Source organism: Acomys minous, assembly GCF_964271855.1.
Source record: "Acomys minous genome assembly, chromosome: 12".
In the NCBI taxonomy this organism is placed as follows: domain Eukaryota; kingdom Metazoa; phylum Chordata; class Mammalia; order Rodentia; family Muridae; genus Acomys; species Acomys minous.
Genome location: NC_140493.1, coordinates 78,971,967 through 79,093,862, shown reverse-complemented (window position 1 = coordinate 79,093,862; position 121,896 = coordinate 78,971,967). Strand labels below are relative to the sequence as shown.

At 40.8% G+C, this 121,896-nt stretch overlaps 1 protein-coding gene and 1 long non-coding RNA gene across 5 annotated transcripts; both read left to right on the top strand.

Annotated features, from left to right (window-relative positions):
• Positions 1-23,689: 23,689 nt before the first annotated feature.
• Positions 23,690-118,649, top strand: MED13 (mediator complex subunit 13). Of its 4 annotated transcripts, none has more exons than XR_014783521.1 (30): positions 23,690-23,894; positions 25,705-25,939; positions 36,297-36,465; positions 52,663-52,808; positions 53,513-53,710; positions 55,641-55,835; positions 56,672-56,834; positions 57,567-57,677; positions 61,834-62,517; positions 73,156-73,369; positions 74,631-74,709; positions 78,920-79,041; positions 80,801-80,891; positions 81,017-81,231; positions 81,499-81,695; positions 84,176-85,092; positions 90,752-90,913; positions 93,721-93,944; positions 94,629-94,818; positions 96,147-96,603; positions 97,867-98,086; positions 99,276-99,467; positions 99,743-99,966; positions 103,634-103,776; positions 104,388-104,546; positions 104,658-104,843; positions 107,631-107,779; positions 109,307-109,480; positions 111,194-111,268; positions 112,521-112,621. XR_014783521.1 is itself a non-coding variant. In XM_084803236.1 (30 exons), exons 1-30 carry the CDS (start codon positions 23,829-23,831, stop codon positions 114,668-114,670), a joined length of 6,471 nt encoding a protein of 2,156 aa, XP_084659362.1. In that variant the 5' UTR covers positions 23,690-23,828; the 3' UTR covers positions 114,671-118,649. The 4 variants fall into 4 exon arrangements, 3 of the variants coding, with proteins under 3 accessions (XP_084659362.1, XP_084659361.1, XP_084659363.1); XM_084803236.1 differs by lacking the exon at positions 111,194-111,268 and adding an exon at positions 114,538-118,649 and having other exon boundaries at positions 25,705-25,894; XM_084803235.1 differs by lacking the exon at positions 111,194-111,268 and adding an exon at positions 114,538-118,649.
• Positions 36,485-45,096, top strand: LOC311609886. Its single transcript, XR_014783533.1, has 2 exons — positions 36,485-40,941; positions 44,659-45,096. It is a non-coding gene; the product is annotated as an uncharacterized lncRNA (long non-coding RNA).
• Positions 118,650-121,896: the final 3,247 nt, after the last annotated feature.

Below are 121,896 nucleotides of genomic sequence, written 5' to 3'. Positions count from 1 at the left end.
CCTGGAACTTGCTATTTAGACCAGGCTTGCCTCAAACCCACAGAGATCCCGTGTCTGCCTCCCAAATGCTGGCACTAGAGACATGCACCCTCACTCCCAGCCCTCACATACTATGTTTGTCTCTGTTTCAGTAAAATTCTTAACCTGCTGGAGCAAGGGCAAACACATTTTCTCTATTGTGTCTGCATTTTAAGTTAAACATTAGAAAGAAAACTTAAATATTACTTTAGAATAATTTTAGGAGATATTATGAAGATTGATCATTTTCAACACTGCCAATATTTACTACTGGATTTTTTAATACATTAATTACTTAATTGACCAACCAAGCTATAAGTTACCTCTCGGTCTTGAGGCTTTTTTTTTTTTAATCTAAATCTTTGAGTTTACTATTGCCATTGTAAACAAGTTACCATATGTTGAATTGCCTAAATGGCACAAATTTGTTATCTTACAATTAGTCGGGTATGAGACTCAAGCCAAGGTATTAACAGAGCTGCTTGCTTTTCTGGAAGCCCTAGGGAAGGCAGCACATTTCTTTCAGCTTCTACAGGCTTCTGGGTCCTTCCTTCATTTCCAAAGCCAGTAGCAGCAAGCCTTGTTTACACTGCGGCTCTGACCCTCTTTCATGGTCCCTCTTCCCTCCAACTGATGTCAGCTGGCCCAGGTTCTCTGAGGGGATTCCAGCATAATCTCGCCATGTCCAGTCCCTTAACCTTAATTACATCTGTAAAATCCCCTTTGTAACATAATATATTCACAGATTTCCTTGGATTAGGTCACACATCTTTTAGGGAAGCAATTATTCTGCCCGCCACACTGTAATTACCAATCCTTCTGTGGTCTGATAAGAACATCTAGGATCATGACAGCATTCAAGACGTGTCTCCAAAGCGCAGATTGCTAGAAAGAAGAAACCTCACAATAAGAAATAAAATATAGTCCTCTCCATTGAAGACCAGCAGGACTGGTTATGTTGGTTTAGACATGCAAGCTCAGCCCTTGTTTGGCAGAGAGAGGAGGACCCAGCCTGTGATGCGTAGTGAGTATATATGTGTGTGTGTGTATGTGTGTGTGTGTGTGTGTGTGTGTGTGTGTGTATACCAAAGCCAAACAAGAACAACAACAACAACAAAAAACCACCCAAACAAACAAACAAAACAAAAACCAAGGAGACAAGAAGAAAGCAAGCCACAGAAAGAGAACTGTCATTAGCTTCAATGTGCCAGGACAGTGAGATTTATCTTAACTTTCTCACAGATCCTTTCCAATAAGTCTCCAATTATACCCAAGAACAGTGAGATTCTGAGCAGCTAAACACTCTGTGCAAAGTCACATAGCTGATCATCTGGACTCCCGGCTACACCTGGCAGGTTCTTAACGCCGCAGTTTCCCCTTTGCACCAGACTCTGCAATTTAGCCCACATACATGAACATGGCTGGACAACGTGTTCCCTCAGGGACTTAGGTAGAACTTTCTTTGACTTTTAAAAAAAATTATTAATTTATTACTATGTATATACAGTGCTCTGCTTGTTAACTGTCCTTGGACTCACTTTGCAGACCAGGCTGGCCTTGAACTCAGTCATCTGCCTGTCTCTGCCTCCCTGAGTTCTAGGACTAAAGATGTGCGCCATCATGTCCAACTTACTTAATTTTTTAAAAATAAGACCTCATGGGGGCTGGAGAGATGGCTCAGGGGTTAAGAGCACTGTCTGCTCTTCCAAAGGTCCTGAGTTCAATTCCCAGTCAACCACATGGTGGCTCACAACCATCTATCTATAATGAGGTCTGGTGCCCGCTTCTGTCATGCAGGCACACATGTAAACAGAATACTGTACACACAATAAATAAATAAATATTTAAAAAAATAAGACCTCATTATGTTTTTCAAGTTGGTCTTGAACTCCTTGACTCAATCGATCCTGCTGCCTCAACCTCCCAAGTAATGTGGGCTACATCTTCGACCACACCCAGATAGCTCTTTAAACATCTACCTGTCATTAATAAAATATATATATATATATTCCCAGGACAGAATGATGGTTCTGTTTCCCCCGCTGTGTTATCTAGCCACTGCTAGCACTCCCATTTTTGTTTTTTTTTTCTAGAAAAAAGACCATAGATCATTCTGCCTGCCATTTTGTTAACTAGGAAGGCCGTGGGTCCGAAGGCTGCCTAGGAGACTCCCTGATCTATCCCTAATCTCTTTCTAATCTCTAATTATCATGCTCTACTTTCTCTCCCCCTCCCTCCTTCCCTCTTGCCTCGCCTCTCTTCCTCCTTTCATCTCTCCTTCTCTTTCTCGGAGCGCGTGCACACTCACGAAGTGTATATATGTGTGTATAGAGGCTAGCAGGCAACCTTGAGTGCCATTCCTCAGGAGACATCTACCTTACTTTTTGAGACAGCTTCCTGCTGGGTTCTGGGGCTTGCCAAGTCCACTAGGCTGGCAGCAACAGTGAGCCTCAAGAATCCACCTGTCTCTGCGTCCCCAGCAAGAGCCACCACACTCGTCTTTTTATGTTGCTTCTTAGGAGCCAATCCAGGCCTTTACGCATGCGTGGCAAGTATTTTACCAACTCAGTTGACTCAGCTATCTCATATACACAGGGGACCTCGGAAAAGTCTCACTGCACAGCCTTGGTTGGCTTGGAACTCACCATGTAGACCAGGCTGGCCTTGAATTCCCAGAGATCTGACTGCTTCCGCTTCCAAGTGCTGAGGTTAAAGGTGTATATGGCCAAGTTACTTTCCCCCTACTCCCCCACAGCTCTCCTAGCCCTCCCTTTGTAAAATTAGTGACACTCAAATCTGGATTGAGAAAGCCAGCGGGAAAGGGTCACCCTCATTCCCCAGCATGATGTGTATGCACCGGGCGACAGGCACAGTGGCCTTGGAAGCCAAGAGAGGGCACTGCTTCTGTGTTTAGAGCCCTCGTCATCTGCTGGGTCTGGCTATCTCTCCCCACCCCCCTTCTCTGGCCCTGCCTTTCCTTCTGTGTTTCCTGCGATGCTCTCCAAGTTTGACTATTTGATCAGCGGCCCTCCTCCCTGCAGGCTATTTGTATGTACTTTGGTCATTCTGCCTTGCTCTGCCTGCTGGTATTTATTTGCCCTTGATTTCTGTTGATGACAGTGCCTCTAGTAAACTGCTGCTCAACCCCTTGTGTTTCTTGGTGGGGTCTCGTTCTCCCAACCTGCTCCCCGCTTCAGCATAACTACCATTTACTTGTAGAGTTCCCTGTAGGGAGACCCAACATGGGCCACTAGAGACAAATCCATTTATTGACATCAACAATTACCTAGGAGAATGACTAGGAATTCTTATTATATTTCATTCGTGTTCATCGTGTTTGTGTGTGTGTGTGTGTGTGTGTGTGTGTGTGCATATGCATGGTGGGAAGTTGTGTGCGTGCCATGGCACCTGTTGAGGGCAGTGGACAGCTTGGCAGCAGTGGGTTTCTCTTCTTCCACCATGTGGGTCCCAGGGAGCAAGCGCAGGTCATCTGGCTTGGCAGCAAGCGCCTTTATTTACTGAGCCATCTCCCTGGCCCTAGGAGTATAGCTTTTTTTTCCCCCTTGGTTCTTTCCATTTCTTAGTATTTGTGGTGTGATGCGATTGTGCTGCCTAATTTATATTCTTGAATCGCATTCTCCTGCACCTCAGAATGTGTTCTTTGCAGAGTTTATTTATGCTTCTCTTGGCTGACAACTCATAGAGAGATTCGTTTTCAAATGTCTGAGCAAATCTGTTTACTTTTTCAGATCAGCCGACACTGTCCAGTAACTAGGAGGGCGGGCATAATGACCAGGCTCACAGCAGCGTTTCATCTTAGCCCCCAGCTTTGATTAAGTGGCCCATAAAAGCCACATGTCATAACTTACATACCATTTCATCTTTCCCCAACATCTTTCCACGTCTGCATCTCAGTCTTATAGATCAGGAAACCAAGGCCTAAAAAGAGTAAGTGAGTTGCCAATCCTCCTAAGTCCTCCTTAAAGCCAGGATTCTTTCCTTTTTTTTTTTTTTTCAAGACAGGGTTTCTCTGTGTAGCCCTGGCTGTCCTGGACTCACTCTGAAGACCAGGCTGGCCTTGAACTCAGAGGTCCTCCTGCCTCTGGCTCCCGAGTGCTGGGGCTGAAGGTGTGTGCCAACACCACCAGGCTAGAGCCAGGATCTTAAAGTCACTTGTACTAGTTTCCAAAACTAGGCTTCCACTTTCCTTCATTGCTCCTGGCGGTACAGATCTCAGCTTACAAGATGGAGAAACAATATCAAATCTCAAACTGCCAGGCAAACAGCACGGAGTGCAGATATGAAGAGAATTTTGCTTATGCTCTTCTGATGGGATAAAACCGGATCACGATGGCTAAGTAGGGTAGCCTCCTAGAGGGACCAGGCTTACGGCATCCTCACTGTCCTGGAGGGCTGCCAAGACACAGACCCAGTCCAGATGGATGAACAAGGGGACGGAGGAGTAAGTGGCAGCAAAGGCAAAGAAGGGGCCATAGTGGGAGCGACCCCCAGTGTGGAGGACAACACTAGCCGTCCTCCCCTTGAGAGTCACAAGCCAACTCACATGTTTTTTTGCCAAATGCGGTAAGAGCCGAAAGAGAACAGAGCAGGGAGAGAGTGTCAGAGACTGAGTACGGGGCCTCCAGGAGCACAGAAAGGATCATGATCTATTCTGACATACTTGCCTTTTCAGGTGCTGTCACTCAGTTGATGCAGGACCCCTACACTTGGTCGTCTACTGGAGAGGCATGGAGCTGAGCTGTAAAGGGTTGGGGCAGGATTTTGTAGGCTACAGGATAGAACTTCTCACCTAAGACAATGGTGGGTGCCCAAGTCATAGGAACTGGAAGGACTTCTAGGAGCCAAAATCCCAGAAGCTAGAAGGGGCGTTTGGAGTTGGGATGTGAGGGAGGATGTCACTGAAACAATGCATGAAAATAACCGAGTAGCAGAAAAAACACGTACTTTTGGTTTTTCAAGACAGGGCTTCTCTGTGTAACTTTGGCTGTTTTGAAACTCAGATTGTTGACCAGACTGGCCTTGAACTCTGAAGTCGGCCTGCCTCTGCCTCCCGAGTGCTGGGATTAAAGGTGTTACCTCCCCACCCCCCTTTGGCTTGGCCCTTTGCCAGTTCTCTCCTGATTTATGGAAGCTAAAACATGTTCAATATTATAGGATCTATAGAAATCCCGTGACTTCTAATTCCCGTGCCTTATTTTCTATCCAGTCACTAGCCTTGTCCTCAGGGTGTCTATTGGCACCCTGCTGCTACTCAGTGCTGTTCAGCCGCTTACTCACTCAGCAACACCGACACCGTGTCTGGTCCCCGACCCCTCTCGGTTTGGGCAGGCAATTTGCTAAAGCTAATCTTCCTGATCGTCTAGTCCAGATTCAACCCTTGACTAGATTCTGCTACTCAACAGTTCTCATCCTGCTAACCGGTTACTCATCCTAGGGTACCCTGAATCCTTCTCAGAGGCAAGCCCAGGGTGGCGTCCTTTTGATGCCACCTGGGAACCAAGAGGCAGAGACCTGTGCTGTGTGAGCCCTGAACCACATCCGCCAGTCAGTCATGTCTTCCCAACACTGTACTTTCTACCCTTGAGCAGGGCAGGAAATGATCGTAGCATACGACTCAGGACTGGTTGCCTAGGTTTCTCCAAATAACAAGTGGGAACACAAGAAAATACATGTATTTTTTTGGTACACTCAACTTGAACGTCCTCTACTCCAGTTTTAGGAGAAAGCAAGTAAGGTTTTTCTTTCTGTCTTCTGCTTTTTCCTGTATGCCAAGCATACCAACCACAGCTCCACAGCGGGGAGAATCTTTCCGAAGTGATCACACTTGTTCAGTCAGCCCCCAGATCAAGAAAGAGAACGCCACAAGCACACGTCCTTCCGGGCCCCGACCTGGCTACTCCTCCCCAGATAATAACCGCCTTCCCGACTCCTAACAATTCCTTTTTGCCTGGTTTATTATGACATGTGTAAGCTTCGGCCATGTTGTGCGCAGGCATACTTTCTCACCCCCTTGTTGTATATTTCATTGTCTGAATACATTACTCTTTATCCTTTCTACTGCTTTTGGACGTTTGGGCTGTTTCTAGTTTTTAGCTAGTTTTATGCTAGCTCTTGCTGTGAACGCTCTTGTGCGTGTCTTTTGATGAGCATATGTGTGCATTTTAGTTGGGTCTGAATCTTGGAGTAGAATTCTTGGGTAAAAAGTATATGCAATATGTTCAGTTTTAGTAGCTACTGCCAAGTGGTTTTCCAAAGTTGTAACCGAGAAGCTTTTTTTTTTTTTTTTTTTTTGAGACAGTGTCTCATGTAGCCTAGGTTAGCCTCAGGTTTCCTGCATAGGTTAAGGCTGGTTCTGGAATCCGGATCCGCCCTAAATTCTTCATCTTCCTGACTCTGCCTCCAAAGAGCTAGGATTTACAGGCATGCAGCACCATGCCTGGCCTTTTCTTTGTTGTTGGTTGCTTGCTTTATTTATTTATTTATTTATTTATTTATTTATTTATTTATTTTTAGAATGAGTGGCATAGGGCATCATGGCGTTGAACTTCATAAGCAGATGCCCTTGAACTCCTTATCCTGCCTCTCCCCCAAGTGCTGGGACTCCGGGTGTGAGCCACCTAAACGGCTAGAGATTGTGCACAACCAAGAAGGAAAGGGGTACAGAAGCAGGCAGGGGCCGGAATGGGGCCAGTGGTGTCTACCAGTCAACAGAGTGTAAAAGGAATCCTTTGGCATCAGTTAAACTCATGGGCTACTCTTCCAGAGAACAGGACTTCAGTTTGCAGCCCCCACATGGTGGCTCACAACAGTCTTAAACTCCAGTCTCAGGGGATCCTATGTCTTCTTCTGGCTTCCACTGACATTAGACATGCACATGGCACATAGTCATACATGTAGACAAAACATCTATACACATGAAAATAGACAAATAAGGTTGTGGGGGGGATTTTTTGTTTTGTTTTGTTTTGAGACAGTGTTTCTCTGTATAGCCTTGGCTGTCCTGGACTTGCTCTGTAGACCAGGCTGGCCTCAAACGCACAGAGATCAGCCTGTGTCTGCCTCCTGAGTGCTGGGATTAAAAGGGTGTGCCACCATGCCCGGCTAAATAAGGTTTTTAAAGGGTAGTCCTTCCCTCCACTCGGCCATTGTGATTGAGAGTTGCCTGTGGTTTTGTTTGCTTCATTTGGGTTTCGCTATGTAGCTTGTGCTGATCTTTAATTGACAATCTTCCTGTCCCCTTAGTCTCCCAAATGCTGGGATTTTAGGTGTGTGCCATCATTTCCGGCTTTGCCACTTTTTTTTCAAGATAATTTCTTCCCAATGCACAGGGCTGGGACAGTACATGCTACCCTAATGGAATTCTGAAATTCAAGAACTTAGGACTTAGCTTGGCGGTGGCGGCACACCTCTTTGCTCCTTGTGCTCTGGGAGGCAGAGACAGGAAGATCTCTGTGAGTTCGAGGCCAGCCTGGTCTGCAAAGCTAGTCCAGGACAGCCAAGGCTACACAGAGAGACCCTGTTTCGAAAAACAGACAGACGAACAAACAAGAAAAAAAGAACTTAGGACTGAGGATGAGCGTCTTGGCAAAGTGAAAATGAGATACCAAGTCAGAGGAGTGTGTGCACAGAAAGCTGGTCAAGACAAAAAAAAGCTAAAAGGAAATACAATAGAGAGAGATACATGTAGCAAGTTAGCTTAAAGGGCTTTAATTCATGGAGAGGGAGAAATGCAGGCCCATCAGCGCCGCCGCCCCCCACCTTGTGATCAGACTGGAAACAGGTCTGTGGTTCACGGCTGGACTTTATGCACCAGCCTGGGGTAGGATGGCAATGGTCAGCCAACTTAAAAAAAAAAAAAAGAAAGAAAGAAAGAATGAAACAAAACAAAACAAAACAAAATAATCTCATCCTACTGACACCCAATGCTGAGTAAGCCTTGTCTGGAAACTTCCTTTAAGCGTAATTGCAAACTTCTGGGAACTCGAATGGAGAATATGGGGGTGGAACAGACAGAGTTTTCTGTCAAAGATCTGATGTTTGTGCAACACACGTTTCTCCAGGCAACTCTTGATTTGGCGGTACAGTTGGAAAACAGTGACAGCAGCAGCTCACACACCCCACCCCCACCGCCCTCCCCAACATGATGCTAGGGCCACCCTGGGTCCCTTTTGTATCTCCCAGGCATTGTGGGGATGGAGGGGGGGCTCTCGTGCACTTCTGAGAAGCTATTTGCCGACTCACTCCATCAACCACTTCTCTGCTGAGGTGGGGGGACGGCTTCCTCCCCACTGTTCCATAGTCTAGCCACAAGAAAGACTGACTTCGGGCGCCCTGTTTCCTCGGGTGCCTCTAACGGCCCAGAGCTCTCATTCAACTTTGTTTTTCACTTAAACCAAAAAAACAACCGAGGTGACATCACCTCATAAACGCGCCACGCTAGGAAATCATCTCTCCTTACTTTTGACAGGTAACTCCCTCACCCCATCCCTATAATAGTAAATAAACACTGTGTGGCCTCGAACAAGTTACTCAGCATCTAGGTTCACCTTTTTTTTTTTTTTTATGAGTAATACGGGAAGAAAACTATGAACCTTTCACATATAGCGCTTTGTTTTCTGTGTCACTGACTCCTCTCTTTCTCCCTCAGACTTTGGTGAGGCTAGGGAGTGAGGCTGGGTAGTGAGGGAGAGGGCAGAGAGCGGTGGCAGGAAAGGGGATGCCTGGGGATGCCTGCAGCTTAAAGTAGAATTCTTGTATCCTTGATCTGATATTGTCTAATACAATTCCAAACCAACCAGAATCTTTTTTATTGCCAACATTAGATCACTTGATTGTGTAGCTCTGCTTAGGGAGAACCACTCTGAAACTTAGTGGCTTAAATTTAATTTTGATCTCTCATGGTTATATGGCTTGAGCGCTGGGTGTTCTGCTGGGCAGTCCTACGGGTCTCAGTTGAGTCAGATGGTTTCATTCATGTTTGGACTCCTTGTTAGGGATGTCTGGAAAACCAGGCAAAGCTGGGATGCTGCCAAGGCTAGACCTCGTCCTATCTTTTTAGCCCCAGGCGTCCCCCTCTCTCTGCACTTGAACTCAAATGATGGTTCAGAACTTCGAAGAACATAAAAGTAGGAGCTGCCAGGCCTTCCTAGGCCTTAGTCCTTGAACAGGCACGGTATCTCTGTAGCTGACGTGTAGTTTTCACTGAGCATGTACCTAATTATATAGCCGAGGCTGTCCTTGAACTTGTGATCCTTCTCCGCCTCCCCGGCACTGAAACTACAGGCACATGTGGCACCATATGTTGCATGATCTATTTCTTTAAAAAGTAGCCCTGATTCAGAGCAAGGGGACCCCTTATGTGGCAAAGGGTGCGGTCCTTGAGGGTGGAGTGAGGTTGGGGGCACTAACGTAATGGACTTCCAGAAGACATCTTAGGTTCCATTTTATGTTTATTTGCTATGTTTAGTAAATGTATGCCAGAATTTATCTGCCTCTCATCTCAGGATGTTTTTCCTATATAAGGAAGCATCTTTATAAGGCACTGTATAAGAGAAGGGGTGAGTATCTTAGCCCACAGGACAAGTCACACTCAACACACCAGTTTGCAACTTTTAAAAAATATTGTTCAGGACAGGGTTTCTCTGTGTATCCCTGGCTGCCCTGGACTCACTTTGTAGACCAGGCTGGCCTTGAACTCACAGCGATCTGACTGCCTCTGCCTCCCAAATGCTGAGATTAAAGGCATGTGCCACCGTGCCCGGCTACAAATAATTTTTAAATTAGAAATCATTTATTTGGAGGTGGGCACATATTGCAGCCGTGCATGTGAAGGTCAGATAACAACTTGCTGCTGTTGATTCTCTCCTGTTTGGGTCCCTGAGACCAAAGTCAAGTCATCAGATTCAGTGGCCAGCTCTTTTAGCTGCTGACCCATCCCATCAGCCGGTCTCTTCATTTTCATCTCCACTGCTCTGTGTCCACGCGTCCATGCACGGACACAAAGCACACTCTTGTCATTTTTTTGTACCTTCACGAGATTCCATCTTATTAGTATAGTCCCTGGCCCATCCTCAGTCATCATTTCGAGCTCCACAGAGAAAGAAAGCAATCCAATGCTAACGTGTACTAACTGTCCTTAAAAATGCAAACTTTTTTTTTTCAGTACTAAGTGCCTTGTGCATAGTATTATCGCAGCAACAGAAATCAACTAATACAGTGTATGTTTGGGGGGCACCGTGTGTGTGTGTGTGTGTGTGTGTGTGTGTGTGTGTGTGTGTGTGTGTGTGTGTGTGTGGTGTGTGTGTAAAAGGATAGTCTTTGAGAGTCAGCTCTCTCCTTCTGCCTGGTCAAGCCAGGGTCTCTCTTACTATTTCGACTAGACTGTGTACTCCAGGCTAGTTGGACTGTCAGCCTTGGGTGATTCTCGGGTGATCCTCTTGATGGAGGATTACTGGAATTTCAGGTGCTCACCACCACCTCAAGCTTTTTTTATGTGGATCTTGCAATTGAACTCAGGTCATTGGGCTTTGGCACTACCTTGTTTCATTTTGTGTTGCTGTGATACAACATTCTGGCAATAGCAACTTAGACGCAGAAAGGTCTTAGTTCACAGCTCCAGGTTATAGTCTGTCACCTTCAAACTTAACCCCATTCTTGCTCAAGACACAGGGAGAATGTAGCCCAGATTCTTGGGAAAAAAAAAAATCACAGGAATGCCTTTAATCCCAATGCTTGGGGCTAGATAGAGGCAGGCAGATTTCTATTAGTCTGAGCCCAGACTCGCTTACATAGTGAGTTCCAGACCAGCCAAGAATACATGATGAGACCTTGACTTTAAAAAAAAAAAAATATATATATATATATGTGTGTGTGTGTGTGTGTGTGTGTGTGTGTGTGTATGTGTGTGTATGTGTATGAATGTGGGCCCTCGTCTAGTTTCCAAAAAAGTCCTTCCTTGTTCCTTGCTAAAATCTCACGAGCCAGACCTCTACTGTTCACATTCTTTCAGCATTACTGTCTTCTAAATTCCCAGTAGAATGACCCACTAAGCTCCACTTCCAGCATGCAATGCAATTTCAAGCCCAGAGTTTCAAACTTTTCTATATTCTGCCCACAAAATAGTTCCAAAGGCTTGAAAGCCATGCAATCAGGTTTCTCAGAATAACTACCTCGCTCCTGGTAACAAACTTTTGTCTTAATTTCATTACCTATTGTTATGACCAAATAGCCTGACAAAATCAGCTTAGGGGAGAAAAGGTTTGTCTTTGTTTATGGTTCCATCTTGCAATCTGTCGTTGAGGAGAAGCCACGGCAGCAGGATGGACAAGCGGAGCTATGAATAGTGAGAAGCCCTTCTCACTTTGATGAGCATAATCAAGATAATCCACCGCCAGGCTCATGGGCCAACCTGATGCAGGCAATCCCTCCCTCTCTTCCCGGGTGATATGGATTATGTCAACTTGACAATTAAAACTAAAGGTCGTACATTGACTGAACCATGTTGCTGGCCCATAAAATGCTTTAAGATAGGACCAGATAATATGATGTCTTAAGTATGGCATACTTGACTTAGCTAGAATTGTATTGTGAGGAGCTTGGTTGAAAGGATCATACTCAACGGGACAGGGAGAAAATGGAAGTCATGATGTGGTTGTGAGCTTCAGAGTTAAGTGGGAGGATACTAAATCAGGGCTCACTTGAGTGACAGATTATGACGGTGTTGGATTCTGATGCTAGGTATGAAGGCTCATTGTAGATTCTGCCATGGCCTCTTTTTTGTTTTTTGTTTGTTTGTTTATTTGTTTGTTTGTTTGTTTTTTGAGTCAGGGTTTCTCTGTGTAGCCTTGGCTGTCCTGGACTCACTTTGTAGACCAGGCTGGCCTCGAACTCACAGTGATCTACCTGCCTCCCAAGTGCTGAGATTACAGGTGTGTGCCACTGCACCCGGCCTGCCATGGTCTCTTTGTGAAAGCTAGATTCCATGGAAGTAAAAAAACAAACAAACAAACAAACAAACAAAAAAACTCCTCAATATAGACCCCTGTGAAGAGAAAATCAGGCCTTCCACCAGCTGTCAGAATCAACCTACATCCATGTGAGTGAACCCCATGGGAAGAGGTTTGGCTAGCCAGAAGTCGGAACGTCAGAAAGCCAAGAAATCATGACCAATGCTATGGCTGAAACTAGGGCTGTTAGACAAAGAAACTATGAGAGATAACGTCCATTGAGTCACACAGTTTTGAGGTAATCTATTTCAGAGTATAGGAAACTAATATGCATGCCAGTTTTCTTTTTCTTTTTTTTTCTTTTCTTTCTTTTTCCCCCTCCTTCCTTTCCTTTCTTTCTCATTTTGTAGCCTAGGCTGATCTAGAACTCACTATGTAGCAATGGCCGGCCTTGACCTTGCAGCAATCTTGCTGCCTTAGCCTGAGTACTGGGATTAAAGGTATATGCCACCATGCCTAGTTTTCCCCTCTCTTCGCTCCCAGGTCCCCCCCCCCACCCCTCTCTAGCTAAAGATTGAACTCAGGATTTCTTGTAAACTAAATATATTCTCTGCCACTGAGCTACACTCCCAGCCTTTTCATGCAATCATTTAAACATTGCTATTATAAAATGTTTGCTATCTTTCTAATTATAAGCTCATTGTTACCCTGAATTGTACTTCTATATTATTATTTTTTTAAATCAACAATTCTGGTCAAAAGAAGTCTTTCATCTTAAAATACTTAAATGTCTTTAAGAATACTGTTTTAGGGTGGTGTATGCCTTTAATCCCAGCATTCAGTGAGGCAGAGACAGCTGGATCGCTGTGAGTTCAAGGCCAGCCTGGTCTACAAAGCAAGTCCAAGACAGCCAAGGCTACACAGGGAAACCCTGTCTCAAAAAACTCGAAATGATGTTTTAGAGGGACATGTAAAAATATTTTATTTTTTCCCCTGAGGGCCTTCCTATTTTAAGAAATTTCTTCTACCACATTGAAAACATAAGCCAAACACACTAAAGGGCTCCTGAAGTTTGGGCATTCTTTCTCCAAACCTGCGGAAGCATGTGAGAAGGTAATAAAAAGCACAATGTTGAGAGCACAATTTCTCTGTCTTGTTAGTTGTTCAAAGTAATCCTGGGTACAGTTAGAAAAGAAAGTGTATTGCTATCATTAAGTAATTTAGGTACGTAATTCTAACTTTTCACCTACCAACGAGCAACCCTCAACGACTACCAAGACGTTAGATCCAGGGTCGCCAAATACACTGCCCTGAATGACTCAGCCTTTACCACTGTTGTTGATTTGCACATATGTATGTGGGCATATATGTGTAAATAAACATATGTATTACTATTTTCCTTCAGTCAACCTAAACTATGATGTTTCTTGTTCATCCTTTTTCATGCTGGCTATGATGTATGTAATAGTAAAACACAAAAACAGAATTGGTGATCAAAAGAGCTGGAAAATGCTGCATGCTCAAGAATCCTCTGGGAGATACATAGTGCTCATTAGCATATTAACAAGGCCCGAGGAGGGGAGCTGCAAAGATGGTTCAGTGGTTAAGAGCGCTGGCTGCTCTTCTGAAAGACCCGAGTTCAATTCCCAGCAACCAGATGGCAGCTCACAGCTGTCTGTAACTTCAGTTCTGCTGGCTCTGACACCCTCATACCAATGCACATAAAGTTAAAAAAAAAAAAGAAAAAAAAAGGGCCTGAGGAGTTCTTCAGTAAAAAGTCTGTTAAGCTCAATAAGACTTACTTGGATTAGTTAGGATCCAGAAGAGAGGGTAGTACCTATGTCAGGGACTTTACTAACACACACACACACACACACACACACACACACACACACACACACACACACTTCTAAATACATTAAAACAAACAAACAAACAAACACCTGGAAACCGCGAAGCATTTGAACGGTAAGTAGTAAAATGACGGGACATCCCAGAGATGCACGGCTTGGGGGGATGCCACTCCCAGGACCGGAAGGAGTACGGGAGGTGGAAGAGGAGGGTGACTCAGAATGCTAAAACCAAAGCTTACAACAGGCGTACACCAGATGTGGACATACTTTGGTTTTGGTTTTGGTTTTGGTAGGAAGAGTCTCAGCCCTAATTGACCCTTGAGATAACTGTAGCCCTCACTGACACAAGAGCGAAATGATGAATACATAATTAATAACTGTACACATTGGGGGTTACTGTGTGACCTTTGGGTATGTGAGTATGTTGTGCAATCTGGCTCTGTCTGATGCAATCTTGTGAGAAGCTCTGATCCAGAACCACCTGCCAATCCAAGTCTTAGTTCCCGGTCCTCAAAAATTAATAATTGTTGTTTGAAACTTTACCAAGTTTCAAAGTATCTTTTTTTTTTTTTTTTTTTGGTTTTTTGAGACAGAGTCTCTCTGTAGCCCTGGCTGTCCTGAACTCACTTTGTAGACCAGGCTGGCCTCAAACTCACAGTGATCCGCCTGCCTCTGCCTCCCGAGTGCTGGGATTAAAGGCATGCGCCACCACGCCCGGCTTTCAAAGTATCTTTTTAGACAGAAAAATATAGCATAGTGATTTTTCTGTTAGTGGCTTTCTGTTGTAGCAAAGTCCTTACGCTCAGATGTGAATTTGGAATTTAGATAACAGTTTTGAGGACAATGTTAAGATAGTAAAAATCCTTTTTTTCTTTTTTCTTTTTTTTCTTTTTAAGCTTTGTGTGAGACAGGGTCTCTTATGGCCTAGGCTGGCCTCATACTTTCTATGTAGCTGAGGCTGGCCTCTGCTGCCTGCCACCTGAGTGCTTGTTTTACAGCTGTGCACCATGGCGACCAGCCATTTTCCAACTTTGGGGGACGGGAATGGGCATAGCCCGTACTGTTACTCTTGGCTCAGTGACTTGGTTATCTCCTTGTTTCACGGGTAGACAGGAACTGTGCTCGAGGAGTTGCACATAAGGAACTGCACCTGAGGGGCCTCAGTTGTTCCTGAACTTAACTTAGACGTTGAGATGCCGGGCTTCAAGCTAATGCTATAATGAGATGCTATTCCTACTGACTTTGGTGGAGGGGTGTGTGTGAGTGCATTGGACATGTGAAGCAGACATGAGTCACTTGGGACCAGAAGGTGGGCCTAGTAGCTAGTCTCCAAGATAGCAGCTAGTTTCTAAGACGGTTTGCATCTAGTTATTTCTGCCTCCTGATAGCCATACCCTTGTGTGGCTCCCTCCTACACGCCACTACAGTTGGTCTGTGTGACCAACAGCTCATTGCAGAAGTGATGGTATGTTCCTTCTGAGATTAGGTTGTGAAGAGACTGTGGCTTCCATATGGAGCTCTCCCATCCCTCCACCGCCACCCCCAAGGTTGAATTAGAAGTAAACTGCATCTGCGTGTAGTCCCAGGAGAAGTCCACCTGGCAGAAAACCGCCAGGCAGGAACTGTTGCTGCCAATGGCTGTAGAGGCGAGCTCGGGAATGAATTCTTTAGCCTTGCTCTGGCTCTAACCAACATCTTGATGACCTCATGAGAGAATACAAGCCAGAACCACCTGGCTATGTCAGCCCCCTCGATATTAACTCTCAGGAACTATGAGAGATAGTAGCATGTTTGTTCTACACTGGGTTGTTTCCGTGTCATTTCTATACAGCAACAAATAACCGACAGTCAGAAGTTCAGGAACTGGCGGGGCGTTGGTGGCGCATGCCTTTAATCCCAGCACTCCAGAGGCAGAGGCAGGTGGATGGCTGTGAGTGCGAGGCCAGCCTAGTTTACAATGTGAGTCCAGGACAGCCAAGGCTACACAGAGAAACCCTGTCTCGTAAAAACACAAAAACAAAAAAAGAAGTTCAGGAGCCAAGACGGCCAAGCAGGCACCACAGAAGGGGCTTCTCTTTTCTTCTTTGGGATAATCTCATGTGGATCGGGCTGGCCTTAAACCAGTTCTGTAGTAGAAGATGACCTTAAATTCCTGATCCTCCTGCCTCTCTATCTTCTAGGTGCCGTGATTACAGGCATGGACCCTCACACAAAGGGGCTTTTCTTTTTTTTCTTTTTCCTTTTTTTTTTTTTTAGTTTTTTCGAGACAGGGTTTCTCTGTGTAGCCTTGGCTGTCCTGGACTCGCTTTGTAGATCAGGCTGGCCTCGAACTCACAGCGATCCGCCTGCCCCTGTCTCCCGAGTGCTGGGATTAAAGGCGCGTGCCACCGGCCTCGCGGCTTTCACAAGGGGGCTTTTCATCTGCTGGGAGATGAATAAAAAGATTTGGCCTTCTTGTGGCCCTTCATCTATCACCCTTGATTCCAAACGAAACCACAAGGAAATTAGTGAGGGAACCTGATACGTGCTGTTTGCAAGGAGCAGTCCGGAACAGAGCAGAGGACGAGGCAGGCGTGAGGAGAAACGGGCAGATTACCAGCACAACCCAGAATCCCCTTCTCCATAAAATTCCCAATAGAGCGCGCCTTCAAACTCCGGCTGGAGATACACTATCTAAATTCCTTCATCCTAAAACACAGGGCATGCCCGAGTCTTATTCATCAGTGAAGAAGGCCTAAGAGAAACATCAAGTTCCCTCATAGCTATTCCTTCCTCAACACCTAGGGTTGATACCCCCCCAACCCCCTTTCTTTAAGCACTGCCATGCTTGATCCTCGGCCATTTAGATCATTTGGAAACACAATTATAGAGCTGTTTACTGTCAGAGACATAATAAGCATTTTAGGAGTCAGGTCTGCTTCTGATTCAGTGTTGTGCATTGCCTCACCATGCCACTTAGAACCCAGTAAATACCAGTGCTTGGTGAGGGAATGAGTGAATGTCGAAACCAGTATGGTAGGCGGGGTGGGTGGTGGTGGCGCTCGCCTTAAATCCCAGCACTCGGGAGGCAGAGGCAGGCAGATCAATGTGAGTTCGAGGCCAGCCTGGTCTACAAAGTGAGTCCAGGACAGCCAAGGCTACACAGAGAGACCTTGTCTTGGAAAACCAAAAAAAAAAAAAAAAAAAAAAAAAAAAAAAAAAAAAGGGTATGGTAGGTTTCTTCCTTTATACTACTATTACCTAAGCTATCATGTAAGTGTGTGGCAAAACCAAGAGGTTGTACAATAAACTTTTCTTGGCTATCGTACCTTTGGAACGTCTTTGAGCTTTTCTTGAGGAACGAGAATAATAAATAATAAAATTGCAAACTAGTTTGTATCTGGGCAGGAATAATTATCCTGTGAGACCAAAGTCCTGCCTGGACCTTTTTTTTTTTTTTTTTTTAAGCTTTGGCCACTCAGGAAAAAAAAAAATGTTACCTCAAGTGAGAAAAGCTGACATGATTTCCTCTACCTCCCCAGGTCCCTTACTGATGGACTGAAGGACAGTGGGAATAAATGGGAAACAGAAAGGGTGTTTGTAGACAAGCTCCTTTAAGTCAGGTCAGGCCTCTCCACTTCCTGCTTGAACTGCCACCATGCCCCCAACCAGTCTCCTGGCATCTTGTTTCTAAAAACAAATCTAAGCTTGTCATACTCATGTTTAGTCTTTCTTTTCTGGAAAAAAAAAAAACAAACTCTTTATGCTTAGGACCTGGGGTTTCTTTTCCAGCCAAACTGTCCAGCCCCTCTTTTTTCTTTTCTTTTCTTTCTTCTGAGAGTTTCCCCTCCCCCACCAGTCTTTTCCTGGCTCAACCCAGCTCATCCTTCAAGATTCAGTTTCAGCTGCCCCTCCAAGAAGTTTCTCAGGAGCCCTTGTGATTGCATTAGGCCCCGTGGCCTTTTCTATGGGCTGCCTTGGGTGCAGGGAAGCTATTTCTAAATCTCACCATTTCAGTCTAGAAAAGTGGGAGAATACAATGCCTCAGAAGCTTGGAGCATCCATACAAGGAACCCCGACTGATGTGTACCGCCTGTCACATATTAGGTGTCAGTGGGAGTGATCACTTAACCTAATATCTTCATCCCTTTGCAGGACCCGGAGGTCAAGTGGGTCAGGTGATTAGCAGGAATAGACCTGGAAGGAAAGACCATGACTTTGTTAATAAAGGTTTGCAAAGTTAATTTCCAAGTAGTGGAGTTAGGAGGAAGACTTGATTTTAAAGTTCCTGTTAAAATGAAACATTTGAACCGACTGGTGGTGGTGCACACCTTTAATCCCAGCACTCAGGAGGCAGAGGCAAGCAGATCACTGTGAGTTCGAGGCCAGCCTGGTCTACAAGGAGAGTCCAGGACAGCCACAGCCAGGGCTACACAGAGAAACCCTATCTCGAAAAAAGAAAAAGAGAGAGAAAAAAAATAACATTAGATAGAAACTTTGAGGCTGAGAGTAGATGTCACATTGTCAAGGAAAGTAGCAATTTGTATTTCACCCATGGAAAGACAATGTTACCTTTTTTTCTGCCATTTGTGGATTTACTTTGGTTGTCTGGAACCTCTGTATATTCAGTGAAGTGAGGACCTGAGCACATTCACTAGCAACAATGCTGTGTAACTTCTTACTCCTCTTTCTATTGAATTAAGAACAACATTAAGCCATTAACATGACCTTAGGAAAAATCAATACTGTCTGTAGGCTGAAGACCACTCGCTCACTCATTCTATGGCTTAATTGGTTCCTTCTTTGCTTTCAGCTTTTGACTCTAAACTTGTATTGCCCAACACAGTCATTGTTAGTCACATTTAGCTGTTGGGCCCTTGAAATGTGGCTAATCTGAATTGAAATGTGCTTTAAGAAAAACAAACACAGATTTTGGAAGGTTTGGCTAAAAGTTAAAAAAGAAAAGAACGGCTATATGAGTATATTTTACATTAACTACATATGAAATGATGTAGTTTCTGATCTATTAGTCAAAGATTTTAATATGTCTAACAAACAATAATTGAACTTTTAGGATTCATTTGGCTTTGTTTCATTTTTTTTGGCTAGCACTGCTCTAGATTTGGCATTGTCCCCTTCTACCCCCAATCACAGGTAGAGGATTAATCCTAAAGCCAGGTTTGTTCTTTTCTATATCAAGTTAGGAGTCTACAAGCCAGAGCCTCCACCGTTTCATACAGGAAGGGAGGCCCTGAATGCCCAGGGTTAAAGAATGGTTTTGAATGGGGAGATCACGGAGTGGATCTGTGTTTCCAAGAGAAGATGGGCAGTGGTTAGTCACAACGCCACCTCTCAAAGTCACCTTGAAATTCCTTTCTGGATTACTGTCAGCTATTATGCTTGAAGTCTCTGAGTCACTGCTGCAGGTCTCATATCTGGTGCCATTTTACATACCTATTTTATAATTGAGGAAATCAACGTTGTGAGGCTAGAAGGAATAGTTTTGACTTCATTTGGTCCAACTGTCCAGATGTCATATCTAGTAACTTTTTCATCTTATTCTTGCATGTACACACACACACACAGTGTGCTATGTAAACTATATAATATAAAATGTGATCTCAACCACATAGATAAAAACATAGGGAAAAACTAGAAGGGTATGAATCAAAATGTAAAAAGGCAATTAATGGTGATGATGTAATGGACTTTTGAGGTAATATAAAGTTTTTTGGTTTGGTCTGTTTTGTTTTGTTGGTTTTTCGAGACAGGATTTCTCTTTGTAGCTTTGGCTGTCCTGGACTCCCTTTGTAGACAAGGCTGGCCTCGAACTCACAGAGATCCGCCTGCTTCTGCCTCCAGAGCGTGGGATTAAAGGTGCGCGCCACCACTGCCTGGCATACAGGGGTTTTTTGTTTTGTTCTGTTTTTGTTTTTTAATCAAAGATGGGGTCTTGTTATGTAGCCCAGGCAACTCTCAAGGTTGCTCACGATTCTCCTGCCTCAGCCTCTTGAGTATATATATATCTCACCACATAGTTTTTTTTTTCTTTTTAAGCAATTGATAAACCTACACATCACTGTTTCCTAATGTTTCTATTTTTGTTTCTCTTTAACTCACACAAAATGTCATCTTAACACAATGTAGGTGGCTCCCAAGATGCTCTCTGAGGATGCTGCTGGCCTCGTTTTCTCCCTTCCTCCCAAGTTTGCACTCCTTTCTCCGTCCTCTACTGTGCCTCTTCCCCAGTCCCTTTCTGCTGTCACCTCTGCCCCACCCCCAGGCCTCTCTCTTCCTTGGTCTCAGAGTTTTTTCCTTCTTGGGATGGCTTTCTTGTCAGTCATCAGATTCTCCTTTCTTTTGGAGAAGATTGACATTCAAATGAAAGTTCAATCAAATGCTACTTCCTACGTGGTGGATTTCAGGCAGATTCTACCTGCCACTGGAGTCCTAAGGTGTATTATGGGTGTGTGTGTGTGTGTGTGTGAGTGTGTCAGAAAAAGGGGGGAGGGGGAGGGAGAGGGGGAGGGAAGCGGAAGGGGACTATGGCGGAAAACTTAAGAAGGATGGATATAGTTTAGGAAGGGTGTGGGAGAGGACATTTTAAGCTGGGAAAGCAACAGAGCAGAGCTCTGAGGCGTCTCTCCAGAAGGGAGAGAGAGTGGAGACGCTTTTGCCTCACTGGGTCTCGGGATCACCGGCTCCTGGTGCCGGCACTCAGTCAGTTATAAAGGATGCCGACCGTAGTTGATTTGAGCTCCTGGATTGAATTAGTCCTGGTTGTATAATTGACTTTGATATGTGGCCTTTGGATCTGAATTGGGTTTAATAAGATTTAACTGCTTCAAAGAGCTTTATAAGAATTCATTTTATCCTTCAAATCTGATTTCAAATGCTGCCTACTTGATGACGCCCCCTCAGCTTCGGTCCTCCTCCTCCGGTGCTCCTCCTGCGTCACGGTTGATGCATACCTTATCCAGGTCATTGCCTTCTACCTTATTCTGTGGGAAACATTTCTTTTACTGCCTCGCCAGAAATCTCGAGGAAAAGGCAGATACTAAAGAAAGTATTTTTTTTTTCCTTTGGTATTTGAGGCAAAGTCTAGCCACTACCCGAGGCTGGTCTTGGATTCTCAGTCTTCCTGTCTCAGCCTCCCAAGTACAATGCTTGCAGACATATGCCACCACTTAGTCGTGATTTTACAAATTAATGGTTAACATTAGTGTGATTAAGGAAACACTGGGACAAGCATTTATGACCAACATTATTTCATCAAGCATTTTAGGGGGAAAAAAACCCTACTTTTATTATCCCTGATTTATGATAAACTAATTTGATTTGAGGTCAAATTTGATCTAAGGTCAATTGGCAAGTGGCAGAACTTTTTCTGCAAGTTCTTGGCTTCAGGGTCTTAATCAGCATAGATGAACAGATAGGTAGATGAAGAACTTCAATTTGTGGCTAAAGAAATAATTCTGAGGGCTGGGCGTGGTGGTGCACGCCTTTAATCCCAGCACTCAGGAGGAAGAGGCAGACAGGTCGCTGTAAGTTTGATGTCAGCCTGGTCTACAAAGTGAGACAGCCAAGGCCACATAGAGAAACTCTGTCTCAACCCCCTCCCCTCTACCCCCCCCCCCAAAAAAAAGATAAATAATTTTGAAGAGCCCACTACTTTGCAGTGATAATTATGACTTAAAATATGATAGCACCTACTTGTTCTTTCTCTCTCTCTCCCTCCCTCCCCCTTCTGCCCCACCCCCACCCCTGTTTCTGCTTTTTCAAGACAGGGTTTCCGCTCTTTGTAGAGCAGGCTGGTCTAGAGCTCTCAGAGATCTGCCTGCCTCTGCCTCCCTGAAGGGCTGGCATCACAGGCTTGTACTAGCACGCCTGGCCTTTTCTCTTCTCTTCTTGGGACTGTTTAGCTTCTGCAGGCGTGGAGCTTGCTCTGCGCACCAGAATGGCTTCACATTCAGAGATCTCCCTGCCTCTGCCTCCTCAGTTCTGGGATCAAAGGCACATGCGTGCCATTCCACCTGATGCCGTTAGCTTTTAAATAGTCTTTTCCCCACCCCTCCTAACTCTCCCTCCCTCTTTCCTTCCTATAATCTTTTTCTGTTGTTGTTTTTTGTTTTGTTTTGTTTTTTTGAAACAGGGTCTCTCTGTGTAGCCTTGGCTGTCCTAGACTCACTTTGTAGACCAGGCTGGCCTCGAACTCACAGCGATCCGCCTGCCTCTGCCTCCCTAGTGCTGGGAATACAGCATGCCCGGCTTAACCTGTAATCCTTTTAAAGCTCTCAAGGAAAAGGTTTTGAACTCTTACACCGAAGAGTAATCCAGAGCTGGGTGATTGTTTGGGAAGGGAAGTAGCATCATATGCAGTTCTTCTTCTTATTCATTTTTGTTAAGTTTTCAAAAATCAAGTACCTACTATGTGCTAGGAACATTTTAAGGTACTGGACAACTGTATAAACAAAGTCCTGATTCTCACGAGTCCTCACTCTGAGTTCCTTACTCTGAGTTACAGATGAGGAAAAGGAGTTACAAAGAGGCAAAAGACTGGCTTGAACCCCGAGTCCTGGACAGCGGGACTTCAAATTTTTTTATTTGTATTTTCTTTGTATTTTTTATTTTATTTTATGTACGTTGGCGTAAGGGTGTCAGACCCCTTGGAACTGGAGATAGAGACAGCTGTCATGTGGGTGCTGGGGACGGAACCCGTGCTCTTAACCACCGAGCTGTCTCTCCAGTCCTCGACAGCAGGACTTTATTCCCAGTTTATTAACCACAAGGCTATATCGTTTCATTTTTATCTCTTTAGTATAACTCTTAAAAAGAGCATTTGAGTCCCAGCGCTTGGGAGGCAGAGGCAGGCAGGCCAATGTGAGTTCGAGGCCAGCCTGGTCTACAAAAGGAGTTTTCCCCCCCCCCCCTTTTTTTTTTTTGCCAACTTTCTCTTCCAAAGAATTCGAACTGATTTCCAAGTAATTCTCGTTGATTTTGAAAGTGAACCTTCCTGTTCTGCACATTTCCCCAGCCAGGAGAAAGCTAGAGCCAAGGCCCGGGTCATCTTAAATCGGGGCATCCAGCAGATGGCGCCATCTTAGTAGCCACCAGCTGGCCGCCCGGTCCCCGGGGCTCGGAAAGCTTCCCTGCCCTCCCTCCCTGCCTTCCCTCTCCCCCCTCCCCACGGAACCCGGGCCCACGTGACCTCACGGCGGCCAATGGGCGAGCAGAGAGGGCGAGCTGGTCCCTGTGGCCGCCATTAAAGCGAAGGGAAAACCCGTGAATTCGGATTAAAGGGGGAAAAACACCGCCCGCTGGGCCCACAAAATGGGGGAGACTACGGCGTCCAGGCGGTGAGGCGGCAGGAGAGCAGACGTTAGGCAGGCTTGGCCCAGGGACAACACGAGGACATCACCGGAGAATGGACTGAGCCCGCAGACGCCGCCACCACCTCCGCCGCTAAGGAGACTCTGGGCTTAAGGACATCGCCGCCGCTGCCGGGCCGGGGGGCCCGGGCTGCCCTGCCGGTCCTCGCCCTTCCCGCCCCTCCGCGGGCGCCCCCGGGCCGGCGAGAACCCTCCGGGGCTTCAGGGCTCGGCCCGCTCGGACTCGGACTATTTGTCGTGTAACTGATTGATTTTTTTTTATTTGTTTTTTGCTTTTTGTTTTTAAATCTTTTTTTTTTTCCCCCTTCTGGTGGAAGGGACACACATCCCTTCCCCTCCTCTCCGGAGAGGGACGCGCGTCCGCGGGCTCCGCAGTCCCGGCGGCCGGCCGGCCGAGCGCGGCGCGGCCCTCCCGCCTGCGGCCTCGGCCCCGGGCGGCTGGGTGCCTCCGGGCGGCGGGGGCCGCGGCGGCGCCGGGGGGCGGCGGGGAGGGCGGGCGGCCCGGCGGCCTCCTCCCCACCGCCCCCCGCCCTCCCCGGTGTCTGTGTTTCTCTCTCTGGTCGGAGGCGGCGGTAATGGCGGATGGTGGGTTGTGGCGCCGGCGGCGGCTGCTGTGAGGGACGATGAGTTCCTCCTTCGTGTCGAACGGGGCCAGCCTGGAAGATTGTCACTGTAACCTCTTCTGCCTGGTGAGTGCGGGGGCCGCGGGCGGTGGGGGAGGGGGCCGTGCCGTGCGCCCTTGGGCCGTGGGGGAGGGGGTCCGGGTCGCATCCAGATGCCGGTGTCCCCCGGGCTAGGCCCCGCCGGAGTCGGCCTCCTACGAGAGGCTCCGCGGCCGGCCCGGGAAGACAGCGTCCGCTCGCCTACCGGCCAGGGCTCTGCTTGCAAGAGTCTCGTCTTTTTTTCGTCTTTCCCCTCCTCCTGTCTTGTTTTGGACTCCTTTTCCCCGTCGTAGTCTTGTCCTTAACTTGGGCTTCTTATCTGGCCGGACGGTAATATTTTCCTCTGTGCTTCTTGCTTAAGCTGTTCCCCGTCCCCTTCCCCGCCCCTTGTATCCAACAGTGGATCCCCCTTTTCACACTTTCGATGGTTGCCACTACTTCGCTGCCTTAATGCTTTTCCCTTCTTAAACAAGACCCCTCGAAACTTATGTATTCGAGCCCTCTTCGTTTTTTATAAGTTAAACAAACACAGGGGTAGTTTCCTTATGGGTGACTTCAGATCTTTGTGTGAAAACAGTGTATGCCACTTCATATGTTTTCTTTTTAAACTTTGAAAACATTTTGCCATTTTGACAATTTCTAGCCATCTTGCTTTTATTAGGACATGTTTTTGTGAGAGTGGAGGGGCTAATGGAGGCGGTACTGTGGTTTCGCACAAAACGTTCTATATTTGTCTGTTTTACTTACGTTTTAAGAATGTTTTGAGCTGGTGGTTCTTTTTATTGAACTGAAAAGTCTTGGGGCCGCTGGAGGTAGGGATGTTCTGGTGTGTAGAACATCCAAATCAGATACCATCCAGTAGTTAAGACTTGTCAGAAGTACCAACTGTTGCAAATATCTAGTCCTGAGTTAGGAAATAGCTGAGCTTTGTCAATGACTCTAAGTTGGAGTGACTTTTTTCGTTTTTCTCCTGTGCTGTGAGAAATATTAAGTCGATCATAGGTACGTGAATTAAGTGGGTGGAGCAGAACTAGTTGGCAAGCGTAAACTGCCAGTCATGTGTCAGCAGTTTCATTTTTGTCGCCTTATGCTTTCTGTCATGAAGTTAGAATAAAGAATCACCGAATTTCCTTTGTTGAATTTCTGTCACGACGGTAAATGGGGATCCTTAAGGAACTCGTGCCTTACAGAGCATGCTGGTTTCCGTGACAGTGTCCATTCGCCAGCATCTCTTCACATGTAAGATGTATATAGCAGGTTTAACGTTTCTGTCTCCCCAACTGGATCTATTTTTGGCACTTTGGTTTTTTGAAGATAGATTAGTACAAATCTGACAGCTCTTTGGAAGTAGTTCTTTTCTTTAGAGATAAGAGCATGTGAAGAATTAACAGGCTTTTTCCTTCAGAGAATTGTTCAGATGTCTTTGCATTAGAGCCATGGCTTCTCACAAGCTTGGATTGAGGGTCTTTCCTGACTGATCAGCTAGAAAGGAATGTAGGAGAGCAAAGGGACTTAGTGTGCAGTACTGGAGAGCCGGGCTAAGATCATGGCTTCCTCTAGTCAGCTCTGGATATTTTGTATTTATTGTAGATCAGTTAGGCACATCTTTGTTACTTTTAAACTGTCTTGTGTTCTTTAAATTCTTGCTGGCTGAAATACTACAATCACTTACATGGTGGTTTTTGTTTGTTTATTTTGGTCACGGTCTTTCAGTGTCTTAAGCATGCTTCGACAGTAGTGATGTTTTAATGAAATTAAGGACTTTATAGTGAAGTTTTTTTTCCCTTTTAACGTGAGTGAATATACAATAACAAAAATCATGCTTTCTTTCCTTCAGGCCGACTTGACAGGAATTAAGTGGAAAAGATATGTATGGCAAGGCCCAACTTCTGCCCCTATTCTGTTTCCGGTGACAGAAGAAGACCCCATTTTGAGCAGTTTTAGTCGATGCCTTAAGGCAGATGTACTTGGTGTTTGGCGGCGAGATCAAAGACCTGGAAGAAGAGAATTGTGGATATTTTGGTGGGGTAAAGATCCCAATTTTGCTGACCTTATTCACCATGACTTATCAGGTGAAAGCAATTTATCCTTTTTAAATGTGATTTGCAACATTGTACACTTTCCCTCAGATCTCATTGCTAATATAATTATGGTGTTAGTGTGTATAGGGCATGTATAGTGTGAAGCTGTAAGAACAGTTCAGTGTTTTATTTTACTGAAATTATCCATGTGTATTATAGGAGACCTATGCTTTGAATAACTTTGTTCTTCCACTACTCAGCTTTCTGCCTTAACTTCTCAGGGGCAGTTTGTATCCAGGGAAAGCATTTTCATTTACCTAAGAAAAATGGAATCTGGAAACATGGTATTTCTTAGTTATGTAATCTCTTTGAGGCCAAGTGCAGCTCACCTTTGAGTCTGTTCTTCCCTAGGCTTTTTTGTCTGACACTGTGGGTGGTTCTAGAAATGTAACTTTATTTGGCATATTTTTCAAAAGTATATTTTCATTTTTGATATTATTTATGATTATTAACCCAGGGAGGCATATGCTTCATTTTGGGGGGTGTGGGGAGGGGCAGGGGGAGTAGCTTTTAGATACTGCTTCATCAAAGATTATATTAATAGAGACAAGTGCCACCTTGTTTAAATATTATAGGACAAAGGTCATTAATCTGAAAGGTTGCACAAAAATAGTTTATTATGAGCACATCAATATTCCTTCTTATTTCTTTTTTTTGTATTTGTTTTGTTGTTTGTTTTTGTTTTTCAAGACAGGGTTTTTCTGTAACCGCCCTGTCTGCCTTGTACTCACAGAGATCCTTCTGCCTTTGTTGGGATTAAAGGAGTGGGCCATCACGCCCAGCCTTCTTATTTTCCTGACTTTTAGGGCCACCTATCCTTTAGAAAGAAACTGTAGCCCATCATGAAATTACTGGTTATGTTTACTTTACACTCAGTGTAAGTGCATCTTTCATATACTAGTTTGATACATTTGTCCCCACCTCCAACACAGGGGGTTTCTCTGTGTAGCCTTGGCTGTCCTGGACTCTTCTTTGTAGACCAGGCTGGCCTTAAAAATCCACCTGTCTCTGCCTCTGGAGGGCTGGGATTAAGGATGTGGTGACAGAACACCTTTGATAAGACTTTTGACAGTTAATTTGAAGCTTTTTTTTTTTTTAAGTCTTTAAAGTTCTGCGTGGGGAGGGAGTGTGGGTGTGGCATGTGCGCTGCGGTGTTGCATACAGGTCAGAGGGCAGCTTTTTGGGAGTTCTTTCTCCTCTCCCACCTTGCTGAGACAGGGCTTTCCTGATTGTCCCTGCTACTATGAAGCTTATTTCAGGCTGACTGGTCCTCTTGTTTCTGGTCATTTTCCTATCTCTGCTCTACATCTTAGTGTAGGGGTGCTGGATTACAGATGCTCCACATCTGGTGTTTTATGTGGGTTCTGGAAATCAAACTCAGACTGGCTAGTGCTTTTACCTCCTTAGCCTTCTCTCTGCTCCTTAGGTCATTTGAAGAAAAGCTTTCCTGTATGAAAGTTAGTACTCTGTGGTTTCTAGTTTTGAACTGTAGGCCCTGTTTTATTTTGCATGAAATATAATCCAGGTGTCATATAGCCCAGGCTGGTTTTACACTTACTGTGCAGTCAAGAGTGGCCTTGAACTCCTTTTCCCTGTGTGTCTCACTGGAATTACAGGTGTGCACCATCAGACTCCAGATAGCTCTATCTTGAACTAATACTTTCCTATGTCAACATTTGCTTAAGAATGTGTTTTTTAAATTGATTTTTGTTTTTAAATGAATCCTTTATTCAGTATTTTGAGAGTGGTGCAGTTGTTTTATGATAGAGCATTCTAGCTTTCCTGAGATGCTTACTGAAGATCCTAGTCCTTAGTTATCGTGTATGTGTTGTGTTGTTTTGAAACAGTGTTACTCATAGTCCATTAGGGCTTTGAACTCCTAATCCTCCTGCCTCTGCTGCTCAGTGCTAGGGTCATAGGTGTGTGCTACTACACCTGGCTTCATATAGTTCTAGAGAATGAAGAGTGTGTGTCTGTAGTGCGTACACATGTGTCTCTGTGTGTATTAGAGTACCTGTTAGCAAGATGATGCTCTGCACTTGTGCTAAACCCTAAGCAGACCGGCTTCCTTTTCTATCATTGACTTAGGTGAGAGTTAAACATTGAAATGATTCATGAAGTCACCTCATTAAACTGTTTGTAGGTTCTTTGTTTATTTTCTTTAAAGTGCTAAGTATTAAGTCCAGGGATGTGTGTGTGTGTGAGAGAGAGAGTTAGGCAAGTGTTCTATTGTTGACCTATACTCCTGACTCATTGTTGAAATGTTGATAGGTTGTTTAGACACTGTGGTTAAATTGAAACTTTTTTATTTTTTATTTTTGGTTTTTTGAGACAGGGTCTCTCTGGGTAGCCTTGACTGTCTTGGACTTGCTTTGTAGACCAGGCTGGCCTCGAACTCACAGCGATTCGCCTGCCTCTGCCTCCCGAGTGCTGGGATTAAAGGCTTGCGCCACCACGCCCGGCTTTAATTTGAAACTTTTAAGCAAACACAATCAGTGTTAAAACTATAATCCTGCTCAGAGTGTTTGGCTAGCATGAGTAAGGTCCTAGCTTTGAACCTCAGCACCACAAAAATTATATAAATACTGTATGTCTACTCACAGGGTTTGGTCTTCTTGATAAGATTGGCACAGCATCTGAATGCGCTTTTTTTTTTTTTTTTTTTTCTTTTTTGGTTTTTGGAGACAGGGTTTCTCTGTCTCTGACTCACAGTGATCCACCTGCCTCTGCCTCCCGAGTGCTGGGATTAAAGGCGGGCCCCACCACGCCCGGCAGAATACACTCTTTTTTTAGACACTTGAGTCTTTGCTGTGTTGTCTTGAACTCAAAGCAGTCCTCCTAGCTCAGCCTCAGTACTGGTATTACGGGTATGCACAGCCTTGAACAAACCTTTCCATGAAATACATTTTGTGGAATTAAAGATAAATTTAAGTCCATACCTTTTAGTTTTACCATAGTGAGACTAATGCTTTGAAGGTTAAAAGCCTATTAAAGTAGAATGTGAGCTGTTTTAATGTATGTTGTTAAAACACTTTATGTACTTATTTCTCTTCTGGATTTTAGGTTATCAGAAGTGTCTTCTCAGGCAAAGCTTGGTTAGAGTTTAGTGTTTTCCTTTCAACCTCTATTTTAGCATAATTAAAATGACAATACCTGAACTCTGATATACATACTAATCCTTGAATATGATGAAAGTAATTTTTGGCTGTCAACATTTCATTGCTGTCAGATTCTGCTGAATGCTATTGAACAACTTAACATTTTTATCAAAGTGGAAGTGATCCAAAGAGTAAACACACAGTGAGTAGCATGTGAACATGCCTACTGTTGCAAAGATAGCCCTGAACTCCTGGTTCACAAAGGCAGTGGTGTTTATGTAATGTTTTAGTTTCTTTTTAACCTGTCATTTACTTTAGAATGTTACTTAAATCAGACATAGCTTAAAGAATAATAAGGTCTTTTCAGATGGAGTGTATTTATCTTGCCCCTTTTTTGCTCCAGGGACACCGTCTGCCTCCCTTTTGGGGTAATTAGTGCGCCTCTGTGCTCTAGCTAACCCCCTTTTCATTTCTTCCCATCTGTGGCACTCGGTTCCCTTCTTTTAAGCTCCCTTGAGAAGAGAGCAGCTGGACAGTAGGGATGGCATCAGCTGCAGGAGGCAGTCCTGAGCTCCAAGTGGAGGTGTAGCAGTGAGGAAAGAGGAGCATGGAGGGCCCAGGTGGTTACTAGGCAGCTGGTTAATTTGGCTTCAGACTGCTCTTCAGGCAGCGAGTGTGCTTCTGTTTGACTCAGCACCTACTATTTCTTGTAACTGAAATGTTTGTGATTATGGTAACATTGCCCTCCTTATTGGGGTGGGAGTAGAGGGAAGGCATTCATTGTTGTAAAGGTTAGAATTCTCTTGTTTTTTCACTGTCATGTTCAATAACAAAACCAGAGTAGCCCCTCTATCTACTTTGCCTCATCTATGACTGTTTTTAGAATAATTTTCTTTGATGTAGTTTTAGATTTACATAAAATTGGCAAGACAGTGTTGAGAGTGCCTGTGCAGGTCTCACTTGACTCTTTATTCTTAATATCTACATCAGAATGGTGGATTTTTCCAAACTCATAAATCAATATTGTTATGATATCCCAATATTTATTTACTTCACTTGGACTTCTTTATTTTTACCCAGTTTTGCTGTTTTTAGGATCCTGTGTAGGTTGCCAAGTGTTGTTCCCTTGCCTTTTCATCTTTTCCTCTTCTAGGCATTGACAGTTTCTCAGGGACCCTCCTGCTCCGATTGGATGGTTTGACAGCTCTAGAGTCTAGAGTCTAGGCAGGTTTCATAGTGCTTGTGAGTGTCCCCTTCTCATCTGTCTCAGGTCACTCAGCACAGCTTTGGGTCACTGTCTTAAGTTTAGCTACTGCCATAGGAAGAAAATATGAGTGGTGTGAGCTGTGCTCCACACTGTGCATGTTTGCTTGTTTTGTGGCAATAGTGCTTGATAATGCTTAGCAAAGGAATTTGGGAGTTTTGGATAAGGATTTGTGCTCATTGGTATTAGGTTAACTATAACATTCCAACAAGACTTTTTTTTTTTTTTTTTAATCTGTGCTGGGTGGTGGTGGTACACACCTTTAATCTTAGTGTTTGGGAGGCAGAGGCAGGTGGATCACTGTGAGTTGAGGCCAGCCTGGTCTACAAAGTGAGTCCAGGACAGCCAAGGCTACACAGGGAAACCCTGTCTTGAAAAAAGAAAAAAACCCTTCAGTTTCAAAGCCAAACATGAGTTTTTATCCTATTTCTAGGAGAATGGACAATTGAGTCTATATTGGTTTATTTTGCTAGAAAAAGGATTAGAGAAGAACTTTCTGGTTTCAGGTTTCAGTGTTGTTTAGTAGTTGTATGGTAATTAATAACAGATGCAAAGTTGGTGGGAGCAAAAGACTAGTTCACTGCCTCCTGTCAAGTCTGCAGTGAGTGGGACTGATTGGCTCTTTTTTTTTTTCTTCCTGAGACAAGGTTTCTCTGTGTAGTCTTGGCTGTCCTGGACTCGCTTTGTAGACCAGGCTGGTCTTGAATTTACAGAGATCCACCTGCCTCTGCTTCCCGAGTGCTGTGATTAAAGGCGTGCACCACCACTCCTGCCTTGATTGGCTCTTTGATGTGTACTGTTAATTTGCTGTTTTAAAAAGCAAGATTGTTTATATTTCATTTGGTGTGTCTTTGAAGAACTTTTCTGTCTGTTTTTATTCTGTATCCTAAGGTTTGGAATTTATTGCTGTCATTGGTCTTTATTCTTAGAAGCAAAACTGTTCCTTCTCCCGAGACTTTTTAAAAAGTCATAAGGTTGATTATGATGAGACTTTGTATTCCTTGAATTAAAATATACTGTATCAAGGCTAAAAATACTTCTTTTTGTGTTTTTTGAGGTCTATGCTAGAGTTTAGCAGCATTTCCAGCCAGGTGCTTTCGTTATACTAGAATTTTATCATACTAGATACTGCTTAGGTGGTCATTATTCCAGATAGAATAGATACTGCTTAGGTGGGTCATTATTCCAGATAGAATTTTTGGTGCTTTTATCAGAGCACATTAATTATAGTGGACTTTCACCTGAAGGTGTAGCGGAGTTGATAGACACGTAAACAGCAGAGCTAAGCCATGTGGGAGGAAGTTATTTCTGTCTTGTTTTCTAAACTTTACCAACTGTGTCCCATTTCTTTGGCTAATCTTAGGAGTGATGACTGTGTAGTACCCTTTTTTTGAACAAGAAAGTTATCGTTCAGATTGTTATGTCAGATATACAATTACTATATTAAGTGGTTTTAAATAAATTTCCAAGTTTTGCCCTAAGTGAATAATGCTATAGCTTAAGGCAGTTAGTAATATTTGTTGGCGTAATGAGTTATGAATGGGAAATAATTATTAAGAGAAACACCGATCTTGACATGTTGATTTTTTAAAAAGAAGTCTGTACTATTTTCTAACATGCTACGTTTTGAGTCAGTCCTTATTCATTAGCATATGTTGCATTTTAGCTGTTTAGCAAAATTATAGGGAAAATATGCATTTTCAATGATCAGCTGATCACCATGGAGATATTTAAAGATGTCATTTTTGAGGAAAATATTGAGTACTGGTTGTATCAGCTTTTTTGCTTTTGATACTGAGTTCTTTCTAATTCATAATGTTGATGACCTTTGCCATGTCCTTTGGCACTACTATAATCTATGTTTTCAGGAAAACATATGGTAATCAGAATTTGCATTTTACAAATAATTTGTAAAATTTTTTGAGTAACAGTGGTGGCTAAGAGTTTTAATACCGATAGTAATGGAAAAGTACTAAAAACAGAATAGAAACTTTGTTTTCTCTGGGGATTAAAGATGCCAGGGGAGGAAAACATTTATTTAAATGCGTTAAGCAGACTTTTCCCATTGGCCTCTGGTTAGGTTCGAAGTGCTGCTCAAGCTTGCCTGCACACCCTACTCCTTCCTTCCCGTGTTACAGTGCTGGCGCTGAGATTCAGGGAGCTTGTGATTAGTGTAAGCTGAGACATACAGAGTACTTGTCTTAGGTGGTTGGTTCTGCCATTCGCTTTTCATATCTGTGAGTACAGTGTGTAGAAATTACTATTCGTTTCTACATCAGGATATTAGAAACTTGGTTCAGTACATTTTTATTTTTAAATGATACTCCTCCCAAAACAACCCAAATTTTTTAGACTTTTAATTGGGTATTTTATTAGGAGTTATTATTTCTTTTTTAAAATTTTTATTTATTTTGGGTTTTCCATAAAGGGTCTCTCTGTGTAGCCTTGGCTGTCCTGGACTCACTTTGTAGACCAGGCTGGCCTTGAACTCACAGAGATCCGCCTGCCTCTGCCTCCCGAGTGCTGGGATTAAAGATGTGCTCCACCACACCCAGCTGAGTTATTATTTCTTTTGCAAGAAAAATGAAATAGTTACTTGGCCACTTAACCACGTAGATGAAGGAGTATTTCAGAGATTTGTTGCTTTAGGGAGGTCCTGTGTGAATTAATGAGAATTATGAGCATTTGGGGCAAGAGACTCTTCCTGAAAGCAGTAAGTTTATGCTGAGTTTCTCTAGATAAAAGTTAAAGCAATGAGGTGCTTTGCTACTTTATACTACTTTTCTTTTTTTGTTTTTTGTTTTTTTTGTTTTTCCCAGAAAGGGTTTCTCTGTGTATCCTTGGCTGTCTTGGACTCCCTTTGTAGACCAGGCTGGGCTCAAACTCACAACGATCTGCCTGCCTCTGCCTCCTGAGTGCTGAGATAGATTTTTAAAAATAAAACCATACATTTTAGAACATGTAAAAATTGATAAGGAATTGTTACTTTTGCTATTCTGAAATTTTTGTTTTTAATCTTGCAGTCTGTTAAATAGTCTTTTTTAAAAGTCGAGATCACATTATATTTGTGTGTGTTACTGTGTATGTCTGTGGTTGTACAAATGCCGTGGCACACACATGGAGGTCAGAGGGCAACTGTGGGAGTCTCTGCTTGCCTTCTACCAAGTGGGTCCTGGGATTCAAACCCAGGTTGTTAGGTTTGGTGGCAAGCACCTTTAATTGCTGAGCTGTTTTCATTGGCTTAACAGGCTTTTAGTGAAATGGAACTTTGTGCTTAACTCTCTTGTTTTAAGCTGTGGGGAGGTAAATTATTCATAATAACGTGTAGCTTAAGAAATGTGTAGAAGTAACTGTGCCCTAAGTCTTCTTTTTAAAACTTATCAGTAGTTAGGGAATGTATTTTGATCATGGCTGCTTACGTCATGCAGTGTTAGAACCTGCATTGTGGTGCTGAGAAGGCAGGGCTTTGGAGGTTGTGGGTAATGAAGGACGCTGAGCAGCTGGAGAACAGGGAGCAGTTCCTGGCACATTTCTTTTGGAACTAGGAACACTTGTATTTCTATTACTATTGACATGTAATTTGAGATACTAAGTTTTAATGAAGCTATTTGACTTTGAAATCAGAAGTCCTTATTAAGCTAAAGGGTGGATTTTTCCCCTCCTAGTAGCTTTTACATCTGCTTGTGAGCTAGACCTTTAATGCCTGAAGTAACTATGTGCCAATTCCTTCTCTCTACAACACTATCTTTTTAATAAGATGAGACCCATAAGCATTTTAGCTTTAGGTGGAAATAGGTAAATATCTCTAACATAACTGAATGTATACATTTTCTTCCTTAAAATTGCTTTATTATAGCCGATAAGTGTTTCCATTTTCCTCTGTTTCTCTGTCAGTTGCTTTGAAAGACCTGACAATGATTTAGGAGAGAACACTTGAGAGAACAACATAAAATCAGCACTAGCCTTTATGGTGGCCGTTTCCAGTGTAGTTAACGTCCACTGTCATTATGGTTTTTAGTTAATGTTTACTTTGCACATTTGTTGTAATATATTCTGAATTATATCTTTTTTTGTTTTTGTTTTTGTTTTGTTTTTTGAGACCGTTTCTCTGTGTAGCCTTGGTTGTCCTGGACTCACTCTGTAGACCAGGCTGGCCTTGAACTCACGATCCACCTGCCTCTGCCTCCGGAATGCTGGATTAAAGGCGTGTGCTACCACGCCCAACTATATTCTGAATTATAAACTGTGTGTCACTCTCAGTTCATCTCTGTTTTTATTAGAAAGCTCAGTGAATGTTATTTTTCTAGGTTCAGCATGTATATTTGTGAAGTGAGAAGTATTTGTCCCTTTTTTTGTTTTGTTTTATTTGAAAATTGAATGGAAGCCAGACATACTGGCACAGGTCTGTAACCTCAACACTTGAGAGGCTTTAGGGGCTGAGACAGAAAGATTATCAGTTCAAGGCCAGCCTTACATGCAAGAGCAAACTACTGTCTCGAGAAAAAAAGAATAGAGGCGGTGATGCATAAGTAGAAAATGTTTATAGTTGGGTGTGGTAGCTCACACATACAATCCTAGTACTAAGTACTGGGAGACTGATACAAGAGGATTGCTGAGAGTTAAAGGCCAGCTTGGTTTATGTAGTTAGCCCCAGGACAGCTGGGCTAAATAAAAAGGACAAAGGAAAGGTTACATAAAGATACTGTATATGAGAAGATCCTTAATTACATCTGGACTAATGGTGTAAAATGAAATGGGAGCTGCTGAAGTAGGACCTTTCATGCTTTGCTACTGTTACTGTATGTGTTGTTAGAGATTCTGAAAGGTGTCCAGACTTACCAGCAGTAGATTTTTGTTGTCCCCACCCCCCACAAAGTTAACTTGGGGTGACTAATAGATTCAGTGGGCAATTTGAGGCTCTGTAGTTAGTGAAGAGCAGTACTTCTTATGACTGATATGCCATTTAAAATACGTCTTTATATTTTTCCTCTTATACTGACTGAATAGTCATGTGAGTCATTGAAATGAGATCTAGTCTGATAATTTGCACATTGCTTGTTAGACTTTAGTGGCAATGGCTTCCTTTATATTTGTCGCTTAGTTTTGAGGTTGAGTCATAGATTAGAGTGCTGATGGTCATGAAATGCTTTGAGTTTAATCATTAACTGGCTAGGCTTTTCCCCCTTCTCTGTTCAGGTTAAATGATTAGAGGAATAGGACAAAGTAACAAGTGAGCAGCAGGTTTAGAAACAGGCATCATATGGTATGTTTTAGTATTTTCTAGGTTATACAAGCAAATATCCTTTTCTTTAATACAGAAAACAAGTCATTACGTTTGTGATGCCATTGCTATATTTTATATTGTGGAAAATAATTTCTATGCAGTTTTGTAGAGCTCCTTGGGTATTTTATATCTTTTAGAATATCTTTGAAACTTGATACTTTGGTGTTTAAAGATGTATTAAAGAAGCTGGGCATGGTGGCACACACCTTTAATCTCAGCACTCGAGAAGCAGAGGCAGGCAGGATCTCCGAGTTCAAGGCCATCCTGGTCTACAAAGAGAGTCCAGGACAGCCAGGGCTACAAGGCCGCATACAGAGAAACCCTGGTGCTTCCCCTCCAAAAAAAGATGTATTAATGGTGCATGTTTGTTATCCCAGCATTTAGGAGGTAGAGACAGGATTTCTGTGAAGTACCAGGCCAGCCTGGGCTACATAATGAGTTCCAAGCTATTCAAGCTATTCATGGCTAAGTAATGAGACTCTAAAAATCAAAAAATGAATGAACAAGAAAACAACCACCACCAACACACACACAGACACACACACACACACACACACACACACAGCTGGAGAGAGTGAAAGATTGCAGCTGTGCATTCTGAAGTAAATGAGAGGGCGATGGAAGGAGATGTTGAGTTGTCACATAGTTTAGTTGTCTGTGGGAGATGTAGTCTTACTTACTTTTATTTTATTTTTTCTTTAGAAGAGGAAGACGGAGTGTGGGAGAATGGCCTTTCCTATGAGTGCCGGACTTTGCTTTTCAAAGCAGTTCACAATCTCTTGGAGCGGTGTTTGATGAACCGAAACTTTGTACGAATTGGCAAGTGGTTTGTGAAGCCCTATGAGAAAGATGAAAAACCTATAAATAAAAGGTAAGCCGTATTACTTACCTCTTTTTATTGTTGATGTTAATTTTATGAGCCGTATAATAAAGAGTTAATACGTCTTATAGATCTGTTTAGAAGCTAACGTTGGCAAGGTACTAGAATATTCTACTGTCCTTAACTACTTCCCTCTCCCTTTATACACTTAAAACTTTTTCTTGCAGTGAGAATAAGCTTTATTTTTGTTGTTGTTTTCTGAGCAGTGTCTCACTGTATGGCCCTGACTGGGCTAGAACTTGATTTATAGACTACACTGACTTTGAACTCATGATGTCTGATTATTTTTGTGTAGGGTTGATCCACATTTAATCTTTAAAGATTGGTTTTTATTTTATATGTGTGGTTGTCTGCCATGTATGTATAGCATGTGAGTGCCTGGTGCCTCACCAGGCCGGAAGAGGTGTTGGATGCTTTGGAACTAGAGATGCAGATGGTTGTGAGCTGCAGTGTTGGAGGGGGACAAACCCGTGGCCTGGTCAGGAGCAGCTAGTGTCCTCCTGAGCCGTCTTCCCCCTAAAATTCCCAATCTTAATTTGCTTTAACTAAAGTAAATTGGTAGTGTTCTGCATAAGATAGTCTCTACCTTCTGAGGCTGGAATCCTAGTTCAGCCATCACACACACTGGCATTTCTGGGGATTGTGAAATCCACCCTGGTCCCCTTTTGCTTGTGCTTCAAGTACTTTAACTGCTAACTTTAACTCCCACAGACTTGTGTTGTTACTAATATTTTCTGTTCTGGTAGTACTTATCCATCAATAATTTTTCTTGGAAAAGGTGCATGGGAAGTAGTATTTTGGAAGTTTTGAGTGTCTGTATTATCTTTTTTTTTGAGACAGGGTTTCTCTGTGTAATAATAGCTCTGGGTGTCCTGTAACTCAAAGAATTCTGCCTGCCTCTGCCTCCCAAGTGCTGGGATTAAAGGTGTGCGCCGCCATGCCTGGCCAGCCTGTATTATCTTTTTACCTGCCCTTGTAGTTGACTTATAATATGAGCTTACTGTAGAATCTATAGATTATTAGTATTATTTTCCTTTTAGACTACTGGAAGTTGAGAGTCCGTTTACCTAATTTATAATGATTTAATTTACTTTAAATAGTTTACCTAATCTTTGCTTATTTCTGTTCTGAGTACCTATATTTGAACCAGTTTGAAGTTATTTATCCTAAGGAGAAAAGAGCAAGAGGTTGGAAGATGATAGAACACTTACTGCTCTTGTAGAGGATTCAGTTCCTAACCTAGCACACAGCGAGGGACTCACAGCCATTTGTAACTCCAGTGCTAGAGGATCTGACGCCCTCTTCTGGCCTCAACAGGCAGCAGGCACAACATGTGGCTTGCATACATATATAGATAAAAGCAAAACACCATACAAAGATAAGTAAAGCTTTCTTGTTGTCTTTGTTTTTGAAGCAGGGTCTCACTCTGTAGCTCAGCTGCCCTGGACTAGGTTAGCTTTGAGCTCCAAGATATCTGTCTGCTTCTGACTCCTGAGTGCTGGCATTAAAGGTGTGCAGCATCACCATGCCTGGCTTAAAGAAGTCCTTTTCTCCCTTTTGGGGGGCAGGGGCGGAGCTCGAGACAGGGTTTCCGTGTGTAGCCCTGGCTGCCCTGGATTCACTCTGTATACCAGGCTGGTCTCAAACTCAACAGAGATTGGCCTGCCTCTGACTCCTGAGTGCTGGAATTACAGGTGTGCACCACCATACCAGGCCCAATAGGTCTTTTTCAAATTAAAAATCGATTACAAAGCTGGGTGGTGGTGGCACGCCTTTAATCTCAGCACTTGAGAGAAGCAGGTGGATCGCTGTGAGTTCAAGGCCAGCCTTGTCTACAAAGTGAGTCTAGGACAGCCACGGCTACACAGAGAAACCCTGTCTCGAAAAACCAAAAAAAAAAACCAAAACAGAACAACAACAACAACAAAAGACTTCAGGTAGGCAGAAGCAGGTGGATCGCTGTGAGTTCGAGGCCAGCCTGGTCTACAAAGTGAGTCGAGGACAGTCAAGGCTACACAGAGAAACCCTGTCTTGAAAAACCAAAACAAACAAACAAAAACAAAACCCATCCCCGCCAAAAAGGGATTACAATCAGTCTTAGAGTCCAACTCTTGACTTAGTATACATTGCGTACTTGCATTCAGATACATACTGATGCTCTTGCTTTCCAAGCCTTTCTGTGGTCATTTGCTTTATCCCTGAACCTTTTCCTACTAAATCCGTTGCAGTTGTCACCATATCTGCTCTCAGGTCCTGTTGCTGTCACCCTGCCTTTCTCTCTCTTGTCCTTAAAATCTAGATGGAGGAGGTTTCCTGACTATAGACAGGGAAAAGAATATGGTCACTTAGCCATGCAACTACTGGAAAAAAACACTGACATGATTGCTAGTAATTGAAAATACTACTTATAATTGGAGGTTTCTATGAATCACACAGATTCAACTTGCTGTTTACCCAAATAATTGAGCATTAGTGGTTTTTTGTGGGGTTACCTCATTGAGAAGGGAGCCTAAACTAAACTTTCATTACTAGAAACTTGAATGTTCCATGCTGGTTTTCAAATTATTGGAAACTTACAAAGTTTCAGATTTCAGAGCATCTTATATGTCATACTTCTGGATTGGGGATGCTTAACATGAATGAGCATTTTATAAAAGAACAGTGGAATTGCCAGTAAGGATTGTTTATGCTGTGAACTGACTTGATGAAAGAGAAAAAAGTTCCTTATACTTTTAAAAAACAAAACAAACAAAAACCCAAAGTCTTGCTATATAGTGCACCCTGGGCTGCCATCAAATTCATAATCCTTCCTTAGCCTCGCTTGTGCAGTGGTTGCGGACATGTGCCATCACTTGGCTGTCTCTCTTTTCCAATATGAATATTCTCTTGGGGCTGGAGGTAGTGTTCGGTGGGTAAGAGTCCTTACTGCACCGAGTTCAGGTCTTAGCTCCCATGTAGAAGGATGGGCATGGTCTGGGGCAGGGCTGTAACCGCAGCACTGTGCAGGGGACAGGAGCTTCCCAGCACTGCTGGAGCCAGCCTAGCGCTAGAGCCAATCAAAGATTGTTCCAAGAGAATAAGATAGAGAGTGATAGAGTAAGACACCTGACAGTCTCCTCTGATTGCCTTGAGTGCTTAGTAACACACACACACACACACACACACTGTCTGCATCTCTGTCCATGCCTGCCTATCTTGTGTCTCTTTGTCTGTCTCCCCACCCTTTGTAGTAATGGGGTCAAATCCAGCCCTCGTGCATGCCAGGCAGGTGCTCTCCACTCTGAGTTGTATCTCTAGCATTTTGTTGTAAATTGATTTTGAGACTGCCTTTCTAAGTTGTCCAGGTTGGCCTCGTGGACTGAAAGACAAGAAATGGAGTCACCTTCTACTGATGCAGGAGGAGAGGTTTAAAGGGCCCTTAAATTTATAAGAAGTGAAACAAATTAGTCTTCAGATAATTGGATACTAGAACGTCTAGAGTTTCAGCTTTCATAGTTGAGGCGTTGTTTTGTAGTACGTGGGTCTTGTGCAGATTATAAGCAAATGTGATGTTATGAGAGCCAGTGACTTTCCACACTTGGGATACCTGCAGGTCTGAGCAAGACTGTCTTGAATAAGAATATTATTGAATTTGTGTTTGGCTAAACTTTTTATTTTGTTGAATCTATTATAACCATTTTGTTGAGTGTGCACTTAGGGTTTTACATTTGACTCGGGAGGCAGAGGCAGGTGGATCTGAGTTTGAGGCCAGCCTGGTCTACAGAGTGAGTTCCTTAACAGTGAATGTTTTACATTTGGCAAGTTTTTTGTTTTGTTTTGTTTTTCTGTTTTTGTTTTGTAAAGCCTGGTCTCATTGTGTTGTTCAGAATGGACTCTGGATTCCTGGTTCAGTTGATCTTCCTACCTTGCCTTTCTACTAGTTGGTATTATAAGTAGGCCCCTTTGTACTCGCTTAACATTTTGTTAGTTATTGCATTCATTTATCCGTATGTATGTATGTATGTATGTATGTATGTATGTGTGTATATGTGTGTGTGTATGTATGTATATATGTATGTATGTGAGTGAGTATGTGAGTGTTGACCTCTCTGAATGTCAGTGAACATCTTTTGGAAATTACCTTCTGTTATGTGGCTCTTGGGAACAGAATTCATTGTCAGATTTGATGGCAAGTATCTTCACCCACTGAGCCAATCTCCTTGGCCCCTAATTTAGCAAGTTTTAAATGTTCCTAGGAATGTATACAGGTTTGAGATAGCTAATACAATATCTTACAGAGTATATTAACATAGGAGATTTTGCTAAGTAGTAGATGCGATTACATACAATAGTGTAAAAATTGTAATCCAGACTGGCCTGGAATAACTGTGTAGGCTAGACTAATCTAGAATTTGATGTGATCCTCATGCCTCAGTGTTTAGAATGTTGGGCTTACAGGCAGGATCCACCACATCTGGCTAATATTTGGTTTTTTAGTTTTTCGAGACAGGGTCTCTCTGTATTAGCCTTGGCTGTCCTGGACTCGCTTTGTAGACCAGGCTGGCCTCGAACTCACAGAGCTCCACCTGCCTCTGCCTACTTGAAAATCTTTATTCTTTTTTGTTGTTGTTTTGGTTTGGTTTGGTTTTTGGTTTTTCGAGACAGGGTTTCTCTGTGTAGCCTTGGCTGTCCTGGACTCCACTTTGTAGACCAGGCTGGCCTCGAACTCACAGCAATCCGCCTGCCTCTGCCTCCCAAGTCCTGGGATTAAAGGCGTGCGCCACCACGCCTGGCTTAGAATCTTATACCTTCAGTTATAGATATATAAGTTTTTATGAAACAAATATTTCTAATTTGGTAAGTCTTTTGATGTCTTTATTCTAAATATGATAGTTAATTTAGTCCCAATTTTAAAAGGCACCATAGAGCAATTATTTTTTAAAAACATACACATGAGCATGTATATATACACACAGCTGTAAACATGGGATGCAATAAATACTTGCTAGATATAACAAAAAGGAGATGGGCTCAAACCTGTGGTTCAGTGTCCTAAGAAAGGAGCGGATCCACGAAGATTAAGGTGTTCTTGGTTTTTGTTGTGCGGGAAAGGAGAATACCTAGAGCATTTGTGACAAATGACTGTAATTAGAATATTAAAGCTGAGCACGGTAGCACATGTCTGTAATTCTAGCACTCCAGAGACTAAAGCTGGAAGTTCAAAATCAGCTAGACTACATGGGAGGCCTCACCACAGCCTCGCTTTACTCCTTAAAAAAGAAAGAAAAGGAAAAGACCATTAGGGTGAAATATGGAAGTACAGTGTTCCACCTCCCCCTTACAGCTGTTTTAGGCCTGAACTATTTAATATGATAGCTACCAGGTGCTTGCTATTTAAATCCAATACATTGAAATTACTTGCTGGGCCTGGTGGTGTACACCTTTAATCCTAGCGCTCAGGAGGCAGAGGCAGGCAGATTGCTGTGAGTTCAAGGCCAGCCTGGTCTACACAGAGAATCCAGAACCAAAAAAATAAATAAAAATAAATAAGGAAAAGAAAAAAAGAAGAAAATTACTTCTTCAGTTTCAGAAGCTACATTTTAAGTGCTTAGTCTGTATAATAACTGCTGTTCTATATAACAGCAGTTCAGAGATGGTGCTTTCCCATCCTCATAGACAGTTGTTTTGAATGGTGTTGCCTTTATAACTAAAACAGTGCTTTTAGTGTTTTATCACGCAGTTGGGCAAGTTGATTTTTAAATCAGTAGACAAAAGAATATTCTTTAAATTGCAGTATTAAAACTGTTTACTCCTACATGTGGCTTTTACTTTATCTCCTGATCTCCAAAATTAATTAAAAATAAGCACCATGACATGTATATCTCCGCTGGAAAGGAATTAGCAGTTAAGAGGTTTAGGCCGGTCTTTGTTCTTTGAATATCTTACCACCTCTGAAAAGTTTAAGGAGGGAGATACTGCTGTGTGTTGTGTTATTTCTTACAGAGTGTCATGCTTGTGTAGCCCAGCCTGTCCTTAAACTAAAGATCCTTCTGCCTCAGCCTCCCATTGCTGTCCTGGGGCATGCATTACTGTGTCTTCTTTACTATTATGTTTATTTAATTTGTATCTTCGTGGGTAGCATAAAGAAACAAGATAGATGTGAGCCACATGCATAGTTTAAATTTTCTGTTACACTGTTTTTTGTTTTTCCTTTTGGTTTTTTGAGGCAGGTTTCTCTGTGTAGCCTTGGCTGTCCTGGACTTGCTTTGTAGACCAGGCTGGCCTCGAACCCACAGCGATCTGCCTGCCTCTGCCTTGTGAGTGTTGGGATTAAAGGCGTGCGCCACCATGCTTCTGTTGCACTGTTAACTGAGCCCAGTGATGTGTTTATGACAGGCTTTGGTGCATTTGAGTGTGTACACACACACTACATAAAATTAAAGTCCAAATCAGATGAAACTAACTTTAGTAATATTTTACTTTGTACATGTGAAATACATTTTAGAGTGTAAATCTACAAGGGAAACTACTGAGATAGTTTACGTATTTTTGTGTGAGGTCTATGAAATCTAGTGTATATTTTATCCTCAGAGCGTATTTTAATTTGGATTGGCCGTAGTCCAAATGATTATTAGGTGGTGATTGTCTAACAACTGCATTCTAGAACTCTAAACTTAACTCGTTCGTGTGGGCTGCTTGTTACCTAATATCTGGTAGTCTCAGCCTGGAACTAATTGTGTCTTAAATCGTGAGTGTGTGGTAGAGACCCAAAGGTACCCCTGTCAAGGTGTCCTCTGTCTGCCAAGCGAGGCTTAGTTACTTCAGACTGTCCATTTCCCTCTTCTGTAGTATTTCTAACTAGTGCTCTTACTCTGTCTGATCTCCATGGTGATTATAATACCTAACCCTGATGTACTTTGTTACGGTGCTTGAATCATTAGGATTCATATAGCTTTTAACATGTTCATCTTTTCCAGGACTGTTTTGAGAAAAATTAAGTCCTTTCCCCCTTTTCATTGAGTTTTTTTCCTTACTACTGTTTTCTACTATAATTCTTAATATCTGCTCAGACAAATCTTTTTTTCAAGGAATACTTTTAGATGCTAATGAGACCTTTTTTCTTCCTGAAATGAGGAAGAAGACATTGCCTAAGTAGGACTGATAAGGTATTGCTCAGAATTAGAATATATTATTGTATATGAATGCAAATCTTTTTTTTTCTTTTTTTTGTTTTTTCAAGACAAGGTTTCTTTGTGTAGCTTTGGCTGTCTTTGACTTTATAGACCAGGCTGGCCTGGAGCGCACAGAGAGCTGACTGCCTCTGACTCCCCAAGTGCTGGGAAAACAGGTGTACGACGCCACCATGCCTGGCTTACAATTGCAAATCCTTAAACCTGTTATTCCTCTAGCTCTACAAATAATGAAATGTAATTCACCGAGTGGTTCAGCGATTCTTTTCTACAAGGCTACACAGGGCAAAGAATTGGAACTGATTGCTAGAGCACGAAAAACAAGAGAGCTTGTAAGCCCTGTTAAGCAGACTGTTATCACTCATACACTTACATCCTTTTAGAAAGTAGTAGTAAATATTAAAAGCAGAATACTTACAGAGAGTAGCAAAAAGAAAGTATTAAAGATTTCAAACTATAGCGTAATAGTATTGTTTTCTAAGGATTCTTTAGTCTGTAATGTTCAGAAACGTGGCTCGCTAAATGTGGAGAAGTAATAGAAGATTCAGAGATACGTTCTTTAGGGTTTTAGCACAGACCTTTTCACTGAGATATATTAAGAATGTCTTTGCTCATTGATGGTGGCTTACGAAGTTATCTGAGTAATTGACATTGAGCTGTAGTTGCTAGAATACTTGCCTAACAGCACAAAGCCCTGATTCAGTCTGTAGCATCCCATCCATCTGGGAGGCAGAAGGACCAGAAATTTATGGTTGACTACATAGTAAGTTGGAGGCCAGCCTGTGCGGCATGAGATCCTGTACCTGTGGTCGATCAATCAAATTATTACTGGTGCTGGTGTCTTACCCTGAGCCTGTGACATGTGCTAACCTTAATGTATACAATTGAAAGCTATTAGCTGGGCATAGTGGCACATGCCTTTTCCCAGCCCCTGGGAAGCAGAAGAAGGTGGATCCCTCTGAGATTGAGGCCAGCCTGGTCGGCAGAGAGCTTCAGAACAGCTGGCGCTACAGAGTGAGGCTCTGCCTTCGAAACAAAGCAATAAGGAAACAAATAAGAAATTAGAAAAATAAAAACAAAAACAAAAAAGTAGGCAACTATTGAATTCATGGAATAAAAGTAATCTGGGAATTAAGATAACTAGGCTCAAAATATTATAAAACACATGTAACAAAGTTAATCATTTTTGCTATTTTCCAGTATTTTACTGGTATTGAGGAAATTGACAATGGGGTGCACCTGTCATTACTATCAATCTAGAACGTGTTCATCATCCCAGACTGAAATTTATCTATAAAATACTAACATCTTTTTCGCCTACTCTTGGTCCATGGCAAACAACTTTTCTATTTTCTCTGAGTGTTGTGGGAACCTCATATAAGTGAAACTGTATATATTTTTCAGTCTAACTTATTTCCCTTGGCATGTCTTCAAGTTTTATCCACATTGTAAATGCGTGTGAGAGGTTTTCTTTTCTTTTTCTTCAAGACTAAATGATGATCCATTGTATATGTAGAGTTTATTTGTGTACTCATCGACTGGCATCTGAGTCACTGCTACCCTTTGACTGTTTGTTATAAACACTGGTGTGCAAGTATTTCCTCAGGTCCTTGCTTTTCATTCTCATGGTTACATACTCAGATGTGAAACTGCTGAATTGTATGACAGTTTTAAGTTTAACTATCTGAAAAATCGCCAGTCTTTTTTTATTGTGGCTGTAGTGTTTCAGTCTCATTGCATCCTTAACAACGCTTGTTATTTACTGGTCGTTAAATAATCACTTGTGTTGGTGTAAAGGGGCATCTTACTATGTTTCTGATTTATATTTCCTTAACTACTATGGCATGAGCATAATTTTGTTTTGTTTTGCACTGCAACCCCCGCCCCTCCAAAAAAGATAGGGTTTCTCTGTGTAGCCTTGGTTGTCCTGGATTCACTTTGTAGACCAGGCTGGCCTCAAACTTACAGAGATCCGCCCCAAAACAAAACAAAATAAAAAAAGGAGGAGGAGAAGAGGAGTAGCTTTCTTGCTTTGTTTTTCTGAGATAAAATTCTCACTGTGTACTCAAACTGCCTTTTTCTTTCTCTGCTTCCTTCTGCCAAGTTTTGGGATGTCTAGCCCTAGAGGAGCTTACTTTGATCTTGAGTATGTCTTCCTCTTCCTCTTCCTCCTCCTCCTCCTCCTTTTTTTTTCCGCCCCCCCTTTAGGCTGTTCTAGAAAATAATCTTTTAGGGGGCCTGTGAGGTAGCTGAGCAGGTAAAGGCAGTTGGCCACTAAGCTTGATGACCTGAGTTTGATCCCCAGAATCCCTATGGCAGTGCTCAGCCCCCCCCCCCCAATGTAAAACTAACAAACCCTTTATTTAACTCACAGCAGTCCACCTGCCTCTGCCTCCCTGAGGCTTGGGTCATCATATCCAGCTTCTATTTATTTATTTATTTGGCTTTTCCAGACAAGTTTTTTGTTGTTGTTGATGTTTTATTTCTGAATTTTGCCTCATTGATAAGTAGTGTAAGCATCTAGAAAACAAACATTAGTCTTTTCTATCCTTTAGACCGCTAGCAGTGTAAGTTTATTGGCTTGTCATTGTAGTTAAAGACATTTATTCAGCCGGGCGTGGTGGCGCACGCCTTTAATCCCAGCACTCGGGAGGCAGAGGCAGGCAGATCGCTGTGAGTTCGAGGCCAGCCTGGTCTACAAAGGGAGTCCAGGACAGCCAAGGCTACACAGAGAAACCCTGTCTCAAAAAACCAAAAAAAAAAAAAAAAAAAAGACATTTATTCACTTTTTTTTAGTGCTAGCCATAGGTGCCTCATGTGGTGATACTATAAATGATAACATTCCTCTCTGAAAGAAAAGCCATACTGAATTTAGTATGTTAAGTACTAACCTAAAATTCTCTGTACTATAATAATGTGGCTATAATATTGCTTTCAATATAAGAATCTTAAAAATATGAGTTCTATTTTAGAACATTTCTCCTCAGCATCATACACAAACTGGGTTTATAAGTCACTCTGTATCACAGAATGATTAGCGTATATTGGGCTTCTGCTGGTGGCATGGGAGGGATGCTGTTCTGTCTAAGGACGGCTGGGATTGAGAGTGGCTGGTAGCAGCGTTGCAGAGAGACAGTAGGAGTAGGGGCAGCGCTGCATGCTTGCTTCGCATTTTGAAATATTAGCTTTTGTGCCTCCCAAGTACTGGGATTAAAGGTGTGTACCTGGCTGGTTTTTATTTTTTTATTTTTTGTTTTCCTAATTTAAAAGTTATATGGAACCAGAGAGATGGTAAGGCAGGTAAAGTCACTTGCCATCCAGCCTGATGACTTCAGTTTGGTCTCAGAGACTAATGTGGAAGAAGTGAACTGACACCGCCTAGTTGTCTTCTGACAAGCACACACAACACACAAACTAAATAAACTGTGGTGGCTCATACCTTTATTTCCAGCACTCAAGAGGCAGAGGCAGAGGCAGAGGCAGAGGCAGGCAGATCGCTGCGAGTGGGAGGTCAGCCTGAGTCCAGGACAGCCAAGGCTACACAGAGAAACCCTGTCTCGAAAAACAAAAGCAAACAAACAAAAAAGTTAAATGTCCAAATGCTCATTGGACATAGGTTGTTGTGGAATTTGAGAGAGGGCCTTCATACTTTTTCTTCTTTTGTTTTGTCTTGAGGAGAGGGATGCTTGGCCCACATTAGGCAATAATTTCCATTAGATGATGCACTTAGTGCCTCTTTAGTTTATTTTGAAATATGTCACTATATTTGCTGAAATAGACTGAAAAAAGAAACGTAATTTTAAGTTTACTATTTTAAGTTGTGTGGTACTGGCTCATGTCTTTAACACTAGCACTTGGGGGGCAGTGGCAGGCAGTTCTCACTCAGTTGGAGGACAGCCAGGACTGCACAGAGAGACCCTGTCTCAAAAACAAAACAAAACAAAAAGTTTCCCAATTTAATGTTTCTTTTTAGATGTGAAATACAGAGAACTTGATTGTTTAGCGGAGCCTTAGATATGAAGGTATACACACACAGAGAGAGAGAGAGAGAGAGAGACAGACAGACAGACAGACAGACAGACAGGCACTCAGTAAATCAGTCAGTCAGTCAGTCAGTCAGTCAGTCAGTCCAGGCCTCCAGACCTTTTATTTATTTTTTTAATGTTAACCTATATCTGTTTCAGGTTATTGATTAAACTTGCAACTGTTTATTATATACACCAAAGGTTTTTGCTATTCAGTAGATTGTGGAGATGACACTCAGTCATCAAAAGTGCATCTCCTCCTTTCCACTGCACACACAAAACGCCAGGCGTAACGATGTGTGCCTGCCATTAGTGCTGGAAATGAAAGGAACTCCAGGCTCAGTGAGAGACTGTCTCAAAAAGAAGGTCGATAGCAATTGAAGAAGACACCTGACCCTGACTTGTGTGGATGCACATGAACACGTGGAACTAACTTGTACATACATGCACTCATACATACAGTGCTGCTGTTGAGTTGCCAAGTACAGTTTTTATAAAGGAGAGGAGGTGATGAATTGGGATCAATAATGAAATCTTACACTGATAGAGCAGTTAAAATTCTTTTTCAGGTATTTATAAATTGGGAATTAAAGGAATTTTGAGAGATTAGGACGTGAAAACCAGTATATGACAAAATAAAAGTTAAGTATCATGGTTTACCAAGTTTGGTCAGAATCAGATTCTAAAGGTCCTAAAGTGCTATTTTAATTATTTTGGATTTCCCCTCGAACATTTTAGGGAACTGGTGAAGGATTTTAGGCTTTCCAGGTATATGGTCATAATTAGTTTTTAGAAAGATCAACAGCAGCAGTGTGAACCAAGGAGGTAGTTTAGAAGATTCTGACAATTACTCCTTAAGAGAAATAGAGTTGGATGTAGTGGTACACCCCTGTAATCTCAACATTCAGGAGGCCAATTAAGACCAAATGGTTAGCGTTTTGAGCCTTGGGTACATGTAGCAAGCTCCAGGCTACTCTGGCATACATAGTAAAACATGATAGTGCATAAATCACAAATACCAAGTTAGAATCAGTAGGAATTGGTAGAAGCAGGGAATGATGGAACAAAGAAACATTTAAGATGATAATTGTGTTTGTGGTTTAGAGTACTATGCAGAGGTGATGGTGCACACCTTTAATCCCAGCACATGGGAGGCAGAGGCAGGCAGATCTACAAAGTGAGTCCAGGACAGCCAAGATAACACGGAGAAATCCTGTCTTGTAAAAACAAAAAAAGAAAATAGACCTGATGGCTAGTTATATTATAGAGAATTTTGTGTGACTGTTCAGGCATCAAACTGTCCTGTCATTTTCTCATTTTGGAAGCTGCTTACCTGTACTTCCTGTCTACTCAGATAATTAATTTTATTTCTTCACAAGTCTCTGAATGGGTTGAAGACCAGATAATTTAGTCTTACAGTTAAGCTTAGCTGTTTTGGGGATAGGATGTTTTTAGGTCTAGATAGATGATTTAAGTTGATAAACATATGATAGATACTGATTTACATTCAGAATTTTAGATGCACCAAGATAGGAAAGATGTTCTCTTCAGGGCTGCCAAATACAAATAGTCAAAACACTGACTGTATCACTTATATAATTCTTGATTGTTTTGTGATTACTCTAATACCACGCCCCTGCTAGAGCATAAGGCAATCATAGTCACATGCTGTGAAGCAGTCTCTTATCCCCAAACATTCCCATAACATTTCTGTGGTTTTAAAAAAAATATTTATTTATTATGTATACAGTACTCTGCCTGCATGTACACCTGCAGGCCAGAAGAGGGCACCAGATTTCACTATAGATGGTTGTGAGCCACCATGTGGTTCCTGGGAATTGAACTCAGGACCTTTGGAAGAACAGACAGTGCTCTTAACCTCTGAGCCATCTCTCCAGCCCCATTTCTCTCTCTCTCTCTCTCCTCCTCCTCTCTCTTCTCTTCTCTCTCTCTTCTCTCCTCTCCTCTCTCTCTCTCTCTCCTCCTCCTCTCTCTCTCTCCCCCTCCCCCCTCCCCCCGCAGACACACTATAGAACAAAAACAAATTCCTCTTTCACTAGAGGTTACATTTGAGGCCAACTGTGATAAATAAGTAAAACTGTAGAATGATGGTGATGCTCCCTTTAGCACACACACTCCTTCCCCCACCTGCCCAAAGAGCAGTCAGAGCAGTGTAGATTCGTTAGAGAAATTCCTACTTAGAAGAAATTGTTTGAACAAAGTCCCAAAGACACCAGTGGGTTTAAGAGAAAACAAAGCAAAAAACTGAAGATGCAAAGGCAGGCTTGTTTAAGGAACACAGGGGAAGCCGGTATGTGAAAGAAAAGAAAGACTAGACCCACAGGAGAGGAAGTGGGGAAGTGATGACTCTTGAAGGTAGGCTGATGGCCGTCACCACGAGACCCTCAGGGCAGCCGCGGTGATGAGATCCAGACTCTCTTCTCTTTGGGAATGAAAACTCCATTTTTAGTGCAGAGTTCTTCTTGTTCAGCCATTCTTGTAACATCCTGTACTTGCTTGGTTTTGTCATAGCACTTAACATGACTGAAAGTTCATGGCCTAGTACAATGCTGTGTACTCAGCATAAAATATTTGTTGAATGAAGGAATAACATTTGCTCTCATTTAATAGCTGCAAATGTATTACATATGGATGTGAATACAGCACTGTGTAATGTAGAGTTGTGTGTGTGTGTGTGTGTGTGTGTATGTGTGTGTGTGTGTCTGTGTGTGGTTTTAGTCATTTTTTAAAAAGCATTTGGGGATAGCCTTGGACTGAGTATGCTCTTGATACTACAGGTATCTCACTACTTCTAGAAGAGCCCAGGTAGCAGCACTACCGGGAAACTAATAAAGCAGCTCTTGCTTTAAATGAGCATAAGCAGCGGGTATTTTGGAGGTGTGAACAGCTGTCAGAGCTATTAAATTTCTTTGCGTATCTTGCTTGATGATTATTTGAGGTTATACTCCTTTGTCATAGTGTTTGTCTAGAGTCTTCCTAGTTCCTCAGCCAATACTAATGAAGTAAGCATTTTAATCAGAGAGTAAAAACTAATTTACCATTTTTTTCACTATTAAAAACTATCTATTCATTCTGGAGAGATGGCTCAGTGGTTAAGAGCACTAGCTGCTTTTCAAGACCTGGTTCATGAAGTACCACAGCTGTCTAACTCTAGTCTCAGGGGATCAGACTGGCCTCCAAGGGCACTGCATACATGTGCACAGATACACGTACTGGCCAAACACCCATTCACAACAACAACAACAACAACAACAACAACAACAACAACAAATCTTTAAAAAAAAAAAACCCAACTGTTGTTTAAATAGTATATCTTGGATTGGATCTTTAATCAGAAAAAAAAAGCTTAAGTGGCTAATCAAGATAATGACTAATTCAATTAATAATGAATTGCTGCTGTCAGTATTTGTTGTTGTTGTTTTTGGTTTTTGGCTTTTGGAGACAGGGTTTCTCTGTATAGTATTAGCTGGCCTGGAGTCACTTTGTAGACCAGACTGGCCTTGAACTCACATCGATCCGCCTCCCGAGTGATGGGACTAAAGGTGTGTGCCACCATGAGTCAGTACTTTGACAAATATAGTAAAGCTATTGAAAATACCAATAGAATGAGAAGATGGATGTGTATGGGAACCTCCTGTATTAGCTTTATTTTTCATATGTTTTTAATTACTCTGACATGTGATTACATAAGAGCAAAAGCTAAGCTAAGCATGGCGGCACACATTTGTAATTATAGTATTTGGGAGGCAGAAGGTGGAGATTTGGGAGTTTGGGGCCAGTCCAGACTGTAAAGATCCCCAACTCCCTTTCTCTTTTGTGTTTCAAGACAGTTTCTTTATGTAGCTCTGGCTGTCTTGGAACTTGCTCTGTACTCCAGGCTGGCCTGGAACTCATAGATATCCACCTGCCTCTGCCTCCAAAGTGCTGGCATTGTGCCAGCTTCAAGATCTCTCTCAAAAACAGCAGCAACATTAACCACAAAACACAAACAAAACCCCAAACCTGCTAGTTGAGAAGATGGAGAAATCATTAACTAATGGGTAGAACTCTCAATTTCAGAAAATTTCAAAGTAATATAAATAGAATAAAATGGTATAGTAAAAACAAATATTTCCGGCTCACATACATCAGTTCTGTTTCCATAAGAAGTCTGGCTTTGTGTTTAGCTTCTTGTTTAGTTCTTTTCATAATTAATAGCTCCAGAGATCTTATACTTTGTGCCTCAGTTTATAAATTTCAAGCACTGCTTACTGATTCCTTGTTAAAGATGATGATTGGTTTGTTTGTTTGTTTTTCAAGACAGGGTCTCTCTGTGTAGACTTGGCTGTCCTGGATTCACTTTGTAGACCAGGCTGGCCTCAAACTCACAGCGATCTGCTTGCCTCTGCCTCCCAAGTGCTGGGATTAAAGGCATGTGCCACTACACCCGGCTTACCTAACTTATTTTAACTGGTTTCTTCCTTTTTTAAGAACAATACATTTTATTTTGGCATATACATTTATTATTATACACAAATAAAAAACCCTTTAACTTGTTTCTTAAAGCTATTTGCATTATAAACAGTGTTGTAAAGAACATCTTTTATCTGTGTTCATATCCAAAATTTTACCTCCTATAGATCATAAAGATTTCTGAGAAAAAGTATTCATTTTGTGGTATAGCTTCTTAATAAAGCAAAGCATTTTGAGCTGTGAATGTAGCTCATTTAGTAGAGTACTTGGCTTTCATGCATGAGACCTCATGTTCCCAGGATCCACAGTCACACAAACAAGGCATGGTAGCACATGCTTTTAATCCTAGTACTCGGAGGTAGAATTAGCATGGTCAGAAGTTCAAGACCATCCTGGGCTACATAGTGAGTTCAAGGTTAGCCTGAGATATTATATGAATAAATTAAAACATTAAAAGCAAGTTATTTTCTTTTTTTTTGCTATTAATCATCACTAAAATATAACTTTTCCTTCTTTATTAGTGAACACTTGTCCTGCTCTTTCACCTTTTTCTTGCATGGAGACAGCAATGTTTGTACCAGTGTGGAAATTAACCAACATCAACCTGTATACCTTCTCAGTGAAGAGCATGTCACCCTTGCTCAACAATCTAATAGCCCATTTCAAGGTAGATTATTTTTATTCTCAGTTCATACTGAAGTTAAAACTTTCATGCTAGTAATTATAAGTTGTAAGACAACAAAATAAGTACCACTAGTGAAATTATTTAAAATGTATATGATTGAGAATATTAACATATCTGTTTTCTTTTAATAGCATATTATGTTATGGATATAGTAATCATTTCAAGGCTTTGTGTGTAAGCCATCTTTAGCATAGCTATGCGGCGGGGGGGGGATTTTTTTTTTATGTCATACTATAAATTGTTGAACTCAAAAGAGGTTGTTTTTATAAGGTTGCTGATTGCTTTTTAAGTACTGGAAAAATCTAATTTTTAAAAAATTGTAGTGTTTGTATGTGTTTTAAAATTTATGTGGTAGTACTTCATAAATATTTATATTTATTTATCCACATTTATTCTTCAACTTGCTTTTCTTTAATGAGAGTCAGAATAAATTGATGTGCAAATATTGTCAGTACATTTTGAAATGCTATTATTTTTTGATTTGGGCGTTAGTCATATTTTAAAACAATTTTCAAAGTCTTACATTGTATTTTATATTATCAACAATAAAATATAATAACTTGGCTTTCTTGGAATGATCATAATGGACTTCCTTTTTGTATTAGACGTACATTATTGCAACACCATCTATTGTGATTTTACTTTCTGTAAATCTTTACTTACTTGATATCTGCTTTGGTTTCTAGTTATCTTAAGTCCATTTGGACTAAATGGCACTCTCACGGGACAGGCATTCAAGATGTCTGACTCAGCTACCAAAAAACTAATTGGTGAATGGAAACAATTCTACCCTATTTCATGTGGCTTGAAGGAGATGCCTGAAGGGAAGCAGGAGGATATGGACTGGGAAGACGATTCTTTGGCTGCAGTAGAAGTTCTTGTTGGTATGGATTCTGATACGGTCTGAAGGGAACAATAAATACTGTATATTTTAGTTAGATTTTGCCAAATAACAAATAACTATAGGTGTTCAATACCAAACACTTATTTCTTGCTTTTCTATGCACATTATGTAAAGGCTACAGCTTGGCTGTCATGGCGCTATGTATCTTCTCATTGTACAATCTAGGTTAAAGAATACCCAGTATCTGGGACACAGTGTTCTTACGAAAACAAAGGCATAATAGGGACCAAGCCTAACCATGTAAGTGTATTTAAAGCTTCTGCTGGGATGTGTTGTATGGTACATTTACTCACATTTAATTAGACAAAAGTGGATCCATGGCCAAGCCAGGGTTATTGGGATAGAGGAATTGTTGTCTGTTGTCTCCATGCTGAAGAGGGCGGCAAGGGTAATTGTGAGCTAGTTAATCTTTGGTGGCTGGAAAACTTGACAGCCTGTGTTGTGTGTAGTGTTTGAATATTTAGCAAAACTTTCAGCAGCAGAAAATATTCCTAAGTGTCTTCTGGATTTGGTGTGTTCTAAATATGTCAGTTCTTTGCAGATTAGCCCTAGTCTTTTTGTTTTCTTTTGTTTTTTCGAGACAGGGTTTCTCTGTGTAGCCTTGGCTGTCCTGGACTCACTTTGTAGACCAGGCTGGCCTGGAACTCACAGCGATCCACCTGCCTCTGCCTCCCGAGTGCTGGGACTGAGGGCGTGCGCCCCACGCCTGGCTGCTAGCCCTAAATCTGTATGTCTTCACACTCAAGGGTGCAGTTAGCAAAGTGACTCGTTCCTGGGCATATTAATTCTGCAGCAGAGACAAGAAGTAAAAGAGGCTAGGTGAGGGACACACATCTGTAATTCCAGCATTGGAGGAGGGAGAGGCAGGTGGGTCGCTGAGGTTGAGGACAGCTAGAGCTACACAGAGAGAAACCTTTTCTTGAAGAATGGGAGTGAAAAGAGGAGGAGGAGGAGGAAAAGAAGAAGAGGCGGAGTAGACTGGACTGATCCCTTGAAGCGTGTTTAACCCCGTTAGGATGTGACATACAGTCAGGCCCGGAAGTGTAAAGACAGGACAGGCACGGGCAGTGCTTAATCAGACAGTTGGGGTTAGTATCTATGACACTGTAGTTAATGCAGTCTAATAGTAATGTCATAGGTAAGGGTTAGCTCATGCGAGTTTTGGAGTTTTCATTAGGTTTTTGAGACTCTTGCTCTGTAACCCAGGTTGGCTTGGACTCTAGACTCTTCTGCTCAGCCCCTTGAGTTGTGGGGTTCCAGATGTAAACCACCATGCCTGGCTTTTCTAAAAATTGAAACTACTCCCATTATTCAGTTTCATTGAATACATTATTTATTATTGGAATAGTTATTACAGAAACAGAGCACAAATGTTTATTACACTTTAAAGTAGTCAAGAAGAACACAAAATGGTCCATGGTCTTTGTGTCCAAATTACCTTTATTACATCTATAAATTAAAATTTATAATGTATTACACATTGGTCAAGTATAAATAAACAGATTAAAAACAAACAAACATGTACAGTAGAAAATCTATAGCTTATGAGCACCAAGTACAGAAGTGTGCGTTCCTGTAACCCCAGCACCCGTGGCAAGACGGGAGGGCGGGAGAGGAGCACACCTGGAAGCTCCCGGCTGGTTAGCATGGCACATCCAGCAGCCACGAGGCCTGCTTGTCTCACACCGGGTGGAAAATGAAGACTGACACCTGAGTTTATCCTCTGCCCTCCACACATGCACCTTAGCATGTTAAGCTATACTCAGAGACACATGTTGATACGTTATCTTTATATAAATATTAGTTAAAAAAAATTTTTTTTTTACCACAGTGCTTTTCAATGAAATTAATTCTATTACTGTCACATTGGCAGCTGATTTTCCCCCCCGTTTGGTTCATTTTGTTTTCAGCTGGTGTCCGAATGATCTACCCAGCATGCTTTGTTCTAGTCCCTCAATCAGACATTCCTACACCTAGCTCTGTGGGATCCTCTCACTGTTCAGCTTCTTGCTTGGGTGTTCATCAAGTGCCTGCTTCCACACGAGACCCTGCTATGTCTTCAGTTACTCTCACCCCACCCACATCTCCGGAGGAAGTTCAAACAGGTATTACGCCAACTGCTTCTTCAGTCAGCTCTGGTTACAAATCTGTTCTTTTGAGTACATCAGTACTTAAACATTTTTATTTTGAAATTGTTGGGGCTCGAGAGATGGCCCAGAGGTTTAGAGCACCACTGTCTGCTCTTCCAGAGGTCCTGAGTTCCATTCCCAGCAACCACATGGTGCTCACAGCCATCTATAGTGAGATCTGGTGCCCTCTTCTGGTACACAGACATACATGTAGACAAAAGCACTATGTATATAATAAATAAATGAATCTTTAAAAAAAAAAAAGAAATTATTTAAAACTTACTGGAAAATTGCAAGTATAATGCAAAGACTTTTATAATTTATACTTATCCTTTGCTTTTCCACCCTCTGTATGTATACATTGATTATAAATTAGTCTTTTTCTGACCCACTTGAGAAAAAGATGCAGACTTGGTATCTTCTTATTCCTGCATATTCATTGTGTTTTCAGAATTAAGACCGCTCTTATATATCTACATAATGCATGCACATGCAGGCACATTTTGTGTTTGCTTGTTGTGCTGGGAGTTGAACCCAGGGACCTTCACTACACTGGTACTCTACTGCTGAGCTGGAGCTTGGGTTTTAATTCTTAAAGTCATGAAGTCCGCATTGGCATGCTGCCATCTAGTTTATATCCCCTATTCAAAAATCTTTGCTCTCTGCATTTAAAGAAAAAAGTTTTTTTTGGCCTCATAATGTCACTAGACTTACCAAATAGAGCAAAGCATATGATAAATTAATAAAAACTCCCACATGTTACTTTCAGTTTGTTTTTACCTTTGAATAGCCTTTTCTTTTTTTGTTTCTAGTTGATCCTCAGTCTGCTCAGAAGTGGGTCAAATTTTCTTCAGTATCTGATGGCTTCAGCACTGACAGCACTAGTCACCATGGTGGGAAAATACCCAGAAAATTAGCAAATCACGTGGTGGACAGAGTCTGGCAAGAATGCAACATGAATAGATTACAGAACAAGTATGTTTCCTTATTTTTATTTTTTATCTTATTTGCTCGTTTATTTACTTGTTTATTTGTGTAACTATTTATTTTTCAAGGTCTTACTGGGTAGCCTTGGTAGCCTGGAACTCAGCGTGTAGACCAGGCTGGCCTTGAACTCATGTAGCTCCGTTCCAAGTGCTGAGATTAAAGACATGCACCACCACGTCCAGTTTTATCTTTATTTTGATGTTTAAAACTTGTATGCATAATTATGAATATAGAATAAAACTGGGAAAAATTAATTTAAGATAATAAAAGATTAAGCTGGGTGGTATACACCTTTAATCCCAGCACTCTGGAGGAAGAGGCAGATCTCTGAGTTCAAGGCCAGCTTGGTCTACATAGTAAACCCAGGACAGCCAGGGCTTCACAGAGAAGCCCTGTCTTGAATACTGTCCCCTTCCCTTCCCAACCTCCCCACCTTCCAGAAAAAAAGATAGGTTAAATTTAACTCTAGTAGAATTTTCTGTTTTTGTTTTTTGAGGCAGGGTTTCTCTGTGTAAAAGCCTTAGCTGTCCTGTTTTTTTGGGTCAGGGTTTCTCTGTGTAGCCTTGGCTGTCCTGGAACTTAGACCATGCTGGCCAGGAACTCATAGAAATCCACCTGCCTCTGCCTCCCGAGTGCTGGGATTAAAGGCGTGCGCCACCACCGCCTGGCTTCTAATAGCAACTTTATATATCCTAAGTAACTTGTGATTTCAAACGTTAGGAGGAAGTATTCTGCTACACCCACTGGCCTGTGTGAAGAAGAGACAGCTGATAAAATAGCATGCTGGGACTTTGTTGAAGCCACACAAAGAGCAAGCTGCAGTTGTTTGAGGTAAGTTTATTTTCAGTTGGTGATGTTTATGTGTGTGTATTTTACACTTATGATACTAATACTTTGGTGTGTTAATGCAAACGTGGTATGTTAGAATTTTTTTTCCCCAAGAAGAAATGAGAAAAGATAGCCAGCAATTTAAAGCTAGAAGTACATACAATTCATGACTTCTCACCAGATGTGGGAACTGGAAAGCTTTTCCTAATAGCCACATAAATACAAATGTTTGTGTCTTGGTACGTATAGCAGCCGTAAGCACGCTTTTGGTGGTTGTTTTGAGGTTCTTTTACTGTGCTGCTCTTTCTGGCTTTGAGTTTGAGATGGTCTTGCCTCAGCATTCAGAGTGCTGGGCTTGTAGTCATGTGTCACCCACCATACGTGGCTCCCACATATCTGGAGGAACATATTCCTTAATTGCCTTACATCTGAGAAATTTTCCTAAGGATTTTTATAGAAATACTTTTCATAATTTTTAAAATTGTAAATCAGTGTTGAGTTTTATGTAGCGAGTTCTTACTCTTAAGCAACCGTTGGTGAGTTATTGAAATAAGACCATGAAATAGGGCTCAGAGGTTAAGAGCACTGACTGCTCTTCCAGAGGTCCTGAGTTCAATTCCCAGCAACCACATGGTGACTCACAGCCATCTATAATGTGATCTGGTGCCCTCTTCTGGCCTGCAAATGTACATACAGGTAAAGCACTCTATACATAATAAAAAATAAAATCTTTTTTAAAAAAATCACGATTTTACAGGGGACATAGCGAAAATACCAGCTTTCTAATTTACAGCATTATGGAAAGATTGGCATCAGAGTGGGTTAACTTGGGATTTTTTGGGCAGTTGCATTCATTTTATATTTTGATTCATTTTTATGAGATTTGGTCTTTGTATGTGTTGAAACAGGGTCTCTGTATGTAGTCCTGACTGTCCTGGAACTTGCTTTGTACATTAGGCTGGCCTTGAATTCTCAGACATCCACCTGTCTGCCTCTCTCAAGTTGTGGGATTAAAGGTGTTTGTAATCATGACCGAAGTTAGTTGTAGTGTGGACATTAATGCTACATTAATAAAACTTATTCCACTAATGATTGATGGTGCTTTACTTAACATGTTTTTATAGCATCAAGTATTGGTCATTTGGCAGATAGTGGCTTGCTGAGTTATGCAAATTTGAATATTGACACATTTTGTTAAATGTAATATCAAAAAATACATTTGTCACCAATGGCCTAATACAACTTTTCAAGTTTTTGTTTTTGAGACAGAGTTTCTCTGTGTAGCCTTGATGGTCCTGGGTAGATCAGGCTGGCCTTGAACTCCCTGCCTCTGCCTCCCAAGTGCTGGGATTAAAGGCATGTACCACCACTGTCCAGCAACTTTTCAAGTTTTTAAATCTTGAAACCAATGTGTTTTAAAGAACTACATTAAGCAATTCGACCACATAATTAAAAAAATGGATAATCGTTGTTTATCAGTTATTATTTTCTTTTTCTTGGATATGACACGATTTTGCTATATAGCCACAGGTTACTCTAGATGTCATGAAGCTAGTGGCTGGTTTATTATATTCATGACTATTCTGCCTTAGTCTTCCAGGTTCTGGATTGTGGCACACTCAACTAAATGATTTGTTTTTCAAATAAAAAGTTTATTCCATGAGAAAAAAAAAAAAAGACTAGTTTTAATCTCAAGCAGCAATATAAGTAATTTCCCTCAAAGCAAACCATTAACCTTAATTGTGTAGCAGACAGGCTTCATATGGATCTGTTCTTCATACAGAATATAAAAACCAGTACAAGTACATGCAATTGTTGAAGTATAATAAAAAAGAAATGTAAAACTGAGTTTAAAATACAACTGGCTTTACATATGTTCAAAGTAGTAGAGTGCTTACCTACCTCTCCCTACTGGTATAGTTGGTGCTCCTACCAAGGGCTTTTACTGCCTCTTGCTAAAAGTAAATAGTGTTAGGAAAATAGTTTTAACTGGGTGCCTTGCCATACACCTGTAATCCCAGCAGTTGGCAACCTGAGGCAGGAGACCCTGTCTCAAAAAATCTTTTAAGGCATGGTGGCACATGCCTTTAATCCCAGCACTCGGGAGACAGAGGCGGGCGGATCACTGTGAGTTCAAGGCCAGCCTGGTCTACAAAGTGAGTCCAGGTTAGCCAGGAATACCCAGAGAGACCCTGTCTCAAAAGGCAAAACAAAACAAAACAACAACAACAACAAAACAAACAAAAAACAACCAACAACAGCAACAACAACAAAAAAACCTATTAAACGAAAGTTTTAGCCCCTGCAACAGGCAAGTGTTTGAGTAATTGATAAATGAATGATTTGTTTTCTTTGCTTTTTTCTGTTACTGTTAAGTATCCTTCTTGTATTAGGCTGCCTTAGAAGTTTGGCGTTCTATTTTTATCCTTGAGTCCTGTGCTGTGTTGAGGTGTGTGTGTGCTGTGAACCTCTGAGCGCTCTCTCCCCTCTCTCTGGCTTCTAGATCAGGTTCTTAGAGCCGTATAGACAGGACAGTTTTATCACTGCAGTAGAGCCTTGTCTTAGAGCCTTGACTAGATCAGCATTTTTGGCAAGAGTGCTTCATAGAAGATTGTTTGGTAATAAGCCACATTAGAAGAGGCACAGGGTGATAGTGGGTTCCCCCCCCCCCACATCCTTTGGATATAGCTGTATTTTCTTTGATAGTATCCAATAAGATGCCCCAGACTTTGTGTGAAAGAACTTTCCAAAATGTTCCTTTATCAGAAGCTTCTTTTAAAAAAACTACCTGCCTTTAAAATTATTTTTTCAGTTCTCACATTTGTGTTTTGGGGGTGGGCATGCACATGCAGCAGTGAGCATGTGGGGATCAGAAGACAGCCTGTGGGAGCTGGTTCTGGCCTCTCACCATGTGTGTTTCCAGGATTGACTCAGGTGGTTTGTCTGTCCCACTGACTTGTGCTACTGGTTTTGTGTGGTGTTTGATTTAGCTAACAAGGCCCCCAGAATTAAAGAAAACTTAATATTGAATTTAAACTTTTATAGCTAATTACCTTATGAGGTAATTTCTTAGTGTAAAAAGGAATAAAATAAAAAATAAATATAATGACTATCAGGATTATGAATTTGGAAGTCTAGTTTTGAAAAAGATCTTAGACCCAACAAAAGTATTATATTTTAAGGTATGGTTTAATTCTTTCTGTTCAGAATGCTACTTGGATAAAGAAAAGGTTTTAAGCATTTCTTTTCCATTTCTAGTCAAGGGGTCATTACTTCTGTAGTGCCAAATCTTAGGAGAACCTAGGTAGGCCCATCTGTCAGTCAGTTCTAGCCCTTTCTAGTCCAATCAGTTACTATAGTATTGTAGTTAATGACTAAGCTTGGACATGCCATTCTTAATAGTTACTAAGTCTGAAGTACCAGGACATTTACAGATGAAGAATTTCAAACTTCTTTATACCTTTGTCTTAACTAGATGTTCTGTATGTATTGAGAAGGTAAGACAGTAAAATGATACAGGCCAATAATTAGCTGTTTGATCATAGCTAGTAAGTGAACATAAGTGAATTGACTTAATTTTTTTGGAAGGTGTATTTTATGTGCATGAGTGTTTTGCCTGCATACATATATTTGTACCATATTGTGTGCCTGGTGCCTGTGGAGGTCAGAAAAAGGCATGGGATTCCTTAGAACTGGAGTGAAATATGGTTGTGAGCCATGCACATGAGTGTTGTGAATTGAACCTGAGTCCTCTGCAAGAGTTTAACCTCTGTCATCTCTCCAGTTCTGCAAATTGGATTTTCTTTCTTTCAAGACAGGTTTTCTCTGTGTAACAGCCATGACTGTCCTGGGCTTATGTTGTAGACCAGGTTGGCCCTGAACTCAAAGAGAACCACCTGCCTCTGCCTCTGCCTTTGCCTCCCAGTGGCTGGGATTAAAGGTGCGTGCCACCAATCCTGGCTGCAAATTGGCTTTTATGAATTGTTCTGTATGCTTTTAGGCTTTTAAGATCACTGCAAGTGATTTGTAAATCCAAATCATCCTAGTTTTAGAATTGTGTATGAAAACAAATGATCTCGTGTCTCAAAATCTTACTTTATATACTTTTGTATAATAGTCATACAATAAAATAAATAACCTATCTTTTAAATTTTTTTAGGCATAAAAGTCTCAAAACAAGAAACCCTGGGCAACAAGGACAGGCACCATCTTTAGGGCAGCAACAACAAGTACTTCCTAAGCACAAGACCAATGAGAAGCAAGACAAGAGTGAGAAGCCACAAAAGCGCCCCTTGACTCCTTTTCACCATCGTGTGTCGATTAGTGATGATATTGGCATGGACACAGACTCAGCCAGCCAAAGACTTGTGATCTCTGCCGCAGATAGTCAAGTGAGATTTTCAAACATCCGAACTAATGATGTAGCAAAGACTCCTCAGATGCATGGTCCTGAACTGACAAACTCACCTCAGCCTCCCCCACTTAGTCCTCATCCGTGTGATGTGGTTGATGAAGGAGTGACTAAAACACCTTCAACTCCTCAGAGTCAACATTTTTATCAAATGCCAACGCCGGATCCCCTGGTTCCTACCAAACCAATGGATGATAGGCTAGACAGTTTGTCCCAGCCTTTCCCACCTCCATTTCAGGAAGCGGTAGAGCCTACCGTGTATGTTGGTACAGCAGTAAGCTTGGAAGAAGATGAAGCTAATGTAGCCTGGAAGTATTACAAAGTCCCAAAGAAAAAAGATGTAGAGTTTTTACCACCTCAACTTCCAAATGATAAATTCAAGGATGATCCGGTTGGACCTTTTGGACAGGAAAGTGTAACATCAGTTACTGAGTATGTATGTTTTTTAATAGTGACTACTATAAGTTAAGAGTGAACGGTGATGGAACATCTTAATGCTGGGACTCGAGATTGGTTACAGGAGAGGAGTTATAAGCATAGATATTCTGGGTATTAAATTTAAATAATTTCTTTAGTGTGTTTATCTCTGAAGGAAGTTCTTTATTCTAAAAACACAGCCCCAAAAATGGAGAAAATAATAATGTGAAAGTTTGGTGTCTGTCAGCCAGCTAAAGGGTTTGCCTGTGATCAGAGCATTGTGGTGTAGTTGTCCTCCACACACGCCTTGAGACACACAGATTCAGTTCATTCATAGCACTGCTTTGTGGTCTGTGTGCTTGTGGGTACGCTATAGTCTACTCTCTTCCAGATGGACAACATTTTGTCCGTTTCTCATAAGCAACAAAGTAGGTAGCAGTGAATTGGGGAGGATGGGTACATATAAGAAATGAGAATTTCTGTAGGAAACACATCTGAAAGAGGAGCTGTCAAACCTTGAGATGTGTCCTCTTCACTGAAAAGTACTAGAGCTACTTTGCTGTGCAGACAACTGGCCTACATGAAAATACAGTTGATTTTCATTTTTATCAAGAAGAACGACAAGGCACTATCTTAATGCATGTTTGTAGATTTCTAGTAAGATTAAACATCATTTAAAATGTTTATTGAAAAGTTAGTGTTCTCTTTGAATTACCTGTCTAAACTTTAAGATTTCCTTTTCTTCTTTTGTTTATTCTTTCCAAAATTTTGATACTAATCCTATACTATTAAATGTACTATAGATATCTTTCTACATCACATTTGCTTTCTTTGTTTACTCTCTATATGGCAAACTTTGGGCAGAATGGGGCTTTCTTTTAGATCTTGTTTTTATATATTGCTTGGAATACATTCTTAGCCTATTCAATAAGGCCTTTTTATTTTTAATGTGTAAATTTTTCTAATAGTATAAATCAATCAGCAAAACACCTTTAAATTCCTTTTAAAATTTTATTATGTGTGTGGTTATTTTGCCCACATGTACGTCTGTGCACTACGTGTGTTTTTGATAACCCCAGGGCCTAGAAGAGGGCGTTGGATCTCCTGGAACTGGAGTTGCAGACAATTGTGAGCTACCATGTGGGTGCTCGGTATTGAACCCTGCTCCTCTGGAAGAGCAGCCACTGCTCTTAACCACTGGCCATCTCTCCAGCCCTCTCTCCAGCACACAGGTTATATGCTGTGTTAAATTTTATTAGTTGCTTAAGATTGCACACATCCTCCTTTCTTCTTTTTGGTTTACCTGCAGTACTGGGCGTGGATCCAGTGCTGTGTGAATGCTAGGCAAGCAGTCTGGAACTGAGCAACAGCTCCAGTGGTTGGTGGGTTTTGTAGTTTGTTTTACTTTATGTGCATGGGGCATTTTAGCCTACAACACTTGCATGCCTAGCGCCCTTAAGGCATTGAGGTTGTGAACCTCAGTGTGGATCCTGGCAGTTGAACACTTTTTGACACTGGGGGAGATGCTCCATTTCCTCCTCGTGCTCTAGGGTGCTCTACACAGAGAAGCTTCTCAGTAACAGATTGTGGAAGGGATGCCTGGAAGTAGTCTTTAAAAACCCTTAAATGCAAAGGATACGCCTCAGTGTGCTGTTTGCATTCCAATATGTCCTTATGCTTTTCCTCTCCCCACTGCCCTTCTCTAGTAGATGCTTCCCTTTCTTTCGATAGCGTCCCGCGCGTGCACGTGTGTGTATGTATGTGTGTTTTAAATCATATTACTGTTTTTACTTTCCTCCCTTAAGATCTCTTCTTCACTTCTCAATGATCTCTTTTTTAGCTTCATGACCTACACACACATACATACATATGAATATACATATATGTATATACATGTATGTATGTGTGTCTATATGGAATAGATACAGGTACACATGCATACATTTAATCTAGGTTACATATATAAGAGAAAATAGGTTCTTTTTCTGAGTCTCACTTATTTTGCTTGGCATAATGATTTCCAGTTCTATCCATTTTCCTTCAAATGTCATGATTTTGCTTTTCTTTATGGACGCATAAAATTCTATTGTTTTTGTGCTGTACTTTATCTATTGATGGGCATGTAAGCTGGTACTATTTGCTGGCTATTGTGTAGGATTGAGCCTGCTGTAAACACACTTGAACAGTTACCTGGATGGGTCATATTTTTAGGTTTTTGAGCTACCTTTATGGTGATCTCCATCATGGTTGGACCAGAAGTGAGTAAGTGTCCATTTCCCCATAACCTTGCCAGCATTTCTTATTCCCACCCCCCCCCCCCTTTTTTGTGGATAGCCATTTTGACTAGGGTGAGATAGAATCTCAAATTTGTATTTCCTTGATTGCTAAGCAAAGGTCACTATATGGTCTGCTTGCTTTCTTCATTTAAAACAAAGAAGAGCCTGGTGGTGGTGGCTGTGGTGGTACACGCCTTTAATCTCAGCACTCAGGAAGCAGAGGCAGGTGGATTGCTGTAAATTCGAGGCCAGCCTGGTCTACAGAGTGAGTCTAGGACAGCCAAGGCTACACAGAGAGACCCTGTTTTGGGGGTGGGGGGAAGGCCAGGCTAACGCCTCATGTAGTTGTCCAGCTTACATTAGAGAAGTAGAGAGCCATTTACTCCATGCCCTTTAGTGTTGCGTACACTTGTGGGGAACTTTTCTGATTATTCTGTCTTCACTCTTCCAAGTCATTGCTTCTCCTATATGCTGCTTGGTTGTTAATATATTTTCGAATCTGAAATTGTGTATTTAATAATTGTGTCTTTGTTAAAATGTGAGCTTTACAAGGGCAGAGCCGCTTGTTCACTGTTGTACTTCTCTTTACACAAGAACACCCAGGATGTGTAGGCCGATGAGACACGCACACCTAGAGTAAGCCTGGGCCCACAGATGTCTGGATGAGCCAGATGACAGTGTGGCTAGACCACTTTACAATTCTAAAACTTGTTTTGTTTCCAGGTTAGGTTTTCTTATTTATTGTAGAAATGTGGTGATATGAACGTTTTTACATTAGAAGACTTCAGGAATGCACTTTTATGAGTACATTATATTCATAAGATCTAAGAATTCTAGGCATAGCTTTAAACACATGTATTGGCTGCTGAAGCTTAGAACACTTAACCCCACAATCTGTTATGAGATCACTTGACGTTTTCCTCATTGAACACAAATGAGAAGAAGCATAACGTAGGGAAACAGCATGCAAAGTAGAGTGGTGCTGGGCCGTGCTTACGTGGGCTACGGGCAGAGCATGTTTCTACTTCTGCCTGTTTCTGGCCCCTCTTTGCCCCTCAGTCATAGAAAAAGAGGGGGAAAAACTGGAACAAAAGGTTTGCTGTTGGTTTTACTTAAACAAATTTTAATTTTTCGTTGTGTGGAATTGTATGCCATTTTTTGTTGTTTTTCCACCAGATAGAAAATTTTATATTTTTGTCAGAATTCCCTTCAGTTTTAAGCTTTGCTTCTACAGCATAATGATAGATAACACCTAAGATTCAGTAACGGGGGTTTGTTTCTGTTAGCTCAGAAACATTTATGGAATATAATAGTTTTGTACTTGGTAGGTTAGAAGTAAGAACAAAAGACTAGTGTGTGTTCCCTTGTAGTTCTCCCCTTTTCCCTGGAATTACTGCAATGGCAGTAACTCTCAGGTGACATTTGTCCACCTTAGTTAGCACAATTAAAGTTGTGTTTCTGACATCTGGTAGATAGAGACCAGAGGTGCTGCTTTAATGTTCCTTTAAAAAAATTTTTTTTTAATTTTTATTTTTGAGACAGGGTTTCTCTCTGTAGCGCTGACTGTCCTGGACTCGCTTTGTAGACTAGGCTGGCCTTGAACTTATAACGATCCATCAGCCTCTGCCTCCTGAGTGCTGGGATTAAAGGCTTGTGCCACCATCCCTGGCTAAAAAATCCTTTATTATTAAACACTTGCAAACAGAAACACCACATACCAAAATTAATTAGGCTTAAAGTGTGTGTATACAACTTAATGAACAGTTAAAATTATATGTTTGATAATGTGGCTTTTAACAGAAATTCGACCTCAAAAACTGTTATAAAATTAAATGGGCCAAGTGTATTTGATCATTAGTTTTTTTTAGAATTTATTATTTGGCCTGGTAGTGATGGCACATTTTTTTAATCCAGCACCCGGGGAGGCAGAGGCAGGTGGATCTCTGTGAGTTTGAGGAGACCAGCCTGGTCTACAAAGAGAGTCCAGGACAGCCAAGGCCACACAGAGAAGCCCTGTCTTGAAAAAAAATAACTGGTGCTGGGTGGTGGCGACACACGCCTTTAATCCCAGCACTTGGGATGCAGAGGCAGGTGGGTTTCTGTGAGTTTGAGGCCAGCCTGGTCTACAAAGTGAGTCCAGGACAGCCAAGGCTACACAGAGAGACCCTGTCTCAGAAAAAACAAAACTATACATACATACATACATCTGGATCTGGCTTGGTTATTGGCGTTGCTCTGAAACTAAGTCTTGTTAGAAGGAGTTGGTAATTCAGTACCTGGTATTAATTATTGGTTGATAATTCAGAAGTTCAGAACAGCACTTATGTCATTATAGAAAGTGGTAAAACTAGAGATAGACGGTGTGGCCCTTATTGAAGTAAGTTTATGATTCACTATTATGTTCTCTTGATGGCATCTCAACAATTTCATTCTTATTTCTGGATGGGAGTGGTGTTGGCAGAGTCTCTGTTATATAGAGACTGTCCTGGCTGTCCGATAACTCACTGTGTAGACTAGGTTGGCCTTGAGCTCAGAGAGATGTGCCTGCCTCTGTCTCTGGAAGTGCTGGGACTAAAGGTGTGCACCACCACTGCCTGGCAGTTTGGACATGTTTTTAAACAGCCCAGACTGCAAATTATTTGTCTTCACTAGGGAATTAGAAACAAGAATAGGAAAAAGTATGGATGTTATAGATGAAGTCGTTTTTCAAGATAGAAGTGTCTTGAAATAACAATTGATAAACTTAAAAAGTAAGGTCTTGGAGGTTGGAGAGACGGCCCAGAGGTTAAGAGCATTGGAGCATTGGAGCATTGAGTGCTCTTCCAGAGGTCCTGAGTTCAATTCCCAGCACACACATGGTGGCTCACAACCATCTATAATGTGATCTGATGCTCTCTTCTGGCCTCCAGGTGTACATGCGGGCAGAGCACTGTATACCTAGTAATAAATGAATAAGTCTTTAAAAAAGTAAGGTCTTGGTAAATAGTTAAGGTCTGGCTAAATAAGAACCGCCTATCCTTATAAAGGAAAGGGAAACTGTACAGAGTGGTGGAGTAGAATCTCTAGAGCATAAACTTCAGGTCTGAGGTATATTGTATGCATGCACACATGATCTTATTATGTATTGCAGGTTTTGGTCATTAGGTGAAATGAACAATACCTGTTTTCCTGAAGGAATGGGACCAACATGCTCTTCATCTGTCCTTCTGTCCCTTACGACTTTAGTTATATGTATATAAGACACGGACACTGCAGAAATATGACTTAAGTTTGAAATACCAGCAGTTTGTATATGTGTCGTAAGCTATTAATAAACCAGTGAGTCATAGAAGGCACAGAGCTGGAATGTAAGAATTACCTTCTCTTTATGAGCATTGTGTTTTATAGGTCTGTGCTTTCATGGATAATAATTGAAGCTTAGGGCTTCTGTTTCCATTCAGTGTGAAGAAGTGGGGCACGATGCCTCATAGGTAGATACATGAGAGCTGTGGACGAGCTCAGGTGGAAGGGCGCTTGCTTAAAGATGGATCAATCCCCAGCACTGCATTAAAACAATCAAGCACAGTAGTGCACATGTGGAAAGGGAGGGAGGTGGAGCTGGAAGATAGGAAATCCACAGTCTCCTTGAGTACACCGAGAACGGGAGGCTAATTTGGGCTCCATGAAACAAAGCGACAAGTGAGAAAAGCATTGCTCTTTATAGCTTACGGTTTTGTTTAAACTGGGTGTCAGATCTCCCTGGGCCTGTAGTTAGAGGTGATGTGAGCTTTGTTTTGGGTGCTGGGTTTCAAAACCATACCCTCTGGAAGAGTGGCTCTTACCAGCCCCAATAGTTTACAATATTAATACCTCTGAGTACAGAGTACTAGAATAGAGTTCATTATTTCTCAGTTTACTGTAATCTTAGACTTTCATGTATAGTACTCTATGGGAACTTTTTTATGAGCTGTGCTAAATTTTGATTCCTTTTCTAATCTGTCAGCACTTACTAGCAGGAAGAGAAAGTTGAGGATAGAGTATAACATATCCTCCATGCAAAGTGCATACATCTGTGGCCAGTGGCTTCTTCCTGCTTGTTTTCAGGTTGTTAGTTATGGTTTAATCTCTTTTAGAATAGAGGACAGGGACTTTTAAAATTGCATGGGTTGTTTTTTTATTTATTTATTTATTTATTTATTTATTTATTGAGACAAACTTTGACCCTGCCTGCCTCTTACCTTTACCTCTTGTCTCCTGAGTGCTAGTTTTACACGTATGCTTTATCATGTCTGGCCTAGGGATTTACAAGTTAAAGATAGATAATATAAATGCATTTGTTGAAAAAGAAACATAATAAAAAGGGGGGAAAGTTAAAGATAGCCTTGTGGTGCACACCTTTAATTCCAGCACTTGGTAAGTGGGGGCAGGTGCATCTCTTTGAGTTTGAAGACAACCTGGTTTACATGGCAAGTTCCAGAACAGCCTGTCTCAAAACGAATTAACAAACCACAGAGTTTTAAACATAGGAAAATTCTTGCCAATAACATGGTTTTTAAAATATTTTTTAAGGATTTAGCATGTTTTAATGGAATTTATGGATGCTTAAAAACAGTTTGATATTTTTATTTCGATGGCATTTCTAAAAACCTGAGCAAAGAAAACTTTGCTTAAGCCTAGCTCTTTATATTTTATTTTGTGGTTAGGAGACATTTGGATTTCTTAACTATATTTATCAGTAGAACTCCTGTGTTATGTTAGATCCACCAGATATTTGTTGTATGTATATAGTTATAAAATGTATTATTTGATCTCTGAAAGGTAGTTTTGAATGTCTTTGTTGCATAGAAAAGACTGTGATGAAATAAAATTGTTTTGATTTCACTGTATTCAAACCTTCTAAGAATTCTGTTTGCTACTTTAATGCAATAAAGTTGTAATCTTGACAGCTCAAGGGCTGCTTTGAATATGGAGCTGGTACTAGGTACCACTTACAGACAGGAGGAGGATTTGAGATAATTGAGTTCTTCTGTTTCTAACATTTCCTTCTATAGCTTAACCTCCTATAATTGTCAATGCATATTGTGAAACCGTGTCTGGAAGAGTTCTTTTGAATAAAGGCATAAAAGTATATGCTAAGTTTTATGTGAGTGTGTATCAAGAGGCGTGTGGCTATCTTAGTGAAAGGGAGGAGGTGCGTTTAATAAAAACTATACAGGCAATGTTTCCTAGTTTGGGCTTTTCAAGTGCTTCCTGCTATTACTCACCCTGAGCTTCAGCTTGCATTCAGCTTTGTATCTAATTGACATTATCTTTGCAGTTAGGTATTTGGCTACATTTGAAAGTCCTGTTAGGAAAGGAGAGGCATTACTTTATATGCACAATAGCTTCTATGTAATTAGATAGAGACATGATAATTTATTTGAATCTGGGACTTCAGAAATTTTACTTTTATTAAAATTTTAATATAGAAGAATGTATTAGGTTGTTTTATATTAAGTTTATTGTGACTTGATATTAACGATTGCATTTAAAAATGTTACATATGCCACCATCTCTGAGATCACTTCAATAAAATAACGAAAATTTGTCTTTTGACAGTATACTTGGTTTACTCTTTTTTATTCTTATAAGAGAGCTCTGTGCAGTAGGTTCAGTCCTTTTAATAATGTTACTGCACATTAGTTTAATAATTACTTAATAAAATATTAAATAATTAAATATTTAATAACTAGTTAAATATAAATAAATTATAAATAAAAGTAATAGTTAAATAAGCACTTAAGCAATGTGGCAGTTTGTGTGCTTCTGCCAGAAGATGGCTTGATACAAAAGAGAAGACTGGCTCACCCTCACAGGTCTGTAGTGTCGGCAGCCTAGGTGCACCCTCACAGATGTGTAGTGTCGGCAGCCTAGGTGCACCCTCACAGATGTGTAGTATTGGTAGCCTAGGTGCACCCTCACAGATGTGTAGTATTGGTAGCCTAGGTGCACCCTCACAGATGTGTAGTATTGGTAGCCTAGGTGCAGGGCGTCTCGTTACCCTTTACCATCTGGGTAGGTATTTGAAGGTGCAAAAGTTTAGCGCTTAAACTTTTCATCTGTATCTTTGCCACTAAGTGACCTTAGCAAACTATCTGCTGCTACATAATTTTAATCATTTAGAGACTGCCCTCTGTGTCCTATCATAGAAGGTTATTTTTACTAAATAAGAACACAGCATGTTAAAATATTTATATTAGCACATTCATTTTTTAGCCAAGTTATTCACAATTTAATGTGATGAGGTAGAGTTACTTTTCAGATACATATATTTATCTGTTTATAGAAAGAACTATTCTAATGAGTAATTACTATATCCTCACTGACATTTGTGTCACCAGAATGTTTCTGTGAAACAGTAGACTTGGAATGGTAGCTTTGGGGATTAGCCATGTGTGTGTGTGTGTGTGTGTGTGTGTGTGTGTGTGTGTGTGTGTAATGTATGAAGAGTGTGTGTGTGTGTATATATATGTATTAGAATAGTAATATATGCTTGAGCATATGACAAAACATTCAGAAAACCCTGGCTTTTATTTTGAGGGCCTCTTTTGCTCTGTAGGGGACCAAGTGTAAGTCATAGTAGGCCTTAGTAATAGGCTGAGATGTGGTAGCATCCATAGAACTAAGAGTCTGGTGATGACTTACTGCTCCACATATTGAGAATAAGCCCTGGCATCAGCGGGTGCTTTTCCTCTGCTGTGTGTATTGAAATGAGATCTCATGCTGTAGCTCGGGCTGGCCTGCAGTGTTCAGATTGCTTGTGAAATCATGCCTACCCCAACACTTTCTAATGTAAAAAAATACTTTACCTCACAGTACAAGATAATCTATTTTAGAATTACTAATGCCAGTTATCTTAGTTTTGTCTTTTTTTTTTTTTAACATCTTATTTATTATCAGATATTTATTAAGTACCTATCTTGTGTCTTGGTACTTTCTGTGTTAGAGATGATTCAGTGAACCAAGACAAAATCTCAGACTTTGTGGGCCTTTTATTCTATCGAGACTGATAGTTATGAAGGTGTAGTAAATTACATAATATGCATAAAGATGACTGCCACCAGACGGGTTGGGGACAGTGCAGGGTAAGACGTGCTAGTGCTTGGACAGGTGGTAGAATGCAATCTAAAATAGGTAGCCATAATAAGGTGCAGAGAATGCGGCACTTAAACAGAGCACTGGAGGAGATCCAGGAGACGAGCTGACAAACACTGCAAGCAAAAGGACCAGTCAGGAGCATGTCTGTCCTGTGTGAGGAGCGCCGGGGAAACCCTGGAGACAGGATTTGGAGGAGAAGCAGATGAAGCTGGAGAAGAGCACAAGAGTGAGGTCGTGGGAGGTTTGGCTGGGTATTACAGACTTAGGGGTTTGTACTCAGGTAGTTTTTGCAGGATGTTCAAAAGGTTCTGAGTAAAGCCTGGCTGCCCTTGTTCTGACAGCTCTAGGACCTGAGGTTTGCCACCCTGAGAGAAGAGGAATTGTGAAGTTTTCAATATTTTATGAACTAGAAGTTAGTGGGTTTGTATTAGCATTCTGGTCTGGAATATACATAGCGGCAACAGTCCAGGTCAGAGTGTGGGCCCTGATAGTTCACAGGGTTTACGCTCCGTCTTCCTTCTGGTGGCTGTCCTTTTGTAGCCTTAAAATTTAAGGCCTAGATTCTTTAATTTGTTAGTTTCTGCTTGTTTGCCTTTTGAATTTCTCCTCTCTCCTTTCTCTTGTTTTTTTTTTTGCCTTTATTTTATTAGAGTAGGAGTGGAAACACACGTTCTTTTCAGTCTCTGTGTTAAGCCAGGAGACTGGTAAAGAAAACGAAGTTACTTTTTGTCCTGGTGCTTTTATTTTGCTTTGTTGACCTTATTATTAATAGTAATGTTACTTTCATGAAATGGAAACAAGGCCTTTAAAACTTCAAGCTTGAAATGTATCTATTCACGACTATAGGAAAAGGGTAATTACTTTCCTTGTACAAATTGTGTGACAGTATCTTGTGTTTGAAACTTTCACTTTGAGAGCTATTCTTCCTGTGTAGTTTATATTTAGGATTCCTCCTCAGCTCCAGGGTTTGGACAGGTCCCTGTGCTTTTGAAGTCTTGAGACAGGGCAGGTAACTGAAAGGCAACTTGTTCTGGTGGAAAGACTATATGTGTAGACTTGGATTTTTGTTCCCTTTTTCTTGTTGTTGTTAAAATTGAGATTATAGTAAATTGTCTGGCCTCAGTTTAGTTTATAAAATTAGAAATTATGGGATGAGTACTATGTGTAATTCTAAAACCCCACAGCACTTAATTTATTTTGGAATTTTCAAATGCATTTTTGTATAACAAATACTAATTTTCTAATTTTGTTTTTTGTGCAGGTTAATGGTGCAGTGTAAGAAACCTTTAAAAGTTTCAGATGAAATAGTCCAGCAATATCAAATTAAAAATCAGTATCTTTCAGCAATAGCATCTGATGCAGAACAAGAACCTAAAATTGATCCATATGCGTTTGTTGAAGGAGATGAGGAATTCATTTTTACTGATAAAAAAGATAGACAGAATAGCGAGAGAGAACCTGGGAAGAAACACAAGGTGAGTAGGGGAGACCCTGTCCTGCCTGTTTGCACAGCACAGTGCACCTGGACATTGGTGCCACACGCATTCACGCCTTTGTTTTTGGTGGTACTGGCTGTTGGGCCTGGGGCCTCCTGTGTGTTAGAGAGTCACTCTGTCCCTGAGCTGTATTCCCCAGCCCTACTCACTTATTCTTCTAGAATAGAAAGATTAATCATATTTATGTAGATGCATGTGTACTCTACCATAGGTAATCAGGCATATGCTTGATAAGGAGAAGTATTTGTAATGTTGTTATATTTTCAGATTGGATAAAGAATATATTAACTTTGGTTAGAATTAGAATATTTAAGTACTCTGTTGTGATAGTAAGTTTAAAAAATGTGGGATATTTTTGAGTTTGTGATTTAGGAAGATTACCTTCTCCTTTATAAAGTATGGATAATGAAAATACTTATCTGGGGTTGGTGAGATGGCTCAGTGGGTAAAGACTTCTGCTGCCTAGCCTGAGAGTCTGAGATTCTTCAGTTGTTTTAAAGCTTCACATTTATGATGTGTGTGCGTGCGTGTGCACGCGCGCGCGCGCGCACACACACACACACACACACAATGTATTTCAGAATATGCATGTAATTAAAATTTTAGAAGTCAGGTACTTAAGGATCTGTTAGGCAAAAAATAACTACTGTCAGTAAGTATAAAATATAAACAATGATATTTATTAAGTGATCCAATATTTACTACAAAATAGTTCATTTTACAGTTTTACTTAGTTGTACTGTATGCCAGATACTTAGTTTTGTCCATTTGTAAATATGAAACCAATAGTAATAGAGTGGGTATACCCACAATTCAAAGTTAGCACAGAGTTGTGGAAGTTCCAGCCCCCACTGTCAGCCATGAGTCCTTGGACAGATTCCTTAGCATCCCTGTGAATTTAGTTTAATATCTGTAAGAATGAACACACTCATTGTTTACTATAAGAATTAGTGAGATCCTGTCTCAAACAAAAAGCCAAAGCAAACCAAACTAAACACTAGGAAAGAGTGACAAGCCAAGTGTAGTGATGTGTGCTTTCTAGCCTAGTGCAGTGAGGCTGAGCCAAACCTGCTTTGCGTAAGGCCTTGTTTCCAAAGCAACTCTGTGGCTCCAACACAGGAATTAGTGGTAAGGCATATAGTACCTGTATGAGAATGCTTGACCCAAAGCTACTCAATGACACACGTTTTTATTGTTGCTACAATATATAGCATAGGCTAATATATAATACTGTTTTCAGGTGGACGATGGGACATCTACTGTTACAGTGTTAGCACACGAAGAAGATGCTATGTCATTATTTAGTCCCTCTAAGCAAGGTAAACCTTTTTCTACTCATGACTTATGCCTTCATTCCAGTGCTGATTAGAGTATGTGATTTAGGATAATTTACCCGCTCCTTAAAAATAAAAACTTGATGAAGGATATGGAATGGAAATACTCATCTGGGGCTGATGAGATGGCTCAGTGGCTAAAGATACCTACTGCCTAGCCTGACGTGACACTGTTAGATTTTTAGAAGTCCTTTTTGCATAATTTATATTTCGTGGGATGGTTAGATTTACTGTTTGTTTTGTCTTTGAAGAAGTGAGTTCAAATGATAAAAATTATTTTAGAAATTGAGATGTATAACTTCTTGGTCTCTTGGCTAAGACCAAGAGATGCCGATCATAGTGGTGCATGGAGGGAGGCAGAGGCAGGCAGGTCTCTGAGAGTTCCAGGACAGCCAGGGCTACATGGAGAAACTGTCTTGAAAAACAAAAACCCAAGCAAGATCAAGTGTAAATTGTTAGAATGTTTTACACTTTTTACAGATAGAAACAGATCTGTGTAGATGAGATAGGATTGTTGCCTGAGGGTTCGTCTGACCCGACAACCCAGGGGGTAGGGGTTTTGGAGGCAGAGGATGGGGAACGCGGTTGCCTTGGCTTTTGTTTATTTTAAGGCAGTTTCTTTCCATGTAGTCCAAGCTGATCTCAAATTCCTGAGCTCTGGTGGCCCTGACTTTTGAGCACCTGAGTGTCACTGGGATTACAGGTGTGTGCCACCATACATACTTGGCTTGAAGAACTCAGTTTTCTTGCAATTTTAAAAATAAACTTGGGGCTGGAGAAGATGGCTCAGTGGTTAAGAGCGCCACCTGCTCTTCCAAGAGGTCCTGAGTTCAATTCCCAGCAACCATATGGTGGCTCAAAACCATCTATAATGTGATCTGATGCCCTCTTTGGCAGACAAAGCACTCATATACAATAAATAAATAAATAAACTTATAAAACTTTTTTTTGATTCTTCTGTCCTACATGTGTAAGAGACTTTCTCTCTCTCTCCCCCCCCCCCCCTTCTCTTAGCTTTGCTTTTAATTTTTTTGGTGACATGATGTCCTGTAGCCTAGGCTGGCCTCTAATACTCTATGTGATGGAGGCTGCATTGAACTCGTTATTCTAATGGGATTACCTCCTAAGTACTGGAATTCTATCATGTGCTGCCATACCCAACCAGGACATATTTTTCTGACGATCTTAGTTCAGCTTTGTTTGTTTGTTTGTTTGTTGAGACAAGGTTTCTCTATATAGACCATGCTGGCCTTGAACTCAGGGGTCTGCCTCCTAAGTGCTAGGATTAAAGGTCTGTGACAGCACTCCTCAGCAATTTAGCATATTTATATAAATTTTTGTTTGTTTGCTTGAGACAGGGTTTCTCTGTGTAGCCTTGGCTGTCCTGTAATCACTCTGTAGACGAGGGTGGCCTCGAACTCAGAGATCCATCTGTCTCTGCCTCCTGAGTGCTGGGATTAAAGGCCTGTGTCACCACTACCTGGCTATATATTTTTATGATGTACAGTTTGTTGGCTTTCTGTGGACATTTTAGAGTGCTAAGTCAAGCTGTTTAATATGTATCATCTTACAAAGGTTTTTTTTTTTTTAATGAAAACATGAAGGTTTTCTTAGTAATTACCAGGCATTCAGCATACTATTAACTCAGGTGGTACAATATACAGTAAACTTTTGAGTAGGCACAGTTTATCTTCTGGGGTGTGTGTGTGTGTGTGTGTGTGTGTGTGTGTGTGTGTGTGTGTGGTTTTTTTTTAAGGCAACATTTTATTTTAATATTTTGAGAATAAGGACAAAAGTCCATGTAAAGAAAGAACAGGTAGTCTCTCATAAGGCAATTTAGTGGCTCTAAGTATTGAGGGGTAATATCTTAGATGATTTGTTGAAGGAGTCCTTACCAGAATCTTAGTGGCGTATTGCACAGAGATAGAGTAAAACGGTCTGCAATCTGTATTGAGATACAAAAGAACTTGAGTTGCCAGGGTAGTACTGAGTGAAAAGACCGAGGTGTCGAGCCATGTTTTGTGGTATATGCCTGTAGTCCCAACACTCAGAAGGTTGACACAGTTCATGAGCTTGAGATTAGTCTTATGTACATAGTAAGACTTTTCTTTTAAAGATTTATTTATTTTACGCTGTCTTCATGCACACCAGAAGAGGGTATCAGATCGTATTACAGATGGCTGTGAGCCACCATGTGGTTCCTGGGAATTGAACTCAGGACCTCTCGAAAAGCAGCTAGTGTCCTTAACCACTGAGCCTTCTCTCTAGCAGCCAGTGTCCTTAACCACTGAGCCTTCTCTCTAGCTCCCTATAGTAAGACTCTTACTTCCCCTCTCCTCAAGAAAAATGTCTTTTATTAGCTGGGTGGGGGTTGTGTGCTCCTTTAATCCCAGCACTTGGGAAGTGGAGGCTGGTAGCTCTTTGGAGTTTGAGGCCAGCCTGTGCTATAGAGTCCCAGGACAGTGGAGGACACACAGAGAAACTCTGCTACCCCAATTGGTTTACTGTTTAACTTCAAAATATTACTATACAGATCATAGTAGTATGGTACTGGTATTAAAAAAGGGATAGCCCAGTAAAACAGAGTAGAGGGTCAGAAGTAAGTCCATGTCTTTATGTTCAAGATTATCTATGCTCTTAGGGGCTGGAGAGATGGCTCAGAGGTTAAGAGCACTAGCTGCTCCTCCAAAGGTCCTGAGTTCAATCCCAGAACCCATATTGTGGCTCACAGCCATCTATAATGAGATCTGGTGCCCTCTTCTGGAGTGCGGGCGTACATGCAAGCAGAGCATTATAAATAAATAAATCTTAAAAAAAAAAAAAAAAGACCAGTGCTCTTAAAAAAGTAAACATGTAGTAATTGTATGTGTGTATGGCACAGTATATTTTACTGCATGTATTCCATATGCTCCAGCCAAATTAGGGTATTTGGTATTTCAATTTATTAGGAACCTCCTATAAGCTCCTCTTATGTAGTTTTTTAAAAAATAAAATCTATTATTATACAATAAAGTAGTTAATTCTGAAGTGTAATTTCACTCCTCTATGCTATAAGCACTAGAGCCTAGTCCTTCTATCCAGCTCTAGTTTGGTATCTGCTGACTGTTTCCTCTCCTCCGTTCTTCCCGACCTCTAAGAATCATACGCACAATAAATAATAGTAACAGAAAAAAATCAAGCCTCTAGGCAGTTGATAATGCTACATTGTTATCTGTAAACATTACATTTTATAGCAGATACCTAGAACTTACTCATCATAACTATTTAGTTTGGTATTCATTGATTATATCATCTTTATTCAGATGCTTACATGCCATCTTATTTATTTAAAATAAATTCATCTGTTTCAAAATGAAAAGATAAGTCGTGGGCAGATGGCTTCCTTCTAAGTTGCTTGCTGTGTAAGCATAAGAACCAGTGTTGGGATCGTCAGTAGCCACAGAGAGCTGGGCAGGTGTGATGTAGTCTGTCTGTAATCCTGGCATGAGAGAAGAGGAGATAGGGAATTCCCAGAGAAAGCTGGGTAGCTAGACTCATTGAATCACTGAGCTCTAGGTTCCAGGGAGAGACCTTACTTAAATGTATAAGTTAGGAAGTGGGAGCTGGAGAAATGGCTCAGTGCTTAAGGGTCCTGACTGCTCTTCCCGAGGACTGGTGTTCAAATCCCAGTACCCACATAGCAGCTCACAACTGTCTGTGTCTCAAAGATTTGACATCCACATAGGCATACGTGCAGGCAAAACAGCAGTGCACATAAAATAAAGGTAAATAAACTTTAAAAAATTAAAAATAAAGAGTTAGGAGCAACTAAGGTAGATTCCCTCTATTAGCCTTTGGCCTCCACATGTATGCATGTGTGTACAGGGGCCTGTGAATACACATTCATTCAATCACAGCACACAACATACACAAAAAGAAAAAGTATGTAGCATTTATGTTTTTATGATTTAGGTACAAAGCTTAACTATGGTATAGATTATGTAACTTTTGGCGCTTCCTGGGGGACAGTACTATTGTTTATTTACAACTTTATTTCTAAGAAAAAGTATTTAGATTTTAAACAAGAGGCTGTGAACAATTCATGTTGCATGGTTGTCTTGATACATGCTAGGTTTTATATCTAGTTTGGATAAGTAGAATACGACTTGGCTAATAGTTGGGTTTTCAGTTTATTTTTTCTGATTGTCATATGTAGATGCTCCACGTCCTGCTAATCATGCCCGTCCTCCATCAACCAGCTTGATTTATGACTCAGATCTGGCTGTGTCTTACACTGACCTTGATAACCTCTTCAATTCTGATGAAGATGAACTAACAGTGAGTATCCTGTTAATAATTAGGACTAAACTAGCTCTCGTTGATTTCACATGGGCTCAAGTTTTGGCCCTGATCTGTGACTTGAGTACTGTGCATTAGATCTGAGCAATAAGCCATCGTGGCATGGTTTCCTGTTACCCTGGATGTGGGCTTTTTTCTTTGTTTGTTTTGTATGTTTGAAAGAATGAGGATCAGGTTTCATTGAGCCCTACCATGTAATTTTTTTGTTTTCCTTTCAGTCTCTAGAATGATTTTTTGCTTTTTGATTCTGTAGTTTGGGAAGTGACTCTGGAATTGAATCAGAGAATTTTAACTACTTAATATCATAACTTTACACCTTTTCAATTTTTGTGAGGAATGCCAGTTCTTCTGAAGCCGTCTGACGTTACCCCTGTCACTATGAGACATACTCTTAAAAACAACAGAGGGGAAAACAAAAAGCACTACTCAGTCTTTGACACCCATTTTCAGAGAAAATTGAAGATAAGACAAGAACTTGAAGATGGGATTTCCTAGGCTGTCAGGCGTCTAGTAGGTAGTGAACTGGGGGCGGCAGCATGCTTAGAGCATTCCTTTTCCTTCTATTTAAAAGCAGCTTAGGAACTGACCAGCACATTTGTCTTTGCTGTCTTATATAATATATCCTGCTAGAATATCTGTCACATATGTTTGAGCATGTAAATGTATTGCAAATAGGGATAATGGCAGATACAGCTACATGTAAACCCTTACTCGGTATCCTCCAGTGCAGTGTGCTCTAGGGCACTGTTCACTGGGAAAAGAGCTTAAGTATTTTGGCTCATATAGACAGATGTTCTTTCTGCTAATAGACATCAGCTATCCTCTTCTCTGAGGTAAAGTTGTCTATATGTGTGCTGTACTCACAAAGTGTTCAACATAAGATGTGAACAAGTGGTTAGTTTACAAACATTGGTAAGAGCTGAATGTTGTGCACATGACTGTAATCCCAGTTCTTGGGATATGGAGGCAGGAGAGTCAGGAGTTCAAACTCTGCTCTGTCTATGTAAAAATAAAAGGCCAGCTTACATTACACGGGGCCCTACGTATCTCCAAACCAACCAAACCCACAAAAACCAGTGGTGGTGCGGTTTTGGTGCTTTGGAAGTCTCCCTGAGTTTTATTTGCTCAGTTTTGTTTGTAAAAATATTTTTACAGGAATAATTTTACTAAAACAAGGTGAAAATATAAGGAAGAATTAGAGGAGTTATTGATTATATAGGAAGTTTTAATATGTTCTAAATAAAGGGACGGAGACTTTGAGTATCTTTTGCTAAAAAACAGTCCTGAGATTAATTTTACATTTCTTATCTTTTACTTGGTTTAAAGTTATTGGTTTTCCTTGCTTTTTTATGTATTTACTTGGGGACACTCTTTTTTCTGTTATTGAGAGACTTACCAAATGCTCGTTAGTGATGGCTGGACCTGTAAACTATCTAGTATGACATTTGGCTCCGTCATAGATTCAGAAGACTTTTTGTTTGGTTTTGGTTTTTCGAGACAGGGTTTCTCTGTGTAGCCATGACTGTCCTGGACACATTTTGTGGACCAGGCTGGCCTCGAACTCACAGGGATCCACCTGCCTCTGCCTCCCAAGCGCTGGGATTGCAAGCATGCATACCTGGCTCCAGAAGACTGTTTTTGAGGACCAGTATTTATCTTTTAAGTTACATATGAGTGAGTAATACCATGTGATCACTTCGGCTTTCAGAGTAATATGTGCTTTTTCCCCCTCCGATAGCCTGGATCTAAAAAATCAGCAAGTGGATCAGATGATAAAGCCAGCTCCAAAGAGTCAAAGACAGGAAATCTGGATCCATTGTCTTGTATAAGTAAGCTTCTCAGATCTTAGCTCCAGCTTGATTTGAATGTTTATTCCGAACAAAATTCTTTTTGCTTTGAGCACACATTCATACCTTTTTTCAGTTTGTTAAAATGTGTTTTACTCATTGTATAGGCACTGCAGATCTTCACAAGATGTACCCCACCCCACCATCACTGGAACAACACATTATGGGCTTTTCTCCAATGAACATGAATAGTAAAGACTATGGCAGTATGGATCCAGCACCTGGAGCAACTGTCCTAGAAGGCAATAGTTCTAGTCTAGGAACACAGTTCAGAATTGAGGTTGAGGAGGGATTCTGTAGCCCCAAACCTTCTGAAATTAAAGTAAGTAGTTTTCTAGAAAACTAATTTACTTCCTGTGTGTTCTGTGGATTAGTTGCTGTGTTCAAGAATCTTTTCACAGTTGATTTTAGTTTTATAGATAATATGAGGACTGAATTGTACACTATGTAAAATGCATTAAAGAATAGAACAGAAAGTATTTGTACTTTTGTCTGTTTAAAGAATAGGGTAAAGAAGACAGTTGCTTTGTTTCTGTTTGTTTTGTCCCTGGAGTATGAGGCCCTAAAGTCCATATTCTCTATATTGCAGGACTTTTCTTACGTCTATAAGCCTGAAAATTGCCAAGTTCTAGTGGGATGCTCCATGTTCGCACCTTTAAAAAGTCTACCCAGCCATTGTCTGCCTCCTATCAGACTGCCAGAAGAGTGTGTTTACCGGCAGGGCTGGGCTGCCGGGAAGTTAGACCTGCTGCCTTCAGGCCCTTCAGTGCCCTTCATCAAGGAGGGGTACGATTGACGCTGCTGTTGCAGTACTGAGTGGTGGTGTAGGGTTGCGTCTGTTAGAGGGGTGGCATTGATGAGCCATGTGGAAGGGCCAGAGGGAAGAGAAGTGCTGTGCGTGCGTGCGTGCGTGCGTGCGTGCGTGCGTGCGTGCGTGCGAGGACGCATGTGTTTTTTGGGGGGAGAGGGGTGTCTGTTGCTGGCCCCTTTACTCACTTGAGACAGTTTTTCACTGAACATAAAACCTGCTCTTTTGTCTAGGCTGACTGGCCAGCAACCTCCTGGAATCTACCTGCTTTTGCCTCCCACATCCTGAGATTATAGCCTGTTTAGCCACACCCAGCTTTTTTCACGTGGGATGGGGAATTTGAACTCAGGTCTTAAGCTTGAACAGTATGCACTCTTACCTGTAGGCACTTCTTAAAATTTAACTATTTTAATGCGAGTTCTTGTGCCTCTACCTCCCTTCTCTACCCCAATCCCTCCCAACACCATGTAAGAGAGAAGGTTGTGGGGAGATAGTTGGAGTTCTCTCTAGCTGGCTAGGGTTATAGGACTCTGTGGGTCAGCGCTAGTCTCGGTTGTGAGGATATCCAGTAGTCCAGCAAACAGCAAGTGAACCAGGAGCCTTCTTCCTCTAACCGTCTCCTCCTAAGTGTCTTTTCTCTGTCTGTCTGTCTGTCTGTCTGTCTGTGTCCTTCAAGCGTTTTCTTGAAGCCGCCTCTCTGTGTCTCGGGTGTCTCTCAGGGCATCGTCTCTCTTTGGGCTCTGGTATATAAGCCGTCTCCGAGTCCTCAGTATTCCTCTAACTGGAGTTGTTAAAGACCACGCCGCTCTGAGGGGCAAGAGGCTTTTATCAGCTGTGGACAAACGAAAAGCAGCTCCATAGCCCACATTGGGATTAAAACAAAAACATCACAGGGTTTTTAAAGAAACCAAACCTTTACTACACTTACCCATTTAGCCACCCCACCAGCCCAGGTTTTGTTTTTCTTGAAGTACCTGGTATGCTGGAAATAAAATACTGGTTTTGGAAATTCTAAATAGACAGCAAATAGAATAGCCCTAAACAAACAAACACATGAACTAAATAAAGTTATTGTTGATTATAATGGTAGTAGAGATAAATAAGACACTTTTTGACTTTAGCGACGCTTTTTATTTCAGTCTGTAGTTCTGAGTTTTTCCCATTATGCTCACACTGTAATATAAAGTTGTGCATTTTATTACCAGTTGTTTTGTTTTTTATTTTCCAAGTCAGGGTTTCCTTGTGTAGCCTTGGCTGTCCTAGACTCGCTTTGTAGACCACACTGGCCTCGAACTCACAGGGATCTACCTGCCTCTGCCTCTGCCTCCCGAGTGCTGGGACTAAAGGCATGCGCCACCACTCCCGGCGGGCAGAGCATCATTAATAGTGCCAGGGGTTGGCTGGCTGTGGCGCGGCGGGCCAGCCACTGGGTGGGTACCCCCAGTATCTGCTCCCTGGTTATCCCTGCGCTTCTTGTAGGCAGGGTATATTCTGGGTCAAGGGTTTTGTGCGTGAGATGGTGTCCCCTCCCTCCACTAGGAGTCCTGTCTGGCTGGAAGGTGGCCACTTCAGTCTCCATGCTCCTCTGTGTCCCATCCCTTCCAACAGTCTCAGCTAGAGTCACCACCATGTCCTCCTAGGAAGCCACCCTATCGCAGGTCTCCAGCCTGGTTCCCTCCACCTTGGTTTACTTTTCTCTCCCAGCCTTCTTACCTCCCATTCCCACTCTCCCCACATCTGATCCTTACCTTTGTTCCCTCCCCACATCATCTCCTCCCCATTTCCCTCTCTCCGTCTACTTCCACTGTCTATTCTGTTTCCTTTCTGAATGAGATTCAGGTAGCTTGCTTTGGGCCTCCTTGCTACTTAGCTTCTTCGGGTCTGTGGATTGTAGTATGATTATCCTGTACTGTACAGCTGATACATACGCTTATAAGCAAGTACGCAATGTGTGTCTTTCTGGGTCTGGGTTACTTCACTTGGGGTGATCTTTTCTAGTTCCATCCATTTGCCTGCATGAGTTCCTTGTTTTTAATAGCTGTAAATGTACCACAGTTTCTTTATCCAATTTTCAGTTGAGGGACATTTAGATTGGTTCCAGTTTTTGGCTACTATGGATAAAGCTGCTCTGAACATAGTTGAACAAATGTCCTGCAGTCGGTGTCGTAACCACTAAGCTGTGGTTTTCTAGCCGCTGTTGTGTTTTATAATTTTGAATCCAGTGTATTATTATATTTTGGTTCTAGTTGGCTCGTGAGAATCTCCTTAGTGGACACAATACACCTGAAACAAATCTTAATTATACTTCTGATCTTCTACTGATTGCCGTATGAAAATTTTCAGTGTTACTGAGAAGCATTTGGGGGATTTTTATTTGTATTACACATTACTAAGATGTTTCTTTATGTATGTGTTTCTTTCTTTCTTTCTTTTTTTTTTTTTACCCTGGTGACAACAGCGATGGAAGTAATACGGATCAAGATTATGGCCCTGCCTACACACCTCAAACACACACTTCTTTTGGGATGCCTCCAAGCAGCGCACCTCCTAGTAATGGTGGCGCAGGAATTCTTCCTTCTCCGTCTACTCCTAGGTTTCCAACTCCAAGGACTCCAAGGACTCCAAGGACTCCTCGTGGAGCTGGTGGACCCGCTAGTGCTCAAGGTTCAGTCAAATACGAGAATTCAGACTTGTATTCGCCAGCCTCCACCCCATCTACCTGCCGACCCCTCAATTCTGTAGAACCTGCGACTGTCCCTTCCGTCCCCGAAGCACACAGCCTTTATGTAAACCTCATCCTTTCAGAGTCAGTACTGAATTTGTTTAAAGACTGTAATTTTGACAGTTGCTGTATTTGTGTTTGCAACATGAACATCAAGGGTGCCGATGTTGGAGTTTACATTCCAGATCCAACGCAGGAAGCGCAGTATCGGTGCACCTGCGGCTTCAGTGCGGTCATGAACCGAAAATTTGGAAATAATTCAGGATTATTTCTTGAAGATGAGCTTGATATCATAGGACGTAACACAGACTGTGGCAAAGAAGCAGAAAAGCGTTTTGAAGCTCTCAGGGCTTCCTCTTCAGAAAACGTTAATGGAGGCTTAAAGGACGCTGAAAAGGTGCCCGATGAGTTGATAGTACTGCTTCAAGATCAATGCACTAATTTATTTTCACCCTTTGGAGCAGTAGACCAAGATCCTTTTCCCAGAATGGGTGTGAGTAGCAATTGGGTGCGTGTTGAGGAGCGGGACTGTGGCAGTGACTGTTGCCTGGCGTTAGAACACGGGCGTCAGTTCATGGATAACATGTCAGGAGGAAAGGTTGACGAAGCACTTGTCAGAAGCTCTTGCTTACACCCTTGGGCCAAGCAAACTGGTAAGTTTGTGAATGGAATAGTCCTTCTATAGGAATTTGACTTTGGCTTCTTTGTTCCTTGGTATAAAAGTATCAGAAGCGATTAGCCTGGATAGGGATGCTGAAGTTTGGACTTACCCTCGTTTAAAGACAGTTACGTGCTGGGTGTGCTGACTCTTGCCTTTATTTTCAGCAGAGGCAGGCAGATGTTAATGGAGGCCTAAAGGAATCTGAAAAGATGTCTAATGAGTTGATATTACTGCTAGCCTTGTCTACATGTGGCGTTTCAGGATAGCCAAGACTACATAAGAGACCCTGTCTCAGAAAAACAACAATAACAACAAAAATTGAACAGGCACATTAAGAGACTTCTTAGCTGTTTAGTTGAGTTTCAGCAATAAAAATGTTATTATACGTCTTTAATTGTATACTCATACAGGAATCCAAAAGGCATGCTGCATGTTAGCAGAAAATTAATGATTGTTTCATTCAGCTATCTAATTTGTCTTGTGAGGTGCATGCACTCTGCAGTTGAGCTACGCCTGTGTTCTCTCATGAAGTATTTACTGAGCGCCTTGTTTGTGCTCAGTACTGTTTCATGTTCTCTGTTGAACAGCCATAGCAGTCTCTGGTTTTGCTTTTTTGCTTCTTTGGTTTTGCTTGAGTGCAGGTGGGTGCATGATTGCATGTGTTTGTGGGAGTCAGAGGAGAGTCTCTGTCATTCCTCAGAAGCCATCAACACTGGGCCTACCCCACTTTGGTGACTGGTTAGAATCCCTTGTCTTTTTGAGCCTATGATTTAGTGGAGGAGGCAGATAGTAACCAGCAACCACAGTTAATACATACTTGCATTACTACCAGTTACAAGTACATTGAAGGGAAAGAAAGCAGGGCAGAAAAGCATATTTGCATAGGAGAAACCTTATGTGCTATTTAGAAATATGGTCAGAGATGTTAGTGAGGGGAAAAGAACAGTTATGGAAATGAAGTGGGAAAAGTAGGTATGAGCAGTGTAGTTAACTGGGGAGGAACAGTGTGGTTCGTAGAGCCACCTCACAGGGTCTGTGAATGGACTTTTAGGACATGCCTTTAGAATTTATTTTAAATGCTTTGGGAATAGTTTTTTGGTTTTTGGTTTTTTTTGGGGGGGGGGTTCGTTTTTGAAACAGGGTTTCTCTGTGTAGTCCTGGCTGTCCTGGAACTCGCTCTGTAGTTCAGGCTATTCTTGAACTTACAGTGATCCACCTGCCTCTGCCTCCCAAGTGCTGGGATTAAAGGCATGCACCACCACTGCCTGGCTTGGGAATGGTTCTTAGTAGGAAAGTAACACCTCATTTGTTTTGTTTTTAGCTTAAATAAATTCACTGGTTATTACATAAGAAATATACTGGGATGGGAAGTGATGGAGGGTGAAAGTAGAAGCAGAAAGATTAGGTAGAAGACAGTTATAGTCATGGGTGAAGATGGCATTTAGAAAAGGCCCAAAGCAGTATAAATAGTAGTGACAGATTCCAGATTAGGCTGAGATGTAGGCCTGTAGAATTGTGCTGATCCATGTAAGAAAAGATGAAGCATTAAGCATGGTTTGTGTGAATGTTGGTACTAATCACAAAGAAGGAAAATAGGGGGAGCTCAAGTACATATTTGGAGCTGAGTAGTTTTAAATTCAGAAGACTGATGGATCTGAAATGAAATACCTTTTATACGAGGGTTATCAGTATTAAATACTGTAGACAGCCAGTTTCGTTTTGCATCTGTAATACCAGCCTGGGAAAGTGGAGGAAAGAATCAGAAATTCAAGATCATCTTCGGCTACATGGTAAGTTCATGGCTGCCCTGGGATACACGAGTCCCTGTTATTTCAAAACGCTGGCGCTGGATGGGACGCTCTGGGGACGCGCGGGTCAGGGAGAAGAGTGTGAGAAGGGGCAAGGAAGGGGGTGGCTTGTGCATGAGAATATTTGAAGGAGAGTGATTATATGTGTAAATAATAATGTCTTCATAAAGTTCAGCATGGCAAGACCACTGGATGTTACCCCATGGAGGTACTTAAAGACCCACACAGTCAGTGGGTGTGAGGAAATGAGAAACAAATTTAAAATTTGGGAGACATTGTTATAAAGAACTTTTATGTTAAGGTTAATATATAATAATTATAGTATATATATGTATGCACACACGTACATGGAGAATGATTCTAGATGAAAATTTTAAATTGACAACCATTTCATATATTTCAGTATAGTGTGATATTTCATATTATGAATACATTATAGAAATAATAAACCAAACTAATTAGCTTATCTTTTTTATGGTGACATTTAAAATCTTTCAGCACTTTTAAAATACATAATACAACAGTTAGTAATACTTAGATTAATAAATGAGGAGAATGAAAAAAATACATAATACAGTATTACTAGCTGTGCTCCTCATGTCACTAAATAGACCTCGTCTAGAACTTAAGTCTCCTCACCTAACTGGATTGTCACTCCCTCTCCCCAGCCCAACCTTCCTTCACGAGAAGATTACCACAGAGCAACATCACTGAGTAAGGGACTAACAGAGCCCATTCCAAGTAGAAGTATATCTAGACCTTTATATGGGGATATGACCAGCGCAGCAAGAAGATGCTATTTCTTTGTGCAAAAAAAGCGAAATTGAGCATTTTTAGTGATGATTGCTTTTGTGGTTGTGGATGAGAGCAATGGGAGACAGTGACAGACAGGGTCATTGATGTAGACGTCTTAGCGCCAGATACCATCATTTTGTTAGAAATGCACATTTCCCTGTTCTCTCATGGACTTCTAAACCAAATTCTGGAGGTAGGAATCAGTTCTGCCATTCATTACTAGTAATGTCTGTCTCAGCAAAACAAAAATAGTATTTTGGCAGTGAGATCATAACTCATAATTACTTTCATCATATTAAAAATAGTTTGTGAAATAAACCTGGAAGGCTGCACAAGGGCTCATTATTATTCATGATAATATCATGATTCTTCTAATTCATTAATTTAATTCATAATACTTCAGGGAAGGGCCAAATAAAATAAAGGCAAGTCAGTGAGTGCCTTTCACTTAGGATCTCCAATGTTACTAACTCCGGTGGCAGCAGTAGCTTTGCTGGTGCTCTTTATTAGTTTATTGGGACAGCCTGTTTGCCAAATAAACACTGAGTTTTGCCTGGTGTGTATTTGTACTATGATTAAAGTACAACATTGTTAAGATAAAGATGAACAGAATCAGGACCTGTACTTTGGGGCCTGTGGATTTGTCCTCTGCCCCGGGCATGTTTCTCCTTCATACTTACTGTGCTCGCTCTTGTCTCCTTTAACTCTTTTAGATGTTAGGTTCTGCATTTTCCATAGTATTGGCTTTTTTTTTTAATGTAGTAGAATTTATTGCTCTTATCCCTTAAGTATACCCCATACAAGTTCTGTGTACTGGTATCTATCCATATTTCCAACACTGAGAATAGTGAGCAATGAATGTTTGCTCAAATTAATTTAAAAGTCTTCGAAATGAGTTGAGAATGTAGCTCTGTGGCAGAGCGGTTGACTGACATGTTTTCCTGGGTTTAATACTTACTACTGCAAATGAGGGGGAAAAAACCTACCAAAGACAGCTTGTATGTTTCAATAGTAACTTGTATTTCGTTCATGATAAAGTTTTGAGAGCTTTCAAGAATTATGACAGGTGACACAGAGAGAAAAAAAAGACAATAAGTAAAAATTGCTCTTAGTTTTCTCATCTTTACCATCACAAAGATCACTCAAAAACTTTCATAAGCAGGGGCTGGAGAGATGGCTCAGAGGTTAAGAGCACTGTCTGCTCTTCTAGAGGTCCTGAGTTCAATTCCCAGCAAACACATGGTGGCTCACAACTATCTATAATGTGATCTAATGTGCACTGTATACTAAATAAATAAATAAATAAATAAATTGCTGGGCATGGTGGCGCACGCCTTTAATCCCTTCCTAGCACTTGGGAGGCAGAGGCAGGCGGATCGCTGTGAGTTCGAGGCCAGCCTGGTCTACAAAGTGAGTCCAGGACAGTCAAGGCTACACAGAGAAACCCTGCCTCGAAAAACAAAACAACAACAACAATAAAAAAATCTTTAAAACTTTCATGAGGATACCATATAATTCACCTATATAAAATATACAATAAAAAATGTGGTATTTACAGTTGTTGGAACCATCAGTACAAACAGTTTTGGAACATTTGTATCACTCCAAAAATAATAACCTATACTCAGTCGTAGTTTTTTGCTATTTCTGCCCATCCCTTTCTTATAGCTGTAAGTGACCATTAGCCTAGTTAGGGTTCTATCTGAATAGATGTGGAGTTTGGAGCATTGTATGTGAAGAAAACAGTACAATATGTGGTCTTCTGTGACTTTCTTCAAAATTGTGTTTTCTGTTTTTCTTTCATTGGCATTTTGCCCTCATATATGTCTATGTGAGGGTATTTGGTCCTTTGGAACTAGAGTTACAAGACAGTTGTGAGCTGCCGCCATGCAGGTGCCGGAAGTAGAACCCAGGTCCTCTGGAGGAGCAGCCGAAGTGCACGTTAGCACTTGTATGGCATAGTAGTCCATCCTTTGTAGTGGTACGCCTGTAGAAAAATCTACAAATCGGGTATTTGAGCTGTATGCACTTTTTGACTATTATAAATAATGCCTTTGTGGACGTTTGTGTACAATTTTATATGATGCATGCTTGTGTTTTCATTATACTTAGATTTCCTGGGTCATGTTAGTAATCCTTTTCAGAGCATCTGGACTATTTTAAATCCTAATATTAGAGGGTTCCACTTCTCCAAAACCACATCAGGACTTGCAGTCTATTTTTTATTGACGGCATCCTGGTGGTTATGAAGTGGGGCCTTGTAGTTTGGCTTTGAATTCCCCTAATGATGAATGACGTTCAGTGTTTTTTCATAAACTTACTACCCATTTGTGTATCTTTGGACAAATGCTTCCTAAGATCTTTTGCTTTATTGGGGGGTCAGGGCTGTGGGAATGAGGGGATTATGTGAAGGCGCAGTGTCCTGTAGCCCCAAAGGCTGGGAGCCTTCAGCTTCACCAGTCTTTAAAATTTGATAATTTTGGTTTTTTCATTTTTATTTCTCCATTTTTGCCTTTTTATTATTGATTTGTAAGAGTTTTTTATGAACTGTGGGTGAGAATCTTTTATTGGTGTATGCCTATTTTCATAGCCAGCCAGTGGTGGTGCATATATCTTTCATCCGAGCACTTGGGAGGCAGAAACAGGTGGATCTTCTGAGTCCAGGACAGCCGGGGCTACACAGAGAAACTCTGTTTCAAAAAGCCAAAAATTAAATATTTTAACCTGCATTTCCTTTAGTTTTGTTTTCACTTTTTATGTGCACTCATGCACACATGCATATTCTCTTCTCTTCTTCCCCCCCCTCCTCAAATTTGGTTAATTCCTTAACTTGGAATTTTTCGGTTTCAGCTTCCTGAATTCAAGAATTATAGACATGTACCACCACATCTGACTTTTGACAGGTTTTATATAGTTATTTATGTAAGCACATGTTTAATGTTCTTTATGATAAACAACTAAAATACCTAAGATGTACTTTTTAATCTCTAAATTATTTGACACCAAAAAGCAATTACTACTTACTTTGTTTTTTTTTAATGATTGTAGATGTGAGTGTGCAGTGTTCACAGGACATACTGCGAATGCTCCTCTCTCTTCAGCCAGTTCTTCAGGATGCTATTCAGAAAAAAAGAACAGTGAGGCCTTGGGGGGTTCAGGGTCCTCTCACTTGGCAACAATTTCATAAAATGGCTGGCCGCGGCTCTTACGGTAAGTTGAGTATTAAGATAGATGATGACTGCTTTATGTCTGTTCTCAGACATGTGCCCAACTAGAATAAGCACATGCATTCTTAGATATTTTTGGTTTAACATTTAAGGACATAGTGGTCCAGTCCTAACCCTAGCCCACCGTTTGACATGCATAGCATTGAGTTTGCCTGGGTGTTACAATAAAATGTATCGGTTTGGCCTAAGAAGCCAGTAACTGACACAGAGTCTGAAACACACTGTAAAGCTGCAAGCACTATGTCCAGCGGAATCTAAACTGATTCTAATCCACTCGTAAACTAAAACAAACTACTCTAAACCTCATAACATACATAAATCCCAAGCACTTGCCAATCTGGTTCTTGAAGGCTTCTTGCTCCTTCCCGGTCGATTGTCAGCCATTCTCTCTAGACATCTAGGCGTCAATTATTGGCTCCACCCCCTCTCCCGGAAGTCCTGCCTTCCACTTCCTGTCCTTCTGCCCAGCTGATTGGCTCAACAGCACTTTATTGACAGTTGTTACATCCACTCAAGACATTCCCCCACACCTGGGTTCTTCAATCCCACATCAGTATGAGTAGCTGCGATATGTTTGTACATGCTTGACATCTGGTATGATTTTATGTGAAGGAAGAGTCATGCTTCTAAGATGATTTTTGTAAATCCTCAGATGACTTCAGTTCTAAATTGAGATGGAGAGGTGATCAAATAGTAGAGACTAATACTTTTGATTTTTTTTAAAAAAAAGATTTTATTCATTATTTATCCAGTACTTTGCTCCCATGTGTGCCTGCAGGCCAGAAGAGGGCACCAGATCTGATTATAGATGATTGTGAGCCACCATGTGGTTGCTGGGAATTGAACTCAGGACCTTTGGAAGAGCTGACGGTGCTCTTATGCTCTTACCCTCTGGGCCATCTCTCCAGCCCCAATGCTTTTGATCTTTTGATCTTTTTTTTCTTTTCTTTTTCTTTCTTTCTTTCTTTTTTTCTTTATGAGATAGGGTTTCTCTGTGTAGCCTTAGCTCTCCTGGACTCACTTTGTAGACCAGGCTGGCCTTGACTCACAGCGATCCGCCTGCCTCTGCCTCCAGAGTGCTGGGATTAAAGGCATGCACCACCACGCCCGGCTACTTTTGATTTTTAAAAACTAATGTTTTTCTCATAAATAACTTCAAGAAATGTTCAGTTATGACGAAGGAGTGAATACATACTCTGAGTAGGTATATGGTTGATTTGTGGTCACCTATAATAGAGAAGACTATTCAGATCTTTGAAATATTGACTGTTTCTGAAACAGCACGTAGGAAGTATATTTGGATAGCCTGTATGTGTTTTGTGTTGGACACTGAACCCAGAGCCTCTCACGTACTAGGCAAGTATAGAACCACATTCCCAGCTCGGGATTTATACATGGCAGCATTAAAATTGCTGTGTGTGGTTTCAGAGTGCATTATATATAGTAGGAGACTCCTTGTATTTTTGTTTTATTGACTGATGAATTAATGTCATATAAATTGATCCTCCATGAAAATGTCATGTTATCAATACTTTTTTGTATGAACTTTACATACTTTTACTTATTTTTCAAAACAAGAACAGATTTATTTCTGCACCTGATTTTGGAACTGTTTAACACATCCATAGCCAACCTCTTTTCCTTTTTAAATGGTTGTCTGCACCCTGTCATTTTTATGTATGTAATTTGTGTATGTGTTTTATATTTGTATTATGCCAATATAATGTTTATAGAAATATAAATTGTTTCCATCACTTTCATTCCAACTATTTTCAGTGATTTGTTTATGCTTCATTTAAAGCGTATGGTTTACAATGTGTATTGTTGAACTGTACTCAGCATTATCAACTGAAAACTCTATCAGATAAATATCTACTATCTCAGACTTGCCAGTAGATTGTATCGTAGTTGAATGAATGAACATTTATTTCACTTTAATTTGAGAGGCTAAAAGTGGGTTTTCTGGGTTCAGATTCCTGCAACGACTTTTTTTAATGTTGTTGGACACATTTACCTTTTCCATTCATGTTTCTTATATTTAAAATGAGCTTAGTAACAATGTCTGCCAACATATGGTGTTTGTAAGAATTAGTTACTACAGACAGTACCTAGAATAGTGCTGCAGTTACTTCCTAGTATTCATTGAAGGACTTTCTCTTAAGAGATCAAACTTCTTTCCATATCCAAGAGGAATTTTCATTTTTTGTCTTTGTTCATGTTCCTTACTCATTTTTAAATAGGTAGTTTCTCGTTTCCTTGTGTAAGAATATACTGTGGTAAGAACATTCAATCTGAGCCCTACTCTTTTAACCCATTTTTAAATAATAAAATATAGTGTTGTCAATTTTGGTACAATGTTGAACAGTATATCTGACAATTTTCTCATAGATGTATAAGTCCTTTTTATGTTCAATAAATTTATTTATCATATTATAAATTTTTGTTTGTTTTGCTTTTCAAGACAGATTCTCTCTGTGTTTGCGTTGGCTGTCCTTGACTTGCTTTGTAGGTCAGGCTGGTCTCGGAACTCACAGTGATCCGCCTGCCTCAAAGGAGGGATTGTTACAAGCTCAAGACCAGACTATGCTGTAGAATAAAAATTCCATCTCAGACAAAGTAGCAGTAAATATTTTAAAATGACCACTTAAGGATAATTTTATTCTGAAAATAAGTCATTGCTAGCTTTATGTGTTTCTGTCTTTAATATTTTCCTAATAATTTCTTTTTAACTTGGAAATAAAGAAGATGACACGAATTGTCTTTTTCCTGATTGCCTTCTTTATTCCTCAGGAACTGATGAATCTCCGGAACCACTGCCAATTCCCACGTTTTTGTTGGGCTATGATTATGATTTTCTGGTGCTTTCTCCATTTGCTCTCCCTTACTGGGAGAAACTTATGCTGGAACCTTATGGATCTCAAAGAGATATAGCCTATGTTGTACTCTGTCCAGAGAATGAAGCATTGTTAAATGGAGCCAAAAGCTTTTTTAGAGATCTTACTGCAATATATGAGGTAGGTATTTTATAATTTACATTTTCATGTTTAAAATGTACTGGAAAATTCTACTGGTTGATAAAAGAATGCTGATGTTCACATTTATCTTACTAACAAATTGCATTCTGCCACGTTTTTGCTAGTCTTTGTTAGGTATGTGTGTCACAGTGGAAAACATAGTATTGGGGTGACTTGGGAAGGGCGTAGATGGGCTTCATTTAAAGTAGCTCTCATGCGTGTTGGCTGTGGTGGTTCATGCCTCTACCTCATAGGTATTTGGGTAGCTGAGAAAGGAGAGTCTCCAGGCCATCCTGAACTAACTACACAGTCAGACCGTGTCTTGGAAAAATAAAATGTATTACCAGGAATGGTGGTATATGCTTGCAGTCCCAGCAATTAGCAGGTAGAGGCAGGAAGATCAGGAGTTCATGGTCATCTTTCAGCAACATAGCAAGTTTGAGGGCACCCTGGGCTACCTGAGACCCTGTGTGTCCCCTTCCGCCCTGCCCCCCCCCCCCCCCCCCGCCCAAAAAAAAAAGAGCTTGAACTTCCTAATGGAAAACAGCCAGTGCCCTTCTACCCACCTATGATATTTTTACCCCAGTTGTTAATTGTAAGTAATAAAGCTTGTTTTAAATAGCTTAAGTGCTTTGATTTATAATCTGTATTCACCAATCTTGCCTTTTGTATATGTATTTGTAGTCATGTCGATTGGGCCAACACAGACCTATTTCTCGACTGTTGACGGATGGGATCATGAAAGTGGGAGCTACTGCATCAAAGAAACTTTCAGAAAAGTGTGTAGCAGACTGGTTTTCTCAGGCAGCTGATGGTAACAATGAAGCATTTTCTAAATTGAAGCTGTATGCACAAGTCTGCAAATATGAATTAGGTATTAAATTTGTATTCATTCTACAAAAGCAATGTGAGCTGTGTGGGTTGGTTCACCGTCTATTGTTGTGAATCAGATCTTAGTATCATGTAGCCATCTCCATTTTTTCAAACACATTGTTTTTGCCTGCTTTTGTCCTGCAAAATCAGAACTGAATAGATGTGGCAAAGGCTGTGGTTTCAAAGTTAACTATGTACTGTCTAACTGTCCACATAGAAATTCTGTTATCTCTGTATACGGGCATGCTATCAAGTAGACATTATTGGTTCCAAAATATCTTCTGCTGCCTTTGTGGGGGTCTGATGTTTTATGCACTGTAAGATCTATGATTTATGCTGGCCCGTGGTGGTAAACAACTTTAATTCCAGCACTGCATAGGCAGAGGCAGGTGTTATCTCTGTAAGTTTGAGCCCAGCTTGATCTATAAAGCAAGTTCCAGGGTAGCTGAGGCTACAGAGTAAGACCTGATCTTGAAAAAAACTTTAAAAAAAACAAAAAAACCCAAACAAACAAAAAAACCAAACTGTGATTTGTTAATAATTTACATGCAAATAATTTCTAAGTAACCTTCTGCAACACCAAAAACAACAACAAAAAAAAACCAAAAAAAAAACAGTCTTACTGTAGTTAAGAGAACGACTGTTATTTGAAACTTTTTTTTTGTTTTACTTTCAAATTAAAGGTCAGTTAACTTCTTTTACACTTAATCCAAGGAGATATAATACCAAATTACTGAACCTAATTAGACATTTCTGCAAATTGAGCCTTATGGTAATATCCCTCCATTTTGTATTTTAATTAGCTATCAATCTAGATGGTATTTCTTCAACTTGTGATTTAACAGTACTTGCAGTGGTTTGATGAAAAATTGCTGCATACTGCTATCACATTTGTTGGTGTGCTCTAATTTTTTATTACCCTTACTTGTGTGGGAATATATGCCACTGTGAATCAGTGGAAATCAGAGGACGGCTTGCAAGATTGGTTCTCTCTTTCCACCATGTGGTTCCTGGGGATTAACTTAATCACTGAGCCCTCTTGTCACCCTTTGTTTACATTTAATTTTGCCCAGAAAGTAGAATTTTCTTAAATTTTCATATCGATTATTTATATTTTGAATGAAAATATTGGTTTATTTTTATAGTTCCATTTTATACTTTTTCTTTAAGTTTCTGAGAGAAAATACACAGCTAGTTCAATGCTGCACTGTTAACAACACAGTGAAGGGAAGATAATTGCCTTGAAAGTGTCAGCTACGGTGTATTTATGTAGTAGAGTGAAAATAAGTCAGTGAAATCAAGAATTAAACACCCGTTTTTGTTCCTTAGGTCCATATCTTGCTTCTCAGCCGTTGGACAGCTCTCTGCTCTCCCAGCCAAATTTAGTTGCCCCTACAAATCAGTCTTTGCTTACTGCACCTCAGATGACAAATACTGGAAACGCTAATGCTCCATCTGCCACCTTAGCATCTGCGGCAAGTAGCACTATGACAGTGACTTCAGGTGTTGCCATATCTACTTCAGTTGCCACAGCTAATTCAACTTTGACCACAACTTCATCTTCATCATCTTCCAATATGAGTAGTGGCGTATCATCAAATAAACCGCCTTCGTTTCCACCCTTTGGCAGTATGAACACTAGTGGTACAGGATCCATGTCTGCACAAGCAAGCACAGTGCAGAGTGGCCAACTAGGAGGACAGCAGCCATCCTCACTGCAGGCAGCAGGAGTATCAGGGGAGTCAGCTTCACTTCCCACTCAGCCACATCCTGATGTGTCTGAAAGGTACCTTTAAAACTACTGATACTTGGGGTTGTGAGGTAGTTGAGTCGTATGTAGTGCATATGTTTAACCTGCTTGAAGCCTGTGCACAATGAACGAGTAAATAAAAACAAATTTAAGTTTGTGGAAATGCAGAATCTATGGTCTCCTTTTATCCAAGGAAGACAGCTGTAATGAGTATAAAATACTTGAACTTATCTTGGCCGTAACCATGTTAAGTATTTTATGTATAAAATTATGATATTGTTTTTAAAATCTTTATTATAGAATCACAGGATTGGCTTTAAGATCTTAAAATCTCCATTCAACTCCAGATATCTCTATGATTGAGTCTGGCCTGTGACATAAACCAGTGTAATTGTTTATGCACACTACATAAATCCTTGAGAAATCACTTTGGAATCTTCCTGTGTGTGTGCTTATACATATGTGTGTGCTGGAAACTCACCCCAGGCCTTCCACATGCTAGACAAAGCAGTTTCCCACTGTTCTGTTCCTCTGCCCTGGTGTGGAGGCTTTAGATTCTTAGCAGTTTTGCATTTCAGCTGTCTGTGACTCACTGTGTGATACGGGGAGGGTCTAACCATGAATGCACGTCTACAGTATGGAAGTAATACGGCATATTCTCCATTAAGTACTTTAATGGTAACACATCTCATTGATTTTATAATGAAAGTACTGGGAAAATTCCTTTTATTTTAGGGGATCAGTTAGGCTGAGCCTAGTTATTTTTCAGTTACCTAGAATGCAGTTGTTTCCAAATGTCATATATATATATGGGTAAAACTAAACTATTACCCATATTGGTTTGCCTATCGTGAATAGCTACATAGATCTGAAATTTAAAGAAAATTAAAATTACTTATGAAAGTGATACTTATTCACCACTAAATTAATGTGCCCAGTCTAAAAATGTACCCAGAACATGAAACAGATAAACCTGGACTAGCTCTATTTCAAGGCAGGTTTGTGATCAGCACCAGTTGCTGCGATGCCTGTCAGAAAGACCTTTAGTCTCTTATTGTTAAGCTGTTTAAGGAGTTTCTTCTGCTTACTTTAAAAGTACAAAGTCTCTTACTTGAAGAGATTTCATGTTGTGTAAATTATGAAATGGTATTTAGAGAGCTATGTTTCTTTTTGAAGTACCCTGTCAGAGAGGTTTCCTGATGCCTTACACCAACCAGTAAGAGAAAGATGTTGGATTTACTTGTTGCTCTATTAGGAAGATATAATACAACTTTGTTCTATTTCTACCATAATTTTTAGTACAATGGATCGTGATAAAGTGGGGATTCCCACAGATGGTGATTCACATGCAATTACCTACCCACCTGCAATTGTTGTTTATATAATTGATCCTTTTACATACGAAAATAAAGATGAAAGCACTAACTCTTCTAATGTATGGACTTTGGGGCTTCTTCGATGCTTCCTGGAAATGGTCCAGACTCTTCCTCCTCATATCAAGAGTACTGTTTCTGTACAGGTAAGATGGGCTGTTTCAGAATTTCAGAGGGACCCCTCTTTTCAAAAAAAATTTTGCTAAAAGATAGGTTGCATCTTAATACTATAATAGAAAATTTAAGAGTATTTATAAAAGATAAACTTTGTTGTCATGAGGGCTGATAAGATGATTTAGCAGTTACATGCTTGGTGCTGTTCCAGAGGACACAAGTTTGGTTTCCTCCACCCGCATCCAGTGGCTCACAATTGTCTGTAATACCAGAACCAGGGCATCTGTTCCACGGATACCGTCGTACACATGGTATAGACAAATAGAGACAGACAGACAGACAGACAGACAGACAGTAGACAGACACACGTAAATCTTTAAAAAAAAAAAAAAGAAAAGAAAAAAATAAAAACAACTTTATTGTCATTTTTCAATCATGGAAAATAAAAAGATTTATGTTGGCTGTATATGGTGGTGTGTATGTTTTAATCCCAGGAAGCTGAGGTAGGAGGATCACAAGTTTGAGAGCCAGCATCAGTACCTAGTTAAAAGCTAGCCTGGGGTACATAATACGACATTTTTTGTTGTTGTTGTTGTTGTTAGCCCCATCTCTACTTCTCCCCAAAGATTATATTGAGTATATTGTTTCTCCTGTGTTACTTTGTAAGCACAGTTATAAAGTAGAGCCTAAATAAGAAAATAATGCATAATGCCTGTATTCTATGTGTCAATTTTAACGAAGACAAGTTGCAAGTAAAAGTAAACGATATATAGTAGGTGCATATATATATATATGCCTCATGGGAGTCTTAATTAGTATAATTGCTGTGTATAGAAAATTTAAAAGATTTCTAGGTGGTCCTTTAATTCAGGACCCATGTAAATGCCTATATATTAAAACCTATGTAATAGGGGTAGTTGGGAGAGATGGTTCTGTAGTTAAGAGCCCTGCCTGCAGGTCAATTTCTAACACTCATATGGCAGCTGACAGCCATCCATAACCTCAGTCGCAGTGAATCCAGTGCTTTCTTCTGGGCTCCACATATAATAATGTATAAGGTGTTTGTACGTGTCTGCAAAAATTAAAAACACTATGTGATAGAACCCATAGTTTTTAGCTAATCTTTCCATTAGGTGTTGCTGAAGTTTTGTCTGAGGGGATTTCTCTTACTCTGTTGCAAGTTCTTCTGTTAACGTTTGTAATACTCACCTTTACCTATAGATTGTTCCTTGTCAGTACCTGTTACAACCTGTGAAACATGACAGCAGACAAGTCTACACCCAGCATTTAAAATCTCTGGCTTTCTCGGCCTTCACCCAGTGTCGGAGACCACTTCCAACATCAACCAACGTAAAAACACTGACTGGGTTTGGTCCAGGCTTAGCTATGGAAACTGCCCTGAGAAGTCCTGATGTAAGTTTCATAACTATGCTCTCCATGAACAAAGCTATGAAGATGATTACGTTTTAAGATTTTATAGAGAACTAAGTGGCTAGCAGCAGTAGTGTGTGCACTTGGGAGGGATAGGGAGGCAGGGCTCTGTGAGTTCAAGGACAGCCTGGCTGGTCTCAAAAAACGGGGTAGGGTTGGGGGGTGGCTTGTTCTATTCTTACTCCCAGTTATTTTATGTATATAATGTCTATGTACATGGCTCTACAGTACCTTCATTTTTTTTTTTTTTTTTACAGAGACCAGAGTGTATTCGACTTTATACACCACCTTTTATTCTGGCTCCTGTGAAGGACAAACAGACAGAGCTAGGAGAGACATTTGGAGAAGCTGGACAGAAGTACAATGTTCTTTTTGTGGGCTACTGTTTATCACACGATCAAAGGTGGATTCTTTCATCCTGTACAGATCTATATGGAGAACTCCTAGAAACATGTGTCATTAACATCGATGTTCCAAATAGGTACTTACATTTCCTTAAACATGATTTTACTAATTTAAGATGTTATTAATTGTACATATGTACAAACACACATGCTGTTTCATATTCAGTAGATAACCATTTGACGTGTATAAACATTATGATATTAACTGTTGACATTCTGGGTATACGTTTATCTACCTTTTTTAGTTATTGCTTACAGTGTATAGTTAAGATAATGAAAAACAGCTGGGCGGTGGTGGCGCATGCCTTTAATCCCAGCACTCCGGAGGCAGAGGCAGGAGGATTTCTGAGTTTGAGGCCAGCCAGAGCTACATAGTGAGACTCTCTCTCAAAAACAAACGCTCCCTTCTCTTGACTAGTCTGTTAAACAGATAGAAATGATTAAAAGTCTCTAACTTTTAGGTCATAAATAAAGCTTGTGACAGTGATTTTAGATGAAGAATTTGAAACATTAGAGATGACATATCTTTTAAGAGTGTGGCTACTTTTCCTATAGGGTTGGAGTTGTTTCTTGGCATCCACAGCTGGTGGCTCACAACTCTTATTAATTCTGACTTCCTTCCTATGCACCTGAACTTATGTGCACATTTACCTCTCCCCCATATACATAACTTAAAAATATAAAAATTAAAAATATTACTTAAAGGTTAACATTGCTAAGCTGGAGAGAGGGGTGGTGCATACCTTCTATTATAGCACTCTGGAGGTGGTGACAGGCAAATCTCTTGAGTTCTAGGATAGCCAGGAACTACACAGAAAAAAAAACCAAAATATAAATAAATAAGGAAAAATATTTATTTCTTGTAGTATAAACTGTACAATGATTTTTTTCCTTAAACAATTTTAAAATTTTTATTTAAATAATTTATTCAGATTACATCTCAGTTGTTATCCCCTCACTTGTATCTTCCCATTCCCCCCCCCCATGATTGGTTTTATTTTTAACCTAATTTATTTATTTATTTATTATTTATTTATTTATTTTGAGACAAGAGTTTCTTTATGTAGCCCTGGCTGTCCTAAAACTCACAAGGATCCGCCTACCTTTGACTCCCAAGTGCTAGATTTAAAAAGCATGTGCCATCCATCACTGCCTGCCTCAAACATAATTTTCTTTAAATTTATATATTTAGTGGGATATTTGCATTTGTCATTGAGGTAATTTGGAAAGAATGTGCTTCTCTCTGAAGGAAGAGAACAGCTACCACCACCATCAGGCTTAGGTTACCATTTTACTTTCTTAATCAAAAGGTAGAAATGTGGGCAGGAGAGACAGCTCAGAGCCAGAGCGCTGCCTTCTCCTATAGAGGACTGGGTTTCACTCTCAGCACCCACACGGTCGCTCACAACAGTCAGAGCGTTGCCTTCTCCTATAGAGGACTGGGTTTCACTCTCAGCACCCACACGGTCGCTCACAACAGTCAGAGCGCTGCCTTCTCCTATAGAGGACTGGGTCCACTCTCAGCACCCACACGGTCGCTCACAACAGTCAGAGCGTTGCCTTCTCCTATAGAGGACTGGGTTCACTCTCAGCACCCACACGGTTGCTCACAACAGTCAGAGCGCTGCCTTCTCCTATAGAGGACTGGGTTCACTCTCAGCACCCACACGGTTGCTCACAACAGTCAGAGCGCTGCCTTCTCCTATAGAGGACTGGGTTCACTCTCAGCACCCACACGGTTGCTCACAACAGTCAGAGCGCTGCCTTCTCCTATAGAGGACTGGGTTCACTCTCAGCACCCACACGGTCGCTCACAACAGTCAGAGCGTTGCCTTCTCCTATAGAGGACTGGGTCCACTCTCAGCACCCACACGGTCGCTCACAACAGTCAGAGCGCTGCCTTCTCCTATAGAGGACTGGGTTCCACTCTCAGCACCCACACGGTCGCTCACAACAGTCAGAGCGTTGCCTTCTCCTATAGAGGACTGGGTTCACTCTCAGCACCCACACGGTCGCTCACAACAGCCAGAGCGTTGCCTTCTCCTATAGAGGACTGGGTTCACTCTCAGCACCCACACGGTCGCTCACAACAGTCAGAGCGCTGCCTTCTCCTATAGAGGACTGGGTTCCACTCTCAGCACCCACACGGTCGCTCACAACAGTCAGAGCACTGCCTTCTCCTATAGAGGACTGGGTTCCACTCTCAGCACCCACACGGTCGCTCACAACAGTCAGAGCGCTGCCTTCTCCTATAGAGGACTGGGTTCCACTCTCAGCACCCACACGGTCGCTCACAACAGTCAGAGCGTTGCCTTCTCCTATAGAGGACTGGGTTCACCCTCAGCACCCACACAGTCGCTCACAACAGTCAGAGCGCTGCCTTCTCCTATAGAGGACTGGGTTCCACTCTCAGCACCCACACGGTCGCTCACAACAGTCAGAGCACTGCCTTCTCCTATAGAGGACTGGGTTCCACTCTCAGCACCCACACGGTCGCTCACAACAGCCAGAGCGTTGCCTTCTCCTATAGAGGACTGGGTTCACTCTCAGCACCCACACGGTCGCTCACAACAGCCAGAGCGTTGCCTTCTCCTATAGAGGACTGGGTTCACTCTCAGCACCCACACGGTCGCTCACAACAGTCAAAGCGTTGCCTTCTCCTATAGAGGACTGGGTCCACTCTCAGCACCCACACGGTCGCTCACAAGCTCCTATAACTCTAGTTCTAAGGGATGCAGTTTCTTCTTCTGGTGTCTGAGCACCAGGCACACCTGTAGTGCACATACATACACGTAAGCAAACACTCATGTATAAAATAAAATAATAAAATCCTTCCAAAAAAGTAAAATGCAACAAAGATTAAGAATTACATTGCTAGGCAGGATGGGTAAAGCTGCTTGCCTCCGAGCCAGACAACATGAATTTGATCCCTGGGACCTACTTGATAGAGCAAGCCAATTTTCAAAAATGTCCTCTGATCTCCATACCTGTGTCATGGAATGTGTACCCCTCACATACAAATACATTAGAATTTAATAATAATTATTATAATAAGATGTGATCAGACCTGTCTTTAATATTTTCCCTTACTGGTTTCTTACTGGTTATATGATATTGGGAAAATATCATTTATTATATATCAATTTCATCTGAGCTACACCTTATTTATTTATAATATCTATAAAGTAGTTGATGCTGCCTCATCAGATTGTTTGGATGAAATGTGTGTTGCATGTACAGTGGTTGAACCACACATGTGTAACAGAGTAAGTGCCAGATAATGTTAACCGCTGTTGCTTGTGGTACATACATGCTTGCTCCCTAGCACAGTGCATGTATTAGAAAACATACAACAATGCTGTTTGGTTTGGACATTCTTTACCTTTTAAGGTATAAGATTGGGTTAGTATAAATTGTTGGCCAAAATTGAACAACTCAACCATGTAAGCTAAAACAGGAAGGTAGATTATTTGAGTTTAGGAGTTTAAAACCATCTTGGGCAACTTAAAGAGGTCCCATATAAAAAACCTAGGTACTTGAGTGAATGTGTGTACCATTAAGACTTATTTTTGTAAAGGTTTGAAGCATTAAAATTAGTCCCATAATGGAAGTCCAGGCATATCATACCATAAGCAGTCAATAAAACAATAAAATGGATGAGCCAGTTTGTCACACATTTGAACCCTTTTATAAAAATGTCATTGTGTGAATTTTAGAAATGTTTACAACCATTTTATTTAATAGGGCCCGTCGGAAAAAGGGTTCTGCTAGAAGGTACGGGCTACAGAAACTCTGGGAATGGTGCTTAGGCCTTGTTCAGCTGAGCTCCTTACCATGGAGAGTTGTCATTGGTCGCCTGGGTAGGATTGGACACGGAGAACTGAAAGGTAAGCTTTGCTTTTTTTTTTTTTTTTAGTTTTTAACTTTTGTTTTATGGTGATGTATATTTGGTTCAGAACACATTAAATAATATGTTGAATAAAATACTCAAGGGCTCGGCAGTGAAGAGCTCTTTTAGGGGATCTCGGTTTGATTTCTAGCACTCACCGGGTGGCTTGCAACTGTCTATAACTCAAATTTCAGGGGATCTGATACCCTTTTTTACCACCCATAGGCACTACACACACGTATATTTGCAGGCAAATACTCATACATATAAAATAAAAACAAGTCTTACTTTAGTATTTTTTTAACAAGTCTTATTTTAAAATGCTAAGTTATAAGTAAAACTTTCTGTTTTAAACAAGGAGCCATATCAGTAATATATAATAGGTAGAACTAATACATATTCTCTATATGTCCTGACTCGATGCTGAAGGGGAAGAGGGGGGTAAAGTACCTTCAGCTGTAAATGTTTTAACTTGATGATGTTCTTTATATTGGAAATTATACTCATTTAAAAGCTGTTACATATTTCTCTTTCATTGTAACTTTGGGTTAACCACAAAACAGAGCAGTTCCTTTACGTACCGTCTCCCCTCCCCATTGATGCCCACAGACTGGAGTTGTTTGCTGAGTCGCCGAAACTTGCAGTCTCTAAGCAAAAGGCTCAAAGACATGTGTAGGATGTGCGGCATATCTGCTGCGGACTCGCCCAGCATCCTTAGTGCTTGTTTGGTTGCGATGGAACCCCAGGGCTCTTTTGTTATCATGCCAGGTCAGTTGTCTTTAGTGCATGCCAGATTGAATTATTCATTGTGCATTTAAGTCTTTAAGTGCTACGTAAAATTCTGTACTTACCAAAAAGGCAAAATGCATCTCTCTTTAGATTCTGTGTCAACTGGTTCTGTTTTTGGAAGAAGCACCACGCTAAACATGCAGACGCCTCAGCTAAATACCCCACAGGATACATCATGTACTCATATACTTGTGTTCCCTACTTCTGCTTCTGTGCAAGTGGCTTCCGCTACTTACACCACAGAAAATTTGGATTTAGCTTTCAATCCCAACAATGGTAAGTTAATTGAGCTTTAATTTAATTTTATTTGTTTTGAAATCAGGGTCAGCCAAGCGCAGTGGCGTACGCCTGAAATCCCAGCAGTCTGGGAGGCAGAGGCAGGCAGATCACTGTGAGTTTAAGGCCAACTGGGTCTACAAAGTGAGGCCAGGACAGCCTCTCACAAATAATGGAAAAAAGAAGAAGAAGAAGGAGGAGGAGGAGGAGAAGGAGAAAAGGAGAGAAAGAAAAGAAAGAAATCTGTCTGACCTGGTACTTGCTATTTAGCCCAGATTTGGTCTTGAGCTCCCAGCAAAACTCCTGTTTCATTCTAAAAGTGCTGGTTTTATAGGCATGTATGACTGGCTGCTGTTTTGTTGTTGTTGTGGTGGTGGTTTTTTAAAAATATTTTTGAGATAGGGTCTTGCAGTGTTGCTCAGCTTGGTGTAGAAACAATGCCCACACTCAAGCCACCTTTCTGCTTCAGTTTCCCAAGTAGCTGGGGCCACATGCATATACCACTGTGCCTGTACTCCAGGGTTTAAACAAATATTGACTGTTTCAGAAGGCTGAATAGAATGCCCTGAAATTTACTCTAGTAAGAAAAAAAGAGTTTGAAGGTGTAATAAAGAATAGAGAGATGGCTCAGAGCACTGGCTGCTCCTCCACAGGTCCTGGGTTCAATTCCCAGCAACCACATGGTAGCTCACAACCATCTGTAATGTGATCTGATGCCCTCTTCTGGTGTGAAGGCACACATGCAGGCAAATACTGTATAATAATAAACAAATTTTAATTTAAAAAAAAAATACTGAGATGGAGCGTTTTATCATACATCATGCAGATGGGACCTGAAAACAATAATATACATTTTATAATAAGGAAGCAAAGAGAAAGCTGAATAGATACCCCATAGGAAAAGCTGTTTGGTGGAAGAAAAGGATGCAAAGCCAAAGAGAAAGGCTATGAGCCAAAGCATACAGTTCAAGTCACTGGAAAAGACAAGGAAACAGATTACTAAGACACTTGCGTCCTAAACGTAAATGAAAAAAATGTAGGTTTTTGTTGTTGTTGTTTTATTTTGTTTTTGTTTTTCAAGATAGGGTCTCTCTGTGTAGCCCTGGCTGTCCTGGACTCACTTTGTAGACCAGGCTGGCCTCGAATTCACAGTATCTGCCTGCCTCTGCCTCCTGAGTGCTGGGATTAAAGGTGTGGCCACCACGCCCGGCCCAAAATGTGTTGTTTTATTCCAATAATTGCACTGAAAATTGTAATGTGGCTGCAGGAAATGACTATACCATTTTATATTACTGCATTAGAATTGGTATTGATATGAATTCTGTAAATGTTGTTTTGAGTGGTTATCATTGATTATAAAATTTGTGTATATTACGCTGTGCTTTCAGGTTTATATACCTCTATCACTCGTTATATGTGCTGTATGTACTTGTCTTTCCATACACCCACACTTGTTTCACTAGAGAGCAGACCTAGGCCTTTTTGCATTCTAGACAAGCTGTTTGTACAATTGAACTATTCGCCTAGCCCTTCGTATGCCGATTTGCTAAAACAACATTTTTATTGTTATTCTAAACCACTTTTGAAAATGTTAGATCTTCAAAGAAATACATATATTTTATAATAATCATAAAATAATTATTATTAGTTCGTTTGGTTTTTTGAGACAGGGTTTCTCTGTGTAGCCCTGGCTGTCCTGGAACTTCCTCTGGGACCAGGCTGGTTTCCAACTCAAAGATCCGCTTGCCTCTGCCTCTCAAGTGCTGGGATTAAAGGTGTGTGCCACCACTGCCTGGGGCATTTCGTCATTTTATTCTTTTATTATGTAATAGCCTGAATATTTTACATAGTAAAGAATAGTGCTATTTAAAAGGCATTTACGTTTTTGATATGTTGGCTTTGTTACCAGTTGTTTCTGTAGCATTATTATATACTTAGTAGCTTAAAAGAACATGAGTTCATTGTATTTTAATGCTCAAAATCACTCTCAGTGGGTTATAGAGAAGATGTTTTGGTTGAGTCCTTTTAGAATCTGGGTTAGAGTATGTTTCCTTGCCTTTGCCAGCTTCTGGAAGCCACTGTAGACTTTGGCTTCTGGCCTTCCTCTCTGTTTTGAATGACAGCAGTAGTTCCTTTATTGTTGCCCACTAAACTTCCTGTCAGGACTCCTGGAGCTGTGATTAACTCAGTGGTATAGTGCTTGTTATCTGTTTGGCCCTTGCTTCAATCTTGTGGCACCACATTTAAGAAAAAAAGGGGGGGGCCCTATGTCTAGGGTCCATTGCAAAGTTCAGAGTAGTCTCTTATAGGTCTCTTTACATTGAGCACTACTACAAAATCCTTTATATGGCTGTTGGCACAATACTCGGCACATAGTTGATACTCTGTAAATATTGAATATATTAAACCACTTTGCTTTAAGATATTTTTTGATTGGTTCTGCTTTTTGAGATAGGGTCTCACTATGTAGCACTGGCTAGCCTGGAGCTCACAGAAATCCTCCTGTCTCTGCTCTGCCTCTGAGTGGTGAGATTAAAGGTGTACATCAGCATGCCCTGGCTGTTGTTCTGAGATAGGATCTCCCTGCTCGTGCAGGCCAGAATGGCCTGGAGCTTGCTCTGCATACCAGGCTGGCCTTGAATTCACAGTCGTCTCCATCAGTCAGCCTTCTGAGTGGCGGGATTATGGGAATGAGCTGTCATGCCGTGTTTAAAGTTACCTTAATGCTGTTCTGTGAATGATCATGGTGTACAGAAGATAGAGTTGTCATTTCTTTTCCCTGTACAGATGGAGCAGATGGAATGGGTATCTTTGATTTGTTAGACACAGGAGATGATCTTGATCCTGATATCATTAATATCCTTCCTGCATCTCCAACTGCATCTCCTGTACACTCTCCCGGCTCTCATTACCCCCATGGAGGTGATGCTGGCAAGGTAATTCAGCTAAAAAAGTTTCAGCGTATCAAAAGGTCACCCGTTTGTCCATCCATCCAGGGATTACTATATGAAATAGGACACTACTTTTCCCTTTGAAATTAGCAAGAGATGAGTATCAGTTGAGCGCATGTACTTTTGTTTAGGCATTAAAACTTTTTTTTTCTTCTTTGCGATGATCTTCCTGCTTCTACTTAAGAAGTATTGAGTCAAAGTTATGCGCTGTCCATGGCTATTTATTTATTTATTTTTGATTTTCTGAGATAGGGTTTCTCTGTGTACCCTTGGCTGTCCTGGACTAGCTTTGTAGACCAGGCTGGCCTTGAACTCACAGCAATCCACCTGCCTCTGCCTCCTGAGTGCTGGGATTAAAGGTGTGCACCACCATGCCTGGCTGTCCATGTCCTTTTTTGTTTTTTTGTTTGTGTTTGTGTTTTTGAATTGGAGCCTCTCTATAGAGCTCAGGGTGGCTTGTGACTTGTGAGTCTCCTCTGTGCTGGGATTGCACCAACGTCTGGTTCTTTTTCTTTTTTCAAAATTAAAAGCACCAGTAAGTCTATTGTCAAAACACATTATATGAAATTCTTAAAGAACTAATAAAAATGTGTGGCTATTTATTTATTTATTTTTGATTAGTTTTTACTGTTTTATTACAGTAGTAGCTTTCAGGTGCTTAAGGTACTCATATAATGAACATTTTATTATGCACTTTATTTTCCTTTTATCTGTTTCCTTAAAATAAATGCTGAGAAATTTGTTGACGAATCCAAAGGAGAATGAACAACAGTGCATGTTGGTATAATGCCTTCTAAACACTACTGAAATTAATGGCATTTTATTGATAGTGATAGGGGAGAGAATACAAAGAGAGCTGAATCTTGTCTTTTGAATTGCGGTTGAGGAATTAGTTGAACAGCTGTTAGGAAATAAGTGGTAGTTACAGTGAACAGTTTGTGCTTTGTACTCAGCTTGATCCTAGACTCATTTTGTCTTACAGTTTTCATAGCATACTGTTGTGGTTTTATGTTTGGTTTTGGTTTTGGTTTTTTCGAGGCAGGGTTTCTCTGTGTGTAGACCAGGCTGGTCTCAAACTCACAGAGATCCACCTGCCTCAGCCTCCCAAGTGCTGGGATTAAAGACTTGCACCACCATGCCCAGCCCAGCACACTGTTGTTATGGTATAACTACATTTAGTTAGTTATTAGGCTTAGAATTTAATTTAGCTCTCTCACACATGCTAGACAAGTGTGCTCGTGTGGACCCACATCCTCAGCCCCCATTGTGTGTTTAGACTGTCTAGCTACAGGCTCGCCTTGCACTTGCTTTGTGGCCCAAGCGGGCCTTTAACTTATTTTGATCTTCTGTTTAAGCCTCTGAGCAGAAGACTACTGGCCTGTCACCAGGTTAGGCTTAGTGCTACTTGAGACTCTGACTTAATGAGATAGTAATACAATATTAAGTGTAAATCATTTTGTATTCATATTTGTCTAGAAATACCCAATGAACTAATACTCTTGTCTTTTTAAGGGTCAGGGTACTGATCGGCTACTTTCAACAGAATCGCATGATGAAGTCACTAATATTCTTCAACAACCATTGGCCCTTGGATACTTCGTATCAACTGCCAAAGCGGGTCCATTACCTGACTGGTTCTGGTCAGCATGTCCTCAAGCACAATATCAATGCCCCCTTTTTCTTAAGGTATTATTAATTTCTGTGCAAAGTCTTAGTTAATCCTAATTGATAGCTAAGCTCTGAGAACTACTGAAGTGGCATTTTAAAGCTTATAGCTTTTCTGAGTTCAAGTTCTTTTCTTTTTTTAATTAATTAATTAATTACTTTTTTTGAATATTTTATTTAATTTTAATTTATGTGCATGTGTTGGTGTAGGGGTGTCAGTCAGATCTTGGAGTTACAGATAGTTGTGAGCTGCCATGTGGGTGCTGGGAATTGAACCAGGGTCCTTTGGAAGAGCAGGCAGTGCTCTTAACCACTGAGCCATCTCTCCAGCCCTGAATTCCAAGTTTTTAAAGGCATTGTTGTATGTATTTCTGTAAAAGGTGTCACAAAAGGAATTATCTAATGTGAAACATAATTATAAAGATTTATATTAAGGTTAAACATTATTCTTAAGAAGTCAGGTCCTGGAACTCTTGCTTTTACATTATATTTTCAATGAAATATAGAAGTTTAGAGATGAGAAACTTTCTCTTTCTAGTCTTATCCTCCACCTGAATATATTGTAATTAAGGAAATTCACCCATCTAAAGTCATAAATTTGTAGTAGACATCAAGAGTAAAACCTTGATCTTTGAATGGGATCATACTATTACATTTCATTATTTTGAGGATTAAAATTTTTACAATCTTCATAATATTTGATTTATTTTAATTTATCTACTCTTAACATTTTTCCTTTGTATACATTACTAATGAGTAAGACAGGTGTGATAGCAAATGCCTTTAATCTCAGCATCCAGGAGCCAGAGTCAGGAGGATCTCTGTAAGCTTGATGCTAGCCTGGTGTATATAGAGATCCAGGCCAGTCAGGGCTACATAGTGAGACCCCTGTCTCAGAAAGAAGCAAACAAATAACTAGTGAGTAGGTTGAACATGGTGACTTATAATCCTAGCACTTGGGAGGCACAGACAGGAAGTTTACCCAAGAGTTGCAGGCTAGCTGAGTTCACATAGTAAGTTCCAGGTGAGCCAGTGGTGCATAGCTAGTTCCCATGTCAAAACATAGACAAAAAACTGGTGAGTAGACCTACAGATACTTAGATCTTCAACATTCATCTTCTAAGTTATAAGATGAGTCATGAACGCCCTCTGTGGCTGATTGTTATCGTTGCTGCTACTGATCTGACTCACACAAGGTAGAAACCACTGTAAGTGGGCTCATAATGTTTCAGGTCAGATGATAGGCTTTTATAAAGCCTACAATAGTTAATAATCTGAATGAATCCCCCTCCCTTTTGAATGTGAATCAGCTATGGTAGGCATGTACCTGTTCTTGAGTTGACTACTAATAAAATAATATATTAGTTTATCTTGAGGCTTCTATTCCTCTTCCAGATATCGGCTGGTTTAATCTAATATCCTTCCATGAACATCTTCCCAAGGGGTTTTCTTCAGAGTTAGTAGTATGGAGCCTCCACTAACCAGAGTTCCTTGGTCCTTTGGGAAGTGCTGCACATGCTGCCTCCTCCCACTTTGTCACAGAATGTGTGTGCACACTAGAGTCCTCATAAGAGCAGTAAATAACCTTGCTTATCTAGTGCTTTCCAACTTCGTGTGACAACTAGTTGTAGCTTATGACCTTAGTCTTTCAGGGCACACTTTTGTTTAGTAAACACTTTTTTGAAAAGTCCAAGGGACTATCCAGATTCTTTTCTACTCAATATTTATTTGCAGAGAGGATAGTGTAAAGTGAGCACTCACCCTCAGATACAGTGTAACAAGATTAGGACTTCTGGTTCAGAATCACAGGTAAGGCATAACAACATAATTTTGTTCACTTTTTTTTTTTTTTGCCTGTATCCCAATTTAGTTCTGTTCTGTAGTCAATAAAGCCATCTGATATATTTCTGCAGTCAATAAAGCCGTCTGATATATTTCTGCAGTCAATAAAGCCGTCTGATATATTTCTTTTTAGTTGAGAAGTGAGTGGTTCTAGATGGCTAAAATATTTTTATTGCAAGAATGAAGTCAGCATTCACTCACTTTGTAGTGATATGCCAAGTGAGACTTATAATTGGTAAATCAAGAATTTATAGACAGTTCAGACATACATACTTTTGGTTATGTTCCTGATTATATTTCATAAGCACTTATACTTGTATGCTTTTGTGATGGAGAATGCAGATAGATATAAGAAAGCACCCCTATAGAATGCAGAAAGCTTTGTGAAGGATTGTCTGTGGTGAGCAGCACCACTTTATCATGGTGCTAATACTGTTATACAGCTTACACACTAGGTGATTCATTTTCCTTACTTGAAATGTGAATAGTAGCACATTCCTTCTGCCTACTACTATTTCGTGTTCCACCAAAATGTGTATGCGGTTGTTTATAAGCCTCTGCATGTATGCATTGTTTTGATTGTTAAGTGTTCAAGCAGAGGCACCTTTGGAAAAAGTTAAAGCTTTGCATGTAAAATATTGTTCAGGATTCCTTTTTTTGTTTATTTTTTTGTTTTTCCTCCTAGGCCCTAGTGTGGCTGCATAGTCTAAATTCTGTGTATCCCAAGGACAGAGTGCACTCAGGCCTATGGGTTCAGTGTCTCCTTAATCATTTGCTTTATACACCTGGGCAAACTAGACTAAAAGATAACTCGAAGGCCGGGCGTGGTGGCACACGCCTTTAATCCCAGCACTCAGGGAGGCAGAGGCAGGCGGATCGCTGTGAGTTCGAGGCCAGCCTGGGCTACAGAGTTAGTTCCAGGACCGTCAAGGCTACACAGAGAAACCCTGTGTGGAAAAACAAAAAACAAAAAAGGAGGAAGAAGATAACTGGAAAGTTCTTTCTTTTTTTGGATTGCTCTAAGGTATTAAAAACAAAGTTAAAGTAAAAATTGTAGAGATAGAGTGTAAGTTTTCATCAAAATCATAAACTTTTGTAGTAGCTTCTACAGATGACAGTGTCATAAGGTCGTTTTCCTCAAGGATGATACGTTGGGAGAGCACCATGAAGCTGAATGACTGGTCTCCCACATGCTGACTGAACTACCTTACCTTTGTAGGCCTCTTTGCACCTCCACGTGCCTTCAGTGCAATCTGACGAGCTGCTTCACAGTAAACACTCCCACCCTCTTGACTCAAATCAGACTTCAGATGTCCTCAGGTACAGCTCTTGTCGCGTTACATCTTGTCCGTTTCAACTTGAGTTAAATATAATGTTTATTGTTAAATGTCTTTATTTTGGGGGGCAAGAGTTTATAGCCTATTATTTTTGAATCATTGGATGAGTTGTACTTTTAGATGATATATGTTTGGGGTTTAAGGTGTTTTTTTTCTTTCTCTCTTTTTCCTCCCTACTCATAATATAGACGAAGAATAGAGCTTTGCGCTTGCTAGGCAGATTGCTTTCTACTCTGGGCTAAACCCCATTAAATTATTATCTCTTTCTTTTATCATTTAATGTGTATTGGTGTGAGTGTGTGAGATCCTCTGGAATTGAAGTTACAGACAGTTGTGCTGCCATGTGAGTGCTGGGAATTGAACCCAGGTCCTATGGAAGAACAGCCAGTGCCCTTAACCCCTAAGGCAGCTCTCCAGCCCAAATGATTATTTCTTAAAAACTATTTTATTTGGGCTGGAGAGATGGCTCAGTGGTTAAGAAGAGCACTGGCTGCTTTTCCGAAGGTCCTGAGTTCAATTCCCAGCAACCACATGGTGGCTCACAACCATCTATAATGAGATCTGATGCCCTCTTCTGGTCTGTTGACTCACATGCAGGCAGAATACTGTATAAATAATAAATAAAGAAATCTTTTTTTTAAAAAAATCCAAAGTGTTTTATTTTTGGGCTGGAGAGATGGATCAGTGGTTAAGAGTACTGACTGCTCTTCCAGGGGACCTGGGTTCAATTCCTAGCACTTCCATGTAAGTTCACAACTGTGTAACTCCAAGGTCTGACTCCCTTACACAGGCAGCCAAAACACCAATGCACATGAAACCAACAAACAACCAAAAAACCCTTTGATTCTTTTTATTACATATATTTCAATATTTTGCCTGCGATCCAGAAGGAAGCATCAGGTCTCCTGGAACTGGAGTTACTTATAGACTGTTGGTTAGCAGCCATGTGGGTGCTGGGAGCTGAACTCCGCTCCTTTAGGAAAGCAGTGCTCTCGAGCTCTGAGTCCTCTCTCCAGCCCCAACCCTGTGAAATGATTGAGAACAAGTGCTTTTCTAGCATGAATATTTTTTGGAGATTCCCCCTCATGTTTTGTGAAAGGGTCTTATGTATCCCAGGCTGGCTTCCAACTTAATATTTCGTGAAATCAGTTAATCTCTCTCTATTCCTTATCCTATTTATTTTATGTTTTTAAAGACAGAGCCTCACTGTATTGCTTCTGGCTATCTGGAACCCAGCTCACCTTGAACTCACAGAACTCTGCCTGCTTCTGCCACTGTACTCATTGGCTCTGTTTGTTTTGTTTCTGAGGTGGCTCTGATTTGCCTGGAATTCATAGAATAGGCTAGCCTTGGACAAAGATCCACCGGTCTGACCTTTTGGGTACCAAGATTAAAAGCATATGCTGCCATGTCTGGCTCTATTGCTCTTTTTTTTTTTTTTTTTTAGAAAATGTCTTTATCTTTATTTAGTGGTTCATACCTGTAATATCTGAATTTGGGAAGGTTAGACAGGAGGATCATTGCAAGTTTGAAACTAGCTTATCTTAACAAAACAAAGAAGAAATGGAACAAAACAATAAAGTGACTTTAGCGAGGCATGATGCCATTCAGAAAGCCAAAGCAGAAGGGTTGCCATGAGTCTGAGACTAGCCTGTGCTACAGTGTTAAACTTCTCACAAGAGTAGTTCTGTGGTTGTGATGGTGATGTGGTCTCAGTGCTTAGGTCCTGGAGGTGGGAAGAGGTGAGTTTGCTGCCAGAGGGTCATGCACAGCAATACCTCCCCCCCCCCCCCCCCCCGTCCGTCTGCTGCCCCCCCACCCCACCCCCGCTTGACTCTAAAAGTACTGCCAAAGTCTGTGTTGAACTAGAAGGACTCACATGGCTTATTTGCTTTTCAGGTTTGTTTTGGAACAGTATAATGCACTCTCGTGGCTAACCTGTGACCCTGCAATCCAGGACAGACGCTCATGTCTCCCAATTCATTTTGTGGTGCTGAATCAGTTATATAACTTTATCATGAATATGCTGTGATCTTCGTCTGATGGAATTGCTCAAGGAAAGAACAGGAAGAAAGGATATTTGCTGCAGGATTAAGTTACAGTTCTCAGTGGAAGTCACTTGTGATGGGGCCTAATTCTTATTACTTCAACAAATATTGTTTAGACTTGGGGGGGCGGGGCTATAACCCTATTTTTCATTGACTATACTGAGCTCTTTAGGATGATGACTGATTATTCAAAACGTATTATAACATTTTCGTAGCAAAAATTAACCTTTTTTTTTCCAGTCACAGTATTTGTGAAAAGTAATGAGCCATAGTACCCATTCATGTTAAAGAATATTAAAAGCATGGAGAGGAAATATGAGGAACAATGAATTTCAACATATGGCTTTAGAACATCAAGATGTTCTTGTATTGGATATAGTATCTAGTATTCAAAAATGCCTGCATCTCTTATTTATTGTAAGTTTTTAAATGTATAAATTGTCTTATATTTCTTAACCTCTTTTATAAAAATTTTCCTAGAAGGTTTATACTGCCTTCTTGCTTTAAAGCAATTGGTCTAAAATATATGTAATCGTCTTAATTAAAAGTTGCAGTAGGGTTGCTTTTAGAGTATTATTTTTTTGTAAGGGGGTGGGTTGGACAGTAAATTTGTATTGTCTCAATGTACAGTTTAACAGGGATAGAGGGGAAATAATGTCCATACCATTGTGTGTGGAAGATTTACAGCTAAGCTGTAGCTGCAAAGTACATGTACAGTAATGAAGTTCACTGTGTTTATACATTGAAAAGGTACCGGGTCTTACAGCATTTTATATATCACACCTTTCAGAGTAACATGATGGCAATATACATTCGTGATATTGTTAGGTGGATTAACTTAGAATAAAATGAGAATTCTTCAGTTATATTTTGTACTATGGTTTAGGGCTATGACTAATATTTCAGGCCATTTCCAGTGAAGAAACTTAGTTTTACAAGAAAAAAACATTTGCTACTGAATGCTTAAACTAATTTTGGTGTTTAATGTTACATGCTTAAATTTTTTTCAGTTTTCACAGTGGCACATTTAGGCATGGGGATATTACTAATTATGAAATTTTTCTGCAGGATCTGTTATAAGGTTGAAATTTAGCCCAGCTCTAGGCATTTTACAAATTATTTTAAGAGCAGTCACTCTTGATTGTTTTGCTTTTTTAAATTAAAGATTGGGAATGTGTGTGAAAGTGTGTGTGTGTGTGTGTGTGTGTGTGTGTGTGTGTGTGTGTGTACGCACGCGTGGGTGTATGAAAGATAGAGAGAGAGAGAGTGCAATCAAACTGTGGTGTAAATAGATCCTCAGTGAGTTCTGGTATTCAGACTCTGTTCCACTAGTGAAAGAACCATTTTCTAAACTGTTTCCCTTTGACTTGTTTATTTATTGAATTTTCTTGGTTTGGAGATGGCAGTCCCAAACACCAGAGTCTGTACTTTTCTATGACACAGCTCAAATTAAGGTAGGGCACATGCCAAGGAGGTTCTCACCTCCCTAAAGAAGGGACTTGAATTTTAGGGACTTTAATTCACCCCTTCCTTCAATACAGCTTTCCCCTTATTTGCACATGCCAAGAGAACTGCTTTTATGCAGGCTTTACCCACTGAAAAAAAAATCCTTTCTACAGTGCTGCTCACAAGAGAGCCCAGTTAGTCTCCTGCCTGCATTGCTGACTTGAATTCACAGTCGCCAAGTCTACCTATTTTTCTTGGAAGCAGTCTTTCAAAATTCCTACTTGTATATTTGTTAATTGTTGACAAGGACAAAAATCAGTTGTATTTACAAAACTCTAACTCAGTTATTTTTTTTTTTAAACTGAAACCTGTTTTGTAAATAGTATACATTTAATGTTGCTTAGCATAAAAAACACTTTCTTACAAAGAGTGTATCTTCTTTAAATTGGGTATATGAAACATTACCAACTCCTGTTTTTCTATAGAGAAACACAATTAGTAACAAGTTTTCAAATTATTCCTTCAACAGTAATAGAACAATCCAAATGTTGAGCATATTTTGATATTAAATTAACGATCACATCTCTTTTTAAATGATGCTAAACACCACCACTGATTATGTTGACATATTTTGTTCTGTATTTTCTTGGCATGGGGGGGGGGTGTTAAGATTTGAGGGAAAAGATGCTTATTTGGAATTTCTATTAAAAACTATCCTTGTTATTTTCTTAGCTCAATAATGACTCAAGAAAATAAAAAGATTATAATCTCAGATTCAAATTACTAATATTTGATAACCACACCTCAGCTTGAAAATAGGTTTGACAAGATCATTCTCTGACAGTTTCTTTCATGTAGCCATAAGCAGGGACCCAGCATACAATTTTTCTTACCTGGGAATCTGGAATCAGTCCCAAATATACAGGATTAATTCATGGGTTTTTTGTTTGTTTGTTTTGGTTTTGGTTTTGTTTCCTCCTTCACATGCCAGTTCTTGCTCAAATAGGAAGTTACTAAAATAGCCATTAGAAGAAGAAATAGAGCCTTTTGTGCAGGATGGTAGATCTAACTTATTAATGTACCGTCACAACAAGCATGGGTAATTGTTTTATTTGAGTAGGTAAGCAAAATTGTATACTTTCTCCTGGTGAATTCCCAACACTTTGACTTCCTCATTTCAGTGCTGATGCCTGTCTTGTGTGCATTTATCCATTATGAAGCAGGTGAAAGTTCAGTATTTTAGCATTTTAAAAGATGAGTTATATAATGTCTGCTTCCAGCCAGTCTGAACATCTAGCCATACCTTCCTTATGCAAGCCATTCAGTTATCAGGACTGTGAATCAACGCTGTATGAATACATTTCTGTACACCTTATTGTTTGGCCAGAAGGCCACCAAGTGTACTTATATGTAATCCTTAAATTTTAAAATAGCTTGTAATTTTTAAATATTTCTAAACTTTTCTTAAACCACTAAAATTAAGCTCTTACTACTTAGTCAACTATCCTCAGCTGTATTTGTCCTCAATTGTCAGTATGGCACAGATCACTGTATTAAAATACTCTTTCGTCTTCATATTTACCTTTTGAGGTAATTTTTTAACTTAATGTGTTACTACAAAGATTTGCAGATCTTTAATCAAGCACTATGTTAATACTGTAATATCAAAATATTATGTCGCATTATTTCAAATGTTCAGATTGAATAGGTTAAAAGAAAGTCTTTAAATGCTATTGCATCATAGAATCTGTTCCTACCCACTGTGGCATTGCATATTAGTTTATTGAGACATTCATTGTTGCTTGATTGACATTTTGGTCTGGGTTTCCTCTTAATAGTTTAGTTTAATTAAAATTAAGGAAAAATGTGTTAACATTTTTGTTTCGTCCCATTCTCCCCAAATCAACGGGAAAAAAAACCAATCTTACCTTTTGGCGTTCCTTGGTGTTTTCATGGCCGGACTGTGGTCTGACTTGTTATGTATGTGTTCTCACTCTCATGTTTTCATGGCCGGACTGTGGTCTGACTTGTTATGTATGTGTTCTCACTCTCGTGTTCATATTCACTCTCGCTCTCTCTTTTGTGGAGTATAAATTTAAAAACTGGATTTGGGACCTAAAATACTCCTCAGGTTGAGATATTCTTGAAGTTTTAAAATAGCTTTAGTTTTTAAAATAAACTGGATTTGTGGACCTTAAAGTTACTGAGTTTAAACTACAAATTGTAACATCATTACTGGACATGTCAGCATCAACCCTCTCAGAATAGCTTGGTCACTTTATGAAGGGGTGTTTTTAAGTTGTTGTTGAGCAGTGACATTTAATATGGTCCAATTGCTTTTCTTTTTAACGTGACAAAACATTTTAAGAAAGAATAAGGAACAAACACTATTGCTGCCGAATGCCATAACACTGAGTTGTACAAATTGTGATTGAGGAAATGAAAAAGTTTATACTTTTTAAAAAAAAAAACAAAAAACAAAACTTCAAATGGAATAAATTATTCATGAAGCCTTCATTGTGGTGTCTCATTCTGTTGAAAATATATTCACCTTAAAATATTTCCATAGTCAGGAGCAATACTATTTTTGTGTCTTTTACTAAGAGAAGCAGCTTACCTAGGTACTGGTGAGTAGGTTGTTTTGGGAGGGTGAGTTTGAGGTAGGGTCTTGCTATGTCCAACAGGTTAGTCTTGAGCGCAAAGAGACTTCCTTGCTTGTACCATTCAAGTGCTGGGATTAAAAGAGTATGTGCACATTAAAGGGTGTGGTGGGACATGCCTTTAATCCCAGCACTCCGGAGGCAGAGGCAGATGGGTTGCTATGAGTTCGAGGCCAGCCTGATCTACAAAGCCAGTCCTGGACAGCCAAGGCTACACAGAGAAACCCTGCCTCGAAAAACACCAACCAACCAACAAAGGAGTACAGGCACCACTAATCTAAGCTCTGAATATTTTTTAAAAAGAGAACACTAATTCTCTAGTGTCCAGTATCTGTGATAAACGTGTGCGTGCACACACACCAACTTTTGTCTGACTCAATCAAAATAGTTAACATTGAAATAGTAATATTTGATCTGGCGAGATGGCTCAAAGGTTAAGAGCACTGTCTTGCTCTTCAAGAGGTACTGAGTTCAATTCCCAACAACCACATGGTGGCTCACAGCCATCTACAATGTGATCTAATGCCGCCTTCTGGCCTGCAGGCATACTTCGCAGGCATAACACTGTGTATGTAATAAATAAATAAAAATCTTTAAAAAAAAAAAAAAAGTAATACTCAGGCCCAGAGTGGTGATACATGCCTTCTATCCCAGCACTAGGGAGGCAGAGGCAGGCGGATCACTGTGAGTTCCACAAAGGGAGTCCAGGACAGCCAAGGCTACACAGAGAAACCCTGTCTAGAAGAACCAAACCAACCAAACAAAAAGAAATAGTAATACTCAGGCTGGAGAGATGGCCCAGAGGTTAAGAGTACTGTCTGTTCTTTCAGAGGTCCTGAGTTCAATTCCCAGAACCACATGGTGGCTCACAACCATATATAATATGATCCGTTGCCCTCTTCTGGTGTGCATAAAGACCCCATACTCATATACATAAAAGAAACCATCCTCTATGTGTGTGTGAGATCACATAAACATGTTTGAATTGAGGAAAAGAGACATTAAAATGTGAATTATCCAACAAAATAGCTGTAATATGAGTCTGTTTTGTCTAGATTTAAGCTAAAGATGTACCTCAAGATTATTGTGGTCATTTAAAAAGTTTCTGCCAGCAATTTCAAAATGTATAAATGAAAGTATGGTGCTGTAACTTTGACTTTAAATTATTTCTTACAGTTTTCCTCTGACTCATTTCCACCTTGCTATTAGTATTATATATAAGCCATGCAAATTAAGCCTTTTGTTGTTGTTTTGTTTCTGTTGTTTGTTTTTGCTTTTTGGTTTTTCAAGACAGGGTTTCTCTATGTGGCGTTGGCTGTCTGGACTCACTTTGTAGACCAGACTGGCCTCAAACTCAGATATCTGCCTGCCTCTGCTGCATCCTAAGTGTTGGAGCTGGAATTAAAGGCGTCACCACGAGTCTCAAATTAAACTGTTTGTTTGTTTGTTTGTTTGTTTGTTTGAGATAGGGTTTCTCTGTGTTGCCTTGGCTGTCCTGGACTTGCTTTGTAGACCAGGCTGGCCTCGAACTCACAGCGGTTGGCCTGCCTCTGCCTCCCGAGTGCTGGGATTAAAGGCGTGCACCACCACGCCTGGCTTCAAATTAAACATTTTTATAAGCGAAAGATACTCATTGTTTGGACACATCTGTTCTATGGTGGTTTATGGTACTCAAAACCAATGTTTGGCGACTAAATCATACTTTATTGGTAGAGCACTTGCCTAATATTTACAAGAGCTGGTCTCAATCCCCAGCTATGCAGTGTCTCATGAAAGCCACTAGGCAGTTTGCCAAAGGAAATGCTTCTTTCTTTTCCCCTCTTCATTTACAGTGTGCATAGGTGTTGATACTTACTAATAACTCCAGTTGTTTACAGATACCTCTGTTGTGTCCCCGTCCCCCTGCTGTAGACCAGGCTGGCAAACATTTTCAGGGAGCAGATAACTTTCTTATGGACATTGTCTTGACACCGGGGTATCACTCGCATTGTTTCTTACCCACAAATGTATTTGTTAGATTGGTGAGGGAAGCTGAAATAACACTGTTTTTCTATTCAGAGTCTTAATAAATTCACTCACTGCTAGAATAAATGTTGTAACATTGTGACAGGTTTTTTTCCCCCATTCAGTAGTTTATTTCTCTTTAATTTGTTTTAGATTTTTAGATTGGTTCTCATGTATCCCTGGCAGGCCTTCAACTTGCTATGTAGCCCGGGCTGCTCCTGAGCTGACTCTTCTTCTGCCTCCCTGCCTCCCAAATGATGGGGTTATAAACACACATGTGTTAACAAACCCAGCTGATTTGTTTTACATGACAACGTGGGTACGTCAGATTTCCTGTAGTATGCTATGGCGGTCACTGAAGATAGTTTGAGAATTCTACATGAAGAAGATCCAATTTAGGTTAAAAGTTGAAACAGTTTGAACCATATTCAATCTATTAGGTATAAATAACCTTTAGACTAGTAGTCTTTGGAGAATTGTGACCATTTATTAGTGGGAACCATTATTTGTTAGGCATGTTGGATGCAAATGCCTAGGCTTTGTTTACCTAGGGAAGAGGGTTTGCTCCTAACAGTTCAGATGAGTCTCCTGTATACCACCCCTCCCCCGCCCCTCGCTACACATACCAAGAACATGTAGTTAAGTTTCCAGAATTTGCTGGGCAGTGGTGGGGCACGCTCTTAATCCCAGAGAAACTGTATTTTAAAAAACAAAACCAAAAACCTATTATGGTTTGGAATTCTGGAATCTTTGGTATTTCGGGATAAGATTTTTCTGTGAGGTCCTCACTCTCCTGGAACTAGCTTTGTAAATCAGGCTGGCCACAGAGATCTGTCTGCCTCTGCCTCCCAAGTGCTGGGATTAAAGATGTGTGTACCACCACCGGTTTTAGTTAGTTTTCAGTAATGTAAAAAGAAAATTTTGTTTTTGGCTCATGGTGAAATTTTTTTCCACTGTGTCAAATGTGTGTATTCCTCAGGCATTTACTATCTATTACGCTTCTAATTTTCAGTGTATACTGCAAGAGGGTGCCGATCGTGGACCAAAGATTAAAAACTCTTGTCTATAGGTTTAAACACAAGTTATGTATGGAAAAAAAA

What these genes read in the sequence shown, in the direction of transcription:
- MED13 (XM_084803235.1), top strand. Translation starts at nt 23,829, where the DNA reads ATGAGTTCCTCCTTCGTGTCGAACGGGGCCAGCCTGGAAGATTGTCAC. An exon ending in TGCAGTAGAAGTTCTTGTTG is followed by an intron (nt 53,711 to 55,640) that starts GTATGGATTCTG and finishes TTTTGTTTTCAG; the next exon opens with CTGGTGTCCGAATGATCTAC. An exon ending in AACATCGATGTTCCAAATAG is followed by an intron (nt 99,967 to 103,633) that starts GTACTTACATTT and finishes TTTATTTAATAG; the next exon opens with GGCCCGTCGGAAAAAGGGTT.